Here is a 144,179-nt window from a genome sequence, read left to right as displayed (position 1 = left end):
CCCCGACGAGTTTGTGACGTATTACAGCTATTCCCATCTCTTTACCCTCGTCCCCCGGTGGGCTGTTCAGGATGTAACGCCTCCCTCCCCCACCCCTCTGATCCTCTTATCGACAAGCAGGCGGCCAAGATGGATGTTGTGAACCAGGTAGGGCTCTGGGATGAAAATCAACAATATCAAACATTGTTTTCATTTCATTTAAATATCTGATGAGCCATCGTTTGGCACTCCTGCAGAATGCGCACTTTGACACTGTAGCAGTTTGGGGGGAAACAATAGACCCTCATCATAACAGGAGGAGGGCGCGCTGTGATTGTAAAGCCGCGGACCGTTAGTCTGAAATGCAGTGCTTCTAGTGGTCGTCTCATGTGAACGAATTGCCGAGCACTGACCGCAAAACACCGCAATAGAGGCGTGATAGATTGCATGTGGTTTAGCCAATTTTGCACCAGCAATGGACTGGTGCAGTGGAGCGGTTGGCTCATAAATAGACCATGGTCCAAAAGTCCAAAGAATTGAACAAGATACTCTGCGCAATTATTATTATTTTGGAACAGCATTTCAAAACACGCAGACAAATAGGCTCAACACATCCAGGTTATTATTTGAGCTGACAGCTATTGGTAGTAGGACATGCAGAGATGCTCTGCACTGCACACAGCCACTGCTATTTAACTAATAGAATCGTTGACTGAATGTGTTGTGAGGGGGTTACTTGTCTCGTAGTCTATCTATTAAGCCTATGTGTTGTGTGCAGGGGAGCCTATGTCATAGGGTGGAAAGGAGACTGAAAATCAAGCGACTGATCCTATTTTGTGAATACCGCAATATAAGACGTGATGCGTCTCTAAATGTAGCAAGGTTTATAATAGGCCCATCAATTTATTAGGGGCGGCAGACCGACCGGGGGTTAAAAGTAAAATATGGCGAGGTGAGTCGATAGGCTATGGCTTCGGCGTGGCGCTCACAGACGGACACACCGCTTTCATTTGCGACTGATGGGGCGCATTCACCCGCACATGGCAAGGGTTTACAAATTATAGCAAAAACTAAGGGCCCACCCCGGTGACTTGAGCTTTTAGTTCTGTCTCAATTCCTAGTAGAGTGCTTGTCAGTCAAGCGTTGGGGAACAGAGAAACGTGTGTGATAAGCAGCTTTGTCTAATTCTAATACTGGCAGTCTATCGCTCTTCCTCCCTCTCTCGCTCTGTCTCTACTTCCCTCTCCCTCGTCTCCCCTAAACGATGTGTGCTTTGTCACCCGGCCTGTCGCGCCCCAAGTAAAACAATACAATTACTGTAGCGTACTAGCCTTTTGTGATGACCATGCGAACAAATGACAGCATGAGAAAGATTATCGTATCACCGCTCCCGAAAAATACATTGAAAATAATTGACAAGTCCAAACTCTGGGTTAACAACATATATGCTGACAATTCATGTAGGCGACAGACTACAAGCATCCAATCGATCATTCGAGTCTGTCAGATAACCTATGTGTCCTGATGCTTGATTATGCGCACGGCTTATGATTGTGAGTACTCATTCGAGTGTTTTAATTTGTAAAGAATCTAAGCTTTTCGACAAATTCTGAAGACAATGTTGATTTCTGTGTTGATAGTTGGTGGCCACCGGGCAGTTCACCATAATCAAACAGCCTTTGGGATTTATGAAAATCCTACAATGGGTAAGTTACCGTTTTCATACAATGTTTCATTATTTGGTTTATGATGGGAGTGAGCGTGTGAGATGTCAAAGTGCGCGCACGTATCCTTTCTGCGTGCATGCGTGGGTATGGAAGTCTACGGAGAGTATTACGTAGGACTATTGCATGCATAAAATCTCACTGTGATGGTTTCAACCAATACACTTAAAATCTATAAATGATAGGCTAATATATTATGCTATAGGTAGGCCCTGTTATAGTGATGCTGTGTCTTTGTACCGTGTCAGAACGTGTCCTTCTGTCACGCAGAGGTCAGAAAAAGCTACGTGAAGCTTTGTGCTCGTGACGACACACAGGCAGCGCAAGGCGGATGACACTGGCCATCCTCCCACTCCCTGCTGCTACTCGGTCACCACCGGCAAGCAGGTCTCTTGAAGCTCGATGTCGTTTCAGTTATACCATGTTACTGTAATTCGATCATGGTAACTGTTACAAATCTCTGTTCAAATCATCCAGCCCACTGTTTCTGTCTCCTCCCCTGTGGAGTTTGTTGTGTAGACCTATCTGATCCACCATATGGTTCTCACAGCACCTTAACCTTTTGACCTGTAATCTATCTGGTGACCATATTTCATGCATTTAGGTGTAGTTACTATAGTTGCTTCTTTACGAGCTGTGTAGTTGCTCACTCCTAGGTCTAATCACATAGTGTTAACTTTTATTTTTAAATACAATTTCAAGTTTTGGAAGTGGCACATAAAGATTAAATATAGGCCTACACCTAACTTAAACCTGGGGAGTAGTGGCCATTGACGTTGCTGCAGCAGCATCGCCTGAAACAGGCACTGTCCACTGTCAGGGGTTCTGAAATGTCAAATCGCAGGTTTTAATTGACCGCTCTCCATGGTGCTGAATCTGAATCTCCGCTGTAAGTGCTATTTGCTTACCTTTACAAGTCTGTTTACCTTTACAATTCTTCATGTTACAAAATCACCACAATGCTCTATATTATACACCTCGACCAGCCGTTGTATTGTGCTGCAGCATGACAATCTTTGATGGACAATTCATGATGAATCTGTGATAAAGCATTCCACAGGCCAATATCACAAAATGTACTTGGCATGCACATCAATTCTTGATGTTCTCTTTTTTTTCTTTATTCAGTAACACTGGAGGCACAGTGTGACCCCTCTGCCAAAATGTTTTGTGCCAAGGGCTAGATCTATTCTTCTATGATGATAGGCTATCTCAATTCTACAAAGAAGAGTCTCATTGAATCTCACTGAGAATAATGATGTAAAGCAGGAATTACTGTAATAATTTGGACAAAATATGAATGTACTGTGTACTATGTACTCAGTTTGTAATTAGGAACACCTCTCCAGCACTTTACACCTCTCCAGCACCGCTTCTTTCTCAACTATTTGTAATTACAGCATAAGAACTAGCACACACACACGCTAACTCAAAGACATACACGCACACACACAAACACACACACACACTGACGATACACAGCTATTACTCACCACTTACTCACACACACTGTCGCTAAACAGAACAAATCAATGTATGCCCTCATTGAGGAAGGTAAAAGTAATAACGTCGCTTCCTTCCATGTTCCATTTTGACTCACTTTGATAGAACGCCACGACAATTGGTTGATTGAAAGAATAGGATGAATATATGAGAAGACACATAGACCTACATACACAAAGCAACATCAGGTTATCATCAGAAGATACCCAAACAATGTTCTACTCTAATTCACAGCAGGACAGAATAACACAGGGCAGCAGAGACTGAGAGGACAAATCTGACAGAATGACTTTGTCTGTAGTCCTTCCCCGGGGGACTGCTAGTGCTTGAACATCACATCGCTGCTTCTCTGGGTCACATGGTTAACTAACCTCCATGGATACAGCAGCACACAGGCAGACCAGAGCATTCTACCCATTTACAAGTCACATGTAGCTCCAGGGTTGCATTACATTCATTTAAGATAGGTCTAGCTAAAATCTCGGAAACCCGGAACTAAAACCTTGCGTAATTGCATCAGATGCTTGATTATGTTCTGGGGGTAGATGTTTAGGAAAAGATACTAACAAAACTAGCAGGGTCTCCACAACCTCCTAAACAGAAATTCTCAGCCAACCAACCCCCCCCCCACCACCACCATTCTGGTTCAAATCATTGCTTGGAATCATTGCTTGAAATCCTGTCACCGCTTTCAGCACCACTGTCACCGAATCCTGACACGTCCAACTAACCAGTGAAGGAAAACCAAAGCACCGGAACTACTGTGACCTTACCATACTATATATGTTACGTAGTCTATCCACTACAGATTAGCCTGCCTATAATCATGCGTCATGTCAGTTCATTCATATGGCAATACAGTACCTGTCGGGACACACGGACCTTGCTGTTCCTGATTTTCTGCATGTGTGATGGATTTGAAGGTCACATGGGTGTTATTGGTTTGAATTATTAATCTTCTGAAAGCAGAAGTCCTAGGGTGTTGCCCTCTGTACTACAGCGAGATAAATGGACTGTCACTATAGCCTAGATTCTTCTCTGTCACTATAGCCTAGATGTGTAGTGCGGAAAATATATGTTTGTGCTTTAGGATCCTCAACCCTGTTTTGTGTTTCTTTGAGAATGAATCAATGATGAAACACGCTTATGCTTGTAATCAGCTATGTATGTATGTGTGTGTGTGTGTGTGTGTGTGTGTGTGTGTGTGTGTGTGTGTGTGTGTGTGTGTGTGTGTGTGTGTGTGTGTGTGTGTGTGTGTGTGTGTGTGTGTGTGTGTGTGTGTGAGAGAGAGAGAGATGGAGACAGCGAGTGTGTGTGTATGGGAGAGAGTATATGTGTATGTGTGCATTAGTGTGTGTGCGTGTGTATGACTCATTGCTGTTGTACTCTCTCTTGGGAGCTGTGTGCTGACGAAGCCTAGTTTTGATGGATGATGGGAGACACATTGAAATCTCCCCAAACAAACTTAAAGCTGTATAGAGAGTGGTTAACCACTGCCCCAGGTTATGTTTGTGAAAGAGGGTTATTGTGTCTTAACCTGGGATTTACAGTTTACTGCTCAATTTACAGATTTGCTTTAGTGATCCATTCAGTGCATCGTTGTACTGTAAGACCAGTTTTCATACTGTGTGGTCAATACATTGACAGAGCTGGACATCAATTGAGCTATCCATTGAATTGGTAATAATGTATCCCTCAGATCTGTAACACTCTAGCCAGTACAGATGAACAGTTCAAATGACTACCTGGACTATTTGCATTGACCCCCTTTTTTTACGCTGCTGCTACTCACTGTTTATTATCTATACATAGTCACTTTAGCCCTACCTACATGTACATATTACCTCAATTACTTTGACTAACCTGAATCCTCGCACATTGACTCAGTATTGGTACCCCCCCGTATATAGCTTCGTTATTGTTATTTTATTGTGTTATTTAAAAAAAACTCTGCACTGTTCGTTAAGGGCTTGTAAGTAAGCATTTCACGATTAGGTCGACACCTGTTATATTAGGCGCATGTGAGAAATATAATGTGATTTGATTTGAGTATTCTCTAAGTGGTTACAGGTGTTGCTCATCAAAGCTGCTGATTGTAGGAGTGTATAGTGTGATGAGTTTATATGTTAAAGCTTTGCAGACTTATTGCCTGGGCTCTCTGCCCACTCCACTGCCCCTTGCTTAGAGGAGGTGTGATTGGTTGAAGCTGTTAGTTCCATCACACTTTGGGTTCCTGCCAAACTCGGCAGCAGAAATAAGCTTGAGAGCATACAAACAGTACTTACATGTTGATGGCTATACTTGTGGTCCTACAACGTCCATTTATACTCATGTATCAATCAATATATTAACTTCAGTTATCCATTTACCCTCGTTTATTTAGGAATATCTGTGGTTTCAGTCTTGTCTGACTCAGCTATAAAATCTGATGAGCAGGTATTTATAAACGGTGCTGATTCTAACTCAGAGAGTGTGTGTACTCGTGTGTTTTTTGGGGGGGGGGTTAAATCAAATCCAATTTTATTAGTCACATGCGCCGAATACAACAGGTGTAGATCTGTAGATCTTACAGTGAAATACTTACTTACAAGCCCTTAACCAACAATGCAGTTTAATTTAATTTAATTTTTTAAAATATAAATAAGATTAAGAAATGGAATAACAGGTAATTAAATAGCAGCAGTAAAATAACAATAGCGAGACTATACACAGGGGGGTACCGGGACAGAGTCAATGTGCGGTGGCACCGGTTAGTCGAGGTAACTGAGGTAAGATGTACACGTAGGTAGAGTTATTAAAGTGACTATGCATAGATGGTAACAACAGAGAGTAGCAACAGAGTAGTAGTGTAAAGGGGGAGGCAATGCAAATAGTCTGGGCAGCCATTTGATTAGATGTTCAGGAGTCTTATAGCTTGGGGGTAGAAGCTGTTTAGAAGCCTCTTGGACCAAGACTTGGCACTCTGGTACTGCTTGCCGTGTTGTAGCAGAGAGAACAGTCTATAACTAGGATGCTGGAGTCTTTGAAAATTTTTAGGGCCTTCCTCTGACACCGCCTGGTATAGAGGTCCTGTATGGCAGGAAGCTTTGCCCCAGTGATGTACTGGGCCGTACGCACTACCCTCTGTAGTGCCTTGCAGTCGGAGGCCGACCAGTTGCCATACCATGCAGTGATGCAACTAGTCACCATGCTCTCGATGGTGCAGCTGAAGAACTTTTTGAGGATCTGAGGACCCATGCCAAATCTTTTCAGTCTCCCGAGGGAGAATAGGTTTTGTTGTGCCCTCTTCACAACTGTCTTGGTGTGCTTGGACCATGTTAATTTGTTGGTGATGTGGACACCAAGGAACTTGAAGCTCTCAACCTGCTCCTCTAGAGCCCCATCGATGAGAATGGGGGAGGGGGGGGGGGTGCCCGGTCATCTTTTTCCTGTAGTCCACAATCATCTCCTTTGTCTTGATCATGTTGAGGGAGAGGTTGTCCTGGCAGCACACAGCCATCTCTCTCACCTCTTCCATGTAGGCAGTCCCGTCATTGTCGATGATCAGGCCTACCGATGTTGTGTCATTAGCAAACTTAATGATGGTGTTGAAGTCGTGCCTGGCAGTGCAATCATAAGTGAACAAGGAGTACAGGAGGGGACTGAGCACGCACCCTTGAGGGGACCCTGTGTTGAGGATCAGCGTGGTGGATGTATTGTTACCTAACCTTACCACCTGGGGGCGGCCCGTCAGGAAGTCCAGGATCCAGTTGCAGAGGGAGGTGTTCAGTCCTAGGGTCCTTAGCTTATTAATGAGCTTTGAGGGCACTGTGGTGTTGAATGCTGAGCTGTAGTCAATGAATATCATTCTCACATAGGTGTTCCTTTTGTCCAGGTGAGAAAGGGCAGTGTGGAGTGCAATAGAGATTGCATCATCTGTGGATCTGTTAGGGCGGTAAAGCAAATTGGAGTGGGTCTAGAGTTTCTGGGATAATGGTGTTGGTGTGAGCCATGACCAGCCTTTCAAAGCACTTCATGGCTACAGACGTGAGTTCTATGGGTCGGTAGTCATTTAGGTAGATTACTATTGACTATGGTGGTCTGCTTGAAACATGTTGGTATTACAGACTCGGACAGGGAGAGTTTGAAAATGTCAGTGAAGACACTTGCCAGTTGGTCAGCGCATGCTCGCAGTACACGTCCTGGTAATCCATCTGGCCCTGCGGCCTTGTGAATGTTGACCTGTTTAAAGGTCTTACTCACATCGGCTGCGGACAGCGTGATCACACAGTCTTCCAGAACTGCTGGTGCTCTCATGCATGTTTCAGTGTTATTTGCCTCAAAGCAAGCATAGAAGAGGTTTTGCTCATCTGATATGCTCGTGTCACTGGGCAGCTCTCTGCTGCGCTTCACTTTGTAGTCTGTAATGGTTTGCAAGCCCTGCCACATCCGACAAGCGTCAGAGCCGGTGTAGTACGATTCGATCTTAGTCCTGTATTGACGCTTTGCCTGTTTGATGGTTTGTCGGAGGGCATAGTGGGATATTATCAGCTTTAATATTGTCAGATTTAATATTGCAGATAGATAGATTGTGGCTTCCATCAATATAATTGTCTGCATAACTTCCAATCCCCCATATATACAGTACCTATAAGGGCACAAGGCGAGACCCATATGCAGACACAGGAGGCAGATGGTTGAGCTCCAGTATTTATTATAACATAAGAGGTAGGCAGAAGGCAGGTCGGGTACAGGCGACAGTTCATAAACCAGGTCAGAGTCCAAACAGTACAGGGCGTTAGACAGTCTCGAGGTCAGGACAGGCTCAGTAACCAGGTCCGAGTCCAAACAGTACAGGGCGTTAGGCAGGTTTGAGGTCAGGGCAGGAAGAATGGTCGGGCAGGCGGGTTCTCTGTCAAGACAGGCAAGGGTCAAAACCAAGAGGTCTAGGAAAAACAGAGACTGGGAAAAATAGGAGCTAGGAGATAAACGCTGGTTGACTTGGCAAACAAGACTAACTGGCACAGAGAGAAAGAAAACACAGGGATAAATACACTGGGGGTGATGAGCGACACCTGGAGGGGGTGGAGACAAGCACAAGGACAGGTGAAACAGATCAGGGCGTGACAGTACCAGTCAGTTTGGACACACCTACTCATTCAAGGGTTTTTCTTCATTTTCACTATTTTATACATTGTGGAATACTAGTGAAGACATCAAAACTTTGAAATAACATATGGAATCATTTAGTAACCAAAAAAGTGTTACACAAATCAAAATATTTGAGATTTTATTTGAGGTTTTAGATTCTTCAAAGTAGCCGCCCTTTGCATTGATGACAGCTTTGCACACTCTTGACATTCTCTCAACCAGCTTCACCTGGAATGCTTTTCCAAAAGTCTTGAAGGAGGTCCCACATATGCTGAGTACTTGTTGACTGCTTTTTCTTCACTCTGTGGTCCAACTCATCCCAAACCATCTCAATTGAGTTGAAGTTGGGTGGTTGTGGAGGCCAGGTCAACTGATGCAGCACCCCAGCATGCTCCTTCTTGGTCAAATAGCGCTTACACAGCCTGTAGTTGTGTTAGGTCATTGTCCTGTTGAAAAACAAATGATAGTCCCACGAGGAGGCCCTCACCTCCTCCCTGTAGGCCGTCTCGTTGTTGTTGGTAATCAAGCCTACCACTGTAGTGTCGTACGTAAACTTGATGATTGAGTTGGAGGCGTGCATGGCCACGCAGTCATGGGTGAACAGGGAGTACAGGAGAGGGCTCAGAACACACCCTTGTGGGGCCCCAGTGTTGAGGATCAGTGGGGTGGAGATGTTGTTACCTACGCTCACCACCTGGGGGCGGCCCGTCAGGAAGTCCAGTACTCAGTTTCACAGGGCGGGGTTGAGGCCCAGGGTCTCGAGCTTGATGACCTCATGAAGTTGGTTGAGAGAATGCCAAGAGTGTGCAAAGCTGTCATCAAGATAAAGGGTGGCTACTTTGAAGAATCTCAGATATAAATATATTTTGATTTGTTTAACACTTTTTTGGTTACTACATGATTCTTTATATGTTATTTCATAGTTTTGATGTATTCACTATTATTCTACAATGTAGAAAATAGTCCAATAAACCCCCCCCAAAAAAAAACCTTTAAGTTCAATAAAGTTACCAGCCTCAAATAAATGCTTCACAGAGTTACAGACACATCTCAATATCAACTGTTCAGAAGGGACTGTGTAAATCAGGCCTTCATGGTCTAATTGCTACAAAGAAACCACTACTTAAGGACACCAATAAAAAGAAGAGACCAAAATAACATGAGCAATGGTCATTAGACTGGTGAAAATCTGTCCTTTGGTCTGATGAGTCCAAATGTGAGATTTTGGGTTCCAACAGCCGTGTCTTTGTGAGACACCGAGTAGTTGAACGGATTATCTCCACATGTGTGGTTCCCACCGTGAAGCATGGAGGAGGAGGTGTGATGGTGTGGGGGTGCTTTGCTGGTGATACTGTTAGTGATTTATTTAGAATTCACGGCACACTTAACCAGCAAGGCTACCACAGCATTCCACAGCATTCCACAGCTAACACAGCATTCTTCCATCCCATCTGCTTTGTGGTTAGTGGGACTATCATTTGTTTCAATTCAAATCAAATCACATTTTATTGGTCACATACACATGGTTAGCAGATGCTTGTTGCAATGCTTGTTGCAACCAGCAAATCAGTGTGAACAGACAAAGCATCTTAATTAACCAGGCCTTGAAGTTCTTGTTTGTTGCAGATCAAGGAAAATGATGACCATCTATGTTACTGTGAATGCTAGACTACAATCTTACAAGAGGATCATTTGGCAAACGTTGTGAATTTAGAGTAACTATGTTGAAGGATGTGGGAGAGCTAAGTAGCCTGGTGCTAGATCTGCCTGTTCTTCAAACTAAAAGTATCATCCTCTCCCCTCACACTCCTCTGCAATCATTATTAAAACCTGTTGATAAGGAGAGGAAGTGGAGGAGGTGTGACTGTGTTAGTGCTGTAGATAAAAATGAGACAAGGAAATTAGTAACGCGTACCATCTGTACCGTTTTTCATCAATAGAGAAGTGTGGATGAATCTGTGTATAATTGAAGGCTCGACGAAGCCATGTTGAAATATATTCTGAGTATTTACAGCAATGTATTCCAGAGTATGAGAGCAGGTTGGTATACAGATAGGTGCACTTGTCCGTGTGTGTGTATTTTTGCAGCTGCTCACACATGCGTCCATGACTGTGTGTGACTGTGTGTGTACAGTAGCCTTGTGCAGCGTCCTTTAGCGACAGATGGAGGAGCACCTCCGTCAGATTAATAGCCGGATTTTCCATCCAATCGGATCTGGCCTGCAGGGAAGGGAGGGTGTGGTAAAAATAGCTGGCTTTCTAATCTCCTATGTGTGAGAGTGTGTCTATGTGCACGCTCGTGTGTGTAAGAGAGTAGATAAGCGTTCACGTGCACAAGCACTGGGTTACAATACTCTACTACTGTAGTAATGTAGCCTGATGCCAAGAGTAGATCATAACTTATTTGGTACAACAGATAGTACATCCATATCAACCAAACATGTTATTTTACACTTCTTGTATTTTCTTAATACCTCAAGTGCACAACTTTAGGTGTCGGGGTAACCATGGCAACAAGTGTAGCTCTGTAACCTGGCAATATAGCCACATTGATTTGCACTCTGGGTGCCTTTGTAAACAGCCTGCTGTGATTGGTGGAACATTGGAGTGCAGAAGACACAGCAGGTGGTGAAACCACAGTGTCAGCTTCTTCAGTAACAGTAGACCTTTAGCGGGGGTTGCCATTATACTGCATGGACTTTCCTTTCATCAACACCTATTTCAGACCAAACTAGGGTTATGCTAATTCCTAGACAGAGCACAATCTCCAAAGACTCATTCCAGTATAAGTGCAATTTAATAGATGTATTTTGCTTCTCCCCACATGTCTCATCCTTACAACCCTATTTTTTCCCCCCATTCCTTTGATCTCACTACTAAATTGTTCAGCCCCTTCTCTTTCACTTTCCTTTAACTTCGACGTCCTGTCTCTAACTCTTCTCATCTTCTCTTCCCCCCTCTGTATCTTTCAGATTTTTGCTATCTTTGCTTTCTCGACATGCGGCAGCTACTCTGGCATGTTCAAGATGAGTGTGGAGTGTAAAAACCGGTCAGAGAGTGACCTGAGCATTGAGGTGGAGTTTGAGTATCCATTCAGGTCAGTAAGCCTAATCAGTCACACGTAGCCCCCTGAACCTGCACAAATATGGTTTGTCTGTCATTTTTACAGTACCTCTGGGCTGCAAACGTCATGGATGGAATATTCATCTATATTAAACTGTATTAACCCAATTTGACATCTCTCTTCCTCTCTCTCGCTCTGATTCCCATCTTCTCTGTCTTTCTCTGTCCCTTGTCCTTGCCAGGCTACATCAGGTGTACTTCGATGCCCCAACCTGTAAGGGGGAAAGCCCTGAGCGTCTGTTCCTGATCGGAGACTACTCCTCCTCAGCTGAGTTCTTTGTCACCGTCGGTGTCTTCTCCTTCCTCTACTCCATGGCAGCCCTTTCTGTGTATGTTTTCATTCTGGAGAAATACCGTGAAGGCTGCAAGGGAGCCCAGATTGTGAGTTTGTCTTTCGATCTTCTTGTATCTAGTAGGCATCTTCCAAACCATATTCCAGTACCTCTGCTACTATTATTAATATTATAGTAATGATAATGACGTTAATGATGATGACAATGATGAGATTGATTACATTTCTGTTGAGGATTTGAGATTGATGATGATGCATGCGTCTCATGATTTATAACTTGATGCTCCTCAGGACTTCGTTGTGACGTCTGTGTTCACCTTCTTCTGGCTGGTCGCTTCTTCTGCCTGGGCTAAAGGTTTGTCGGATGTGAAGGCAGCCACCGACCCAGACAAGGTCCTCTTACTGATTGAGGCATGCGACGAGCCGGAGAACCGCTGCCGTGAAGTCCACGACCCTGTCGTTTCTGGTCTCAACACATCTGTGGTAAGTTTTTCAGGATTGGTTTATTTAGTAAAAGTGCTGACTGCTGAAGATATGACAGAAAAAACCTGTACTACTACATATTGACTTCTTCTTCTTCTTTTTTCAATTCATCCCCCAGGCGTTTGGCTTCCTGAACCTGATCCTGTGGGGAGGAAACCTGTGGTTCGTGTTCAAAGAGACCGGCTGGATGGCAGCCTTCGGAGGCACGTATGCACCTTCCCAGGAGAAGGCGCCTGCTCCAGAGTCCTTTGGTCAGGAAGGCTATGGGCAAGAGGGCTACGCACAACAGGGGGACGCCTATGCCGGCACCCAGGGAGGTTACCAGCCTGACTATGGCCAGGGCGGATACACAGAGGGAGGCGGAGACTATCAGCAGGGGGGATACGAACAGCAGCCCACCTCCTTTGCCAATCAGATGTGAGCTGGTCCACCCTACAGCATCTGGAAGCTGGTGAGTGTCAGTACATATGTTGGAGCAACACTGAGAATACCGAGGTAATCGACTGAGAAACACTGTATTAATGTTACTCTTCCAAAGGGAATACAGACTATGTGGCTTTATGTATACATTAGCTGTAATTTCTCTCTCTCTCTCTCTCTCTCTCTCTCTCTCTCTCTCTCTCTGTCTCTCTCTCTCGCTCTCTCTCTCTCCAGGGCCACCCTGTAATTTGGGAGTGTGGTGCCTGACCACCATCCACAATTCCCCACTCCTCTGTTTGTCTGTTTGTGCATCTGTGAGTTGACAAGAGGAGGGAGGGATGGAAGACGGTGGGGTCTTGGGAGGGGAATTTAGCAACACCGTGTCCGTCTGGGTTATTTTGGTGAGCGGGAAATGGGTCCTTACAGTAACATACTGTTTGTTCTGTTGATGTATTTAACTGTAGAAGACAACAGGGGGTTTTCCATTTGGTCATATGAGGAAAAACTTGAATACAATATACAAAAAACTACAAAGATCAATCTTATAAGGGAATAACACTTAAATGGACAATAATGGTAGTAGTATTTAAGAATGTAATTGTCTGTGCTGTGTAAATATCAACATATTAATATATAAATATATGTACACAGTTGAAAAATTGTGCACTCCATATTAGTTGTTATACAACAAATGTAGAGCGCAGAGTTATTCAATTGTATTTATTTCAGTTCTGTTTAGGTCACATAGTTCTACCCTCATCGTGCTCTAATATTTATGTTGTGTGTTTATTTTATTTCCCAATATTCGTTTGTATTTCTCATTTTGATGTTTTTGTTTATTCATTTTCAGAATAGAGTTACCTCTTTTCTATTTTCTCATTGCGCTTTTTTATTTGTTCAACATTACTGAGTGAGTTTGTGACTGTGACAGCAGTGGAGAGGTGTTAGCAGTGATGTATGTGTTTAACATAGGTTACATTCATTACAACTTGTGTTCATTGCCGTTTTATGTTTTTCCATCAAAATATTTCTCAAGCAATGATTTTATGTTTGTTCCAGAGAATCTCTTAAAAGCTGTAAAAAGTCAAAAATGCATCTAGGATAATGAAAAAGTAGTTAGCACGGTAGCACTTGGTATTTTGCTAATATTATGCTGTTCCTAAAAACTGCTGTACGTAGTGTTCTATCAGCACTCTTATTTAGAGATGATTTGAGGTTGTGAATCAGGGAAGACAACTGATGTTGAGGGGCATCACTTTTTTATTTGGATTGTAATGTAGTTTAGAAATTGGCATCTGAAGAATTTGGTCCAGAACCCATTCCTGTTTTAATATAGTCTAGGGATGAGTCATCAGACAGAGTTAGTCATCATGTTTAATCACCATTTATATTGCTCGTCTGATCATAACGCATGCAAATATTTACACAGAAAAAAAATCAGTATGGCACAATTTGCGCCGTTTTCAAGACCATACACAAGCCATAGGAAATAATGATAGTACTTTTAACATATTAATATAGCCAACTGAGGTGTTCTGAACAGTATCTTATTTCCATGTAAAAACATAAATCCTGCATCCCCCACAACACCCCTTTACTCTCAAAACAAAGGAGGTTTTGCATGTCTGACTCTTGGACTAAAAGCAGCCTGGAACAAAAGTGAAGGGGGAAAGGCAAGTGGCATATAAGTGTTAGAGCATATTAAGTAATATAATGTACGTTTGGCTCATCATAAGGTGACAGCACAGAGCAGCTCCGATATATTTCACACAAATCACACAGAGTATATATGCTACAATAATCAGGTTGGCCTACCCGCTGTACTGCCAATCCTCTGTTTGGATAGAAGAAAAACTGTATTGCCAAATGATAACAGGACAGGTGCGTATTGAGCGATAGATTTTGCTTCCACAGTTATCATCACAATGGAAACTGATATTGTTTTTCATTCATATTTTTCCGTTATGCAGTTTTGGATGGATTCATTTTTTTGTATCATTTCTTTCTTTATCAGGCGGTGTAGAGACACCTGACTTTCTATCTCTTCCTCTGTGTTCTCTCTCTCTTTCTATCTCTCTCTTTCCATCGCTCTCTCTTTTTTCTCTCTCTCTCTGTAGTTCTTATAAATATGCTCAATGAAATACATATACTCTGTTGTTAGTGGTGAATGATGTCTTGTGATACTCTTTACGCCTTTGGATAGTGCTGTGTTTATTGTGTATGATGTATTCTTATTAGTATTTATGATCATGACTATGACAATATATCCATTGTATTCTTATTCTATGGAATCCATGTGAAACAAAATCAAATAAACTTGAAATTATTCTGTTGAAGGTTAAATGCCTTGTCTATGTCTCTAATCTTAGCGATCATATGTAATTGTTTATGCTGTGCTATGTTAATTTTTTATTCATTTTTGTTGAACCTTTAGGCAAGTCAGTTAAAGAACAAATTCTTATTCACAATGACCGCCAACCAAAAGGCAAAATGCCTCCTGCGGGAACGCGGGCTGGGATTAAAAATGAAATATATATATAAATATAGGACAAAACACACATCACAACAAGTGAGACAACACAACACTACATAAAGAGAGACCTTAGAAAACAACATAGCAAGGCAGCAACACATGACAACACAGCATGGTAGCAACACAACATGACAACAGCATGGTAGCAACACAACATGGTAGCAGCACAAAACATGGTACAGACATTATGGGGCACAGACAGCACAAAAGGCAAGAAGGTAGAGACAACAATACATCACGCAAAGCAGTCACAACTGTCAGTAAGAGTGTCCATGATTGAGTCTTTGAATGAAGTGATTGAGATAAAACTGTCCAGTTTGAGTGTCTGTTGCAGCTCGTTCCAGTCGCTAGCTGTAGTGAACTGAAAAGAGGAGCAACCTAGGGATGTGTGTGCATTGGGGACCTTTAACAGAATGTGACTGGCAGAAAGGGTGTTGTATGTGGAGGATGAGGGCTGCAGTAGATATCTCAGAAAGGAGAGAGTGAGGCCTAAGAGGGTTTCATAAATAATCATCAACCAGTGGGTTTTGCAACAGGTATACAGAGACGACCAGTTTACAGAGGAGTATAGAGTGCAGTGTCCTATAAGGAGCATTGGTGGCAAATCTGATGGCCAAATGGTAAAGATCATCTAGCCTCTCGAGAGCATCTTTACCTGCCGATCTATAAATTATGACTCCGTAATCTAGCATGGGTAGGATGGTCATCTGAATCAGGGTTAGTTTGGCAGCTGGGGTGAAAGAGGAGTGACTACAAGAGGAAACCAAGTCTAGATTTAACTTTAGCCTGCAGCTTTGATATGCGTTGAGAGAAGGACAGTGTACCGTCTAGCCATACTCCCAAGTATTTGTATGTGGTGACTACGTCAAGCTCTAAACCCTCAAAAGGTAGTAATCACACCTGTGGGGAGAGGAGCATTCTTCTTACCAAACCACACAACCTTTGTTTTGGAGGTGTTCAGAACAAGGTTAAGGGCAGAGAAAGCTTGTTGGACACTAAAAAAGCTTTGTTGTAGACAATAATGGTATTAGAGTCGGGTTTGGCCACGCAGTCGTGGGTGAACAGGGAGTACAGGAGGGGACTAAGTACACACCCCTGAGGGGCCCCAGTGTTAAGGATCAGCGTGGCAGATATGTTGTTGCCTACTCTTACTACCTGGGGGCAGACTGTCGGGAAGTCCAAGATCCAGTTGTAGATGGAGGTGTTTAGTCCCAGAGTCCTTAGCTTAGTGATGAGCTTCGTGGGCACTATGATTGTTGAATGTTGATCTGTAGTCAATGAACAGCATTCTCACATAGGTGTTCCTTTTGCCCAGGTAATAATTTTACCTTCGCTTCCTTGGGCACAGGGACTATGCTGGTCTGCTTGAAACATGTAGGTATTACAGACTCGGTCAGGGAGAGGTTGAAAATGTCAGTGAAGACACTTGACAGTTGGTCCGCGCATTCTTTGAGTACACGTCCTGGTAATCAGTCTGGCCCAGCGGCTTTGTGAATGTTGACCTGTTTAAAGGCTTTGTTCACATCGGCTACCGAGAGCGTTATCACACAGTCATCCAGAACAGCTGGTGCTCTTGTGCATGATTCAGTGTTGCTTGCCTCGAAGTGAGCATAAAAGGCGTTTAGCTTGCCTGGTTGGCTCGCGTCACTGGGCAGCTCGTGTCTGGGTTTCGCTTTGTAATCCGTAATGGTTTTCAAGCCCTGCCACATACGACGAGCGTCAGAGCCGGTGTAGTAGGATTACATCTTAATCCTGTATTGACACTTTTCTTGTTTGATGGTCCGTCTGAGGGTATAGCGGGATTTCTTATAAGCATCCGGATTAGTCTCCCGCTCCTTGAAAGCGGCAGCTCTAGCCTTTAGCTCGATGCGGATGTTTCCTCTAAACCATGGCTTCTGGTTGGGATATGTACGTACGGTCACTGTGGGGACGACCTCGTCAATGCACTTATTAATGAAGCCGATGACTGAGGTGGTGCACTCCTAAATGCCATTGGATGAATCCCGGAACATTTTCCAGTCTGTGCTAGCAAAACAGTGCTGTAGTGAAGCATCCGTGTAATCTGACCACTTCCATATTGAGCGAGTCACTGGTTCTTCCTACTTTAGTTTTTGCTGGTAAGCAGGAATCAGGAGGATAGAATTATGGTCAGATTTGCCAAATGGAGGGTGGGGGAGAGCATTGTATGTATCTCTATGTGTGGAGTAAAAGTGGTCTAGGATTTTCTTTCCTCTGGTTGCACATGTGACATGCTGGTAAAAATGTGGTAAAACTGATTTAAGTTTGCCTGCATTCAAGTCCCCGGCCACTAGGAGTGCAGCATCTGGGTGAGCATTTTCTTCTTTGCTTATGGCTTTATAGAGTTGGTTGAGAGCGGTCTTAGTGCCAGCTTCGTTCTGTGGTGGTAAATAGACGGCTACGAATAATATCGATGAGAACTCTCTTGGTAGATAGTGTGGTCTACAGCTTATCATAAGGTACTCTACCTCAGGCGAGCAATACCTCGCACCAGCTGTTATTGACAAATAGACACACAACCCCACCCCTCGTCTTACCAGACGTAGTTTCTCTGTTCTGCCGGTGCATGGAAAATCCCGCCAGCTCTATATTAGCCGTATCGTCGTTCAGCCATGTCTCGGTGAAACATAAGATATTACAGTTTTTAATGTCCCATTGGTAGGATAATCTTAATCGTAGGTCATCAATTTTATTTTCCAATGATTGCACGCTAGCAAGAAGAACGGATGGCAGTGGGAGTTTACTCACTTGCCTACAGATTCTCAGAAGGCAGCCAGATCTGTGACCCCTTTTCCTGCATCTTTTCTTCAAGCAAATGGCGGGGATCTGGGCCTGTTCCAGTGAAAGCAGTATATCCTTCTAGTTGGACTCGTTAAAGGAAAAAGTTTCTTCCAGTCCGCGGTGAGTAATTGCTGTTCTGATGTCCAGAAGTTATTTTGGGTCACAAGTGATGGTAGCAGCAACATTATGTACAAAATAAGTCAAAAAACAAGTTACACAAAACTAAAAAAAACTAACAAAATAGCACCATTGGTTGAGAGAATGTAAAACGTCAGCCATGTTCTTCGGCACCATTCAAATCTAGCAGTTAGTATCAGCTTGATCTTAAATAAAGGACAAACCGTGACTGCCTTCCAAGCAATGGGAACCTCCCCAGAAAGGAAAGACAGGTTAAAAAGGTTGGAGATAAGCTTGGCGATGATAGGGGCAGCAACCTTAAATAAGAAAGGGTCTAAACCATCGACCCAGATGCTTTTTTGAGTTCAAATTTCAGGAGCTCCTTTAGCACCTCAGACTCAGTGACTGCCTGCAGGGAGAATTTTTGTAGGCCCAGGGGAAAAAGTGGGAGAAGCATCTGGGATAGTCACATTAGAAGGGGTGGAGGATGTGGAAATGTTGGACAGGCAAGGAGGCATTGCTGAGTCAAATGGGAATCCTGACTTAATGAAGTGGTGATTAAAGAGCTCAGCCATGTGCTTCTTGTCAGTAACAACCACATCATCAACATTAAGGGACATGGGCAGCTGTGAGGAGGAGGGTTTATTCTCCAGGTTTATTCTCCAACCGTTTTCCAGAACTTCTAGGGGTTAGACCCACAGAGAGAGAACTGCTCCTTAAAGTAACTAACTTCAGCCTGAGTGCACTTATTTCTCATTTGCCTGAACGAGAGCCAGTCAGCCTGAGTGTACGTATGCCAAGCTTTTCGCCAAATACAATTCTTGAGGTGGAGTAACTCTGCAAGAACACGGTCATACCAGGGGCTGAAACTGTTTTTAATCCTAATTTTCTTTATGGGGGCGTGTTTGTTAACATAACACTGAATATATAAAAAAAGAAGGTCCAAGCGTCTTCAACAGAGGGGATAAAGCTGATTCTATTCTGAACACAGGCTGTAAAACAGTGCATGTGTGCTGGAGGCGGGTGAAAGCTCGGGAGAGGGGGGGGGGGTACCTGTGAGCAAGCAGCAGTTCAGCAGGCAACGGGAGTAGGGAGAAGCTTCACTTGGGAGAAGCTTTTATTTCTTGAGGCAGATTTCTTGTAGAAAATGCCAGTGGATGGTCATTGAACAGCGGGAGGGGGCCTCAAATGGGGCTTCAAAGACTCCCGCCACTTGTTGGGCCCAAAGGCCTCGACAACTCAATGAACAACACAGTTGTACTCTATGTGCTGATGTTCAGCAGTGCCCATTATGAGGTTCACTGAGGGTATAAATTAAGCAGGCCGACTACTAGGCTAGTCTACATCACATGGCACACGTCACCACCTTCTAAACGCATGCAGTTCTGCTGCTTTGCCACATGATGGCATGATATCTGTTTTCCAGAATTCTACAGTTGAAATGCAATGAATGTTTTTTCATAATCAGTGTTGATAAAATGTTCAAAGCGATTTTAATATGGTTTAAAAAATCTCAACTGTTGGGAATAAACACAGGAATTATTCTAAATCGACGAATACTTGGGTTTAATGAACAATCAATAAACAACAGTTGTATTATATTCCTATTCCAATTCTATACTACATAGAGCAAAGCAGGCCTAAGTGAAATAACACATTTTATAAAATATCATGTGTCATACATCCCTAAGCATAGCGGCAGCTGTTCCCAGTCTTGTTTGTTCTGAAAACAACTGCTCACATCCCCCTGGGTAAGAAAGTTGCGCGCTATAAAGTGGCTTCTCGTATGTGCCAGACAAGTATTCGCCAACAGTACTGTTGGGCACGTACGGGAAGTGACTTTTTGCCCGAAACTTTCAGGCCTACCAGTAGCCTATCAGTAGGCAGTTCTAGTTGTCAAGAACATAGTCGACGCTGTTGCCAAAGCAGAGACTTGTCACACAAAAACCGCATAGGGTAGATCGGTCTAGTGCTTTCCGGTTCTACCCATGAAAACATGTTGAATGACACATACTGTTACTTTCAGTAATCCCAAACTAACAGTGAATCAGAGCAACACCAAAAACCACCCCCCCAGCAGTAAAATAATCGTAGCGGGGCTATATACAGGGGTTACTGGTTCCGAGTCAATGTGATAGCGTGCGTCTCGTTGAGAGGTGTAGGAGTCAGGCGCAGGAGAGCAGGGATGTCTGAGAAGCGTGTTTAATAATATAGTCCACCAATACAAAAATGGCACAAACAAAACGTCCAAAACTACCCTTTAGATACTCAGAACTCGTGCAACCGCACCGAGGAACAAACAACAGTTCAGACACTTTAAATACACGTGCGTAACCGTGAAAACAACAAACATCAAATACAAACGAGCACAACAACCACAAGTATAATCCTGCAAGAACTAAGGCAGGCAACAGATTACCCTCATACACACAGAATTAAACACAAATGAAACCAGGTGTGAAAAGAAATCACAGACAAAACAAACAGAAAAGGAAACGTGACAGTCAATGTGCGGGGGCACAAATTAGTAGAGGTAATTAAGGTAATATTTACATGTACACTACCGTTCAAATGTTTGGCGTCACTTAGAAATGTCCTTGTTTTTGTAAGAAAAGCATTTTTTTGTCCAAATAAATAACATCAAATTGATCAGAAATACAGTGTAGACATTGTTCATGTTGTAAATGACTATTGTAGTTGGAAACGGCAGATTTTTTTATGGAATATATACACAAGTGTATCGAGGCCCATTATCAGTAACCATCCCTCCTGTGTTCCAATGGCACGTTGTGTTAGCTAATCTAAGTTTGTCAATTTAAAAGGCTAATTGATTATTAGAAAACTATTTTGCAATTATGTTAGCACAGCTGAAAACTGTTGTTCTGATTTAAGAAGCAATAAAACTGGCCTTTTTTTAGGCCAGTTGAGCATTTGGAGCTTCAGGATTTGTGGGTTCAATTACAGTCTCAAAATGGCCAGAACTTTCTTCTGAAACTCGTCAGTCTATTCTTGTTCTGAGAAATGAAGACTAGTCCATGCGAGAAATTGCCAAGAAACTGAAGGTCTCGTACAACGCTGTGTACTACTCATCACAGAACAGCGCAAACTGGCTCTAACCAGAATAGAAAGAGGAGTGGGAGCCGACAGTGCACAACTGAGCAAGAGGACAAGTACATTAGAGTGTCTAGTTTGAGAAACAGACACCACACAAGTCCTCAACTGGCAGTTTCATTAAATAGTACCCTCAAAACACCAGTCTCAACGTCAACATTTACAAGCTGACAAGGTTTTCATCGGTTTTCAGTTGCGGCTGAACAGTTTGTTTGTGTGTTTAACTCTGCCTGTAAACACGCTGGACGATTCAGAATCCATTGAAGAGCTTAAACGATTAATTGACGAGAGATACTTACGAACTCAAAGAAACATGTTGCTGGTTCTGGAAGATTCAAGCATTGTTAAGGACAACCAACCAAATCAACAAAACAAAACCAAACCAGGTTGGCCAATAGGTATCAACGATGGAACCAAACCATCCCCTAGTAAGAGGGCGCGAGTGGGGAGAGGTTTACTGACATGGATGTTGACTTGTTAAAATCCATCGATGAAAGGCTTGCCAAACTTGATATCTTGGATATATTGCGAGAGGACATCAATGCTTTATGTGCTAGTTTCGAATTCAGCCAACGTCAGATTGATGATCTAAGGAAAGAGAACATGGCACTGAAAGGTACTGTAGACTCTATTCATAGCAAGGTGGAGGTGGTGCAAAGGGAGAACAAACAACGTAAAGAAACCTTGCTTGATGTACAGTGTCAATCAATGCGAAACCATCTAATATTCTCAGGGATCCCGGAGAATGACAACAGCAGAGGCTGTGAGGACACAGTCCGAGACTTTATGTCAACTCAACTAAAACTGCCCACTGATGTTGTGCGTAATGCCACTTTCTCCAGAGTCCATAGAATAGGTAAGGCCTCTGGAAATAGGCCACGGGCTATTATTGCATGTTTTGATACATTTAAGCAAAAGGAAATGACGAAGAACATTGGGATAGAACTCAGCAACACTGATTTTGGAATGAATGATCACTTCCCCACTGAGATCAATGAAAGGAGAAAAAAACTATATCCCATCATGAAGGAAAAGCGTTGCCTGAATCAACGAGTCTCCATGGTGATGGATAAACTTTATATCAACGGGCAATTGTATCAGGACTCTAGAGTAACTCCCTGGCTATTTTAATTTAATGTTCAAATCTGAGTTTGTGTGTTGTAGTGTATCATGACAACTTCCACTATAACGAATACATGCTCTATTGATCTCCACTTGACCAGGAAAGGGTTGCATATAGCTCAGGTTAATGTATGTAGCCTTCTTAACAAAATACATGAGGTCTTTAACTTGGTCAACATAAATAATATTCATATTTTGGCTTTGACCTAAACGCATTTAGATGCATCTGTATATGATGGGCAAATGAACATTCAAGGATCTAGTCTACTGAGAAGGGACAGTAATAGGAATGGTGGGGGTGTAGCACTGTATATTCAGAATCCTATACCTTTTAAGAGAAGGGATGACCTTAATGTAGGTCAAATAGAGGCACTATGGGCTCAAGTACATCTGCCTCACCAGGCACCCATATTGGTAGGATGTGTGTATAGACCTCCTAGCTCTACGGTGTCCTATCTGGATGACTTATGTACTGGGTTTGACCAGGCCACAGATACCAACAGAAATGTATTTATCTTGGGGGATTTTAATATAAATTGGAAGGATCACAATAATTTGAATAGAACAAATTTGATGAGATATGCCAAGAACTGTGGTTTGAAGCAAATGGTTAATGATACTACTAGATCTTCAATTAAGTTTGGTCATTGTTCAGACACATGCATTGATCTGATTTTCTGTAATATACCATTGCAATGCTTAAAAGCCAGATCAATGCTAGTGGGCTGGACAGACCATAATATTGTGACCATAACCATGAACACCAAGGTTCCAAAGAAACCCCCTAGGATTGTGGTCAAAAGAAATTTAATCAAAAGAAAACATTTAATCATGAGCTATTTCTAAATGATTTGGCTGCTGTATCTGGGAGCTGATTTATCTAGAGGATGATTTAAATTATGCCGTTAAATTGAATCGAAAGAAAAAAGTTATTTTACAACAATGATTTTATTAATTGTAAAAATGATTGTAAAAAGGTATGGAACACAGTTAAGGGCTTACTTGGTACATCTACCTCATCATGCCCATCTAGTGTGGAGGTTGACGGGAGAATAATAACAAAACTAGTTGATATTGCCAATCATTTTGATTTTTTTTACACAGAAAATTAAATTACTGAGCAACAATGTAGACATACATTCTTCCAAACAACCTATTGTCCAATGGATTGATGATCATATTATGAGCAACAAGATCTGCTCTTTTAATCTGCAAACAGTGTCAGTGGAGGAGGTGTTAAACCTATTGAAGTCATTACCTGATGGTAAATCTACAGGTTATGGTCTTATGGACAATTTATTGCTTCACTGTGCTGCTCCCCAGATTGCAGTTCCACTGAGATACATATTTAATTGGTCACTGGAAAAGGGGATGTTTGCAAATGTATGGAAGTATGCGAATCTGTGTCCTATTCCGAAAGACAGCAAAGAACCCATTACTCCTGCCAATAGTCAACCAATTAGCCTACTCCCTACACTCAGTAAGATATTGGAGGGTATTGTGAGTAGACAAATGTGGGAGTACATGGAAAAGAATGATCTGATTACAGCCAATCAGCATGCTTATCGCAAAAACCATTCCACTACCACTGCATTGGTTGACATGACTGACCAGTTGCTCAATGCTATGGATAATGGCAAGTTTGTGGGTGTACTATTTTTAGATTTTAGTGCAGCATTTGATTTAGTGGATCATGAAATAATTTTGACAAAATTAATGCATTATGGTTTTAAGGAGGTAGCATTGAATTGGGTACAGTCATATCTAACTGACAGGAAACAGTTAATTTTCTTCCCCTCGTGTTAACCTGTGGAATACCGCAGGGCAGCTGCCTTGGACCACTTCTTTATATATATATACAGTATATATATATATATATATATATACCAACGACCTTCCCTATGCCTTAGTTGAAACTCAAGCTACTATATTTGCAGATGATACTACAATTTATGCAGCAAGACAATCGGTTAAACGGGTACAGCAGGCTTTACCTGGAAATTTGGAGAATATCAGGGAGTGAGATTTCCAAAACAAACTTGTTTTAAACACCAAGAAAGACCAACATAACTTTGGTTGTTCAACTAGGAAAAGGCCAAAACAGCATGGGATACAATAAAGTATGGGAGGAGTACATATTGAAGAAGTGGCAGAAACCAAACTATTGGGAGTGCAGCTAGACAACTGCTTATCATGGTCGTCTCAAATAACTAATCTATGTAAAAAAAAAAAACTAAAAAAAACAGCATGCATAATCAGAAGGATAGCTAAATATTTACCAGGAAAAATTCTTCAGCAAATAACACAAGCATTAATTGAGAGTCAGGTGAACTACTGTTCGGTGGTCTGGGGAAATGCATCATCAAGTGAAGTTAGGAGGCTGCAGAATTCACAGAATAAAGCAGCAAGGATTGTTTTAAGGTGGCGATATGGTTCTTCTGTTGCAGTCATGCGCAGTGTTCTTGGTTGGTCATCAATCGACAAGATAATTGAAAAAAACATGCTTATTTTATTTCATAATATACATAATTTAAAACGGCCAAGTTCTATTCACAACGGTATTCAGTTGGTAAGAGACAGGCATTCCGTAAATACTAGGAATAGATTGTCCACCATCTATGCGTTATCCAGACAGAAAAGAGAAATGGGCAAAAGAACATTTCGATTTAGAGCAATAAAGAAATTGAATAAATTAACTGAGAACTAGAAACCTTTTAATATATACATTTAAACATTATTTTAAAACAATTTAAATATAATACATAGAAATGTTGTGGGACTATAGTAGATGAAGAATCAATATTTTTTTAGATTGAGTATTTATTGGGTCATTATGTTAGTATATTATGTATGTTTGTAATAGTGTGTTATATGTGAAAATGTGTTTGTATTATAAATTGTATTTTAATGTTTAAGGACTCTTGGAAGATTAGTCCAAATGGGGACTTAAAGAGATCCAAATCAAAATCAAACATTGAAGAGGCGACTCTGGGATGCTGGCTTTCTAGGCATATGGTTAGTTTTGGAGGGGGTCTGTAGTCCACACCCATGAGCACTTCACTTCAAATCTGTTGCGCAGCAACCCACTGCCATCCTGCCAAGACAAACAATGTATACGAAATGCTTCAGTCTGGTTTTAGACCCCATCATAGCACTGAGACTGCACTTGTGAAGGTGGTAAATTACCTTTTAATGGCGTCAGACCGAGGCTCTGCATCTGTCCTCGTGCTCCTAGACCTTAGTGCTGCTTTTGACACCATCGATGACCACATTCTTTTGGAGTGATTGGAAACCCAAATTGGTCTACACGGACAAGTTCTGGCCTGGTTAAGATCTTATCTGTTGGAAAGATATCAGTTTGTCTCTGTGAATGGTTTGTCCTCTGACAAATCAACTGTAAATTTCGGTGTTCCTCAAGGTTCCGTTTTGGGACCACTATTGTTTTCACTATATATTTTACCTCTTGGGGATGTCATTCGAAAATATAATGTTAACTTTCACTGCTATGCGGATGACACACAGCTGTACATTTCAATGAAACATGGTGAAGCCCCAAAATTGCCCTCGCTATAAGCCTGTGTTTCAGACATAAGGAAGTGGATGGCTGCAAACGTTCTACTTTTAAACTCGGACAAAACAGAGATGCTTGTTTTAGGTCCCAAGGAATAAAGATATCTTCCGTTGAATCTGACAATTAATCTTGATGGTTGTACAGTCGTCTCAAATAAAACTGTGAAGGACCTCGGCGTTACTCTGGACCCTGATCTCTCTTTTGACGAACATATCAAGACTGTTTCAAGGACAGCTTTTTTCCATCTACGTAACATTGCAAATATCAGAAACTTTCTGTCCAAAAAGGATGCAGAAAAATTAATCCATGCTTTTGTTACTTCTAGGTTAGACTACTGCAATGCTTTACTTTCCGGCTACCTGGATAAAGCACTAAATAAACTTCAGTTAGTGCTAAATACGGCTGCTAGAATCCTGACTAGAACCAAAAAAAGTGATCATATTACTCCAGTGCTAGCCTCCCTACACTTGCTTCCTGTTAAGGCAAGGGCTGATTTCAAGGTTTTACTGCTAACCTACAAAGCATTACATGGGCTTACTCCCACCTATCTTTCTGATTTGGTCCTGCCATACATACCTACACGAACGCTACGGTCACAAGAAGCAGGCCTCCTTACTGTCCCTAGAATTTCTAAGCAAACAGCAGGGCTTTCTCCTATAGAGCTCCATTTTTATGGAATGGTCTGCCTACCCATGTGAGAGACGCAGACTTGGTCTCAACCTTTAAGTCTTTACTGAAGACTCATCTCCTCAGTGGGTCATATGATTGAGTGTAGTCTGGCCCAGGAGTGTGAAGGTGAATGGAAAGGCTCTGGAGCAACAAACCGCCCTTGCTGTCTCTGCCTGATACAGCCCGACAGGATGCTCGATTGTGCATCTATAAAAGTTTTAGTGTTTTTTGTGACAAGCCAAATTTCTTCAGCCTCCTGAGGTTGAAGAGGCGCTGTCCACATGAAGCATGTGGGAAGAGGGCTGAGAAAGCACCCTTCTGGGGCCCCAGTGTTGAGGATCAACGGGGTGGAGATGTTGTTTCCTTCCCTCAACACCTGGGGGCGGCCCATCAGAATGTCCAGGAGCCAGTTGCACAGGGCGGGGTCGAGACACAGGGTCTCGAGCTTAATGACGAGTTGAGGGTACTATGATGTTAAATGCTGAGCTGTAGTCGATGAACAGCATTCTTACATAGGAATTCCTCTTGTCCAGATGGGTTAGTGCAGTGTGATTGCGATTGCTTTGTTTGTGGACATATTGGGGCGGTAAGCAAATTGGAGCGGGTCTAGGGTGTCAGGTAGGGTGGAGGTGATATGATCCTTGACTAGTCTCTCAAAGCACTTCATGATGACGGAAGTGAGTGCTACGGGGGCGATAGTCATTTAGCTCAGTTACCTTAGCTTTCAGACTGGGATAGGGATTGATTGAATATGTCCATAAACACCTCAGCCAGCTGGTCTGCACATGCTCTGAGGACGCCGCTAGGGATGCCGTCTGGGCCGGCAGCCTTACGAGGGTTAACACATTTAAATGTTTTACTCACATTGGCTGCGGTGAAGGAGAGCCCGCAGGTTTTGTTCTTGCAACGGGTATACAGAGAGGACCAGTTTACAGAGTAGAGTGCAGTGATATGTCCAATATGGAGCATTGGTGGCAAATCTGCATTGGTGGAATGGTGAAGTCCGTTTGCTCGTGTTTACTTCCTCCTTCAAAGGAGTCTTCTTTTTTTCAACCAACAAAACACATTCCACATTCACAGATGTGACTAACTAAAAAAACTAACATGTTAACATATTAAACATATTAAAAAATATTAACATATTTTTAAAAAGGGAGTCATTTCTAAAAGTGCACTTTCCTATTCTGTTGACCTAGTTTTGCTAAATCCAGGAAGTTGAGGTTGCCACTACTCATTCATTCGAAATAGTTACAACTTGGTGAGAAGACAACCCCGCAGTTAAGAGACAACATCAGTCCGCATTTTTTCTACTGAATTTAATTTAGCTACAAAGTTGTGTCTTCGTTGAGTTTGTCGTGGAAAATCGTCCATCTCAAATCAAATCAAATCAAATGTATTTATATAGCCCTTCATACATCAACTGATATCTCGAAATGCTGTACAGAAACCCAGCCTAAAACCCCAAACAGCAAGCAATGCAGGTGTAGATGCACGGTGGCTAGGAAAAACTCCCTAGAAAGGCCAAAACCTAGGAAGAAACCTAGAGAGGAACCAGGCTATGTGGGGTGGCCAGTCCTCTTCTGGCTGTGCCGGGTGGAGATTATAACAGAACATGGCCAAGATGTTCAAATGTTCATAAATGACCAGCATGGTCGTATAATAATAAGGCAGAACAGTTGAAACTGGAGCAGCAGCACGGTCAGGTGGACTGGGGACAGCAAGGAGTCATCATGTCAGGTAGTCCTGGGGTATGGTCCTAGGGCTCAGGTCCTCCGAGAGAGAGAAAGAAAGAGAGAAGGAGAGAATTAGAGAACGCACACTTAGATTCACACAGGACACCAAATAGGACAGGAGAAGTACTCCAGATATAAGAAACTGACCCTAGCCCCCTGACACATAAACTACTGCAGCATAAATACTGGAGGCTGAGACAGGAGGGGTCAGGAGACACTGTGGCCCCATCCGAGGACACCCCCGGACAGGGCCAAACAGGAAGGATATAACCCCACCCACTTTGCCAAAGCACAGCCCCCACAACACTAGAGGGATATCTTCAACCACCAACTTACCATCCTGAGACAAGGCTGAGTATAGCCCACAAAGATCTCCGCCATGGCACAACCCAAGGGGGGGCGCCAACCCAGACAGGATGACCACATCAGTGAATCAACCCACTCAGGTGACGCACGCCTTCCAGGGACGGCATGAGAGAGCCCCAGTAAGCCAGTGACTCAGCCCCTGTAATAGGGTTAGAGGCAGAGAATCCCAGTGGAAAGAGGGGAACCGGCCAGGCAGAGACAGCAAGGGCGGTTCGTTGCTCCAGAGCCTTTCCGTTCACCTTCCCACTCCTGGGCCAGACTACACTCAATCATATGACCCACTGAAGAGATGAGTCTTCATCTATACTATAGGCCTATGCTTTGGCCCTGTATTTAGCTCAATGCGTTCTTTGGTATGTGTGTCCTTATTAGGATCAGCAGACTATGTGTTTCCTCTATCTTTAGTGTGTCCAGTTGTCCTAGGCGCCTATGTGTCGCCTTCTCTTCGTGTGGTCTGTTTTTAATGTTCAGCTGTCCTATACATCTATGCGTTATCTATGTGTCTCATTTACTCCCACAAGTTCTGCAATCTTGAAAAGGGAAATAGAGCCGTTATAATTAGTTGGTAAACTATAACGTTACATTCAAGTTAGTTATGGCTGATATGGATGCGGGCTGCTTGGAAAATCTGAAGGGTTACGGCAAGACCCAAAAAGGAATTATTCTCGTCGCAGAAATAGTAAGTTTGTTCCATATCACTGTTATAGCCAGAGAATCACACAAAGAGTACATTTACTGCAATAGGAGGGTTATTCTTGGGCTGCTGTAATACTTTTAAAAAATACACTTTACGAGAATAAATGCATTTTCTGAACACTTCACAACATTAAGTACATATTAAACCTTCAAGAAAACACACATTTTTATTTACAACCTTTTTTTGAGTAAACATTCCAGTTGTGATTGATAGAAATACATAACATCTATAAAAATGCATTTAATAAGGCTATATAAATCAATAATGTTTTCACTGATTATGACAGAAACAACAAACTAGGTATGATTTATTCTATAAATGTCTAGTATACTTTTACAACCTTTGTTTTGTGTAGAAATTCCAGTTTTGATTTGATAGAAATGCATAAAATCTCAAATATTGCATTTAAAGATGATTGATTCAGTGATTGTCGCAGAAAAAAGTGAAAATATGCATTTATTTGCAATAACTGTAAATACATTTTAATGTTGATTCCATTTGCAATTTGTTCTATATGAAGTTAGACAATGTTTACAATCTTACATTGTATGCCAAATCAATGTTTGCATTTTTAGTGCAACAGTTCCACATTTTAAAGTAGTTACAAGGCACAACAGTCATTTATTTATACGTCTCTAAATTAACAGCAAAGAGGCCCCGTCCAATCATTTCCTCTGTTGGCTTTGCTGAAGTCCTTCTTTGTCATCCCCAGACAAGCTGAATGGTACCATCTCTGGCACACAGAGCATTCTATCTGCAGTATTAAAACATAAAACAGGGTTAAGTTTATTTACATGTGAATTACAGTTTTGGAAATCCCAAATTCTGTTACATGATTTTGCTATTAGGAACATTTTCAAATTTCATTTGATTTTTGTTCAATTGCTAAATTGACTAAAATGACATGCATTTGACCACAACCCTGACAGAAGCACACACAACTGAGGTGTTAATCATGGTTGAGTATTCAGGCAATATAAATCATGTAGTAATAGAGGCATACATTTGCAAAAAACCTATGTGTTGATATAAAAGGTATCACACATCAGTGTTGTAATATCAAATATTACAATATTTTTTCCTCAAAACAAAGGTTGTAAAAGTATACTAGACATTTATAGAATAAATCATATCTAGTTTAATGTTTCTGTGACAAACAGTGAATTAGTTATTGATTTATGCCACTTTTAATGGCATCTTATAGATGATCTATTTCTATCAAATCAAAACTGTTTTTTAAAATTCAAAACAAAGGTTGTAAAAGTATGCTAGACATTTATAGAATAAACAATGTCTATTTTTATGTATTTGTGACAATCAATTTTTTTGATTGATTTCTACAATTTTAAATGGATTTTGGCGAATGTCTGTTGAATGTCCAAATATGTGAATATAAAACCAACTTTACCTCGGTGTCAGCGGGCTCATCATTTAAATAAAAAAATGCTTTCAATTCAATATTTTAACATAAATGTAATCTTCTTGGGATTGTCCTTAACATTTCAGACTGAGCTCAGAACATTAAATTCATATTCATTCATCTTTGCCATTTTATTTAACAAATATTGTCATGTGACGGGGTTGAGACCCGGGTGACAGGGTTGAATACAGTAACGGTGTTGAAGAGACACATCGGTTTCCATATAAACTAGTTTAGTTTACTATCGAAATCCCTCCAAGACTTACCCCGAAACACTGCATTTCATTGTATGCAATGAAATGTAATAAGGACATTTCATATATTTAGAATAATCTGCCCTACATTTGACAGGCCTATAGCAGTAAATATTGAAACAAATAAAAACACATCAGGCATTAGAGTAATTAAAAACATTCAACAGGTTCCATCAGAAAAGTTTGTCATCAAAATGTAGAAATATCTTCCAAGGGCATTTAGAATGTTAGAACAGCTGTAACTACAGCACTAGTGTCACCATGACGATCCTTCTCCTCAGGAGCACCATATTCATTCATTCATGGTTCTCTTCCTGAGAGTCTGGCCCACACATCTCTCTCAACCTCTACAGTACGTGGCGGGATGTCACACGCTGTGGGGGTGGAATCATCTCAAGGACTTCATCAAACTGATGCCAGTGGATGTCGTCTCGAGAAGTCCATAAAAATTTGTTTGGTCCAACACGATGCCTACATTTCACTTGTACACTAATTTCATCCGTGCCGAAGATGATGCCTGGATAAAGGTCAGCATCATATTCCACTACACACCACTGCCCAAGAAGACGTGGATTTACCCACTGGATTTCGTCCACAGGTTGTGGATTTTCCTCATTGGCTGGCTGTTCTGGAGCAGCCAGGCCCTTCTGCCTGAAACTGAAGTGATGTGTTAAAGCATGTACAGATTACATCCTTTGTTGAATTTGACGGGATTGAGTTTTTTTTGCTCAAAATGGCCTCTGCTCCTCGTGTGTTGAAGGACAGGAGACCACATGGTGTGCATGAAATTAATAGATTGTATATTTTTATGGGTTAAAGTATAATTTAGATAAGTACTAGTTTTCCAACTTCATTTTAAGTTGGTCAGCTTGACAATCCCCACCTGACAACAAAATACAGATATAAAATAATGTGATTACTTGCCTGTTTTTGTACCATGCAGTTGAAAATTGTTGAATGATGTCACTTCCTGTTAATGATGGCACATAAGGCTGGAGTGACCATTTTCTTGTCGGAGTTTGGTTGTTGTGACAGGGTTGAGTGTAGACTGAGGGACAGAGCTAAATTGTGTGATTTTAATCAATAATCATGCATTTTTTAAACAAAATACTTTCTCAACAAAAGAACACAAATATATGTTTGCATTAATGGCAAAAGTTATTCATTATATGCACATTTTAATATTCATTTCCCAAGTAAAAATTAAGTGAAACACCTGGGGGTCATGACACAATTCTTAGTGTCAGTTAAAAAATAGTTTTTTTTAATAATAAAGTTTAAATGAATGCTATATTTATTTCAATTCATTATACTGGACATTTCAATGTATATACAAAATCTTAAAAAATGTCATTTTGGTGACCCAATACTTGAAATATAATATAAAAAGTCAGAGGGACTGAAATATTACCTGAGCCCAAGAACAGCCCAGGAGCAGCCAAACTATGAATGGAAGGTCTGTTGTAGAAATAGAATATAATTCCCTAGAATAGACCAATATGATGACATACTACTTTGTGTTGTTACTTTACTACACTATTTCTGCAACATATACAGATCTATGAGTATTTCCATGATGCTATACCATTGATTTGTTCATATAGTATGATAAAATCTTTGAGACAGTTGTGTGGACTTAGAGGAACTGGACCTGGAATGAGAACCATGTGCTCTTGGGGTTGTGGGTCAGGCAAAGGGTTAGCCAAATAGCTTCCAACTGTCACTTTTAATGTGGTGCTGTGCGTGACAGTCCCCTCATTTGCCACCCAACAGTCAAATGCTGACAGCTTAGGTTGAAGATCAGTTTTCAAGTTTTCAAACGATGACATGCTGGATGATTCCTCATGATTTCAATAACGATTTTTTTAACATTAATTTAATATTGAAAATATAAATATGAATATTGAAAATGTAATTTTTTTGATTTGGCTAGTTTTCAATATATTGTTGAACATAATATACTCTATGGGCATATCAAAGTTTCAGAGTGGAATCTCTGCTAGTTTAAAGTTATGGCCCATTTTATACAGAGAAATTGGCATAGTTGGCATTGTAACCAATCACAGTCCTCCTTTTACTTGTATCATTGCACATCCTGCAAATCATTAGCAGAGGGCAACCATTTTGAATCCATTTTTACATTCACCAAACATGGTTCTTCGGCTGTCCCCATAGGAGAACTCTTTGAATAACCTCTTTTTGTTCCAGGTAGATTCTGTTTGGTTACATGTAGAACCCTTTTTGGGTTCCATGCAGAACCCTTTCCACAGAGGGTTCTACATGGAACCCAAAAGGGTTGTACCTGTAATGAAAAAGGGTTCTCCTATGGGGACAGCTGCAGAACCCTTTTTCTAAGAGTGTACTATGTTTGTTGTTGTTTCGTGTGATTTGGGACAGCTTTGAGTGTTGGTTTACTTCGTTGCTTCACCACAGGGTCTTTAACCACACAGACTATTGTGTCCTGTTGTAAGATATTAATGTGAGACTTGGCAGTTAGGGTGTCTGTCCATTTGACTGTGCTGCCCCTTGGTCTCACTTAGACTGGGCCTTGGAGTAGAAGGCTATCATAGATAGCATATGGGTCAAAAGTCAACCGGCATATTGCCTTCCTTTGATTAATATGACAGTTCCTATCACTGCTGATCTGCGGTCTGGGATGAACTTTAATCAAGCCATTCAACCAGAACTGCTAATTCAAATGGAAGAGACGAATTTGGAGCCTAATTGTGAGTTTGTTGTAAACTACAGCGAGACTTCTCAAAGGATTCCTGGATACGTAGCAGTGATTTCCTTAAAAGGAAATGCTGTGAATAACATCCCAAGGTCAAGTAATTAGGCTACAGATGCATTGAGCCAAAAAGCTATTTTTGTGCACCACAGATTTGGCATTTGCTAAGTATCTTTATTAACATTTTGCACCAAATATTTCCACGCAGGCTGTTTTTTCCCTCCCATTCCTCTCTCTCTCCTTTCCCCCATATAATTTTTTAAATCATTTTCTTTCAGCTCATCAGTCTTACCATCCTAATCTGCTATACTGTGTCATTGTATGGAGGTTATTATGGAGTGGCCATCTGTGAGATGGTCTCCGCCATCATCTTCTTTGTCGTCTTCATGATGGAAATGGACAAGACCATTCAGGTGGTCAACTGGGTCTGGAGTGTGAGTACAGTATATGTTTACACAGACACACACGCACACAAACACAGAGACACAGGGTATATGTACACACACACAAAGAGACACAGGGTATATGTACACACAAACACAGAGACACAGGGTATATGTACACACAAACACAGAGACACAGGGTATATGTACACACAAACACAGAGACACAGGGTATATGTACACACACACAAAGAGACACAGGGTATATGTACACACACACAAAGAGACACAGGGTATATGTACACACACACAAAGAGACACAGGGTATATGTACACACAAACACAGAGACACAGGGTATATGTACACACACACAAAGAGACACAGGGTATATGTACACACAAACACAGAGACACAGGGTATATGTACACACACACAAAGAGACACAGGGTATATGTACACACACACAAAGAGACACAGGGTATATGTACACACAAACACAGAGACACAGGGTATATGTACACACACACAGAGACACAGGGTATATGTACACACAAACACAGAGACACAGGGTATATGTACACACACACACAGAGACACAGGGTATATGTACACACACACAAAGAGACACAGGGTATATGTACACACACACACAGAGACACAGGGTATATGTACACACACACACAGAGACACAGGGTATATGTACACACACACACAGAGACACAGGGTATATGTACACACAAACACAGAGACACAGGGTATATGTACACACAAACACAGAGACACAGGGTATATGTACACACAAACACAGAGACACAGGGTATATGTACACACAAACACAGAGACACAGGGTATATGTACACACAAACACAGAGACACAGGGTATATGTACACACAAACACAGAGACACAGGGTATATGTACACACACACACAGAGACACAGGGTATATGTACACACACACACAGAGACACAGGGTATATGTACACACACACACAGAGACACAGGGTATATGTACACACAACACACAGAGACACAGGGTATATGTACACACACACACAGAGACACAGGGTATATGTACACACACACACAGAGACACAGGGTATATGTACACACACACACAGAGACACAGGGTATATGTACACACAAACACAGAGACACAGGGTATATGTACACACACACACAGAGACACAGGGTATATGTACACACACACACAGAGACACAGGGTATATGTACACACAAACACAGAGACACAGGGTATATGTACACACACACAAAGAGAAAAATAAACACAGACATAAATTATAGATACATTCAGAAAAACAAACAGTAACACGAGGACATTCCAAGTGCATATAGAAGGACAATCATTCACTAATGTTAGTCTCCTCCTACCAGGATCTGTTGCGTGCTTCTACTGGTACAGCCATGTACCTCATCAGCTCTCTGATGGATCTGATTCGTGGAGCAGGGGATGGCGCCCATATTGCAGGAGTGGTGAGTCAAATGTCTAACCACCTTGAGATTTTTGAACAGATACAAATGAAAGCATCTCAAATTACTTACTTCTTCAGCTCTTAAATCCTTCAGCCCAATTCATCACTGAAAGTAGAACTTGGTGGTTAGATTATGTTTAGATGAAACGTTATTCCATTCCCTTAGGTGTTTGGCCTGCTGGCTGGGATCCTGTTTGCCTATGACGTCTACACCATCATCCTTGTCATCAAGAGCAACAGATAGGATACAGCAACGCCCACTGGTGGGTATTTTGGATAAGACTTGCATGCAGCTTTGCTATGAACTTCAGTTTGGACTTTGACATTTTCTCACCTAATTTCCTTTGTTCTATTCCCTGCTTTGTTTCCAGATGACAACGTTTAAGCAGTGGAAGATAACCCCCAACTTAGCCAATTAAATAAAATGCCATTTGGGCAGGACGAGTTGACAATGAAGAGTGAAAGAACTGCAGCAGATTGGAAGGAAGTTTGATGCTCAAATGAAGAGATTAATAGCAGAAATTAACCAATGTTAGGGTCAGAAGAGAAACATCTACTGTACTATCTATGGCTGACACAGAGAGGATAATGTTATACTGCACTGAGATCATTATGTTCAAAAGAACCATGTAAATTCCAGGAGGGATTCCCTTGACCACCGCTGTTCCAGTCTCGATGTACAATTCTACCGTCCCATTGTTCAATATTTAGTCTGGTGAAAAAGGGAAAGATGTCAATATTATGCAGCATAAGGAGGTGGAAAGCTCTGGAAAGTTCACACTAGGACATCGTTTATTTTCTGATCTAATGAACTATTGTGTAAAAAAGATGTCTGTTGAGTTACATCCACTGCTAAAGTATTGGTTTGTATTAGAAATTAGATTGTAGCATTACATTTATAGAGGTGTTCAGATGAATATAACATAACGTAACATCAATAATTTTGGTACAAATGGCATTCTCTCTCTCTTTGTCGTCATAATATCACCTCAGCGTCATAGCCCTCTCCATAACCGACTGTAATATATTAAAAATGTGCTGGTTGAATTAAGCCAAATTTTGCTTGCGCTTAGGCCTTGATTTAATCAGATCAAGTGTTAACCGGCATAGCGGATGTTTTGACATATGTTGGAGGTGTCACTGCAGTATGAGCTGACAAATAGGTGAGAGGCTGCTCTTGTGTGTCACAAAACACTTCCTTCCTTATTAATCCTACTGAGTTAGAAGTTCAAAACGGCGATAGAAAGTGTAGGTTAATGCATGTTTTCATGTTCATTTGGATGGTGGGGATTTATAGCCTATCAGTCAAATCGAGATATAGACAATGGAAACATCAAGCAGTGTTTGAACTTGTAAAGTGGCTGCATGGGATTTGTCAGTTTCGTTGCATCCAATAGCATGGTCCGAGATAAACTAACACAAGGAGCTGCTTGTGGATTTGACAGCTCTAACGCAGTTCCATCTCCGACACACCAAAACACCGCTATGCGGGTGTCTGCTAGTATGTATCTGCTATAGAATCTAGCCCTTAGTCAAGGCAGATTAATTGGGGAGGACGGGCTCTTAGTACTGGCTGGCACAGAATAAATGGATTGGTATTAAACTCAAACACATGGTTTCCATGTGTTCCTTACCATTCCATTCACTCTGTTACAGCGATTATTATGAGCTGTCCTCCCCTCAGCAGCCTCCTATTTTAACGAGATTTAATGTTGTACAAGAAATGTTACCTCAGTTAGTGCCCCCTTGTTAAAGTATTTAGACAGTTTGTATGCAGTTATAGTAGTAAACGTTAATATTTTGATTAGACTCTTAGAAAAACAACTGATTTAGAATGAGCAATTCATTAAATTAATTAGCAAAGAAGGCTATTTGATCACTTGTGTGGTTGCATTTCAGGATGCCTATGTTATAATTGTAATATCCTTTGTAAATTTTACCTCCAAAATATAAAGTCCATTTATCAAGGTAGAATTTGGCCTTAATGTTTTATTTATTTTATTTTTGTCACGTCTACTCCCGCTCCCCCTCTGACACTCGGCGTCGCCGGTTTACTAATCAATGGTTCTGACAACCATCATTACGCACCCCTGGAACCATCGTTACGCGCACCTGCGCGTCATTGTGAGACTCACATGGACTCCATCACTTCACTGATTACCTCTCCTATATCTGTCACTCCCTTTGGTTCATTCCCCAGGCAGTATTATTTGTGTTTCATGTCCAGATGCTACTCTGGTTTTGTATCGTTCCATGTTTATTGTATTATTAAACTCCCCTCCTGCACTTACTTTTCGAATCGCAGCGTCTCTGTTACAGAATACTGCCTCGACAAATGGAAGCAGACGGCCAACGAACAGAGATACCTACTTCGTCCACACCACGACCAGCTGTCGCAACTGGGGAAAGGCTATGGAAGAGGTTCTTTGCGATCTTCAACATCTCGAACATACCCGAAAGGAGTTGCCTTCAACTAGCGGAGGATACTCTGCCACCAGTCGACCCAGCGAGCCAGCACACCAGTCCATTCAGCAGTCCACCCAGGTCAGCGATGCCCGTTTGTCCTTCCCGGATAAATATGATGGAACCCCATCTAAATGCCGTGGCTTCCCACTCCAGCGCTCCCTCTAATTTGCAGGCCAAATGGGAGCCCCCACCACCGAGAGGTCCAAGGTTGTCACGGTTATTTCCCTGCTGACTAGGTGGAGTGGGTTACGGCCATCTGGGAGAGAGGAGAGGAGGAGCTGGTATCGTGAGGGATTGGGCTCTGTTCAGAGGTATCTTTGATCATCCGCCGCAGGGCAGAGAGGGGGATGAGCGGCTATTCCAACTACGACAGGATGACCAGACCACTGCCATGTACGCGCTCACCTTCCGGACAGTAGCAGCATCCAGCTGATGGAATGAGCCGGCGCTCCGTACACTATTCAGAAGAGGACTGCGCGAGGAGGTCCAGATGGAACTGGCCTGTCGAGATGACAACCTCTCCTTGGATGCACTCTTTGCGATGGCCATCTGTCTGGATAACCTAATTCGGGAGAGTTGGTACTTTTTTTTCCTTTTTTCTTTTTACCCCTTTTTCTCCCCAATTCCGTGGTATCCAATTGTTGTAGTAGCTACTATCTTGTCTCATCGCTACAACTCCCGTACGGGCTCGGGAGAGACGAAGGTTGAAAGTCATGCGTCCTCCAATACACAACCCAACCAAGCCGCACTGCTTCTTAACACAGCGCGCATCCAACCTGGAAGCCAGCCGCACCAATGTGTCGGAGGGTACACCGTGCACCTGGCAACCTTGGTTAGCGCGCACTGCGCCCGGCCCGCCACAGGAGTCGCTGGTGCGCGATGAGACAAGGACATCCCTACCGACCAAGCCCTCCCTAACCCGGACGACGCTAGGCCAATTGTGCGTCGCCCCACGGACCTCCCGGTCGCGGCCGGTTACGACAGAGCCTGGGCGCGAACCCAGGGACTCTGATGGCACAGCTGGCGCTGCAGTACAGCGCCCTTAACCACTACGCCACCCGGGAGGCCCGAGAGTTGGTACTCTCATCGCTTCTCTCCCTCCCTCAGTGACCACTCTGTATCAGAGTCTGAACCACAGCTAAGCGAAGCAGACAGAAACAGCTGGGGCTCTGGCCCCATTGTGGTCAAGGGGGGCACCAGCTTCAGCAGTGTCCGGTACGTACCAACTCGGGATCCATGAGAGCAGAGGGACAGTCACGTGATCTTCCACCTTCTGGAGCACTTGTGAGTATCCCATCTTCCGGTGCCACGGATTGACCAGACCCGTGCCTCCTCTCTGAACATTACCTCATACCCACTCTCCGTTTCAAGCTTTTGATAAATCGGCCACTAGGATCCGGAACCATTACACACATCACCACACCACTCACCCTCACCATGGAGTCCATTCATCAGGAAAACTTTCCCTACTTCATCATTAGTGCACAAGCTCACAAGATCAGCCTCGGCCTCCCATGGCTTCAATGACATAACCCCACCATCTCATGGTCGAGGACGAGAATCATGGACTGGTCACCCGAATGCCGGAGGATCTGCTTTCTCGTCCCCTCTCGAGTGGTAGGCCCTGTGATCTGGGATGTAGATTGTGGACATTCACCAGACTCTGGGGAGGGCAGCCGTACCCACTACCTGTCCTCCTGAGCGCATATACGTTCCCACAGGGATAAGGGATCAGCTTCTAACTTGGGAGCACAAAGCTGTCGTTGCTCGACATCCAGGGATCAGCCGTACTATTCTATCTCTCTCCGAAAAGTATTGGTGGTCCACCTTGGCGCAGGACGCATTTCACTATGTCAACTCCTGTTCTGTGTGTGCCCAAACTAAATCCCCCTGGCATGCTCCAGCAGGGAAACTCCTTCCCCTGCCCGTGCCTCAGTGTCCCTACACTCATCTATCCATTGACTTTGTCACTGATCTCCCCTCCTCTGACGGTTTCACCACCATTTTGGTGATTGTGGATAGATTCTCCAAATCCTGTTGTTTTATCCCTCTCTCCGATCTCCCTAGTGATCTCCAGGTCACTGAGGCCCTGTTCCAGCAGGTCTTCCTGCATTATGACCTTCCGAAGGACATCGTCTCTGACCGTGGCCCCCAATTCACATCACGGGTATGGAGAGCATTCACGGAGAAGCTCAGGGTCACGGTCAGCCTCACTTCCGGGTATAGGCCCTGATCTGTGAGAAGCATTGCCTCAGACCGCTGCGCCATTTGGGAGGCCCCATTAATGTTTTATTTAACAGGTTATTATTTAACAGGTTTTGGATGTCTCATAATTTTGTGTGTGTGTTTGAAATATTGACTGACATAACATGAGAAACTGATGCAACACCAAATATTGCACCTTGTGTATTCTATTCTAACTCTCAACAGAGAGTTGAGACTGAGTTCCGTTCTTTTTGTTTTGGAAATTGATCCATGCCCATCCCTGATCTAGAGTCTACTCTGAGTAGCCAGATAGATTTTCCTCTATGCTTTTAGATGATTCATCAATTTTTCACAAAAATATTATTGCATTCACAAGCCCAACTTGTCTTCAATAGGATTCATCAAGCTGTGTAGTAATTGTTTGAGTGTGTGACACCAGTATAGAGGAATTCAGGTGATAGACCAAATGGGATGCAAAACCAAACCTTTTTGAGGATTACATAAGGCCGACATTGGGAAGAGTTTTAGTATTCTTGGCCGATTTCAATATTGAGAGGGTGTACTGTCCATAATGTCACTCATTGAAATGTATTGTCCATTATTCGTTTAGTGCTCCCATCATTTAAAAAAACAGTGGGGAGTCACAATCCATTGGACATACAAGATAGACTGGAAATGAATCCCTGATGTTGTTGCGCTTGTTCCAAAACAGAACAGGGCCTGGTTTCCCAAAAGCATTTTAAGGCTAAGTTCATTGTTAGAACCATAGGCTCCTATTGGATGTGGAGATGAAAAATAAATAAAAACAACCCTATAGTAAAATCAACCATGGAAATTAATATACTAGCAGTCTAGACATATGGATAATAGCAGGATATCATTTTAAAGGTGACATAATTGTCTCATTGACATTGACTTTAAAAGTGCCTTCCTCACCATCTTAAATAAGCATGCCCCTCTCAAAAAATGTAGAACTAGGAATAGATATAGTCCTTGGTTCACGCCAGACCTGTCTGCCCTTGACCAGCACATCCTGTGGCATTCTGCATTAGCATCGAATAGCCCCCGTGATATGCAACTTTTCAGGGAAGTTAGGAACAAATATACACAGGCAGTTAGAAAAGCTAAGGCAAGCTTTTTCAAACAGAAATTTGCATCCTGTAGTACTAACTCAAAAAAGTTCTGGGACACTGTAAAGTCCATGGAGAATAAGAGCACCTCCTCCCAGCTGCCCACTGCACTGAAGATAGGAAACACTGTCACCACTGATAAATCCACCATAATTGAGAATTTCAACAAGCATTTCTCTACGGCTGGCCATGCTTTCCACATGGCTACCCCTTCCCCGGTCAACTGCCCGGCACCCTCCACAGCAACCCGCCAAAGCGCCTACCATTTCACCTTTACCCAAATCCACATAGCTGATGTTCTGAAAGAGCTGCAAAATCTGGAACCCTACAAATCAGCCGGGCTAGACAATCTGGACCCTCTCTTTCTAAAATTATCTGCCGAAATTGTTGCAACCTCTATTACTAGCCTGTTCAACCTCTCTTTCGTATCGTCTGAGATTCCCAAAGATTGGAAAGATGCCGCGGTCATCCCCCTCTTCAAAGGGGGTGACACTCTAGACCCAAACTGCTACAGGCCTATATCTATCCTACCCTGTCTATCTTATGTCTTCAAAAGCCAAGTTAACAAACAGATTACTGACCATTTCAAATCCCACCATACCTTCTCCACTATGCAATCTGGTTTCAAAGCTGGTCATGGGTGCACCTCAGCCACGCTCAAGGTTCTAAATGACATCATATAACCGCCATCAATAAGAGACATTACTGTGCAGCCGTATTCATCGACCTGGCCAAGGCTTTCGACTCTGTCAATCACAACATTCTTATTGGCAGACTGGACAGCCTTGGTTTCTCAAATGATTGCCTCGCCTGGTTTACCAACTACTTCTCTGATTGAGTTCAGTGTGTCAAATCGGAGTGCCTGTTGTCCGGACCTCTGTCAGTCTCTATGGGTGTGCCACAGGGTTCAATTCTCGGGCCGATGCTCTTTTCTGTATACATCAATGATGTCGCTCTTGCTGCTGGTGATTCTCTGATCCACCTCTACGCAGACAACACAATTCTGTATACTTCTGGCCCCTCAGTGGACACTGTGTTAACTAACCTCCAGACGAGCTTCAATGCCATACAACTCTCCTTCCGTGGCCTCCAACTGCTCTTAAATGCAAGTAAAACTAAATGCATGCTTTTCAATCGATCACTGCCAGCACATGTTCGCCTGTCCATCATCACTACTCTGGACAGCTCTGACTTAGAATATGTGGACAACTACAAATACCTGGGTGTCTGGTTAGACTGTAAACTCTCCTTCCAGACTCACATTAAGCATCTCCAATCCAAAATTAAATCTAGAATCGGCTTCCTATATCGCAACAAAGCATCCTTCACTCATGCTGCCAAACATACCCTCGTGAAACTGACCATCCTACCGATCCTCGACTTCGGTGATGTCATCTATAAAATAGCCTCCAACACTCTACTCAACAAACTGGATGCAGTCTATCACAGTGTCATCCGTTTTGTCACCAAAGCCCCATACACTACCCACCATTGCGACCTGTACGCTCTCGTTGGTTGGCCCTTGCTTCATACTCGTCGCCAAACCCACTGGCTACAGGTTATCTACAAGTCTCTGCTAGGTAAAGCCCCGCCTTATCTCAGCTCACTGGTCACCATAGCAGCACCCACTCGTAGCACCTGCTCCAGTAGGTATATCTCACTGGTCACCCCCAAAGCCAATTCCTCCTTTGGTCATGTTTCCTTCCAGTTCTCTGCTGCCCATGACTGGAACGAATTGCAAAAATCTCTGAAGCTGGAGACTCACATCTCCCTTACTAGCTTTAAGCACCAGCTGTCAGAGCAGATTACAGATCTCTGCCCTGTACATAGCCCACCTGTAAACAGGTGTCTACCTCCCTCATCCCCATACTGGTATTTATTTATTTATCTTGCTCCTTTGCACCCCAGTATCTCTACCTGCACATTCATCTTCTGCCGATCTACCATTCCAGTGTTTAATTGCTATATTGTAATTACTTCGTACTATGGGTGAGATCATGCAGGACGGGGGCATCAATGGCGCAAATGGGGAAGTGATAAATGATGGATTAATGTTCAATGGATATAGACCAGCCATCTGGCGAGCCTTAAGAGCAGCATATCCAACAAAAGTGGATCCCAAAGCGCTAAGGGGTGAAGCTATCGGGGCCACAGAAAACCCAGCCACCTACCTACATGGACAGTTGAAAAGGTGGCGGATGGAAACAGAACAAGACCCTGAGGGCAATGAACTAATGACAACTATGTTCCGAAACTCAATAATAGAAGCCATGCCCCAGCCAGTAAAGAGCAGGCTGGAGGATGTGGTAGGACTTACATCAAAACCCTACAGGGAATTTTGTGACTACGTGGTCCATGCAGTAGAAAAACACAGAAAGGATGAACAGAGGCAGATGGATCAAGGAAGAGACATTCAGAGAAGACTGACCCAGCTGCAGTTGGATGAACTAACCAACAAAGGAAAGAAGAAAGTCCAGGCTGCTGTCACGACCCCTGAGCCAGAGATGGGAACAATGGCTGCTGTCTCCCCAGGAGAGCCACAGCTGTTCGGCCCTGGGCGGGCCCAAGTGTCAACTGCACCGCCAGTAGTAAATGTGTATACACAGCCTCCGAATTGGAATAGCGGGAAAAAACAACAGAAAAACGTAAGATCTGATAAAGGCAAGGGATCTGTGGATCCTAGAGGGCCACCTGGCACCTGTTGGGGATGTAGGCAAACAGGACACGTCAGGTGAGAGTGCCCTACACACCCATGGCAGGATCGGACTGGGGGAAATAGAAACATCAGACCGCCACCGGCGAGTAATGCTCCAAACCATCAATCAAATCTGAATGGGTGGAATCCAAATAATGACCCTAATCAACCTTCAGGCCCTGTGAACACATGGTCAGGGCCTAATCAACGAAACTAGGGATGCCCAGGGAATCCTAAAGGGGGGGTCAGTTTCCAATATTAACAACAAAGGCTGACCAGGAACCTATACTGCAGGTTCAGATAGAAAATAGAGGCACGCCCATGATGATAGATACTGGAGCCACTTACACATGTGTGAGTCCAAATTATGCCTCTCATCTCCCCATGTCAGGTAAATATGCCAAAACAATAGGATTCTCGGGAAATACGCAGTTAATTCCAATGACAGCTCCAGTTCGTCTAACAACTTGCACTAAATCTGTCACAATTCCAATCTTAGTGTCAGATCAAACACCGATTAATCTGCTAGGAAGGGATGCACTATGCAAGATGGGTTTACAAATCAAATGTTCCCCTGATGGAGTAATAATTGAAAGAACAGGATTACAATTACCGGTGATGAGTACAGAAGGAACGGCTAATGTATATTGGCTAGGAGGCATTGAATCAGATGTAGATAGAACTGTAAGGAAGTGGGGTAAATTCATCCAAGCCCAAATACCTAAAGCAGTTAGAGCTAAATCTGAATATCATTGCACACTGCAATTTGACCCACACCAGGGCCCATTATTAGAACAACTTTGGGTTATGGGGGCAAATGGAAGGAAAGCACCTATAATGTCTCAGTGTATAGTCATTGGAAAGCAGGGAGCCGCAATGGACGTGATGGACGGAGACGGGTCTGAATTTGTGCAGAAATGGTTTAATGTCTCTGACTCTGTCCCTCACATCACATTGCTGGTAAATCAGGGTTACACATCTAAAGATCTAGGATCAATGATGAAGGAAGTTAAGACGAAGAAATGGGATAAAACAGACAATCCACTAATCTTTCATTCAAAGGATAGATCATTTATCAAAATAGTTACTACTACTATGTTGATTGGTGATCCAAGGGAGGTAGAGGTTAGCGCAGGCCAGCAGGTTGTGTTAGGTGAGGGGTTAGGACTAATAAGTGATCTTAGAGAAGAGATGGAGAAAATTATACCAACCAAGGTATGGTCACAACACGATACAGACGTTGGATTAGTTAAATCTGCTAGTCCTGTTTGTGTAAAAATAAAACCTGATGCCAAATTACCATGGAAGACCCAGTATCCTATGAAGCCTGAGGCTGAAGAAGGAATACAATTGACAATAGAAGGACTGCTCAGGGCAGGTGTATTGATAGAGATGCCCAGTTGTTGCAATACACCCTTGCTACCTGTTCTTAAAGCCAATGGTAAAAAATGGAGACTGGTCTATGACTTAAGAGCAGTAAACGACATAGTTCAGGATTGTCCTGCTGAAGTCCCAAACCCTCACACGCTATTGACCAATGTTCCCCCAGAGGCCAAATATTTCACGGTAATTAACCTATGTGGAGCGTTTTTTAGTGTACCCCTGGCAGAGGAGTGCAGACATTTGTTTGCGTTTAGATATAGGGGTAAAACTCTGTCTTATACTAGGACCCCACAGGGTTTTAAGCATAGTCCGCATTTCTTCAATCAGATATTGAGGGCTGATTTGGAGGAATTAATGTTAGACGGGAGACGGGCACATCGTGCACCACTCCCCAGCATTCTTCTTGCCAATGTCCAGTCTCTTGACAACAAGGTTGATGAAATCCGAGCAAGGGTAGCATTCCAGAGGGACATCAGAGACGGTAACGTTCTCTGCTTCACGGAAACATGGCTCACTGGAGAGACGCAATCCGAAGCGGTGCAGCCAGCGGGTTTCTCCACGCATCGCGCCGACAGAAACAAACATCTCTCTGGTAAGAAGACGGGCGGGGGCGTATGCCTTATGGCCAACGTGACATGGTGTGATGAAGGAAACATACAGGAACTCAAATCCTTCTGTTCACCTGATTTAGAATTCCTCACAATCAAATGTAGACCGCATTATCTACCAAGAGAATTCTCTTCGATTATAATCACAGCCGTATATATCCCCCAAGCAGACACATCGATGGCTCTGAACGAACTTTATTTAACTCTCTGCAAACTGGAAACGATTTATCCGGAGGCTGCATTCATTGTAGCTGGGGATTTTAACAAGGCTAATCTGAAAACAAGACTCCCTAAATTTTATCAGCATATTGATTGCGCAACCAGGGGTGGAAAGACCCTGGATCATTGTTACTCTAACTTCCGCGACGCATATAAGGCCCTGCCCCGCCCCCTTTCGGAAAAGCTGACCACGACTCCATTTTGTTGATCCCTGCCTACAGACAGAAACTAAAACAAGAAGCTCCCACGCTGAGGTCTGTCCAACGCTGGTCCGACCAAGCTGACTCCACACTCCAAGACTGCTTCCATCACGTGGACTGGGAGATGTTTCGTATTGCGTCAGACAACAACATTGACGAATACGCTGATACGGTGTGCGAGTTCATTAGAACGTGCGTTGAAGATGTCGTTCCCATAGCAACGATTAAAACATTCCCTAACCAGAAACCGTGGATTGATGGCAGCATTCGTGTGAAACTGAAGGCACGAACCACTGCTTTTAATCAGGGCAAGGTGTCTGGTAACATGACTGAATACAAACAGTGCAGCTATTCCCTCCGCAAGGCTATCAAACAAGCTAAGCGCCAGTACAGAGACAAAGTAGAATCTCAATTCAACGGCTCAGACACAAGAGGTATGTGGCAGGGTCTACAATCAATCACGGACTACAGGAAGAAACCCAGCCCAGTCACGGACCAGGATGTCTTGCTCCCAGGCAGACTAAATAACTTTTTGCCCGCTTTGAGGACAATACAGTGCCACTGACACGGCCTGCAACGGAATCATGCGGTCTCTCCTTCACTGCAGCCGAAGTGAGTAAGACATTTAAACGTGTTAACCCTCGCAAGGCTGCAGGCCCAGACGGCATCCCCAGCCGCGCCCTCAGAGCATGCGCAGACCAGCTGGCCGGTGTGTTTACGGACATATTCAACCAATCCCTATACCAGTCTGCTGTTCCCACATGCTTCAAGAGGGCCACCATTGTTCCTGTTCCCAAGAAAGCTAAGGTAACTGAGCTAAACGACTACCGCCCGTAGCACTCACATCCGTCATCATGAAGTGCTTTGAGAGACTAGTCAAGGACCATATCACCTCCACCCTACCTGACACCCTTGACCCACTCCAATTTGCTTACCGCCCAAATAGGTCCACAGACGATGCAATCTCAACCACACTGCACACTGCCCTAACCCATCTGGACAAGAGGAATACCTATGTGAGAATGCTGTTCATCGACTACAGCTCGGCATTCAACACCATAGTACCCTCCAAGCTCGTCATCAAGCTCGAGACCCTGGGTCTCGACCCCGCCCTGTGCAACTGGGTACTGGACTTCCTGACGGGCCACCCCCAGGTGGTGAGGGTAGGCAACAACATCTCCTCCCCGCTGATCCTCAACACTGGGGCCCCACAAGGGTGCGTTCTGAGCCCCCTCCTGTACTCCCTGTTCACCCACGACTGCGTGGCCATGCACGCCTCCAACTCAATCATCAAGTTTGCGGACGACACAACAGTGGTAGGCTTGATTACCAACAACGACGAGACGGCCTACAGGGAGGAGGTGAGGGCCCTCGGAGTGTGGTGTCAGGAAAATAACCTCACACTCAACGTCAACAAAACTAAGGAGATGATTGTGGACTTCAGGAAACAGCAGAGGGAACACCCCCATCCACATCGATGGAACAGTAGTGGAGAGGGTAGCAAGTTTTAAGTTCCTCGGCATACACATCACAGACAAACTGAATTGGTCCACTCACACAGACAGCATCGTGAGGAAGGCGCAGCAGCGCCTCTTCAACCTCAGGAGGCTGAAGAAATTTGGCTTGTCACCAAAAGCACTCACAAACTTCTACAGATGCACAATCGAGAGCATCCTGGCGGGCTGTATCACCGCCTGGTATGGCAACTGCACCGCCCTCAACCGTAAGGCTCTCCAGAGGGTAGTGAGGTCTGCACAACGCATCACCGGGGGCAAACTACCTGCCCTCCAGGACACCTACACCACCCGATGCTACAGGAAGGCCATAAAGATCATCAAGGACATCAACCACCCGAGCCACTGCCTGTTCACCCCGCTGTCATCCAGAAGGCGAGGTCAGTACAGGTGCATCAAAGCTGGGACCGAGAGACTGAAAAACAGCTTCTATCTCAAGGCCATCAGACTGTTAAACAGCCACCACTAACATTGAGTGGCTACTGCCAACACACTGTCAATGACACTGACTCTACTCCAGCCACTTTAATCATGGGAATTGATGGGAAATTATGTAAATATATCACTAGCCACTTTAAACAATGCTACCTTATATAATGTTACTTACCCTACATTGTTCATCTCATATGCATACGTTGATACTGTACTCTATATCATCGACTGCATCCTTATGTAATACATGTATCACTAGCCACTTTAACTATGCCACTTGGTTTACATACTTATCTCATATGTATATACTGTACTCGATATCATCTACTGTATCTTGCCTATGCTGCTCTGTACCATCACTCATTCATATATCCTTATGTACATATTCTTTATCCCCTTACACTGTGTATAAGACAGTAGTTTTTTTTTGGAATTGTTAGTTAGATTACTTGCTCGTTATTACTGCATTGTCGGAACTAGAAGCACAAGCATTTCGCTACACTCGCATTAACATCTGCTAACCATGTGTATGTGACAAATAAAATTTGATTTGATTTAGATGGGACACTGATTCAATATGTGGATGAACTGTTAATCTGTGCCTCAACTTTGGAACAATGTCATTTAGACTCACTAAAAGTACTGCAATGACTAGCTGAGGGAGGACACAAAGTCTCTAGAACAAAACTACAGTACTGCCAACCTCAAGTTGAGTACTTAGGAAGAACAATAGCTCATGGGACTAAAGCAATAGCTCCAGGACAGTTAGAAGGTATTAGTAAAGCACCTAAACAGTAGCTCAGATGATGACCTTTTTGGGAATGACAGGGTTCAGTTCAGATTGGATAGAAGAGTATGTAGTCAAAACAGCTCCCCTGAGAGAAATGATGAAAGAAGCTGGACAGCTTAATCTAAGAGCAAGACTAGATTGGAACACTGATGCATTGGTTGCTTTCGAAACACTTAAGAAAGAGATGCAAACAGCACCAGCTCTAGCAACCCCAGATTACACCAAACCGTTCTTGTTATACGTAGCAAACAGGTGCAACAACTATGCAGCAGCTGTTCTTATGCAAGAAACATGTAGTGGTAGGAAGAAACAACCTATTGCCTATTACAGCTCTAAACTAGATCCGGTAGCCCAGGGATACCCACCGTGTTATCAAGGATTGGCAGCGTTGCATTATGCATATGACAAAGCGTCAACGATAACCATGGGATACCCTGTGATTATCAGCACTCATCATAAAATAGTGGAGTTGATAGAGCAGGGAAAATTCGTGTTAACTAATGCAAGGACGATGGATTATATGAGCTCACGTATCCAGATGTTCTCATTAAAAGATGTAGCACTGTGAATCCAGCAGAAAGAATTCCATTTGATTTTGAAGGAGAAGCACACAATTGTGTAGCCGAGGCTTTAACATTTACCAAATTACGCCCTGACTTAGAATCAATTCCTTTGATAGATCGAGAGGGAGATAATCTGGAAAGTTACTTTGTAGATGGGTCTTGCTTTAAAGATTATACAGGTAATCATGCAGGGTTTGCGGTAGTCAAGCAAAAGGGGGAAGCTTTCACGGAGGAAATATTAGAACATTGTCCTCAACCTTGCTCGGCCCAGCTAGCTGAACTACAGGCTTTGACTGCAGCATGTATGCTAGGAAGAGGTAAAACAGTTAATATCTATACTGATTCCGCTTACGCGCACGGCGTATGCCATTTGTTTGGTGCAGTTTGGAAACAAAGAGGATATAAAAAGAGCGATGGAACTCCCATCCAACATCACGCACAAATTGTTAAATTAATGGCAGCATTAATGTATCCTCGGAAACTAGCAATAATCAAATGTCAAGCGCACAAAAAAGGCAATGATTTTGTAATTAGGGGCAATAATGCAGCTGATGAGGCTGCCAAAAAAGCATCCAAATGTGTTGTCCCAATTCTCATTGCACCATTGATGGACATGGTTGCTATTGCACCTATTACATCTCCGGCTGAGCTAATTAAAATTCAGGCTCGGGCTGGAATAACAGAACAAAATACCTGGCTACAGAGGGGGGCCTCTGTAGATAGACATGGCGTATGGAGAACACATGATGGTGCCATATTAGCCACTACCACTCTCCTAACGCTACTTATTAATGATGCACATGATATTGATCATTGTGCAAGGGGGGAGGTGATAAGAAAAATCAAGAAACAAGGTTTTTGGTCACCTTGTCTACAAGCAACAGTAGATGAGATTTTGTCAAAATGTGAAATATGTGCAAAAAACAACATACGTAAATGTATAACTACACCTACAGGTCACATACCAGTTCCAGAAGGCCCGTTTAGACACATCGTGATGGACTATGTAGACATGATAAAACCTATACGGGGTAAAAGGTACATGTTAGTTATCATAGACAGGTTCAGTAGATGGGTAGAAGCAATACCATCGGTGGATCAGGGGTCAGGAACAGTGGTAAAATTCCTATCAACAGAAGTAATTCCCAGGTTTGGGATTCCGTCTGAAATTAGCTCAGACAATGGTTCAGCGTTTATACAAAAAGTATTAAAAACAATAATACAGCAGCTAAGGATGAAACAAAGGTTGGGATGTGTCTATCATCCCCAATCACAGGGGATGGTAGAAAAAGCTAACGGGATTCTGAAAAACAAGATAACAAAGATCTGTAGATCTACAGGACTCAATTGGGTGGATGCTTTGCCGCTTGCACTAATGAGTTGTCGCATGGAAACTAACAGAAACACGCACCTCTCGCCGCATGAAATGCTTACGGGTCGACCCATGCCAATACCAATGTTAGGAGGACTGTATAAAGGTCCTTCCTTAGATATATTGCATAGTGAATTGAAATCATATGTGATGTATCTAACCAAAATACACAAAGCCATATACTTACAGGAGAAAAAGATGGTGCCAGAGCCGGGTCCGGTAGGACCTCCCCCAGTGGTACCAGGAGATCTGGTCTACGTTCGAGTGTTCCGGAGGAAGTGGGATCAGCCGAGGAGAGAAGGACCCTACGAGGTGGCAACAGCCACAAACACGGCCGTCCAAGTGAAAGGAAGCAATACGTGGTATCATCTAAACCACTGCACCCGAGTCCCGACAGAGAGAAGGATACAACCATACAGAGATGAGGACACAGAGGATGCTGATTCACCAGGCGGGAGCCCGGAGGGAGCAGGAGCAGCGGAAACGATCAAAGCGCCAGAGAGGAATCAAGAAAATGGCAGACCAGATACAAGCCAAGATACGACAAGTGCGCCAACTAACGCACTCAGAAGAAGCACCAGGGGAAAAGAGCCTGAAAAGAAAAGAGACAAACAACCAAAGTTTCCTCCAGTACGGCCAGAAAGCCCAGAAGGGGGGGGGGTAACATGTCTACTACTCCTGATGATATACCTGTTGGGGCAGACCTTGTTGACGGAAGCCCTCTACAGTGGGACCCTGAGGTATCGCCTAAAGAATGGGAACATCTCTTCCCTGAAATGGACGCCTTCCCAGATGGAAGCCAAGGTCGGCCAGAGGAGGGAACAACAGGTGAAGAAAGTGGAGGAGAAGCATTACCAAGAGCAGAAGGAGAGATCGTGCAAGGAAGAACAGAAGCCATGCAAGATGAAAGAAATGGGGATTTCCCCACAATTGACTTTTCAGCTCTTACCTGATCTCCATAATGAACCATTGAAATTAGAAACACAAAAGCACAGAGACAATGATACAGTAAGAACAACCGAGGACAATACGGAGATGATGCACGCACTCACGATCAAGATAAATGATAAAAACAGGAAGAGAAGAGAGGTACCTGTCGAACGAGGTGGAGTTTTTGACAGGTTCAAGTTTCATGTTCCGCCACAAATTCTAACAGAACAAGGGGAACAAAGGACAGTTTCTGTATGGAAGATGAAACCTCTACCGGAGGAGCCACTCTGTGGATGGACGCATCATATGACAAAGGGAGAAGTTATTTGGGACCCCAAAGGATGTGACCTGACGATAACCAAATATGAGGAAGGCTGGGAGTTTATCATGAACAAGATAACACCAGCAGAAGGTGAAGAATTTGAAATTGAAATAACAAGAACAGGACTGAGTGAAGGAAACAGTCACAAATATGTTAAATTGGGTCCTACGCCAGCACCTGAACAAAAACAGCTGGTGACAACCAAAGCAATGACAACGGTGGCGGCTGACGTGACGACCACAGCAACTACCACTAAGATGACATCAATTGCTCTTACCAAGCAGACCACGGTAACCACAACGACACCTGACACATCAGAACCAAAGGGATTCTTTAATGAGATTTGGAACCTTTTGACAAACTCTAATGACCTACCTTAAGACAAGAACATTGCAAAGATGACAGACATAGACATATCAGACTCAGAACCACTCAAGGACAGCACACAGGAAGAAGAGGTGAAAAATGAATGGTACAAATGGGCTAAGTATACGGCAAACAAACACAGAATGGACAATTGTATTTTTTGTAGTAAATCACCTTTGTCAGATCTCATAATAGTCCCTGAACCAGCATCATTTAAAAACTGTGCAAATTGGAAAAATGATCATTGTACCAACAGAAAATATTCTATTCCCTTGTGTGACATAGAATGTAGGATTGCCCAAGGGAGCACTAGAGGCAGAACCATGTTGAAAGTGACTGGGTTGGGAGACAAGGATTGTGCTGCTTATAACATTAAAACTGACTTAAATGGACCTCAATTGGACAGAAGTACTGTGATTAAAGGAAAATATGAATGTTTTTACAGCCATAACACCGAAGGTATTGATGTAGGAAACACCACTGTAGAATGTGATACTATTTGGGTACTAGAGACTGCAGGGGTTTGTAGAAATAAAGATAAAGGGTTGATAATGTATAGAAAAGGGGTGTGTGGTACAATAACTCAGGTTGCGCCATCTCTTATTATGCTAAAAAATCAGGACAGAGATATTGCGGATAGTTTCTGGATGTGTGGAAAAAACAAACTGTTGAATGTACTGCCAGATGGATGGACGGGTCTTTGTGCCTTAGTTAGAGCAATTCAACAGGTTACCATTATTAAGTCACCCCATGGTGACTATGTTAACTCTAGAGTTAAGAGAGTGTATGAGAAAGACCCTGAGGTATACCTTGATGCAATTGGTTGGACGTAGCATTGGGAAAATGGGGAGCTATGTTTGCTAGGATGGCCATTATGCTGGGCGGGGGATTATTGGCTCTGGGTATTGTATTTTGTTGTGTTTTACCCTTGGTGAAATCACTTGTGATCCAGACAACGGTTAAACAGATGATTGTAAGTAGAGTTGACCCTCCGGTGATAGTTAATCCTGTGCCGGGTAGCCCAGGCCATTATACTGATGTAAATGGACAGTTATGCAATGCGGTTGGTGGACTCCTTGACTGCCCCTTAGGTAATCCAAACTGCCTGTATGGAGTGGTCCCTGGAGGTGGGTACGCTTGCCATGGTTTTTGTAAGGAAGGTTTACCTGTATGTGCTGTCATTCCAAATTCATAAGAAAGTCTACTGATACATATCCACAAAAAGGGTCATTTCTGTAGTAAGTGCAAGAGGTGCTGTGTAAGGTTTTAGTATATCTACTTTTGCTCACGGCCTTGTGTTTTTGTATGTTTTGTCAAATGTTTTTATAGGTATATCAATGAATATATCTGGTTTCTTTTAATTAAAAGTTAGTTTTGCCTTCTAAATACTAGGTTATATTTAAAAACATGTAGGTAACAGTGGGATATCCCGGTTACAAGTGTCTACGGACCATGTCCTTAGTCTTCTAACACAGGTTGGTATCGCTGGTATCACGTTTGTTGGAGAGGTGTCTGAGAGAGGGGATCATGTTGAAAGCCTAAATTTAGAATGATGTTGTGTCAATTTTATTTTGTAACTGCATGGAGGCCTAGTGTTTTCTCATATTCAATGTATTATTATACTCATTGCTTTATTATATATATTTTTTTTTTCTTTTTTCACATAACTGAGATAACCTCAGGCAAGTCTTTGTACCTACATGCTCATGCGTCAACAAAATGTTATTTTTATTGTTTCTAATTAGATCTTTTACTCTTATACTAGAGATGTTTGGTCTAAGTTAGGTGTTCTTTTATTGTTTCTAACTAGATCTTTTACTCTTATGAAATACTAGAGATGTCTGGTCTAGTTGATTAGGAAGCTTTATTTTTGTTAATCAACTGTTGATATTATGATCCGTATATGTCCTTTTAAGTTTTGTGGTGCTTATTAAAGCACCAGAGGGGGGTTATGTGGGAGAAATCATATACATGATTATAGTAACACAAGAGAAAGACACACGTATGGGTTAATTTCCTGTTCTGGTAAAATGCATTGTCTATTGTATAGGACAGAAAGCAGAGAAAGACCATGGGAGTATGGAACAGCTGGGAACACTAAAGAAATGCAGACACATAGACACCTAGAATGGCTGGACATACAAAGGTCAGAGGGATATACAAAGGAGGGGGTCGGCCAAATGACCAACTGATGGATTATAGACATGACTCACATATCCTTAGGACATGAAGACGCTGAAGGAATGACAGGGGAGACCCACAGTCTGCTGACCCTAGATAACACACAAACAGGAGAACGCATTAAGCTGAGTGAAGGGACAAAGCAAGGGTCTTGTCATCATTAGGATCTAATGGAAAGCAGATGTGGGCATTATTGGGCTGAACAAGCAGGATGCACGAAGTAGGATGGACTCATGGATTGTGTGTATAAAAAGTCAGAGCGAGTGCTCTGAAAAAGTGTGTGTTCCGCGGACCGCTCCGGCTTATGATACTGTTGTATTAAAAGTCTATATTGATTTTTACAAAGTTCTTGGTCGTGTCATATTTGAACCGATTTGCCACTACACTACACCGAGGGAGGCGGAGACTATCAGCAGGGGGGATACCAATCAGATGTGAGCTGGTCTGGTCCACCCTACAGCATTTGGAAGCTGGTGAGTGTCAGTACATATGTTGGAGCAACACTGAGAATACCGAGGTAATCGACTGAGAAATACTGTATTAATGTTACTTTTCCAAAGGGAATACAGACTATGTGGATTTATGTATACATTAGTTGTAATTGATCTCTCTCTGTCACGACTCCGACCGAAAGACACTCCCCTTCCCGTTCGGGTGGCGCTCGGCGGTCGTCGTCGCCAGCCTACTAGCTGCTACTGATTATTTCCTCCCCCTCCTTATGTGTTGATTGTGTGCACCTGTTTTGAGTTAGGTAGTAAGGCTTTATTGGTCAGCCGGCCCGCAGGGTTCCTTGTGCGGGATTAATTATTGTGATCGTCTGTTTGGTGTACTTGTGTGCACGTCTATGGGTTTTGTGTTTTCCCATTTTGTGGGTTTTCCCTGGACAGTTTAAGTCCCCCTGTTTGGGGCATTTGTTTGTTCAGTACGCCCTGTGTTTTTGTGAGGGTTGGCTTATGTTCAGCGTTTCTCAGTGCATTAAAATAGCACTCCCCTGAACTCTCTGCTTCCTGCGCCTGACTCCTCACCCACTACACTCAGACCGTTACAGAATCCCGCACCATCATAGAATGGAGTCAGCAGGAGCAACAGCCACTCCCCTCCCATCGATGGAAGAGAGGGTTCTACATCACACCACCGTTCTCCATCGGATCGGAACGGCGATGGATCTGGTGATGGAGAGAATGGACCGATGGGAGAGAAGCGGTCTCCTCTCTCCACCTTCGGCCCCCCCTCCTCAGGACTCCCCATCTCCCGACTCCAGCACCCTCCGTCTTACACTCCCGAGGGTCTATGATGGAGCGGCAGCAGGGTGCCAGGGGTTCTTACTCCAGCTAGAACTGTACCTGGCCACCATCAGACCCACTCCCTCGGGAGCGGAGAGGGTGAATGTCCTCATCTCCTGCCTCACGGGTCGTGCTCTGGAGTGGGCAAATGCAGTTTGGAATGGCCCAGACTCAGCTAAGGAACACTACCCCGAGTTTTCTCGCCGCTTCCGCGCCGTGTTTGACCATCCTCCAGATGGCCGAGCGGCGGGAGAACGACTATTCCATCTCCGGCAGGAGAAAAGGAGCACCCAGGATTACGCGTTGGAGTTCTGTACCTTGGCAGCAGGATCCGGGTGGAACGACAGGGCCCTTATCGACCACTACAGGTGTAGTCTCCGGGAGGATGTCCGCAGGGAGCTAGCGTGTCGGGACACCACTCTTTCCTTGGATGAGCTAATTGACATGTCCATCCGACTGGACAATCTGCTGGCTGCCCGCGGGCGTTCGGAGAGGGTCCTGTGTGTTCCACCACCCAGCACCTCCACTCCTGTTCCGATGGAGTTGGGAGGGGCTTTGCCGAGGGGTACCGGAGGAGGAGGCTCCCTCTGCACCAACTGTGGTCAGAGAGGACACACGGCCGATCGGTGCTGGGGGGGTCCGTCTGGGAGTCGAGATGGCAGGCGGAACATTTCTCGATCACCCCAGGTGAGTCAGCACCAAACTCACCCAGAACCCCCTGTTGGTCACATGTTTGTCTTGATTTTTTTCCTTAAATTTTTCCCCTCTTCCCAGCATAGGGCGCTAGTTGATTCAGGCGCAGCTGGGAACTTTATGGATCGCGGACTTGCTATTAAATTAGGTGTTCCGCTTGTGCCGATAGATTCTCCCTTTCCCGTGCACTCCCTAGATAGCCGGCCATTAGGGTCAGGGGTGGTCAGGGAGACCACGATCCCACTGGACATGGTAATGCAGGGGAATCATAGGGAGCGTATCAGTCTCTATATTATTGATTCGCCTGCGTTTCCAGTGGTGTTAGGGATTCCCTGGCTGGCCCGGCACAATCCTAAAATTTTGTTTCTTCAAAATGTATGATCTTTGTTCCCATGTGCAGTTGCAAACCGCAGCAGTAGCTTCTACCTTGCTGAGCGGCCTTTTAGGTTATGTCGATATAGGACTTGTTTTACTGTGGAAACTTTTGTACCTGTTTCCTCCAGCATCTTCACAAGGTCCTTTGCTGTTGTTCTGGGAATGATTTGCACGTTTCACACCAAAGTACATTCAAAGACAGAATGTGTCTCCTTCCTGAGCATTAGGTCAGGGTGTGATGTGGGGTGGGCATTCTATGATTTTGTATTTCTATCTTTTGGCCAGGTATGGTTCTCAATCAGGGACAGCTGTCTATCATTGTCTCTGATTGGGAACCATACTTAGGTAGCCATTTTTCCTCCTTTCTTTGTGGGAAGTTGTCTTTGTTTGTGACACTTTAGCCTTAAGCTTCACAGTTGTTTTTTGTATTGTTTATTGTTTTTGTCGGCGTCATCCTAAATAAAAGGAATATGTACGCTCACCACGCTGTGCTTTGGTCTACTTCCTTTGACGGCCGTGACAGTGTATGATGTATTCTTATTAGTATTTATGATAATGACTATGACAATTCAGAGAAAAATATATATTTTGTATTCTTATATTATAAAAAATGAAATAAACTTGAAATTATTCTGTTGAAGGTTAAATGTCTTGTCTTATGTCTCTAATCTTGTAGATCGTATGTATTGTTTATGTTGTACTATGAGGTTCACTGAGCGTATAAGGTAAGCAGGCCCACTACTCGGCTAACCAACATCGCATGGCACATGTCACCACCTTCTAAACGCATGCAGTTCTACTGCTTTGCCACATGATGGCATGATATCTGTTTTCCAGAATTCTACAGTTGAAACTCAATGAATGTTTTTTCATAATCAGTGTTGATAAAATATTCAAAGCTATTTTTATATGGTTAAAAAAAATCTAAAATCGTCCAATACTTGGGTTTAATGAACAATCAATAAACAACACAGTTTTATTATATTCCAATTTTATACTACTCTATTCTGCATGGAGCAAAGCAGGCCTAAGTGAAATAACACATTTTATAAAAGATCATGTGTCATACATCCCTAAGCATAGCGGCAGCTGTTCCCAGTCTTGTTTGTTCTGAAAACAACTGCTCACAACCCCCCTGGGTAAGTAGCTTCTAGTATGTGCCGCACGTACGGGAAGTGACTTTTTGCCTGCAACTTTCAGGCCTACCAGTAGCCTATTAGTAGGCAGTTCTAGTTGTCAAGGACATATTCGAAGCTGTTGCCAAAGCAGAGGTTTGTCACACAAAAACCGCATAGGGTAGACGGCTTTCCGGTTTAGAATCGGTCTATGGCTTTCTGGTTCTACCCACTAGACTTGAAACCATATTGAATGACACATAACCCTATTCAAGATTGTCACAATAGCTTTTGCACTACGTGTGTAGAGTAATGTGTGTGCATGTAAAGTCAATCCACCCAGTAACAGTGAATCAGAACAACAGTTTAGGCAAAACCACCCTTATGCGACAACACAAATAATTGTGTTATTTGAATTACTCAATCGAGTCTGCAAAAATGGAATGGATGGGTCTCTTGTGCTGGGCAGCAGGTTTAATACAGAGTGCTGGGGACTCCTTACTCCACCCACTCCATTTACTGTAATGCAATACACGTTGTGTGGGATACTTATTGGCTTGTAGAGAGACAACTTGTCTACCTGTCTCAGCTAAAATAGGGTGGAAAATATTCAGTATTGTCTCTACTAACTAAATATGGTTAGTTTTGGACGGGGACTGTGTAGTCCATACCCAGCAGCACTTCATTCTCCACCCCCTCCATATACCCCAATGCAATACACTGTAATAGACTATAATGGGTGGAGAAAGAAATGCTGCTGGGTATGTACTACACAGTCCACCTCCAAAACAAACAATTTTTCGTCAGTAGAGACCCTAATGTGTATTTTCCACCCCACTTTAGCCCGAGACAGGTAGAAACATTTTCTCTCTACAAGCTAACATGTACAGTGCCTTGCGAAAGTATTCGGCCCCCTTGAACTTTGCGACCTTTTGCCACATTTCAGGCTTCAAACATAAAGATATAAAACTGTATTTTTTTTGTGAAGAATCAACAACAAGTGGGACACAATCATGAAGTGGAAGGACATTTATTGGATATTTCAAACTTTTTAACAAATCAAAAACTGAAAAATTGGGCGTGCAAAATTATTCAGCCCCTTTACTCTCAGTGCAGCAAACTCTCTCCAGAAGTTCAGTGAGGATCTCTGAATGATCCAATGTTGACCTAAATGACTAATAATGATAAATACAATCCACCTGTGTGTAATCAAGTCTCCGTATAAATGCACCTGCACTGTGATAGTCTCAGAGGTCCGTTAAAAGCGCAGAGAGCATCATGAAGAACAAGGAACACACCAGGCAGGTCCGAGATAGAAATATTGTCATTTAGAGAATATATTTGCAGAAAATGACAACTGGTCAAAATAACAAAAAAATATGCACTGTTGTCAGACCTCGAATAATGCAAAGAAAATAAGTTCATATTCATTTTTAAACAACACAATATTAATGTTTTAACTTAGGAAGAGTTCAGAAATCAATATTCGGTGGAATAACCATGATTTTCAACCACAGCTTTTATGCGTCCTGGCATGCAAAGCAGAGGTTTGTCACACAAAAACCGCATAGGGTAGACGGCTTTCCGGTTTAGAATCGGTCTATGGCTTTCTGGTTCTACCCACTAGACTTGAAACCATATTGAATGACACATAACCCTATTCAAGATTGTCACAATAGCTTTTGCACTACGTGTGTAGAGTAATGTGTGTGCATGTAAAGTCAATCCACCCAGTAACAGTGAATCAGAACAACAGTTTAGGCAAAACCACCCTTATGCGACAACACAAATAATTGTGTTATTTGAATTACTCAATCGAGTCTGCAAAAATGGAATGGATGGGTCTCTTGTGCTGGGCAGCAGGTTTAATACAGAGTGCTGGGGACTCCTTACTCCACCCACTCCATTTACTGTAATGCAATACACGTTGTGTGGGATACTTATTGGCTTGTAGAGAGACAACTTGTCTACCTGTCTCAGCTAAAATAGGGTGGAAAATATTCAGTATTGTCTCTACTAACTAAATATGGTTAGTTTTGGACGGGGACTGTGTAGTCCATACCCAGCAGCACTTCATTCTCCACCCCTCCATATACCCCAATGCAATACACTGTAATAGACTATAATGGGTGGAGAAAGAAATGCTGCTGGGTATGTACTACACAGTCCACCTCCAAAACAAACAATTTTTCGTCAGTAGAGACCCTAATGTGTATTTTCCACCCCACTTTAGCCCGAGACAGGTAGAAACATTTTCTCTCTACAAGCTAACATGTACAGTGCCTTGCGAAAGTATTCGGCCCCCTTGAACTTTGCGACCTTTTGCCACATTTCAGGCTTCAAACATAAAGATATAAAACTGTATTTTTTTGTGAAGAATCAACAACAAGTGGGACACAATCATGAAGTGGAAGGACATTTATTGGATATTTCAAACTTTTTTAACAAATCAAAAACTGAAAAATTGGGCGTGCAAAATTATTCAGCCCCTTTACTCTCAGTGCAGCAAACTCTCTCCAGAAGTTCAGTGAGGATCTCTGAATGATCCAATGTTGACCTAAATGACTAATAATGATAAATACAATCCACCTGTGTGTAATCAAGTCTCCGTATAAATGCACCTGCACTGTGATAGTCTCAGAGGTCCGTTAAAAGCGCAGAGAGCATCATGAAGAACAAGGAACACACCAGGCAGGTCCGAGATAGAAATATTGTCATTTAGAGAATATATTTGCAGAAAATGACAACTGGTCAAAATAACAAAAAAATATGCACTGTTGTCAGACCTCGAATAATGCAAAGAAAATAAGTTCATATTCATTTTTAAACAACACAATATTAATGTTTTAACTTAGGAAGAGTTCAGAAATCAATATTCGGTGGAATAACCATGATTTTCAACCACAGCTTTTATGCGTCCTGGCATGCTTTCCACCAGCCTTTCACATTGATGTTGGGTGACTTTATGCCACTCCTGGCGCAAAAATTCAAGCAGCTCGGCTTTGTTTGATGGCTTGTGACGATACATCTTCCTCTTGATCACATTCCAGAGGTTTTCAATGGGGTTCATGTCTGGAGATTGGGCTGGCCATGACAGGGTCTTGATCTGGTGGTCCTCCATCCACATCTAGATTGACCTGACCTGTGGCATGGAGCATTGTCCAGCTGGAAAAAACTATCCTCTGAGTCTGGGGAACATTGTCAGAGCAGAAGGAAACAAGTTTTCTTCCAGGACAACCTTGTACGTGCCTTGATTCATGCGTCCTTCACAAAGACAAATCTGCCTGATTCCAGCCTTGCTGAAGCACCCCCAGATCATCACTGATCCTCCACCAAATTTCACTGACTGACTGACGAGTTTCAGAAGAAAGTTTTTTTGTTTCTGGCCATTTTGAGCCTGTAATCAAACCCACAAATGCTGATGCTCCAGATACTCAACTAGTCTAAAGAAGGCCAGTTTTATTGCTTCTTTAATCAGGACAACAGTTCAGCTGTGCTAACATAATTGCAAAAGGGTTTCTTTTCTTTTCTTTCAAAGACAAAGGGTTTCTTTTCTTTCAAAGACAAGGACATTTCTAAGTGACCCCAAACTTTTGAATGGAAGCGTATTTTTTTTTTTGGGGGGGGGCTTGCATTTTTAGCATGTTATTTTGCCATTAATACATGTCACATATCAGTTTACAAACAGTGTAAAAATAATAATAATGATTTAGTTAATAAAGTCGCATACAAACATGGTCTATTTTTTGATTTCTTGAGAAAGGCAGCTACAAAATGCAGGTGTTTCAGCCTAGCTCAGTGCTTTCTGTGGTGGTGGGGCAGCCAGCGGAAAATACGGAGCGTAGGTGTTGGTACTGTTCTCTAGTTGCGTCGTGATTGGCTCAGTGTTCTGTCACTCATTGGGACACCACGTCACTGCCAAGTCTAAGGGTAGAGCTCGAAAAGTCAAGCCCCTTGGGTGATGCCATAGAGTTACATTTGAAGTGCCCATCCAAGAAGGCTCAAGGTCATTGGCTACAGATAAAATGACGTCAAACCACGTTATATCTACAGAAGCTGTGATTGGACTGATCATGTCAACGTCATAATTTCAAAATTTTAGCTAGCAGTCATCATCATGAATCAAGTTGACAATTTACTGGCAAATCCTTTTTAATCCTTGTCATGTGAAGAGAAATATGAAGAGAAATGATAGATAAAATGTATCAGTGATCATTGGCCATTGGACATAAACATTACACAACAAATTGGAAATCGCAAATTCAACAATGAGTGGTTTGGAAAGAATGAGTAGCTAACTGCATGCATTGCAAAGCAATCACTAGCCTGCTATTCAGTGGAGTGGCTGTGGGGTTCCAAGTCTAGGATTAAGGGTCTCTTTTCCAAGTTTAAAATTATAAGCACTTAATAATGGCCATCCTGTCAAAGAAGCATGATTTGTGCTGCGCACAAAACAACTGTTGACTCAGAACTGTGAAATCTGTGAGTTCAAGACAACTGGGAACTTGGGGAAAGAACTAGCTCCGACTGAGAAAGTACGTTTTGAATGGTCTTCCAACTCGGAATTGTAAATCCGGAACTTGGGCCTCTTTCAAGAGCTACGACCTGAAGATCACTGACGTCATCATGATTCAACTTAGTTTTTTTCCGCGTTCCCAGTTGTCTTGAAAGCACCATAAATCCAGAGAATGCCAGACTTTGATGACAAAGTTTGATGACAAAATTTGCCCACGAAAAACTGCCGTGCCACCTTCCTGAGTCCAAAAATGTATTGTATGCTGCTGCATAAATTATGTAATATGGCAGGGAGATATGTATACTGTAGCTAAGAAAGTAATACTAAGTGTAGGTTGTGTAGTAAGCTGTTAGTAGTCCATGTGCCTCACCCTAATAATTTGGTAGTTATATTGACTATGTCCGTCCTAGCTCACTCATTGATGTCTTAATCAAAATTACTGATTGCCACTTATACGCTTGTCGTTCCCTTATGCCATAGTTTGTACATCTCATTTGTCAGTAGAAACCACATTTGTTGAAGCAAGTCAGCCATATCAGCTATGTTTTTTAAAGGCAGTAAATGAGGCTGAATGAACAGTTTCGCTGCCTGACAAGGTATTCGCTGATAGCCAGGTGTAGCAGTCAACACAATCCTGTCTTGGCGCTCTACTGACAATTCCTTCAACCTCATGGCTTGGTTTTTGCTTTGACATGTATTGTCAACTGTGGGACCTTATATAGACAGGTGCCTTTCTAAATCATGTCCAATCAATTTAATATACCACAGGTGGACTCCAATCAAGTTGTAGTAACATCTAAAGGATGATCAATGAAAACAGGATGCACCTGAGCTCAATTTAGAGTCTCACAGCAAAGGGTCTGAGTACTTATGTAAATGTAAATTTACATTTGACATTTTTTATAAATGTGCAAACATTTAAAAAAAAAACTGTTTTTGCTTTGTCGTTATGGGGTATTGTGTGTAGATTAATGGTGGGGGCGCGATTTAATCCATTTTAGAATAAGGCTGTAATGTAACAAAATGTGGAAAAAAGTCAAGGGGCCTGAATACTTTCCTAATGCAGTGTATTTGGTTGGTAGAGATCCTACAAAGTATTCCCCATCCACTTTAGCTGAGACAGGTAGACATGTTCTCTCTACAAGACAATATGTGTCCCATGTATAGTCTATTACAGTGTATTTCACAGGGGTTCTATTTTGAAGGTTTCCTCGTTAACATACGAACGTGACGTCATCGTTTGTGCTGCTGGCAGAATACTAGTCCGTTTGTCGTTCTTTACTTCCTCCAAGCGAGTCAATTTAAACGTGCACTTTCCTATTTCGTTTTTTAGTTTTGCTATGTCCATGTAGTTGAAAGTACTCACTCATTCGAAGTAGTCCCAACTTGGAGAGAAGAAAAACAAAATGTTAACCCCCAGTTAGGAGACAACATCAGTCCACTTTTTCTACTAAATGTAACTTAGCTGCAAAGTTGTGTCTTCATTGAGTTTTGCAACCTTGCAAAGGGAAATACAGCCCTTAAAATTAGTTGGTAAACTCTACATTAAAGTTAGTTATGGCTGATACTGAGACCGTTGTCGCTGCGGGCTGCTTGGAAAAGTCGAAGTGTTACGTGAAGACTCGAAAAGGAACAATTCTCGCTGCAGAAATAGTAAGTTTGTTCCCTGTCACTGTTATAGGCAGACACTCACACAAAGAGTAGACTAGCGCTGTAAATTTGCCTGAATTTACTGCAATAGTAGTAGCCAAACTATGAATGGAAGGTCTGTTGTAGAAATATAATATAATTCCCTAGAATAGACCAATATAAAGACATACTACTTTGTTGTTACTTTACTACACTATTTCTGCAACATATACAGATCTATGAGTATTTCCATGATGCTATACCATTGATTTGTTCAAAGTATGATAACAAATTGGTCCATTTTAAATCTTTGAGACAGTTGTGTGGACTTCGAGGAACTGGACCTGGAATGAGAACCATGTGCTCTTGGGGTTGGGGGTCAGGCCAAGGGTTAGCCAAAGAGCTTCCAACAGTCACTTTTAATAAATCAAAGTATATTTTCTATTTGAGATTCTTCAATGTAGCCACCCTTTGCATTGATGACAGCTTTGCACACTCTTGGCATTTTCTCAACCAGCTTTATGAGATAGTCACCTTGAATGCGTGTCAATTAACAGGTGTGCCTTTTTAAATGTACATTTGTGTAATTTCTTTCCTTCTTAATGTGTTTGAGCCAATCAGTTGTGTTGTGACAATGTAGGGTTCGTATTAGGGTTGCATATTTTGGGGAATATTCAGAGGTGGAAACTAGAGGTCGACCGATTATGATTTAGACCGATACCGATTATTGGAGGACCAAAAAAGCATATACCGATTTAATCGGACAATTTTTATTTATTTATTTGTAATAATGACAATTACAACAATACTGAATTAACACCTATTTTAACTTAATATAATACATCAATAAAATCAATTTAGCCTCAAATAAATAATGAAACATGTTCAATTTGGTTTAAATAATGCAAAAACAAAGTGTTAGAGAAGAAAGTAAAAGTGCAACATGTGCCATGTAAAAAAAAAAGCTAACGTTTAAGTTTCTTGCTCAGAACATATGAAAGCTGGTGGTTCCTTTTAACATGAGTCTTCAATATTCCCAGGTAAGAAGTTTTAGGTTGTAGGAATTATAGGACTATTTCTCTCTATACCATTTGTATTTCATATACCTTTGACTATTGGATGTTCTTATAGGCACTATAGTATTGCCAGTGTAAAAGTATAGCTTCCGTCCCTCTCCTCATCCCTACCTGGGCTCAAACTAGGAACACATCGACAACAGCCACCCTCAAAGCATATTTTCGCTCCACAAAAAGCCTCAGCCCCTGCAGAGCAAGGGGAACAACTACTTCAAGGTCTTAGCGCAAGTGACGTCACCGATTGAAATGCTATTAGTGCGCACCCCGCTAACTAGCTAGCCATTTCACATCGGTTACACCAGCCTAATCTCAGGAGTTGATAGGCTTGAAGTGATAAACAGCTCAATGCTTGAAGCACAGCGAAGAGCTGCTGGTAATTGCAAGAAAGTGCTGTTTGAATTAATGCTTACGAGCCTGCTGCTGCCTACCACCGCTCAGTCAGACTGCTCTGTCAAATATCAAATCATAGACTTAATTATAACATAACACACAGAAATACACGCCGTAGGTCATTAATATGGTCAAATCCGGAAATGATCATTTCGAAAACAAAACATTTATTATTTCAGTGATATACAGAACCGTTCTGTATTTTATTTAATGGGTGGCATCCATAAGTCTAAATATTGCTGTTACATTGCACAACCTTCAATGTTATGTCATAATTATGTTAAATTCTGGCAAATTAATTACGGTCTTTGTTAGGAAAAAATGGTCTTCACACAGTTCGCAATGAGCCATGCGGCCCAAACTGCTGCATATACCCTGACTGCTTGCAAGGGACGCAAGAGAAGTGACACAATTTCCCTAGTTATAAGAAATTCATTTTAGCAGGCAATATTAACTAAATATGCAGGTTTAAAAATATGTACTTGTGTATTGATTTTAAAGAAAGGCATTGATTATGGTTAGGTCCATTGATGCAACGACGGTGCTATTTTCGCGATTGTGCTTCTTAAATCATCACCCATTTGGCGAAGTAGGCTGTGATTTGATGAGAATGATATGCAACACAGGACAAGCTAGATAACTACACATGGTTGATGATATTTCTAGTTTAATTAACTAGTGATTATGTTAAGATTGATTTGTTTTTTATAAGATAAGTTTAATGCTAGCTAGCAACTTAGCTTGGCTTCTTGCTGCACTCGCGTAACAGGTAGTCAGCCTGCCACACAGTCTCCTCGTGGAGTGCAATGTAATCGGCCACAATCGGTGTCCAAAAATGCAGATTACCGATTGTTATGAAAACTTGTAATTGGCCATTCCGATTAATCGGACCTCTAGTGGAAACTTTCCATGGGAATTAATGGGAATTAACGGGAATATATGGGAATTAATGGAAATATATGCAAATTAATATTAATACCATTTAAATATAGATGTGTTTTGCATTGGATATATTTACCATATATGGAGACAAACGTTTTACCTTATCATAAGTAGACAATACACAATTGCAAATGATTAAATCCTTCCAATAGAATTTAAAACTATTTAGATACGAATTGAACTTTAATTAAATGAGTTGAGACTTCACATGGGGTGATTTCACTGAACAACAAAAGAAAGGGAATATTGAATGATCCCCAATGATCCATCGCTTTTCCAAAAAACGGTTTCAACATACATCTGTAAAATCATAGTCTAGAAACTAAAGCTTTGGTTGTATTCCTCTCAGGCTTCCATGTTTTCTCTTTGGACCTCCTCAATGTCCACCTCTTGAACATCAGACTCTCGGGCCTCATCTTCACTGTCACTTTCCAACCTTGTTGAAGATGGCTCGTGGTCAGGCTCAAAAAGCTTAAAATTTGCCCGGATGGCCACCAATTTTTCAACCCTTGTATTGGTCAGCCTGTTGTGTGCTTTGGTGTGTGTGTGTTCCCAAACAAGGACCAGTTGTGCTCTGAAGCGGCTGATGTTGGTGGGATTTGGAGGAGGAATGAGGCAACAGGGGAAAGAGCCTTAGATCCACAAAGTCCCTTCCACCAGGTGGCTGATGAGATATGTTGGCACGACTGCCATATTGTATCTCCGTCCCAAAGTCCTTGCTTGGAAGTGTACTTCTGACTGCCAAGAACCTTGCCCTCATCCAGGCCAAGGTGACGAGACACGGTAGTGATTACACCATAGGCCTTGTTGATCTCTGCACCAGTGCAAATACCTTCTGTCGTCCAAGGTCATTGATGACTGCCTTCAGCTCATCTGCAATGTAGAGACTGGTGTGTCTGTTGTCCCTTGTGTCTGTGCTGTTGTAGAGTACTGGTTGAGGGGTGGAGAGGATGTAGTTAATTGTTCCTTGCCGAGAAACATTCAACCACCCATCAGAGTTGATTGCAATACAGTCTGCTCTCTCTGATTTGCTTGACCTTCACTTGAACTCTGCATCCAGCAACTGAGTAGATAAAGCATGTCTGGTTGGAGAGGTGCATGCTTGGCGAAGAACTTTCAGTAATCTCTTCCAATACACATTGCATGTTTGCATCAGAGGTGAACCAGTTGCATCCATAGCTCGAGAAAGATATTCATCAGTATTTCTCTGACTACGTTCCTCCATTGAGTCAAAAAAACTTCTGATTCCAGGAGGACCATGAGCTGTTTCTATCGATAAGGTGTCTGATTCATCATTTTCACCTCGAATAGAAGTAGAGGGACTTTTGTCAGAGGTTGCTTATTGTGAACGCTGAGGGAACTTTATGCACTTGGCCAGATGATTCTTGCATTCTTCACATATGATTTGGCACAGTATTTGCAAATGTACACAGCTTTTCCTTCTACATTAGCTGCAGTGAAATGTCTCCAGACATCAGATAGTGCCCGTGGCATTTTTCTGTATAGATTAGAAAAGAAATAGTAAGAAAAAAACAATTCCAAGTACAGATAAATAATTAAGCAGTTAGATTAAACAACTCCTTTGTAAGATAAATGTTTTAAAATAAAAAATGTATGGAAACAGGTGAATTAACACTCAGTTAGCAGGCTAAACCCCACATAGCAAAAACTAACGAGCGGAAATTGTTAACGAGTTAGAAATGATTTAAACACACTTTGCTGTAGGCTATTTACTAGTTTACAAAACTTAATGTATGTCATATAAAATATATTCACCCCACCTAGTATTGTAATCAAAACTTACCAGAAAGCCTGTAGTCCTTGGCTCTCAGACAGTGTGGTGGTGTGGGCTTATTAGCATCTCATTAGTGTGCAAGATCTTGAGAATCAGTTGTACATGTGATGGAAGAGTGCACTGCACATGTGATGGAAGACTGAACCGTGCATGCAGAGGGTTGCAATTCCATTGAATTGGGGATAGTTGAACCAAAATATGCTACAAGACCTAGAATTGCCTTATGTGTATCCCACAAAAAATGTTCACTGTTATAAGCTAACTTTTTTGATGAATTTAAGCAAAATCCCCCAATTTCCCGGGCTTAACTTCCCATGGAAAATTTCCAGAAATTTACCGGAAAGTTTCCGACCCTTTCCAACCCTAGTTGGTATACAGAAGATAGCCCTATTTGGTAAAATACCAAGTCCATTTTATGGCAAGAACAGCTCAAATAAGCAAAGAGAAATGACAGTCCATCATTACTTTAAGATGTGAAAGTCAGTCAGTATGGAACATTTTAAGAACTTTGAAAGTTCTTGAAGTGCAGTAGCAAAAACCATCAAGCGCTATGACGAAACTGGCTCTCACGAGGACTGCCACAGGAAAGGAAGACCCAGAGTTACCTCTGCTGCAGAGGTTACCTTCATTAGCGTTAACCAGCCTCCGAAATATCAGACCAAGTAAATGCTTCACAGAGTTCAAGTAACAGACACATCTCAACATCAATTGTTCAGAGGAGACTGTGTGAATTAGGCCATGGTCAAATTGCTGGAAAGGAACCACTACTTAAGGCCACCAATAATAGGAAGAGACTTGCTTGGACCAAGAAACACAAGCAATGGGCAATAGATTGGTGGAAATCTGTCCTTTGGTCTGATGAGTCCAAATTTGAGATTTTTGGTTCCAACCGCCTTGTCTTTGTGAGACGCAGAGTAGGTGAACGGATGATCTCTGCATGTGTAGTTCCCACTGTGAAGCATGGAGGAGGAGGTGTTATGGTGTGGGGGTTCTTTGCTGGTGACACTGTAACCGATTTATTTAAAATTCAAGGCACACTTCACCAGCATGGCTACCGCAGCATTCTGCAGCGATACGCCATCCCATCTGGTTTGGGCTTAGTGGGACTATCATTTATTTCTCAACAGGACAATGACCCAACACACCCCCAGGCTTTGTAAGGGCTATTTGACCAAGAAGGAGAGTGATGGAGTGCTGCATCATTTGACCAGGCCTCCGCACTCACCCTACCTCAATCCAGTTGAGATGGTTTGGGATGAGTTGGAAAAGCAGCCAACAAGTGCTCAGCATATGTGGGAACTCCTTTAAGAATGTTGGAAAAGCATTCCAGGTGAAGCTGGTTGAGAATTTCAAGAATGTGCAAAGCTGTCATCAAGGCAAAGGCAAGGTAGCTACATTGAAGAATCAAATATATTTTGTTATTTGTTTTACCATTTTTTTGGTTACTACATGATTTCATATGTGTGATTTCATAGTTTTGATGTATTCACTATTATTCTACAATGTAGACAATAGTACAAATAAAGAAAAACCCTTGAGTGAGTAGGTGTCCAAACTTTTGACTGGTACTGTATGTAAAGGCACTCCAGGAATAGACATATCTGAAAATCATTAAGAATCAGGTCTTAAGTCTTCTCTGTGGTGTTTTTATAGTTTCAAACATCCTGCACACAGTAGACTCCTTTTTATGTGCTCTACATCCTTGAGGTGTATTGTAGGTTCGTGGGTGTCCTCTGGCGGTTTTGTTACCCATGTAAGTTTATTGGAGAGATCCATCCCACTACTCTGGTGGAGGTGTTGCATGAATTCTGATGGTCTACGGGTTGTCATTGTCCTAAAAAATCAGCACTGACTAATCTCTCCATTTCTAAAGATAAACAGTAATGTGTTTAACAGGTGTTCTGTTCTAAAGGAGGTGGTAACTCACAGGCTGAGTTTTCTCATTGAATGGAAAATAACAGAATTAAATTAAATTCTAGCGAGTTCTAGTTCTAGAGTTGTAGAGTGGTCAGTGTTTTACCACACGTTAAGAGTCAGTGCTTTGCAGAGGTAATGGACATTTCAGATGATTACGTGAGGTTCCTGCAGCCAGGGACAGGGAATGCAGGAATCGCTTAGCTTGCAACGCTACATGGTTTAACATTCCAGGGTTATTTCACATCTCGCAGGTCAGGTGGATGATCCCCTGTGGAAGATCCCAACAGCCTAGGAGAAAGTATGAAAGTCACGGGACGAGAGAGAGTGGGTGTTTCAAATAGTTTACATGCTATAGTTTACATGCTATAGTTTACATGCTATAGTTTACATGCTATAGTTTACATGCTATAGTTTACATGCTATAGTTTACATGGAGCTTAGAGAGGATACATGGCTTCTGAATTTAAATGGGCTATCGGTGTCATACTCCGAAACAAGCGTTCATCCATGATCTTAGACTCAGTGGTGGATAATTGACAACCATACTCTGCATGCTTCAGATCACACATGCTAAACGTGTTTTTCCACCTCTACAAAGTAGCTTTGAGTTGACATTTGAGACTAACTCCACTCCATCCTTCGAATCTGACATGATTGGTCTTGAACATGTCTTTGTGATAGCTACTGCCGGAAGTCAAAGTGAAACACACCCAGGGAGAAATTGCTTCCATGCAAGCTGAGTAACAAAGTCATTGCAGTAGTTCTGTATTTATAACAGTACCTATTATTATAAATGAAGTAGACACTGGTCTTTTGCATCTCATAATGTTCACAGAAGCTAGTTCCAGTAGATTTTTTCCCCCCTGGCATTTCTTTGTGTAAGCGTGTGTGTTTTCATTTCTCTGTGATATGGATTGCCACTCTGCTACTGCTTCTAGTTTGTTAATGGCTGTAATCATTGAAATGTTTGTCATTTCCTCATAGTTTAGTGTAAGAACTGCTCTTAACTGGGTCTTTCAGAGTTGTTTTTCCTGTGGTGTAACAGTGAGGTGTCACAAATGGATGTGGCAGTTTCACCATTTAAGAATGTTTCAAAGATCTTTCTTTTTTGAGGATAAAAAATATCAACCCCAAACCTGGGGTCTTAGTCAGTGTGATATAAACTACTAAATTGATTGGCATAAATGCCTACACAAGAATCAAAAAGGGTTCTTTGGCTGTCCCCATTGCAGAACCCTTTGAAGAACCTATTTTGGTTCTACTTGGAAATAAAAAGGGTTCTCCTTTGGTGGACAGCTGTAGAACCATTTTGAAACCCTTTTTTCTATGTTTGTTGTTGTTTCGTGTGATTTGGGACAGTTTTTGCTGTTTGCGTCACCACAGGGTCTTTAACCCCACAGACTATGTGAGTGGGTTTATTGTGTCAAATATTTCGACGCAGGCTGCTTTTTCCGTCTTCTTCCTCTCTCTCTCTCCCCAATATTAATTTTCTGTCCTTTTTCTTTCAGCTCATCAGTTTAATCATCCTAATCTGCTATGCTGCGTCATTTAATGGAGGATATTCTGCGGTGGCCATCTGTGAGATGGTGTTCGCCATCATCTTCTTTGTCGTCTTCATGATGGAAATGGACAAGACCATTCAGGCGGTCAACTGGGTCTGGAGTGTGAGTACAGTATATGTTTACACAGACACACACGCACACAAACACAGAGACACAGGGAGAACGAGAAGCACACAGACACAAATTAAAGATGCATTCAAATCAAAACTAACAGTAACACAAGGACTTTCCAAGTGCCTTTAGAAGGACAATCATTCACTAATGTTGGTCTCCTACCAGGATCTTTTCCGTACTGCTATTGGTGCAGCCCTGTACACCATCACCTCTCTAGTCTGTATGCTTCGTGGAACAGGGGACGATGCCCTTATTGCTGGAGCGGTGAGTCAAATGTCTAACCAGCCTGAGATTTTTTAACAGATACAAATGAAAGCATCTCAAATTATTTACTACTTCAGCTCTTAAATCCTTCAGCCCAATTCATCACTGAAAAGTAGAACTTGGTGGTTAGATTATGTTTAGATTAAACATTATTCCATTCCCTTAGGTGTTTGGCCTGCTGGCTGGGATCCTGTTTGCCTATGACGTCTACACCATCATCCTTGTCATCAAGAGCAACAAGCAGGATACAGCAGCGCCCACTGGTGGGTATTTTGGGTAAGGCTGCAGCTTTACTGGGAACTACAGTTTGGAATTTGACATTTTCTTTGTTTTGTTCCCTGCTTTGTTTGCAGATGTTTAAGCCCTCGAAGATAAACCCCATCTTAGTCATTGAAAGAGAATTACATTTGTGCAGGACGAGATAGAAGTGCAGCAGATTGGAATGAAGTTTGATGCTCAAATGAAGAGATTAATAGCAGAAATTAACCAATGTTTGGGTCAGAAGAGAAACATCTACTGTACTATCTATGGCTGACACAGAGAGGATAATGTTATACTGCAATGAGATCATTATGTTGAAAAGAACCATGTAAATTCCAGGAGGGATTCCCTTGACAACCGCTGTTCCAGTCTCGATGTACAATTCTACCGTCCCATTGTTCAATATTTAGTCTGGTGAAAAAGGGAAAGATGTCAATATTATGCAGCATAAGGAGGTGGAAAGCTCTGGAAAGTTCACACTAGGACATCGTTTATTTTCTGATCTAATGAGCTATTGTGTAAAAAAGATGTCTGTGTTGAGTTACATCCACTGCTAAAGTATTGGTTTGTATTAGAAATTAGATTGTAGCATTACATTTATAGAGGTGCTCAGATGAATATAACATCATAATGTAACATCAATAGTTTTGGTACAAATGGCATTCTCTCTCTCTTTGTCGTCATAATTTCACCTCAGCGTCATAGCCCTCTCCATAACCCACTGTAATATATAAAAAATGTGCTGGTTGAATTAAGCCAAATTTTGCTTGCGCTTAGGCCTTGATTTAATCAGATCAAGTGTTAACCGGCATAGCGGATGTTTTGACATATGTTGGAGGTGTCACTGCAGTATGAGCTGACAAATAGGTGAGAGGCTGCTCTTGTGTGTCACAAAACACTTCCTTCCTTATTAATCCTACTGAGTTAGAAGTTCAAAACGGCGATAGAAAGTGTAGGTTAATGCATCTTTTCATGTTCATTTGGATGGTGGGGATTTATAGCCTATCACATCGAGGTATAAACAATAGAAACATCACGCATTCGAGTGTTTGAACTTGTAAAGTGGCTGCATGGGATTTGTCGGTTTCGTTGCATCCAATAGCATGGTCCGAGATAAACTAACACAAGGAGCCGCTTGTGGATTTGACAGCTCTAACGCAGTTCCATCTCCGACACACCAAAACACCGCTATGCGGGTGTCTGCTAGTACGTATCTGCTATAGAATCTAGCCCTTAGTCAAGGCAGATTAATTGGGGAGGACGGGCTCTTAGTACTGGCTGGCACAGAATAAATGGATTGGTATCAAACTCAAACATGGTTTCCATGTGTTCGTTACCATTCCATTCACTCTGTTACAGCTATTATTATGAGCCGTCCTCCCCTCAGCAGCCTCCTGTGCTGGAAACATTTGTAGTGCCTTAGTTGCATTGGTTGTTGTTTTTGACTCTTTTTCTACTTACCTAGCACTGTAAGGCCTACTGGCCACAATTAACCCTGCACTCATGGTAAGGTTTGATGTTCATTTGCCACCAAATAACTTCTCATGAGTACTCTTGCCATAGGAAAATAATGGGACAACATGTTTTCATTATCCTGGTTTTGAAATAATCTAATTCAGGTCAAGTGTGTTGCTTACCAGTTTTTCTTTGTGTGTTTTTTTTAACCAATGATGAGATATTTTAACGAGATTTAATGTTGTACAAGAGAAATGTTACCTCAGTTAGTGCCCCCTTGTTAAAGTATTTAGACAGTTTGTATGCAGTTATAGTAGTAAACATTAATATTTTTATTATAGACTCGTAGAAAAACAACTCATTTAGAATGAGCAATTAATGAAATTAATTAGCAAAGAAGGGCATTTGATCAGTTATGTGGTTGCATTTCAGGATGCCTATGTTATAATTGTAATATCTTTTGTGAATGTTATCTCCAAAATATAAAGTACATTTCTCAAGGAAGAATTTGGCCTTAATGTTTTATATCGAACAGGTTTTTAATGTATTTATTCATACTTTTGTGTGTATTTGAAATATTGAGGCATATACACAATGCTTTGCGCAATAAAAGCAAGTTGTTATTCAATTAGGAACCTCTCTAATAACTGTGTCTGCACATTGTATAATCACATTGTTATATACATAGTACTTACTAATGACTGTCTATACTGGTTTGTGACACTCACAAGTTCAAGGATCTGAGTGCTCTCTCTTAAACTACCACTAGATGGAAGCAGCTGCACTCTAATTGGAACCTGACCAGGGCTCGTTCTGTACTTTATTTTTTTTGTTCTCACACAGGCCTAAATGCAATCAAATCGAATGCTGCAAAATACTACGAATAATTACTAATGTTTGTTTAGAATTTCACTTGACCTAGATAACATATTTTGTTTCATTTTCAGGGAACTAGGTCAACAAAACACCCTTTCACTATGAGTCTTTGGTTGATCTGAACCCCCCTCAGTAAAATTAGCAGATGTACAGCTAATTTTCTGCAATTCTAAAAATGTTTTCATAGGATGGAGAGAAATGTTTTAATTTTTGAATATGATATCTGACTGGTCGGTAATTTGAGAAGTTTACAAATTTACCCATCTATGCAGGTGATAGACCAAATGGGATTCAAAACCACAGACCTTTTTGAGGATTACATAAGGCCGACATTGGGAAGAGTTTTGGTATTCTTGGCCGATTTGCACGTTGACATGGTGTCCATAATGCCACTCATTGAAATTGATTGTCCATTATTCGTTTAGTGCTCCCATCATTTAAAAAAACAGTGGGGAGTCACAATCCATTGGACATACAAGATAGACTGGAAATGAATCCCTGATGTTGTTGTGCTTGTTCCAAACAGAACAGGGCCTGGTTTCCCAAAAGCATTTTAAGGCTAAGTTCATCATTGGAACCATATAGATCCAATAGGATCCCTATTGTTCGAAAATGAACTTAGCCTTTTGGGAAACTACCTGACAAGGTCAGGTCACCTTGTATTTGCTATTCTTTGAGGGCCTATTCTCCAGTGCTTTAGGTTCCAAGGATTCCGACATGTTACAGCAGTGTGTAGAAGGGAGATCCCATGATGTGAGAAATGTGCAGGAGGGCGTAGTCAGAGGGAGTGTACAGTTGGGATAGAGAAAGCACTGTGTGTCAACTGTGGGGGTGCCGATGCAGCTGGGGACCCGAAGTGTCCTGTGAGAGAGAGACGGGTTGAGGTTGCCAGAGTTAAAGTGGGGCCAACCGTTTCCTATGCTGAGGCAATGGCGAGAGCAGAGGAAAGCCTAAGGGTGAGTGAGTTGACTCTGAACACCCCAGTGAGTGATCAACTGCACTGATGGAGTGGAAATCACAGAAAACGTATGTGGTAGCTGCAGCAGCAGAGAAATATTTGGTGATGAACGATTTTAATCAGAAGATAAACAAGACGTTTTGAGAGAAGGGGTTCCATCCTCCCAGGCCGGCTACCTGGTGTTGGATTATTTAGGGCCAAAGTAGTGGGATGGGGTGGTGGGTTTCTGGGGATAGTGTATATGTGCAGGGTTAGATGGTGATGAAATTTCAGTTTTTCCCATTCGGCTTTTAATTACGGTGACCAGTATGTGCAATCCGCACTCCGACCTGTAAAAGGCAGCAATATTCAACACATCCTCTAGTCTGCCAGGAAAGCACACGAAGAAGAACATGGTAACAAATGGGCAATGATGAACCTCAATTTGAGGAGCGCACTGTCTGGGCCCGGGACAAGAGTGGCAGAAGGAAGGGTCTAGCGTAGGTAAAACTATCGTACAGCGCAGTGGGCTTCCACTCAATGAGTGCGGTCAATAGACATTGAAACCCGGTGCAGTCATCTAGGTGTAGGGTGCTTACGTGTGCGTCAGTGATTTTCAGACAACTCCAGCAAGTCGACTGTGCGTGAAACTCCAAGAAGAGGTTTGTACAAGTTCGTACTGTATGTATGACACGATTTATTGGAACATACTTTTACTTTGTCCTGTGAATTCAGATGCCTCATGTATCCATCAACCAATTTTTTTTTTAAAAACCTCTGACTATTTGGAAACAACCAAGCCGCTTGTTCTTGAACCATCGACATGTTCACGCGCGGATCTAAAAAGCGACGGTCGAATCGCTCGGTAAGTAGATCCGTCAGAACTACAGTATGTTGTGACATTGTTTTGTAGTTTTTTAGAGTCCAGGGCATCTTGTTATCTGGAAAGTACTTACATTGTTTAGAATACCTTTTATTGACGATGAATAGCGTTCATAAAGGTTATCGAGTAGGCTGCAAGTAAATGTATAACTTTAGGCTATTTTGTTCAGCCAACATTGATTAGGCTATGTATTTGTTGTTTTACTGTTTGTTATTGGCTTGATTATAGGCATGTCTATGCGCTATGCGTTTTTGTATGTTATAATTTGAAAAGTTGCTTTGCTTCCCTTGATTTAGTTTACAGAAATTCCGTTCTTTGTATTATGACTCGAGTTGAATCGTGGTTGGTGGGAGGGGCGTAAGGTCACTTCTTCGATGGCATTTACCTGCACAGGTTAGGGTTAGACAACTTCGAAGTATAGCCCCCCCCCCACCGAACCCAGGCCACACACTTAGGGAGCTCTGGTGTGTGTGTGTGTGTGTGTGTGTGTGTGTGTGTACGGACACTTATTGCACAAAGACAATGTCGTCTATTTATTTAAGAACATTTACATGCCAAAGCATTTGAGTTTACACGTGTTGATGGTGCCAGGGAGGACATGTTTCAGTTGAACCATGCAGTCAAGGAGGACTGGTGTAGCTGTTGATATACTCAACATCTGTCTCCTATCAGACTTGGAGCATTTCCAATGTTCTTTAAAAGTGAATCCCACAGTAATTATATTGGAAGGTTGGCTTGTGAAACTCATCACACACAACTGATCCACACTATGGTCTGCATTCATGACTACTCTGTAACTACAGTATCTGTTCCATAAGAACTTATGTGGAAGTGTTATTTGGACATTATATCAGACATATATATTAATTTGTTTCTAAAGGCAATTAATGTTGCCATAAGGCGCATGCAGGGGAGTATGCGTCTCCTTTCCTATGCAGGACCTTAAAAAATGTAAATAAAGATTTTAGTCAGCCTCATTTTAATAGCCTGACGCAATCCTCCTATCGCAAGCTAAACATGCAGGTAGTTGAGACATGCAATAGCTGCAACATTATGCCTCTTCGGTTTTGGCATGAGTTACTTGAAAGGGTGACTTGAAGTCAAGACACAACACAGTAAGCCAAGTGAGTTTGGTTGGTGTCAGCCTCTCATAGTCAAAGAGAGGATCAACTTTCAGGAAGCAATACAAGCATTATTACCAGAACATTTTATCCCTGTAGTACTCTTATAAAAATCCCTATTGACAACATAATGAAATACTCACTGAGCCTCTGTAATATGAAGGTTAGCAATGCTAACAAGTACATGTACAATTCCGTAGCGAATGCTAACAAGGGCATTGAATGGAAAGGGAGATACCTAGTCAGTTGTACAACTGAAATGTGTCTTCCACATTTAACCCAACCCCTCTGAACCAGAGAGGTGCGGGGGGCTGCCTTAATCGACATCCACATCATCGGTGCCCGGGGAACAGTGGGTTAACTGCCTTGCTCAGGGGCAGAATGGCAGATTTTTACCTTGTCAGCTCGGTGATTCGACCAAGCAACCTTTTGGTTACTCGCCCAATGCTCCTACCCGCCAGGCTACCTGTTGAAAACGTTTGATACAGTCTCAAACATAAACTATTTGCAGGACAGACATTAGGCTTACCGGGGTATTTGGCAAAATCCACCGGATGGTTTTTCAATACAGTCAAAACGATTTATTTTTACATTTTTCAATACATTTGAATATTTGTGGTTAGTTAGTACCTGCAGTCCACTTGTGCAACACGCTAGGAGATAAAGCAGATTGTGTTCTTTATTTCACGTCATATAATTTTACATTATGAAGCTTAGGGCTTACCATAGTTCCCTAGAACAGTTGAGCCAGTCACATGTTTTTTGTTGTTGTAAATAACACAACTGGAGAAAGCGGGAGCTGGTGAGTCCAGCTGTGTATTTGGTTTAACTTGCTAGTCAGCCAAGTAAGTGGCTTAATTTAATAAGGAGACGGCGCATCATATAGTGTTTACTTTCTGCTGTGTTTGAGAAGTCAAAGCGCCTTTTTGATTTCCTTGCATAGATTTTATTTTTCTCCTCTCCATTCTCTGCCCACCTGCTCCTCCCCCTTTTCTCAGCAGACAGGCCTGTTGCCCTAGCGACTCCACACAGACACAGCATGTACACCTACTGCTCCAGAGCCAGTACTGTTCTTCCTTCAGACAAGCATGCGTCAAAACTTTGTTCATTTGCACAATGTCTCTCGTTCACATTTGCTTGTAAATGTCCAAGCTCACCAAAAAAAACTACCTATACTTCTATAACTTTCTGAGATGGACTTCCTGTCTTTGCAATTTGTGCACTCGTTAGCTAGCAGCCTCTATTGAAATGATCTATTAGTTAGTGAATTTATTTGCATTCTGGTAATAGACACCCAATCTGCTTTTTTAGCGCCTCCTTGTGTACGAAGACCGTTATACTGTAAATCTGAGGATGAGAGAATTATGATATGAACATTTGGATACCGCCAAACCATAAGCCATCCCAGCTCATAAAGTTATACAAGTAACTCAAAAATGCTACTCAGCTTCCTCCACACACAAAACAAACATTAGACTGCATGGCTATTGATCCAGGCGGGGATTCTCTGCTGTTACCAAGAGAATCTTGATTTTGCAAGAAGCTAACCACTTAGCTAGATAACTAGCTACTAAATTAGCCTACCAAATGCACAACTGCAGAGCATTTAGCACATTTTAGAAAGTTCACTTAGTACACTGAACAAAAATATAAATTCAATGTGTAAAGTGTTGGTCCCATTTTTTCATGAGCTGAAATAAAAGATCACAGAAATGTTCCATATGCAGAAAGCTTATTTCTCTCAAATGTTGTGCACAAATTCGTTAATGTCCCTGTTAGTGCGCATTTTTCTTTGCCAAGATAATCCATCCACCTATGGTATATCAAGAAGCTGACTAAACAGCATGATCATTACACAGGTGAACCTTGTGCTGGGGACAATGACTGGCCACTCTAACATGTGCAGTTTTGTCACACAACACAATGCCACAGATGTCTCAAGTTTTGAGGAAGCGTGCAATTCAAAGTTGTTTCAGAGAATTTAGCAGTACGTCCAACCGGCTTCACAATCGCAGACCACGTGTATGGCGTTGTGTGGGCGAACGATTTGTTTATGTCAATGTTGTGAACAGAGTGCCCCATGGTGGGGTAATGGTATGGTACCGACAACAAACACAAATGCTTTTTATCAATGGCAATTTGAATGCACAAAAATACAGTGACGAGATCCTGAGGCTCATTTTTGTTTAAGCTATCTATGACTAACAGATGCATATCTGTATTCCCAGTCATGTGAAATCCATAGATTAGGGCCTCATTTATTCTTTTCAATTGACTGATTTTCTCATATGAATTATAACTCAGTAAAATCATTTAAATTGTTTCATGTTGCATTTATATTTTTGTTCAGTATGGTTATGAGATATCAAGCTCGCAGACATTTAATTGTGAATTCCATACTGTAACTAGATCACCTGGTGCGTGCTGCACAATAGTCAGTGACTCACAAAGCTCCGGTCTCTTGTGCTTGTAAACAAACACCATGTGTCTGGGGACTACACGTAAGCTTCATAATAAAAAATAATGAGACTGGTGAAATGAAGAATGAAATGAAGAACTTATTGCACAAGTTGACTGCAGATATTCAAATGTATTAAACAAACTTCAAAGAAATAGTTTCGACAGTATTGAAAAAACCATCCCATGGCTATTTCCAAATACCCCGGTATACAACTCAAGCCTAATACAGTATGATAGCGTATTGTAGGGAACGGGGATGTGTTCCTGACGTTCCAGAGAGAAGAGCAAGATAGGCCTATGTGTGTGTGTTGTGATGGTTAGTGACGCTTTCCCTGCAGGCTTGTGTGTTTGATGTATCTGAGTCCAGCCCAGTGTGTAGTGTAACTACCATGTCTCGGTGAGTTAGGCTGCACAGGCCTGTGACCCCTGACCCACTCCCCTGAGTTAACGTTTAACTCCTCAAACACTGAACACATCCTGCTGTCTCCATTCCAGCATCTGTTATTCTATGCATTGTAACAGCGTTACTATGTAAACAGATTGTTATAACATGGGTATAAGAGCAACAAAGTGTTACTTAGCATTACCATTGTATGGCTATGATGGCACTGGTCAGCTTCTAGGTAAAGGGTCTAACAGCGAACTTTCTGCGACCTTGTTGGATAAAGCGTATTATCAAGATCAAAAGGAGTAACTAAAGTAGGGTGTATGTATGTGCGTTTGCGAGCGTTCATGTGTACGCTCTCCTATACAGATGTGCAGTCTTAATTTGATCCCTGTTGTTGCAGATAATTTTCCTGTGCAGCATGGAATGCAAACTTGAGCGTAATTCTAGGTTTTAAAAAGGCTTTTAAAGTTTGTAATTTCCACTTTAAAATGTCAGACTTGATTTTCTCTAAATAAACATGTATCAACGCCTACAATAATGTCCATTCATAATAATCCACATTTCCTGTTGCTGTAGAATTTATTTTCCTGCTGTGAGAAACTGTTCAAATTAAAATGGCACATCTGTACCTGCTTTGCTTTTAATGGAGAGAATGTTTTTTTTCTTGTGTGATACTACAAACAAACCTATTGTCAATTCAAATGTTCTATTTACTTCCCACATATAGTTTATAAACTCACTTCCTACCTCTGCAGTCCCCACCCATCACATCCCCTACTTCAGAAAGCAAAGTAGGCTAACCCACTGCAGGGACAGAAACTTGATGTATATTTTCTCTTGCCGAGAGATGTGAAGGAAACGCATGAAACCCACATTACCTTGACTTTTGTTACACTGTCTGAGAGTGTCTTCTTGACATCATCCCCTTCCCATGTTCTCTTGCACATGATGAATTTCGACTCGCAGCTCTTGTCTTCATTCAAGGAAAAATCATCCTAAAGGAACAAAAGTTGTATGATGGATCTGAAGTTTTCCATTACAAACTTCATTTGTCATGGTAATGATATGGAGCTCACATCCCCCCCTCTCTCTGTGAACACGATACAGTGTTAATTAGAACCATCTTGGCGGGTATTGATGCATTTCTTTCTGGATCAGTTTACAGATGGGACCGTTTTAATGCCAGCTTTTTCTCCTTGAGCAGAATGGATCAGCCTTATGACGGGGATGAAGTATGACCTTGTGTTTCACATGTGTTCACTGTTATGAAGGCATTCATATGCAGTACATGAATGTAATCCCTACATAGCAATCATCATCTGCCTTCTAGCATTGATCAACTCCCATAAATGTTTTAAATTGATTTATAAAGTCTGAGAGCAGTGTGCTATTATCTACGATATGTTTGTGATTTCACTGCTGAGTATGCTGATTTAACCACACGTGTACTGAACCGAACACTACTTTACTGGCCTAACAAATGTTAGGTAATATTTTCTGCATCTTTATTGCAAATACTAATGCTTCTCCGCAAGCTTTTTTTTGTAGTTCTTCAGTTATTTATTCTGCCCACAATCCCAAATGCACGGCATGATTTGCAGGCCTTCTAACTTCTCTCCCCCAGGACTCTAATCCTCCATTTGTCAATACAACATGATTGTGCTACTCCTCCCATCTTTCTCTCTGTATTTATTGCACACTCTGCTGGGCTTTCCCAGGGAGTCCCGTGCTCTGGCGGTGAGCTACACAAGTCGGGGATCAGTAGGCATGACCGAGGGCAATGTGGCTTCGCAAAATGTTTGTTTTTAGCACACGTGTTACCATGGGATCACATTCCCCAGAGACAAAAGACTCTGCTCTCTGACTCTGAAAGAATGCGTAAGCATGTCTGTTCAGGACACGGTATGACGTACACAATATACATGTGTGTGTGTGTTTTGTATTCTTAATGGATTTCCACTTGGAGGGGAACGTCTGAAGAAGACTTACTTCCTCAGTACTCGGTACCGTTTGGCTTGTTTATACATCCTACTGGTTTAACGTAGATGTCTTACAGTACATGCATGTCTGTGTCTAAGCATGCACGTACGCCGTCTCTGTGTAGCTATTCAATCCCACAACAGTTGCAATACAACTATGTGAACCATTCAATGTTATTTTCCATAGCGTGTTCTTTCCTAACCTGTTGATGCTGTTCCTAGATTGGCCGTTTTGAGCTCAGGGGTGTGTGATGGCGCCATTGGTAGATTTGATGTTGAAGTGTATCGGGTTGAGCAGTTTAGACTCTTTCTCGACGACCTGCAAACATCAACATCTCGACTCCGTTAACCAACAGCCACATTTATACAGGGAGGAATAGAGCAAAATGCAGAGGTGTTATTTTTCTGTTCAACGACACCCAAAATATTGGTCTACTGCATCTCTGTTGAGACTGACTGCAGCCCCGTCATAATAACCTCCAGGTCACAAGCCATAAAATGCTTCTCTCAAATGGTCTGACTGGCTTGACATGAATATTAACGTTTCATTCACCTTATGTCCTGAGATGTGGTTTCACAACAGATCAAGACAAAGCTGCACAGGTGCTTTCCCAAATGGATTTGCTTTATTGGCATGTGTATGTCTGTGAGAGAAGGATAAGTACCCTGTGTGTCTGTACAGTTTGTAAGATTGTTCAAAGGGAGTCTCTTTTTTTTTTTTGGCAACATCCTGTGTTTTTGTCTCGTGGCAGTGACTCTCTCACTTATCTGAGAAATATTGTTTCGCTAATCATCCCATCCTTCCCTTCCTATTGTTTGGAAGGGCTGGTTAATTATGCTTTGCATAATTAAATAAGAGGACTGACATTTTCATGGTGTGAAGCAACTTTTTATCCTATACTGTATATCAACATCGAATGTAAGAAAAGAGCCAATTATTGAGAGGAGGGCCGGTTTAGAAAGTGTGAGAAGGGAGGCAGGATGACAGCGTCAGAGCAAAATGGAAACAGTGACTTCATGGAGAGGGAAAGCAAAAGGTGGCACACTTCCTCTCATCTGTTTCCTTCCTCTCATCTTTAAAAATAGACTCTACAGTAGAGCAGTAGTCACACACTCTCTCAGACTACTTAACTGAATAGAGACACACACACACACACACACACACACACACACACACACACACACACCAATACTAATGCTCAAGTCAATATTTAGCTTTTACATGTAGGTCATCTGTTTATGGTTTGTTGAATGTGCTTTGAGAACTTCTGAATTTTCCAAATGACTTGTGATCGTGTGTGGCTAGAGTCCCACTGCCAACAGGAGCTGTAGTATGGGGGTTGGACCCAGTTACTGGGCTGTTTTCTTCTGGACTTGACAAGAGCTTAGCCTGTTTCTCTAACCGCTTGCCACATAGCAGCGAGCACTCGGCATGTAATCCGCTCACCCACCCGCTCCACACACACAAAGCTGGGTAATGGACAAGCCGTCTGTGCAAGCATACACACAGACCTTTCACATGCATATGAATCAGGGGCTGGAAACAAACATTATTTTCCAATCATTAAGTTCTGAACAGAACCATTATTTTAATTTTTTTCCGTTCTACTGTTCCAGACAGAGAAATAAAGTTCTGAACTGTTTAGAACCCCCAAAAAATGACGGTTTTGATTGTTCCTCTGATATCGACATTTAGCTCGTCATTAAATTAAAGGGTATGGATAGAGCAGCTTGCTATGAAGCTGGCAAGTTTATTTTTACATGCTTTGGACAGACGAGTGTAGGGCGCGAAATGCAGCTTAAATGTTGTAGGTGGTGAGAGAGGGTAGAGGATGAGGCTTGGCTTGACACACTGGGCATCTTGTTGTTATGACTGTCATGCCCTGGCCTTAGTTATCTTTGTTTTCTTTATTATTTTGGTTAGGTCAGGGTGTGACATGGGGGATTTATGTGTTTTTGTCTGGTCTAGGGGTTTTGTATGTTATGGGGTGTTTTCTAGTCTAGGTGTTTATGTAAGTCTATGGTTGCCTAGATTGGTTCTGAATTAGAGGCAGGTGTTTATCGTTGTCTCTGATTGGGAACCATATTTAGGCAGCCATGTTCTTTGGGTATTTTGTGGGTGAATTGTTTCCTTTGTCTGTGCCTGTGCCACACGGGACTGTTTCGTTGCCAGTTCACTTTGTTATTTTGTGTTCATGTTCAGTTTCCCCTATTAAAACATGGACACCTACCACGCTGCGTATTGGTCCGATCCTTGTTTCACCTCTTCAGAGGAAGAGGAGGAAATCTGCCGTGACAATGAAATCCATTATATAAATTAGGCCCACAGAATTATACCATACCTATGGAGGAGCAGCTTCCATAAAGGAACTTTTAATGTCTTTGAACTTCAGAGAGTTGGCTTAACGTTGGACCAGCTAGCTAGCTAGCTAACAAGCTTGTGTGTGCAGAGCGGCACCAGAATTCAAATAAAACGTCTTAGCTGTTTTGTAGTTAATCCAAATGTGAAAACTATAGTATCCTTAACTAGCACTGAAAAGGTTAATCCATTCTTCTCTCATTAAAAATCTCTCCCTAATTTCTGAATCACGCTTGTAACGTCAGTAGACTACTAGACTATGCTACGGAGGGGGAGGGGCAGGTTGCCTACACACACACTTGCAAAGATTTTCAGGTGACAGGCAGACACTGGAATATGTTCCTGAGTGACAGACTGAGGACTTTGCATAGGCGATTTGTTGTGTTTTTGTGGGACTGGGAAAAATGCCCTGAATGTAAAATAATGTTATTAACCGGTTCCCATACTTTTAAAAGAACTGTTCTGGTCCAGGACAGTGTAGATCACTTTCGTTCTGATTCTGTTCCTCGACAAATGTCCTTATTTGTCGGTTCAGTTCCCTGAACATAATGTGTGTACACATAAACATGCACAATCCTACCCTAATAACATAGACCATTTTACACATTATTTACATGCATATACTCACAGATGACATCACACACATGGAATATGAGCGACCACTCTCGCATAAAGTACACTGATGTGTATTTGAACCAATGCAATCCTACTTCTCTGTCAATCACAATGCTTGGCAGTTCTACACATTTTATGATGTTGCTTAGTGAGAGAATGAGTGCTATGTGGTCGTAAAGTCTTGTCCGAACACGCAATCATCATATATTATTCAATCAAACTGCAGTTGTGCAAATTGAGGGTGTAAAGGATTATTCTGTGCATTTCCTTGGATCTCAGTGAATTTACTTCCTGGAGAATAATGTATTGAGAAAGATCACTCCTCTCAAATACTATGCAGCAAATGACAGTAGGGATAGCCATCTCTCTAAGTCCATCCGTACTGCCTTTTGATTTAAAGCGAAATGACAACTTTACTTGTGTGACCGTTTCTCCTCCCATTCACTCACTGTCAAGTGAAATAAATAAATGCTGTATTTGTTCATTTTATCGTCATTATTTGTGATGCATGAATGGTGTTATCGTACTTGGTGTTGTGGTTTCAGGAGGAGGAAAACCCAGACCAGGGACAACCATGTATGAGATGTGGAGACCAGTGTCCAGGCTTTCGCATGCATGGCTGGAGGTAGGCCTCTCATACTCCCGTCACATACTCTAAACACTCCCTCCTCGCCTCCTCACAGGATCATAGACACTGTTCTCAAGATATTTCATGTGGTTATATTTCACGTCATAGGTTTCTTTACTTTAATTTCGCATTCATAACTCATATGTATTATAGATCTGATCAGTCTAGTGCAGGCAGTGCCTTCTTGTGTGTCGCCCGTCGCTATTTGGTTGTCACTTCATTATTGAGGAAGAGTCACATGGCTAACTTAGTATCATTTGCATAATTAGAGGTGATTTCTGACAACAATTGGGTCTGTGTGTTTGTATATCAGTGGACTGGGTCCTTGGAGAGATTAAAACAGCTGTGTCCATGTTGAGAGCAGACCTAGATATTGACTCAAACAAACATTATCCACACACAACACATTTACCACATCCAGAGCAGATAAAGCGCCCAGCAGTGTATATGGAAAGGTTATAGAGAATCTAGGCTATAGACACACAAGCATGTTAAGCAAATGTGAGAGCAGCTGCACTTTGTGTGTGGACGTTATCCACACACAGCACGCACAACCTCTGAGGGCAAGGGATTACCATTAGACATGCTATCTGCATGTGTGTTGTGATTTTTTTTTTTACTTTTCAAAGGGTTAATATATATATATATATTTTAAATGATTTAACCTTTATTTAACTAGGAAGGTCCGTTAAGAATAAATTCTTATTTACAATGACGGCCTACCCCGGCCAAACCCTAACCCGGAAGATGCTGGGCCAATTGTGCGCGTCCCTATGGGACCACCCAATCACGGCCAGTTGTGATACAGCGTGGAATCGAACCAGGGTCTGTAGTGACTCCTCTAGCACGTGCCTTAGACCGCTGCCCCACTCGGTAGAGCCATAATATGTTATGGATGGATGCAGCCCTATGACACTGTAGACATTCTACATACTGTATCTCAATTAATAAATTAATAAGAGGTGTTTTAAATAAATGCAAGATGACAAATTTGAAGTCTTGGAATGGAAAGGGCAGAGATCATAAGAGAAGCTTTCCTAAACTAAATTGTGTCTTGACTTGGTCTTACTACCAGAGAGTGTGAAATAGCTGAGCGTTGAACTGGAACAAACTCTAGTGGACACAAGGGGAATTCCACCAGGTTTAGAGGAGAGTCTTTGTCTACCTGTGTGTTAAACACATTTTAACATCATCTATACAGCTCACTGTACCCCTGAAATGAGTATTTGTCAGTTGGAATGTTTTTCAACCATCTATGGTCATATAGCAGTCTAGTCAGTGTCCCCAATGTCTTTCCGAGCAGCAACTAGTTTTCCACTCCTCTTTCCTCTGTGTTGTACAGTCCCCCAGTATGAACTCCCTCCCCTCCTCACTGTGTCAGCCAGCTGGGTCTCTTGGTTAGTCCTAATCCTGTCCGTCACCCTAATAAGATTAGCCCTTTCAGCCCCTGCTACTGCCACCACCGCTGTGATGAAGCCCTAACCCCCCTCCCTGAATCTCTCTCTTTCTCCTTCTCCACATCCCTTTCTTTCAGCTCCTACCTCTGCCACCACCGCTGTGATAGAGCTGTAACTCCCCCCCCTTCATCCCTCGCTCACTTTCCCTCCCCAAGCCCATCACTCTGGCTTTTCACTGCCCTTGGTCGGTTAATAAGCATTTTGAGGAAGGGCAGTTTAGGTTTTTATTTAGAACCAGTAAATCTTTTGAAGACATTTCTTTTTTTACCCTTTTTATTTAAGCGGGGAGTCTCATTGAGACCAATGTATCTTTTGCAAGGAAGCCCTGCATGACAAGACCAGCAGCAAATACACTTTAAAAGTTAAACACAAATACTTCAATCAAGGCATAGGAAACACAAAAAAATACAAAAACACTATTCTAAAAAAACAAACACATTCCTCTGTGAAGAGATCCTCCACCATCAATCTGAACTGCCGAAAGGCACCAAATCATCCAACTGTAGGGTATTCTGAAGATTGTTCCATAAGTATGGTGCGAACAAACTAAAAGCTGTTTTACCTAAATCGGTAGTGACAGAAGGAATTTCAAGAGTTAGCCAACCCTGTGAGCAGGAATGGTATCTCGTACTTCATATAGGTTAGGACCGATGCTAGGTAATGGGGGAATTTTTGCATAAGAGCTTTATAAACAAACAGAATGCAATGTTTCGACCTACACAACACTGAGGGCCAGCCCACTTTCTGATAGAGAATGCAGTGATGAGTGCAAAATCGCTCGAGGTTAACACAGATTGCAATTCTGACTATTTTCTTAAGTGCTCCCTTAGTTGTTTTAGTGAATGGGGACTACACTCACATTTCATGGTAGATTTGACAGAGAGAAACCCCAGCTGTCAGATTGAACGAATAATGCGTCAGATCGAAGGAAGGTCAAGTCAACAGGCTTTGAAGACAAACCAACCTTAATCTAAAGCACATGGTGACTCTACTGTACTTTTTATACTGTCATGCTAAAAACACAGATGAACTTGATATGCCACTGTCATCATACCATTAATATGTTAACCAGGTCTGTACCCAAACAATTCGTGCTTCTACTTCTAAAAATACACCTTTCCAGTAACAAGTCTCTCACTGTTGCCGTTTGCTATAGACCTCCCTCTGCCCCCAGCTGTGCCCTCGACACCATATGTGAATTGATTGCCCCCCATCTATCTTCTGAGCTCATGCTACTAGGTGACCTAAACTGGGACATGCTTGCCATCCTACAATCTAAGCTTGATGCCCTCAATCTCACCCAAATGATCTATGAACCTACCAGGTACAACCCCAAATCCGTAAACACGGGCACCCGTGTTAACTAACTCACCCTCCAAATACACCTCTGCTGTTTTCAATCAAGATCTCAGCGATCACTGCCTCATTGTCTGCATCCGTAATGGGTCTGCGATCAAACGACCACCCCCCATCACTGTCAAACGCTCCCTAAAACACTTCTGCGAGCAGGCCTTTCTAATCGACCTGGCCGGGGTATCCTGGAATGACATTGACCTCATCCCGTGAGTAGAAGATGCCTGGTTATTCTTTAAAAGTGCCTTCCTCACCATCTTAAATAAGCATGCCCCATTCAAAAGATGTAGAACTAGGAATAGATATAGTCCTTAGTTCACTCCAGACCTGTCTGCCCTTGACCAGCACATCCTGTGGCGTTCTGCAGTAGCATCGAATAGCTCCCGTGATATGCAACTTTTCAGGGAAGTTAGGAACAAATATACACAGGCAGTTAGCTTTCCTAAGGCTAGCTTTTTCAAACAGAAATGTGCATCCTGTAATACAAACTCAAAGTTCAGGAACATGCACTCCAGCAGGTATATCTCACTGGTCACCCCCAAAGCCAATTCCTCGTTTGGTCGCCTTTCCTTCCAGTTCTCTGCTGCCAATGACTGGAACGAACTGCAAAAATCACTGAAGCTGGAGACTCATATCTCCCTCACTAGCTTTAAGAACCAGCTGTCAGAGCAGCTCACAGATCACTGCACCTGTTCATAGCCCATCTGTAAACAGCTCTTCTATCTATCTCATCCCCATACTGTATTTATTTATCTTGCTCCTTTGCACCCCAGTATCTCTACTTGCACATTCATCTTCTGCACATCTACCATTCCAGTGTTTTATTGCTATATTGTAATTACTTCGCCACCATGGCCTATTTATTGCCTTAACTCCCTTATCTTACCTCATTTGCAGTCACTATATATAGACTTTTTGTTTTCTTTTTTTCTGCTGTATTATTATTGACTGTATGTTTTGTTTAATCCATGTGTAACTCTGTTGTTGTATGTGTTGAATTGCTTTGCTTTATCTTGGCCAGAACCACAGTTGAGGGCAGAATGAAATACATGATTGAGATGTATGGGGGTCACTGCTTAACATCTTAAAGACTCCAGAGCCCAAGACAAATAACCTCTCCTTTTAATAACCCATTCACAGTAACACCTGACCCCATTACCCCCATGGAGGACAAACAGGCAAGTGACCAAAGAGTGCCGCTGTTTAACCCCACTGTCAGGGCAGTGATCCATCTTCAGCACTCTCTCTCCCAGACAGGGCTGAGGCCTCAGAGGCAGATGTCTATATCCACCAGAGGAGGAATTAAGTTACTTGTGACCCCACAGGTCCCAGTCGGTGTCACTGACATACAGAGTGCTCAAAACCAACTAATTGGGGAGGGCCGGCAGGCAGGCGGGTGGCATGGCGATTACTCTGGCACTAATTGGTGGCCACAGAGCGAGCGTTCTGGGACAGTGTCCATCTGTTTCTTGATGGATCTGTCTAATCTGGACTCAGAGTACCATCATGACAAAGTAAGAGAGAGAAGCTATACTGTAGCTACTCAGTTTCAATCACAGCTAATCACACCAAGAGCACACACGCATTCATGCCAATAGGATTATTTATCACTGTACTGTACACACTGTTTGGTACATTACACTACCCATTTAATCTATTTGACAATTGAGTGGCCAAACTGATGGGACTGGGTGGCTAGATTAAGATGTACATATCTAAAAAGTCTGACAATTTGACTTAGTTCAGAGTGGACGATGAAGTTGTGATTTTTAGGGAAGATTTTGTAGCTAAATAATCTAACGTTTCATTATGTTTTGGATTGATGGCACCCTTTACAGATGTTTGAACTGAGAGTGATGCTAGTATTGGTTGGTGAGTGACAGAGACCAGAAAAGGGACAATACCAGAGATGTACTGAGGGATAAAAGAGAGATTGACAGGCGAGGCAAATTAACACCGATCTAAGGGCAAATGGCCTTTTTGGTGGGATCATTTGACTGACAGGTCATTGTGGAGTGATTGAAAGTGAGGTTAGATGAGCTGTTATGATGTACTTCTTTGAGGCCTGTAGCCAATCCAAGAGCTGCTCTGAATGTCATCCTTTTTAATTGGTCAAAACAGAAGTACTTGATAACCCACCAGAGGTGATTTAAAAAAAAAAGTTTTATCAATTATGCTCGTCTTGATTTGACTTGTCAGAACTAAGAATGATTCATTCACAAATGGGTGGAGGTAGGGGCTTGGATTTCTTTGTGACATTATTGACAAAAGCTAAAGTGGCTTTATTTCTTCCTTTACTCATTTGTTTTGTTGAATGTAGCCACTAATTGTAAGGCTACTCGCTCATAGAACATACAAGTTAAATTTCTTGTGTTAATGTGTTAGCTCACAGTGGGAAGTGGATAGTGGGAACACACGGGCTCCTATTCTCCAGAGGTAGAGGGTTTAGAATTTAGATGGAGTCTGTTAACACTGCTAGCAGATTTAGAAACAGGAGGGTTAATGATTGTAATTAGGATTGTGGCATTCTAAAGGTGAAAATGAGCAGACAGAGAGGTCTGTCCGCTCTCCCACAAGAGGGCCAGCAGGGAAAATGTTATTCATGATTACTATATGTCAGGATTATTTGGCCCTGCTGTCTATACTAAGGAAGTTACTGAGGCTCCATGGTGGCCTAGTTCACACTGTTTTACTTTCTAATGTCACAGAAGTTATCCACTGAACATAATGAATAAGACTAGATAAGAGTACCACAAGCTAATGGAAGTTACTGGGGCTCCATGGTGGCCTAGTTCACACTGTTTTACTTTCTAATGTCACAGAAGTTATCCACTGAACATAATGAATAAGACTAGATAAGAGTACCACAAGCTAATGGAAGTTACTGGGGCTCCATGGTGGCCTAGTTCACACTGTTTTACTTTCTAATGTCACAGAAGTTATCCACTGAACATAATGAATAAGACTAGATAAGAGTACCACAAGCTAATGGAAGTTACTGGGGCTCCATGGTGGCCTAGTTCACACTGTTTTACTTTCTAATGTCACAGAAGTTATCCACTGAACATAATGAATAAGACTAGATAAGAGTACCACAAGCTAATGGAAGTTACTGGGGCTCCATGGTGGCCTAGTTCACACTGTTTTACTTTCTAATGTCACAGAAGTTATCCACTGAACATAATGAATAAGACTAGATAAGAGTACCACAAGCTAATGGATAGTGTTTTGAAGGGATGTAATAATTCACCGATACGTATCGGTCCCTGATTCAAATGTTTAAGATACGAATGCATCGCTCCGCGGACCCCAAACCAATCCAAATGTAGCATGCATCAGTCACGAAATCGATTAAAATGTTATAAATCACAAATGGAATGTGTTTTGTTGTTGTTGCTCATATTACTTTCTTTCTTTCTACCTTCTGGAAATAACATATTTTGTAACAGTGTCGAACTGAGCATGTAACTGTGACGACATTCACTAGGCATGTTTCCATTGACCCAGGTTTATTTGACAAAAGTTTAAAAAAATATATATATATATATATTTGCGACATGTGTAATGGTAACAAGTAATTTATTAGTTGACTAACAACCTATGTAATTTTCTAGTGTAACCGGTGTGAAATGGCTAGCTAGTTAGCAGTGCGCTAGTAGCATTTCAATCGGTGATGTCACTCGCTCTGAGACCTTGAAGTAGTTGTTCCCTTTGCTCTGCAAGGGCCACTGCTTTAGTGGAGCGATACATAACGATGCTTCAAGGATGACTGTTGTCGATGTGTTCAGAGGGTCCCTGGTTCAAGACCAGATTGGGGCGATGAGAGGGTCGGAAGCAACACTTATCTATGCCCTGTTGAATATTGTGTTTTACCAGAATAAAAGTGAGCTATTGGAGAGACAACTCTCATCTGGCTATAGGCTACCTGCTGAACAGGGCTTACAATTTTTATTGTTCAGGTTCACCATCAGCAATAGTTTTGGCAGTTTTGCTTTAAACAATCAGTGTACAAAACATTAGGAACACCTCAGAACAGCCCCTATTCATCGGGGCATGGACTCGACAAGGTGTTGAAAGCGTTCCACAGAGATGCTGGCCCATGTTGACTCCCATAGTTGTCAAGTTGGCTGGATGTCATTTGGATGGTGGGCCATTCTGGTTAGATCTTTTGTCTTTCCCATTTACTTTCTGAATGGCACACATACATAATCCAGGCCCAGCTCATGAGATCCATCAGCAGCAGATTTTGAATGTAAAAACTCTTAGTGCATCTAATCGCATTGATTCGTTCTCCAATCAAACCGAAACTCACCGACTCGTTCCACCCCCCTGTATTGTATCAAGGCTCTAGTTTAATCTCATCTTGATTATTGTCCAGTTATATGGCGCTGCACAGAAAGACCTAGTTAAGCTGCAGCTGGCCCAGAACAGAGCGGCAAGTCTTGCTCTTAATTGTAATCAGAGGGCTAATATTAATACTATGCATGCCAGTCACTCTTGGCTAAGAGTTGAGGAAAGACTGATTACATCACTTCTTGTTTTTATAAGAAACATTAATGTGCTGGAAAACCCAAATGGTTTGCATAGTCAATTTACACACAGCACTGACACACACAGACATGGCACCAGGGGTCTTTTCATAGTCCCCAGGTCCAGAACAAATTCAAGGAAACATGCAGTATTCTACAGAGCCATGATTGCATGGAACTCCCTTCTCATATAGAGCAAGTGAACAGCAAACCTGGTTTGAGAAAACAAATAAAGCAACATGTCTCGGCACAACGGCCTCTCCCCATGTGGCCTACTTGTGTGTACTGTATGTGCTGACATCTGTGTGTAACTGATAGATGCACACGACATGTTTATGTTTATGCATTCATGTCAATTGTAAAGTATTTTGTCTGTGATGTATTTTTCGTTACGTGCACGACTCCAGTAAGACTAGCTGTCGACAATAAATATATCTATATCTTTTATTTTTTAATCAAGTATCGGAGCCCATGTATCGAATCGTCTTGAGAGCTGCACATCCCTGACATGGATTCTTCACACACTGTTTTTGTAGAGGATATAAGAAGTGTATATACTGTATTGTTTATCTAAATGTATAGTACTAGTTTGTGATGGGCCTCAGGAGCACAATAGAAAAGCAGCCTACACTGCTTTACTTGTATCCTACTGCCCATCAGTCAATCATGTATGAGATTATCCACTACCAGGCTCACTGTTTACACATCAACACAAAGTAAGATGCCTCAACAACAACTGTTACAGAGCGCTGACGCAGAGGCGTGACACGGATTACAAGCTAAACAGATCAAATCAGCATCTGCTCATGCTCTGTAACCACGGTAACGATGCTGGTAATTTCTGAGGCCCTCTTGGTGGCAGTAGCTGGGTGTGGCTGTGGAGGCTGTGTGTGCCGCCCTGGCATTCCATCTGAGCGTAGCTACATATACTCTTAATGGCCAGCTATACGTCTTTCCAGGCTGGCAAGAAGATACAACTAGGTTAATAACACTCAAGCCCATTTGCTCACAGTCCACATCGTTTAAAATAAATTGGTTTAGAAACTGCTCTCTAGCTCTGGCTGATGTAATTAGGTTTAATGTTGGACTTGGCTACTATACTCTGAACAACTCTTTGCTGATTATTTTACTGATAAACCTGCCTGTCGTTTTGAGTGGGTGGCTGGATAACATTTCCTGGTACATCTGTAGTGGTTTTCCTGCTGCCTGCATGCTGAAAGTCATCTGTACAACACATACACGTACACATATGGTGTCTCACTGTGCCTCTTACATGCACGCATGTACAGTGTACACAGGCTCTGAGGACAAACAGCTGGGGCCAGATTGTGGCTAGTGAGTCTTGCCAGAATGGCTTACCCTGAGGTGACCTGCTATGTTTACCATGATTTATACAGGACCTGCTGCACTACAACCTGGCCTTATAAGGAGCTACGGCAGCCAGTGATGAAAGCAATCCGTTAAGGAACCAAAGTAAATGTACAGCAAAGGCATAGATATCATAGTATCAGCAGACTGAATAGCAGCAGAATAAAGATTGGACAGGAAAGCCCAACAGTTTAATATTTTAATGGGAAGGTAATAGTAGGACGGATGGAGGACTGACTGGTGAATGATGTTTATCCACATGAAAGGTTTGGCCTCTGGTCGGAGAGAGAGTGGGTGTGTTTAGAGCTGGTGTTTGGGTTATGGCTGGGTTAAGGGGTGGGGGGGCATGTTTGTGTCTAAGCAAAGCTGCTTTGTCCTCCATCTGTGCCTGAGGAACAGGCCTTGAGCCGCAAATACCAGCTGAGGGCCTGTTATGCAATCACACTAGCCAGAGATACTGTATATGCAGCAGCCAACACTGATGCATCCACACACATGTAATGCTTGCACATACATTAGCACGTACTGTACAAAACCGTTCTCCCATGATCAATCCCACATACAGACAGGCCCAATTACAGATTGATTCTGAGGAAAGATATGACATCCCAGAGTGGGTGTCCTCCTGCTATAGATGTAGGATCTTAATTTAATCAACCTGTTGCAGGATAAACTTTCCGGTCATTTAAAACTTGTGGTGTATTTGAGGTTTAACAAGGCTTCTGAAATGTGTAATATTTCACTTAGAAATTTCTGACTTTAGTTTACCTTACAAAAAACATTTCCTGTTGCTGCAGGATCATTTTTCTGCTGTAGCAGACTGACTCAAATGAAGATCCTACATCTGTATTAACCACTGTAGGATGGCCAGGCCCAGGCTTACATCAGTGACCTCATTTCCTGCTAGCTCAGTGGCGTGATAGAGCAAGGGTGGGAATCTTAACGGAAAAATCCACTCAAAACCGATATTTGTGTTAGTCCTCTGATACAGTCCCAAAAGGTTTTGCTGACATCAGCAGTCCGGTTTTCAAGATATTGTAAAACGCATCATCATGATGCTTCATGAAAGTCATGAGTTTCCTTTTGAGATGCAGGGTCTGATTTCAAGTAGAGATGAGACTTACCAGTATGTTTACCATAGGTGACAAGGTGTTAAATATGACTCCTTAACGGGCAGGGGTCAGTCTCTTTCATCAGGTAATCGGAGAATGGTCAGCTACCTCATCCAGTTATGTATGTGTGTGTCCGACGGTGTCACTGTTACACTGAATGCGGGTGTGCATGTCAGTTTGCAGTTAGACTACACGCTCGTTTTAGCTTCTGCGCAGTGAGTATTTGACTGGGTCTGTGTGTCTGAGTTTGTGACGTGCCTCTCCTTGGATGAACACCTGCTTGTTGTCTTAGTAATGCGTGACTGTGATGCGGGGAGTCATATTGAGTCACGCTCAAGAATGTTTGTGGGCTTGCTAATTACATCATGTATCCAACGCAAAGTATGTTCATGCCATGGAATACTTGACCACAGGCAGTATGGATGTGTGGGCATGTGTATGAGTCTATTGGAATGGTTGGCAAATGTTGGCAAACAATGGCATGTTTTTATGATTAGATAATAGGATGTGTTAAAAAAAAATCTTAGTTTGGTGGGTGTTGCATGTATTGGACCTGTTGTCCTCTTTCCATCCACAGGAAGATCTGTGTGCACTGTAAGTGTGTGCGTGAGGAGCATGCAGTGCGGGCGGTGTCGGGCCAGCTGGAGAGGATGATGGTGAAGCTGGTCTCAGACTTCCAGAGACACTCCATCTCCGACGACGACTCGGGCTGCGCCTCCGAGGAGTATGCCTGGGTCCCGCCTGGACTCAAGCCCGAACAGGTCAGAACCAGCTTTCAATATACTTGGCATCGCTCATTTACTCGTGTGTTTCCTTTTATTTTGACAGTTACCTGTATGTTTAAACTTCAACACTCATTCTTATTTGCATACACACAGGGTATAAAAAAAATGGCCTCGCAGCCCCTGTCAAAGAAGTGTGTGTCTAAACATGCTTGTTTTTAATGCAGGTGTATCAGTATTTCAGCTGTATCCCGGAGGACAGAGTGCCCTATGCTAACAGCTCAGGAGAGCGGTACCGCATAAAACAGCTCCTCCACCAGCTACCAGCTCACGACAGTGAGGTAACAGTCGCTAATACTGTAACTCTGCGTCGGGTTTTGGTTGTCCTAAAGCCCCTGGGCTATAATATGATTGTTTTCTGTGATGCTTGTCTGACTCAGCATTATAACTATTCTTTACTGTACTGCACGTCTGTGGGAGATTTTGGTTTCCCTAGCCTCTGGTCTGTAATGTAACAGTCACAAGTTTGGACACACCTACTCATTTCAGTTTTTTTTTAAATAGATATTTTATTATTTTTGACTATTTTCTACATTGTAGAATAATAGTGAAGACATCAAAACTATGAAATGGCACATGGAATCATGTAGTAACCAAAAAAGTGTTAAACATTTCTTCAAAGTAGCCACTGTCGTGTCCTTGGCTATGCCGGATTAAGTGATATGACATGCTATTCTATAAAATCATTTCTCCGTAATTAATATCACCTGGTTGAGCTAATCATGTAAATGTAATTAACTAGAGAGTCGGGGCACCACAAAATAATATTTTTAGAGCTGTTACCCTCCGAATAAACTCTTGAAGACCTAGTAATATTTTACATCAATAGCAGTCAATATTAATCGTCACCTTAATTCAGTCTCTTCTGAAAGTTGTAAATTCTTGGTTATCTTCACGAACCCTGGCTAACATGTTGAATCAGCAATACAAAATTGGGTTTAATTATTTATTTACTAAATACCTAACCAATCACACAGAATTACACATAATTAATCATAACTTGATTACAAATTACGTCATAAAGGAAAACGTCCCTAGCGGGCGGAACAGATATGACAGCTTGTTACACAAAAGAAAAGGGTGTGGGTTTGAGTGAAAGAGCGGGAAGACTGAGTAACAAAGGAAGAAGCTGCAGTATCTTATGCATTCTAAATTACCGCCCGTTTGGACCCACTGGTTGATGCTTATTTATAAAATCCTATTAGGCCTCACTCTCTCCTATCTGAGATATCTACTGCAGCCCTCATCCTCCATATACAACACCCGTTCTGCCAGTCACATTCTGTTAAAGGTCCCCAAAGCGCACACATCCCTGGGTCACTCATCTTCTCAGTTCGCTGCAGCTAGCGACTGGAACGAGCTGCAGCAAACACTCAAACTGGACAGTTTTATCTCAATCTCTTCATTCAAAGACTCAATCATGGACACTCTTACTGAGAGTTGTGGCTGCTTTGTGATCTATTGTTGTCTCTACCTTATTGCCCTTTGTGCTGTTGTCTGTGCCCAATAATGTTTGTAACATGTTTTGTGCTGCTACCATGTTGTTGTTATGTTGCTACCATGCTGTGTTGTCATGTGTTGCTGCCTTGCTATGTTGTTGTCTTAGGTCTCTCTTTATGTAGTGTTGTCCCTCATGTTGTGACACGTGTTTTTGTCCTATGTTTATATTGTATTTATTTTTAATCCCAGGTCCCCGTCAACCGCAGGAGGCCTTTTGCCTTTCGGTAGGCCGTCATTGTAAATAAGAATTTGTTCTTAACTGACTTGCCAAGTTAAATAAAGGTTCAATAAAAAATAAGAAGGGGAGACTTTCTTGGGCCAAGAAACACGAGCAAATGACATTAGACCGGTGGAAATCTGCCCTTTGGTCTGATGAGTCCAAATTTGAGATTTTTGGATCCAACCGCTGTGTCTTTGTGAGACGCAGAGTAGGTGAACGGATTATCTTTGCATATGTGGTTCGCACAGTGAAGCATGGAGGAGGAGGTGTGACGGTGTAGGGGTGCTTTGCTGGTGACACTCTCAGTAATTTATTTAGAATTCAAGGCACACTTAACCAGCATGGCTACCAAAGCATTCTGCAGTGATATGCCATCCCATTTAATTTGCACTTAGTGGGACTATCGTTTGTTTTTCAACAGGACAATGACCCAACACACCTCCAGGCTGTGTAAGGGCTATTTCACCAAGAAGGAGAGTGATGGAGTGCTGCATCAGATGACATGGCCTCCACAATCACCTGACCTCAACCCAATTTAAGATGGTTTGGGATGAGTTGTAGCGCAGAGCGAAGGAAAAGCAGCCAACACGTGCTCAGCATATGTGTGAACTCCTTCAAGACTGTTGGAAAAGCATTCCTCCTGAAGCTGGTTGTGAGAATGCCAAGAATGCGCAAAGCTATGGCTACTTTGAAGAATCTCAAATATAAAATATATTCTGATTTTTTTAATTATTATTTTTTTGGTTACTACATGATTCCATATGTGTTGTTTCATAGTTTTGATGTCTTCACTGATTCTACAGTGTAGAACATAGTCAAAAAGAAAAAACTTGTATGAGTCCAAACTTTTGACTGGTACTGGCGTTTTTGTTTTGTTCCTCACTAGTTTGTTCTGCTTGAGTCAGCATTATAACTTCTGTATGTGTTTTGTGTTTCCAGCCTCAATACTGTAACCATCTGGATGAGGAGGAGAAGAAGGAGCTGCGTATGTTCAGTCAGCAGAGGAAAAGAGAGAACCTGGGCAGAGGCATGGTCAGACTGTTCCCTGTCACCATGACCGGAGCCATCTGCCAACAGGTAGATACTGCTGGGGGGGGGGGTGGATACAGTGAGAGTGAGGGACCAGGGAGATGGAGACAGGAGGAATTAGGGAATTCTCTGATTTTTGGTGTATGTATCAGACCTGAGTTCAAATATCTAAATTATTTTCACATTTGAAGTAAGTATTCACATTTCACATTTTATTTGAAAATACAAGTAGTTTAATATTTGTATGTATTTGGAAAGTATTTTAAAATACTCAATTACACTCCCTAAAAATTTCAAATAAGTATTTTAAAATGCTCTCAAATACAATTTGTTTGGTTATTTGTAAAAACTAAATGGTCTTTCAAATACTCAAAGATACTTATTTTGAGCTCTTTTGAAAAGGCTCAAATACACAGAAAAATAAGCATTTTAAATACCAGATACTGAAATACACACCAAGCCAGGCACATACAGTTGAAGTCGGAAGTTTACATACACCTTAGCCAAGTAAATTTAAACTCAGTTTTTCACAATTCCTGACATTTAATCCTAGTAAATATTCCCTGTTTTAGGTCAGTTAGGATCACAACTTTATTTTAAGAATGTGAATGTCAGAATAATAGTAGGGTGATTTTATTTCAGCTTTTATTTCTTTAATCACATTCCCAGTGGCTCGCACACGCTTTTTCAGTTCTGCCCACACATTTTCTATGGGATGGAAGTCAGGGCTTTGTGATGGCCACTCCAATCCCTTGACTTTGTTGTCCTTAAGCCATTTTTGCCACAACTTTGGAAGTATGCTTGGGGTCATTGTCCATTTGGAAGACCAATTTGTGACCAAGCTTTAACTTCCTGACTGATGTCTTGAGATGTTGCTTCAATATATCCACATAATTTTCCTACCTCATGATGCCATCTATTTTGTGAAGTGCACCAGTCCCTCCTGCAGCAAAACATCCCTACAACTTGATGCAGCCACCCCCGTGCTTTCACGTTTGGGATGGTGACCTTCGGCTTGCAAGCCCCCCCCTTTTTCCTCCAAACATAATGAATGGTCATTATGGCCTAACAGTAATATTTTTGTTTCATCAGACCAGAGGACATTTCTCCAAAAAGTACGATCTTTTTCCCCATGTGCAGTTGCAAACCGTAGTCTGGCCTTTTTATGGCTGTTTTAGAGCAGTGGCTTCTTCCTTGCTGAGCGGAATTTCAGGTTATGTCGATATAGGACTCGTTTTACTGTGGATATAGATACTTTTGTACCTGTTTCCACCAGCATCTTCACAAGGTCCTTTGCTGTTGTTCTGGGATTGATTTGCACTTTTGGCACCAAAGTACGTTCATCTCTAGGAGACAGAACGCGTCTCCTTCCTGAGCGGTATGACGGCTGCGTGGTCCCATGGTGTTTATACTTGCGTACAATTGTTTGTACAGATGAACGTGGCACCTTCAGGCATTTGGAAATTGCTCCCAAGGATGAACCAGACTTGTGGAGGTCTACAATTGTTTTTCTGAGGTTGATTTCTTTTGATTTTCCCATGATGTCAGGCAAAGAGGCACTGAGTTTGAATGTAGGCCTTGAAATACATCTACAAGTACACCTCCAATTGACTCAAATGATGTCAATTAGCCTATCAGAAGCTTCTAAAGCCATGACATAATTATCTGGAATTTTCCAAGCTGTTTAAAGGCACAGCCGGCTTAGTGTATGTGAACTTCTGACCCACTGGAATTGTGATTAAGTGAAATAATCTGTCTGTAAACAATTGTTGGAAAAATGACTTGTCATGCACAAAGTAGATGTCCTAACCGACTTGCCAAAACTATAGTTTGTTAACAAGAAATTTGTGGCGTGTTTGAAACACTTAGGTTGGAGTCATTAAAACATTTATGTAAACTTGAATGAATCATGATGTACTGTTTTACGTAGGACCGCCCCAGCCCTTCCGTTTGCAGCCAGCCCTTCCGTAATAAACAAACACACACAACAGTAGCTAGCTAGCATAAGCCGTGGAACTTCAGACATCGTTTGCCACTAACATCATGAATATGGCACATAAATCATCACACACATTTTCAAAATGTTAAAATAAACCTTCTATAATAACACAAGTGACATATTAGACAACTGCAACCTGTTAAACGTTACGATCATGTGGCTAGCAAGTAGCAACTGTTAGCTTGCATTGTTCAGCGCAAAGAAAGTCAGCCGCTACAACTTTAGCTCGCTTGCTATCAACTCAAAATCGTCTAGCTAATGAAATGTATGTTTTGTTATAAATTAACGAGTTAGTTAGTTAATTTTAGACTGAACATTTCCTTACTCCACTGAAGTTATTAATTTTCCATCTTGGATGTCCTCTGTTTACGTAGTATGGAAATGATGTAAATCAACCATGCATGCTAGCACTACTTTAACAGAACGCTCCCTAAAAGTTCAAACATGTTTACATTTTAATTTCAATTTTGGTAATGTTCTAGGAATGTTCTCCAAATGGTTTTACATTGGGAATGGTCTCAAATAGTTCAGAGAACTTCAAGAAACAACATTCTTCTATGGGAATTTCAGTACTTCTGCATAATGTTTCCTTATGGTTATATTTAAAGTCATGTTCTCAAATTTTTACAAGAACGTTAAGAAAACTCCATAAAAAACAAAAATGTTTAATGTTCAGAGAACGTTCCAATAATGTTATTTAAAAACATGTACATTTACGTTCTCAGCATCAACAAAACACTCTATCCTCTCTTGTTAAGTGTATTCAGGTATGTTGGTCTCGCCCACTATTTGGCCACACCTGATCTTAATGAGTGCCTGTTTCCTTTGAAAGGGGGTATTTTTGAATAGACTAAAAACATGTCGGGCTTGCTCCATCCTGGTGGCGCAGTGAACTAATTACATAGATAGAGAACTATACATAGAGGATTATACATTTGAATCTAACTGATGCTGTGTCACAATTTTTAAAAATGTGTTTCCATGATTAATGCCTAAGGAAATTCATTTCCTTGTATCCTATCTGTTCTTGGAGTTCAAAAACATTAACCCAAAATAAGATGGCAATGTTATTAAAAGTCTTATAGAAACATTCAGTGACATTTTTGTTTTTTAAAACCTACAAATAACCTGTAATTTTAGTTCTCTGAGAGTTAATAAAACCTCCCAGGAAAACTGTCAAGGAACCAGAGTAAAACATTCTCAGAACGTCAGTGGAACGTAAAGATAAACGTTCCCAGAACAGGCAAAATGTTTAGTTCTGTTCTCGGAGCATTTTTTTTATTTTTTAAAGTTCAGTTTTACCCGTCAGGAAGCGTATGGCTTCGTTCCCAGAACAAATGGGAAACCAAAAATGTACGTACCCACAACTTCCAAGGAACCAAATGTGCGAGCTGGGATGTATTTGAACCGAGGTCTGTTATGTATACACTTGTGTTCTCACATGCTCATTTACATTTTGTTTACCTATTGTTTTGTCTCTGTCATTCTCTGTGTTTCAGTGTGGCAGACAGATCTGTGGTGGGGACATAGCGGTGTTTGCCAGCCGGGCGGGTCACGGGAGCTGCTGGCACCCTCAATGTTTCCAGTGTGCCTCTTGTACTGAGCTGCTGGTGGACCTCATCTACTTCTACCAGGATGGACAGATCTACTGTGGCAGGCACCACGCTGAGAGGATCAAACCGCGCTGCCAAGCCTGTGATGAGGTGATTGACTCTGCCCTGTCATGACTCTGCCACCTTCAAGAAATGATATGCTCACTGTGTATCCAGTCCACTGTCTGGTCATGCACTCTGTCTGCCCTGTCCTGTCAACAAATCTCTCCATACTATGTACGCTGTCTGCTCATATACTGTGCGACCCTCTGCTGTCCACAAAGCTCTCCAAACTATGTATCCACTCTCTGCTTATACACTCTCTGCCCTGTCTACAAATCTAAATTTTTCAAATCGCCACTCTTGCCAGTTCTAACACTGACTCTTATGAGGAGATTTGTATCTTTGGCAGACTTGTACTTCGGGGCTGGGAGAGTTTCTTTATTTGATTTACATGCCTGTAGACCCTAGAGGAGCATCTAGTCCCTCAATGAGACAGCCATATGTTGTTGTTCCACAAACACCTTTTAAATCGCTCTTCCACGTGCGCGCGCACACACCCACACAGAGTCTTGTTTAGACCCTTGGTATTTCTGACTTAAGAGATTAGTTGAAGTAGACTAATAGGTCTGTCATGACTGACCTTCACAAGTCCTTAGAGGATGTACACTGTCACACTGTAAAGACAGTCTTTCAGAGAAACATAGCTGTCATTCCACATGAACCAGAAATCTTCATTCGTGATGTGATTTGCTGAGCCTCTTACCCTTTTTTCCACCCACTCTCTTTCTCTCCCCCTCTCTCCCCCCCTCTCTCCTCCTCTCTCTCTCCCCCTCTCTCTCCTCCTCTCTTTCTGAACTGCAGATAATTCTAGCTGATGAGTGTACAGAGGCAGAGGGCCGACACTGGCATAGGAAGCACTTCTGTTGTTTTGAGTGTGAAGCAGCGTTGGGAGGACAGCGGTACATCATGAGAGAGTGCCGGCCGTACTGCTGCTCCTGCTATGAGTCACTCTATGCAGAGTACTGTGACACCTGTGGGGAACACATAGGTACTGGAACAACACAGGTCCATGTTTGCACAAAGGGAAACATATACAACCACTAACACAGAGAGAAGTATATAGCCACTCACACAGAGAAATATACAACCACTCACACAGAGAGAAGTATACACACTCGCACAGAAGTATACCCACTCAAACAGGGAGAAATATATACACAGACAATTTTCTTAGACCCGCTTTGTCTTCCAGGTATAGACCAGGGGCAAATGACCTATGAGGGCCAGCACTGGCATGCTGCCAAGTCGTGTTTCTGCTGTGCCCGCTGTCGGCTCCCCTTGCTGGGGCGGCCCTTCCTCCCACGTGGGGGCCTCATCTTTTGCTCCAGGCCCTGCTCTCTGGGAGAGGACCCAGATAACTCAGACTCGTGTGACTCAGCCCTCCAGAACCGGCCTCCTCAGCACAGACGCTGTGAGACAGATGAGAAGATCCAGCAGCCGCAGCGCTGCTCCCCACAGCAACCACCAGAGGGAGCCAACATCCCTGTTGTCCCAGGAGAAGTCTGCATTCATGCTGCACTGGAAAATAGACGTAGGGGCTTACTGTACATACATAGATGCAGATGGCATTTACATGTTATGTAGGTCATTCCTGAGCCTTTTTATTTCCCCAGCATGTAACAGCTTTGTAATACTCATGCACATAGATTATTTTACTTATTTAGCAGGCTCTTTTCTCCAAAGTAACTTTGATCACATGCTCAAAACAATAGATTTTAGAAAGTGTCAAAGATTACATAGCCTTTTCTATTTAAACAAGGTGGGTTTTATCTTCATTTCATCTGTCTCACAGGTGTTCACATCTCTACTAACGTTCCGAATGGAGTCCCCCCACCACTCAACGGTCATCCTAACCTCAGACGGTCCTACTCTCCCCTTCCCCATTGTCACTTAGCCAATAACTGGGGACCATCTTGTCCTGTCGACCAATCACTCAGCAGTTTGCGCCCTGGAGATTGTGGCAAGCATCCAGGCAGTAGTCTGGAGTTTTTAGGAGAGCCCAATGGCTATGCGGGACACCCCCTCACCAGTTTCAGTAGAGGAACGTCTACTGCAAACGACCGTGGGAACTGTGTGGAGAGAAGTAGTCAAGTTATGCAAGGTATTATACAAGGTATTATACAAGGCAATAAGATGCATCATAAGTTAAATTGGGACTGTTCGGAATGAAAAAGTTAACTGTGGTGCTCTGTTAGATACAATTGGCCACAAGCAAGAGTTACGTAGTATTCTATAAATCTGGAACCAAGTCTTACTCACCTCCTGTTATTGTGAGTTGATTGAACATAAATTGTATCCCTTGCTTTAAATGTATAAATGGAGGTATTTTATTTGTTTTCTCTCCCTCTTCCCAGTGTTTCCTCCCCCGAGGAACTCATCCTTACCTGCATCACTAAACCATCCCAGTCCTGCTGACCCTCTGCCCCTCCCGCCCCCTCAACCCAAGTCTTGTGATTTGATAATCAGACCAAGTCTGCACCAACTAGAGCCAAGCCCCCCTGACCCTAGCCCCCAATCAAGTCGAAGTGGGACAACCAGGGTCAGTTTCCGAGAGCCAATCAGCTGCAGCTACTCTGTGGATGAGGAGGAGGAGGAGGAGGAGGAGGAAGAAGAGGAGGAGGAGAGAAGAGAGGGGGATGAAGAACAGGCAGAGGAAGAGGGTGGAGGTTTTGGGAGCAGGTTACATATGCAAAGGGGCATTCCACCTCAAATGGACCTACTGGGTAAGAGACTGAACTTTCTTTTCCTTTTCGTTCTTTTTCTTTTCATCACAAATGCCAACCGTCTTTCATTTTTTTGCGTCTCCTCACAGATGGTTCATACCAACATCGTAGTTTACGGCGGGGGTGGAACCGTGGCCGTGTGGCTTCCGACTCCACTCTCCACCTAGGCACAGAGACACGTTTCTGTCACTCTCAGCCGGACAGGCCCCGTCTGGATGCTCTAGAAAGGAGACGAGAGAGAGAGAGTGTTTCCCTCTCTTCCCCTGTTATCACAGAGCCCCCATTACTCAACCTCCAGCCAACCCAGTACAACAAACATCAGGACTCCTGCTCCACCTGCTCCTCCTCCTCAGACTCAGAGGAAGATGGTTACTTCCTGGGGCAGCCTATCCCCCTGCCCCCCCAGCTAACCCACAGGCCCCAGTCTGTGGATGGAGAGAGGGAAGGAGAGAGGGATGGAAAGACTGAAGGAGAGAAGGACAGGGGGTTGAGAGACAGCCTGAGCAGGAAGAGAAGGGCCAATGGCCTTGGTGCAAAGGACAAAGACAAGAACTGTGCCATCTCCTAAGTTTGACCCTCACAGTGAAATTTCTGTTTTTCAACGATCAAGCCAATGTCCAGTTTCACAATGAAGGATAAATATGAATCTGTAACATGTGGGGATACTTTGAATACAACACTCCTATCCAGCAGACTCATTCAAAGATTAAACCACTACTATAAGAAGGCAAGAGGAAACGGAGAGAGTGACTGACTGTAAGATGTATTAGAGGGATCAGATATGAAATATAAATGTTATGTTTTGTGTTTGTATATTGTTTAGGGCACTTTTTTCCACAGTAGAGTGAATCTGGCATCTATCTAGGAAGTGCTGTAAGAACATTTCACTGTGTTCCCGCAGCGCATGTTGTAGGATTTACTCAGAAACGTGAAGAAATTCACTTTACATTTATATTCAAGTGAATTTGTGGAAGAGAATGCTCATTCCAGTATAAACATGTAAGCATTTTTTTGCGGGAAGTTATTCTTATCTCTATTTTTGTATAGGACCATCTAATTAATGTACATGAAAGATTTGGGGATTCCTTCTCAGATTCTACATTTCTTTGAGGGTCTTCATGGGCATTTGTCTCGCTCACTCACTCTCTGCTTCCAAACATGCACATTAGAGAGTTCTTCAGAAAATAATGTGCTGGCAGGGTTCAGTCACATTATTTCACCAAGGCCGATATCAACTAAGAAGCTGACTTTTCATGTTTTTGTAGCATACCATTTTTTTCTACTCTGAGTGTTATATGCAATGTTACACATTTTATGAGAATAATGATTGGAAATGTTTGTTAAACCAAATAGTTGGCTAAATATTCTGTGAGAACCAAAACAGAGTGTTGGTCCCACACAGTGAGATTGAAAAGACTATGTGCGAACCTGGACTGTGAACGTTGGTGTGTATGTTCATGTGTGTATGTTTTGACAACCTATCATATCAAAATGTATTTGTCACATGCGCTGAATACAACAGGTGTAGACTTCGCCGTGAAATGCTAACGAGCCCTTTCCCAACAATGCAGATTTAAAAGTAAGGAAAATTAGCAAAAAAGGAAATATTAACACAATAGAATAAGACTATATACAAGGTTCTAACTTTGATGTAAAGCCTCCCTATGTGAGCATATGATATTCAAAAAAAGAAATGGTGTACATTCACTGATTTTTAGATCAAAAACACATTTACTTCAAGTCTATTTTTATACTCTTGGGTGCTGGTTCCTGTTTTCAATGTTTTTTGTTGAAATGTAAAAACACTTTTTAAACAAACATAAACTTTTCAGAGATTGTGAGGAAACTACAGTTTCTGAAAGTTTTGTACTAGGAGAAATAAATTCATTGAAAACGACAATTTCTCATTTTCATATCAGAATATACACTGAGTGGACAAAACATTAGGAACACCTTCGGAATATTGAGTTGCACCCTCTTTTGCCCTCAGAACAGCCTCAATTCGTTGGGGCACGGACTCTACAAGGCGTCGAAAGCGTTCCACACAGGGTTGCTGGCTGACGTTGATTCCAATGCTTCTCACAGTTGTCAAGTTGGCTGGTTGTCCTTTGGGTGGTAGACCATTCTTGAGACACACAGGAAACTGTTCAGTGTGAAAAAACCCAGCAGCGTTGCAGTTGTTGACACTCAAACCGGTGAGCCTGGCACCTACTTCCATACCCTGTTCGAAGGCACTTAAATATTTTGTCTTGCCCATTCACTCTCTGAATGGCAGACAAGCACAATCCATGTCTCAATTGTCTCAAGGATTAAAAATCATTCTTTAACATGTCTCCTCCCCTTCATTAACAGATGACATCGATAAGGGATCATAGCTTTGACCTGGTTAATCTATCATGGAAAAATAATGTTTTGTACACAATGTATGTTTCATTCATTTCAATATTATGTTTCATTTTGACAATTAACACCAACGGTCCTCTTTTTACAGTCTATGGTCCACACACTGACCTTCTGATCAGAGATGGGTCTGTTATTGTCTAACAGGTTAATTATTACGAACACCAGCATGCTTTGAAGCATAAATCATTAGAGGAAAAGAAACTGTCATGTGACAGAACCCGGTCTACTTCCTTATGTAGGAATGATTGGTCAGAGTAGTCAGGTGGGGGAGGGAGTAGAACAAGGAGGAGGAGCAGCACATGAGTGGTCTGACAGGTTTGGCTGGTCTGTTGCTCCCTTCCATTCTGGAACACATTCACACGCTACAGTAGAATTCTACAGTTATCCTTTGTGGCGTGATGAGCTGTAGAGAGGCCTAGAGTTCCGTTGGGGACCTGTAAGATTCTACTTCCACTCTAAAGGTGAGTTTTCATTGGATTGTAAAAGCCTGAGTAAGTGTGCGTGTGTCCTAGGAACCAACGCCTTCAAACAAACAGGATCAAAGAACACTAGGACAAGACCCTATATAAGGCCTTGACTGTGTTTGTGTGAGAGGTCCTTTCAGTTTCATGTACATACCTGGCTTGTGTGTTTCTACAAGTCTTTTCTCATTAACCTCCTGGGTCATCCCATGGTGTTAGCTGTTTTTTCTTCCTAAATGGAACAAGCTGAGACTTGAGCCTGGGTTGAACGAGAAGGATCTGTATGTTCATTTTACATACCACTGTACAGAACTTTGTGTTCGGTATTACTGTACTTGGAGAACTTGGCCTAATAAAATAGAATGTCCTCTGCCCTCATTGACATGCATTGTACTGTGTGTACAGTAGGAGTGTGAGTGTGAGAGGAGAAGCAACATTGAGATAAAGAGATAAGGACATGCAGGTGAGAGTGCAGTGAGACAGTTGTTGCACCTGGTGGAATGAGAAACATGTTGAGAATGTGTCTGTCACACAGACTATTAGAGTGGTGTATTTTAAACTCACTCTTCCTCTTTCATAAAGCAATGAGTATGGGTTTGTCATTATCTTTGCACTTTATCTACCAACGGTGCATGACACCACACAATAGGAACATCTTTAGAAGTTAATAACAGGCCTACACTCTTAACTTCTTGTTCCCCAGTAGGGTCAGATACATGGAATCATTTCCCTGACCCAACCCCCCTTGTATCCAGCTCTCAAGTTAATGTTTATGTTGCTGTGGTCACTGATCTTCAGCAAATTTACTGGTGTAGAAAAAACCTATATAATGTGTGTTCTTCTAAGCAAAACAAATATTCAGATAACGAATTGATGATGACTGACTACAACTCCTAGATGGGTGGGTCAAGTGTTACGGTTTCAGAAATACAAACCAGACAACCTTGGGGTCTGCAGTCTAGAGGAAGCCCAAGCCCAGCACTACCCCCTAGCAACTGGGAGCTTTATTTAAAGATGGAGTGGCATTGTTCCCCTCTAACAGCTGTTGGGGTGTATGTATGGATATTCTTCCAAACAATAGTTTGTTGACAGCTGGTGAGCCCCCCCACCCCCACACTTTTCTTCAGTCCTCTCTCAAGCTCAGGCTTTTCACTGGCCTTACAATGAATGGAAATGAAGTGTGGAAGTTTATTGTGTTATGTTCTTGAGATCGATGGGTGCCAGGTGTAATTGATAAATGTTTGGACCCGCAGCCAATGGCCTGCATCCGACCCGTCCCTTTTCTATTCAGATGTATAACATTCTGTGTTGTGATTGGCTGCATCCTGGGGTTTTGTGGGTGCAGTGGGAGGAGCCATTATACTGTTGACTTACAATATCCCTGAATCATCCACAGCACTTTATAGTGCTTAGTGTGAGTTGCTGTATCAGTTACATTGGGGCAGTATCTCTGTATCTCTCCCTCTGTCTTTGAGGTAACTGTGAATTTATATTGATTGCTTGCTTGTATGTGTTGTCTCTTTCCTTTGACACATATATCTGATGGTGTGTAAATTGCTGTGTGATGGTGTTTCTCCTTTTTCTACAGAACATCCAGACTTTAAGGCACCAGGGATCAAGTGAGATCCCGTGGGAACTGGACGAAGAAGGACTCATATCGCCAAGAGAAAAATCCTGTCAACTTTCAGGGGACAGTAGGATTCTGGACTGATGGCATCCAAAGAAGTTTGACTTTAGGTGGCCAAAAACTGCAGGAGAAAGGCGGGAGTCAAGGACAACCCACCCATGTTACCTCCCACTCCCATCTCCAGCATGCATGTGGAGACCCCCCAGCCTGTCCTGACACAGCCGGTGAGGGCTGCTGGGACGCCCAACCCCAACCGCATCCTCATGCCAAACCGCCTCCTCCTCCAACCAAGAACAGCGGCAGCAGCTGAGCCCAGGCAGAGCGCAGTGGAGAGGCTGGCGGCAGACAAGGCTAAATACGTCAAGAGTCAGGTGGCCCGCTCCAAGCAGCAGCCAATAAAAGTGCCTCCGCCTGTCATGCGCAAACCTCTGATGTCCCCGGCTACCGGACTACGGCCAACCCGTAAGACCCAACCTTCTCGCTCTAACTACACCCAGCAAGGGAGTGCTCCATTGGACCTGGAGCACCTGAGTAACCTGATCAACGGGATGGGTGAGGCTGAAACTCCCCCTACCTCTCCCACCATGGACCCAGTGGAGAGTAGTCAGGCCCCTGACTGCCCCACCACCACTACCATCTCTCCCTGTCCCTCTCCGTTCTCTGCTGGGGCTGCTGAGGGGATCCCGACCCCCTGCCCTGAATGGTCCACCCCAGTCAAATTAAGGATAAATGCCTCTGGCCCACTAAGTCCTTCTGGATGTTCTGCTGCAGTGACCATACGTAGAGTGGACGTAATACCCCAACACCACCATACCATGCCAGTGAGGAAGCCCTTCAGAGCACGGCAGCAGATGCATCTCCCATTGCAGCCCATGGCTCTGCATCCACACACCCAGATCCACAACGCTATGTCACCTCTTCGTCTCTTCCACCCCCGAACTACCTATGCACCAGGCCCTGCATCTCTTAAACCAGTCCCAGCCCCTCCACCACAAGAACACACCCCAAGCCCCAACTCCCCGTCTACCCCCGTTCAGTTCCCAGCCAACTACCCTGTACTTCCGCCCTCCCCGTCGGTCACTCGCCCGTCCTCCGGTAGCTCCAGGAAACGGCCCTCTCTGACCCGCTCCAAATCAGACATGAGTGACCGTTACTCCCGGGCCAGTACTGACCTGGAGCGCTTCTTCAACCTGTGTGGTTTGGACCCTTCGGAGATGCAGGTGCTGAAGGGGCCGAGCTCTGACATTGTGTCCCTTGCACAGTTCCGCAGTGCCAGTGCTCCTGGGTCAGAGTGTGCAGGGCATGAGGGTGAAGAGGAAGAAGAGAATGGTGGGCCTGCAGAGCCGGCTCCCTATGGTGTCTCGGTCATTGAGAGGAACGCCAGAGTGATCAAGTGGCTTTATGGTATCCGCCAATCCAAGGATACTGCCAGGAGCACCAACATGTAGGGCCATGAGACTAATGTAAATAGAGGCAGGGGAGAAAAATATGGAGGTACACTTTAAACATAATTCCTGTACAGAGAAAAAACACTGGAGAAGTGTGACTGCCGTATGAACCAACCAATGACAATGAAAATGAAAGGAAGGGACTGATGTGTACTAATAGTGAAAGAAAATGTCTGTTAAAGCAGTATGATAGTGTTGGACATCATTTGTGCAAGATATTTGGTACTTTGTACTACCACCCGTTTCACATTTATTGACAAAAAAAGATAGCCGGTCAGATTACAAGTAAATTATCAGAATTGTGTTCTGTTTTTAAAAATGAGAAATACATCAACATATTTGTTTTTGTCTCATACTGGGGCTTTACAAGTCTTTATTTTTGGTTTGCTTTGTTACTGTATGTTCAGATCTGTTTCTAAATAAATACCATTTAACAATGTTAAAGTAAGCCGATCTGAGGTCTGTGAGTTCATCATTCATGTTCTCTGTTTTCGAGGGGTGCAGCTAGAGCGGGAAAAGGTATGTGGGACTGACTGGGTGAAATTACAGGAGAGTTGGGACTGACTGGGTGAAATTACAGGAGAGTTGGGACTGTCTGGGTGAAATTACAGGAGAGTTGGGACTGACTGGGTGAAATTACAGGAGAGTTTCACCAGATCATGGGAGTCCAATTCAATATGAAGTTTCTGTTGAACATTTGGCTTAGTGTGTTTATACTCCATTTGAACTTGAGCAACTCCTAATTTAATGACAACGTGAAACAATGATTTGATTTTTCATAAGCATTTATTTGGTTCTCCATCCTTGCAATGGACTACCATTTCCCCAAACACCTTTTTGCGTTATAACACTTTAGTGTGGCTTTACAGATGTTCCTGCTGGATGTTCTACAGGTCAGTAATGTTACTCATTGCCTGCATGTCAGTCAGTCAGTCAGTCAACTCCACTGTCTCATGTCTGTCTGTAATCTCTCTGGCCTGGAGTCCTTTCTGTCCCTGGCTCTTTTGCAGATTGAGGCCTTCTATGTTTCTCTGATCCTTCAAGAGGAACTGACCCATCCCTACCTTCAGGCTAGTGAGCCTCAGCGGTTTGACACCCATTGACAAACTCCTGCCATGGTTAGTGGATCTCAGTAATGCCGTCCATTTTTATATTGACTTTTGGCAGTGCTATCCATTCTAGCTGTCCTTCTCAGAGCATCCCTTTCTGTATCTTTGTGTTTTTCAGGGTGGTTGTCTCCATGCCTTTTGGTTTCTTCTCCTATGTCCTGCTGTAGTTCATGTCTCAAGCCTTCAGTGTTCCCTGGTACCTCACATCAAGCTGCCTGTTTGAGACCCTCATGACATCCAGCCTGTTATCTACTCTTCCTTCACACACAGTATGACCCGCCAACCCTATCTCCAAGTCTTTATCCTCTACATCCTCAACCACTGTTTGCCTTGCTCCATGTCTGTATCACCATGACTACTGTATGTATCCCAAACAAATCACTTGGCTGTCGCCTGATCTCTGCAGGGTTATTGCCGCTGCTTCTTGAGAATTACCTGACTGTATGAAACAAGAAGTACCATTTACTTTCCTTAGGGCATCGGTATGGATACTGCCTTCCATACTCTTCCTGTGTCAGTGTAACCATGGTTACAAGGTGCAATTCTTGAATGACTCTAGTTACAGTATCACAAACCCCTTTTTTTCACCATGGTTTCTGTCTCTTTCCTGACAGTGTATTAATGTGCCTTCCTTTTCGCTGAGCATGAGACACTCTGCCACAGCCTACAGTAAGAGCTTGATATCCACTGTCTCGTTTTTCATATTGTATTGACGAATTGCATGCAGTAACAATTGATAAAATCATATATTTCAGTTTTTCAGTCTCACCTGTCCCTTGGTCTGTATGTTTCTCCTTCTCTCTCTGATAGGAATGAGTGTGGAGCTGGTGGCCTCTGTGATTCAGGGTCAGGTTGTGGCTGTATTCTACACAGAGAAGGCTGGGGCATGTCAGCAGTTGGACCAGAGCCAGGAGCTGCCTCACAACACCCCTTCATCACAAATCGTTACTACAGACCATGGTACTACTTCCCCTCTGAGACACATTGCAAGTGAATGTTTCCCCGTCTCAAACCCTAGCCTAACCCAGCACTGAAGTACATACCGCTCTCCTACTATGTTGGTTTAGCAGCATTTCTTTGTCTGTGGAAATGAACTTACCTATAATGCCAGGGATATCATATTACACTAATTAACTGTCCTTAGCACAACAAAGGCCATTCGTGTGTGTGCATGTGGGAGCATGCATTTCAAGGACGTGAGTTTGTCTTGTTTGTTTACCCATAGGCCTGTGCGTTTTATGCATACATGTGAAGGACTTGTGTTTGTGTAGCCTTGTTTATCTGTGAGGTTTTGTGTATTTTTCCCCTGTTGTAAGGTTTTCCTGACCTCAGTGCTAGTCATGGGTGGGCTGTTCTTCCTCTGCTGCCTTGTCCTCTTCCTGGGGGTGAAAGAGCTGCGGAGTGAGTCAATGGTCAGAACAATGGAGTTAGGGTTAGTGTGGTCAGTTTAGAACTGCTAGAGCAAAGCACATGGGAGGTCAAGGTTCAGTAGAACGTGTTAAAGAGTCTAGAGCTGGGAGGTGACTAAATAATGGATAGGCTTGGAACTAAAGTAACTTATGACATGTCAGACATTTCTTCAGTTTTCTACAATACCAAACACCTCTCTCTGATTTTTGTCTCCAGCTCCCCTCTAGTGTGGATAGTGTGTGTCCTATCTCTCCACTCTAAAGATGCTAGTGTGCCATGTTCCTTGCCAACGACTGGGCCTTGGCTTTCTCTTTGCTGCACTTGCCTTCTGGATAAATCCTTGCCTGGACTGCATCCAAATAGATCAACAAAAAATGACAATCTTGAGTCAACTAATGCACATTTGTCCCTTAGATGTCCCTTAAACGTCACACATAGTTGTATCACACACCCTCTTGGCCTCAAAAGGACGGTCTGATTGGCTCAACACACAGATGACAGAACACAATTCTTATCCAATCTGGCATATCATACTCTTTATGATTTTATATATTTGTGTAGCTGGTATTCGTCTCTGGAAGCTAACCACTTATTCCTTATTAAAGGGCAAAAACTATAGCCACGAGACATTCTCTTGTTAGGACAAACAACCATCCCAGATATTAAACACTAACAGATTGCAGCAACTACAGCTGTTTCACTGTTACAGCCATCTCTGGTACGGGCTTGGAAATAGATTACAATCTCCATTGGTTTGTGAGCACAACATTGTTTCTCCCTTTATGACAAGTTTATGCTTACAGTAATAATAGTTTTTTTTCTTCGTATTTACTGCCAGTCTTCGTGGCCGTGTGTGATGCTAGGATTCAGCTTGGCAACCGTGTTCCTGCTGCCTTGGCGAGTCTGCAGTTAGAAGGCCACGACTCTGGCTTAGGGTTGTCTCTGCTCTCTACTGTACTCTGCTCCAGTTCTGTCTCTGCCTCTGTCACTCTGAATGACACTCAAAACACACAAAATGCTGACTTGATGATTCATTCATAAACCCCCATGACAGCCTGTCAAGTGTTGAATATTCTAATATGCTGATTTGTCACTTGGCCAGTTTACACTTCAATCGATTCACCAGACAGTGCTTGTTGCATAATCTGCGTTTGGTCTGATTTGCGAACCAGTCTCTTATTATTCATGTAGGTCCATCTACCAAACGTGGTAGATGACTTCACTGTGAAAAAAAACCTGCTGCAAGGACCTGGAGCAACTTTTTTTCTACTGCTACGCCTTCTGCAGTAAGCTAGGGGAGGCCTGTCTGTTGGAATCTCAACCATGACTAACATTGAGTCATACATCCACCTACTCCTCCTCTCCATTTCTCTCCTCCTTATTATGTCAAATCTGATTTCATGTTTCTATCACCATATCTCAATTTATGTTGTGTTCATGCATGCGTGTATCATTTGTTTGTATGCTTGTTTGTACTGCAGCTTTGTGGGGTACACTATAAAAAAGGGTTCCAAAAAGGTTCTTCAACTGTCCCCATAGGAAAAAACATTTTGGTTCCAGGTACAACCCTTTTTGGTTTCCAGTAGAACCCTTTTGGGGAAAGGGTTCTTCCTGGAACCCAAAGGGGTTCTACCTGGAACCAGAAAGGGTCCTTCAAAGGGTTCTCTTAGGGGGACAGCCAAAGAACCATTTATAGGTTAAAGAGTGTACTGTGCAGTTGCCTGTAGACAAAGTGAGGACATGATGACTGCTCTGATTGTACTGTTTGCCCCTGTGCCCATCACCCTGCTGCTGGTAGGGCTGGTCTTCTTCCACCTGTACCCCATCAACGAGGAATGACGCCTCCAGCTCCAGAGAGAGCAAGGCAGAGAGTGAGTCATGCACACTCTTGGCTCTCCTAAGAGGCTGCTTTAGCGCTCTTGCTCTGACAATAGCTTCCTCTCTAAATCCAACATACTGCCTCACACCTTCACTTACACATACCTGCGTTTATGCTTCTTCTCAAACATCCTGCTGCACACTTCCTCTTGATGTTTTGTATTTGCATAACATTAAATATATGTAGCTAGCCCTAGGCCACTAACTGTTCTTGTTTTCCCTCTATTCAGTGTTGAAGCCATACATTCAACTGATAGAGGAGATGGGCTCAACACGCAGTCGTCAGTCAAGACGCCAACCACCTTTTTATTTATTTTAATTTTATTTAGCCTTTACTTATCTAGGCAAGTCAGTTAAGAACAAATTCTTATTTACAATGCCAGCCAAACCTGAACGACGCTGGGCCAATTGTGGGACGCCCAATCACGGCCGGATGTGATAGACTGGATTCGCACCAGAGGCTGTAAAATATATTTTGATTTTGGTTACTACATGATTACATAGGTTTTATTTCATAGTTTTGATGTCTTCACTATTATTCTACAATGTAGCAAATAGTACAAATAAAGAGAAATCCTTGAATGCCCTCCATACTTCCAATTGTTTGTATGGGTTACCTTCAGATATCCCATGACACTTGTGTGCTTGAGCGTATCCCCTTTCCATAGTGTGGTCATAATACTGTAGTTATCAGTTCAAAACTGATATCTCTAGTTTAAATTGACTGATTTTGATGGGGATTTTTAAAATAATGTTACTTAGATTGACGAACTGGTTAATGTGAAAACATTATTACAGTCCTGACAACTCGCGTAGCTATTCCTGATATATATATACTTACTAGAAACAATTAACACCAAGCTCACAAATAATTAATACATAGCACATTTTAAAAGTGTGTAATTGTTGGCAGCCATTTTTTTTTAACAACCAGGAAGATGAAGTGGTCAAGGTCACACCTCACACATGATAGAATTGAAAAGCCCAGACTGTCCACTCAGGAGAACAGCACTTAATACAGTAGCTTGTATGAGATACGGACCAAAAACTGATGCCCACTAGCGAAGGACAAAAAGGAATTGTCTCAGGAGGATATGAACGATTAGGCATTCATTCTCATCATAACTGGCATTGGCCCATTTAATTGCGGTTGCCCTCTTCAATGCGTTGGGGCACATTCATTACATTGATTCTGTTGCAAAACGTTTCTTAAACAGAACAAAAGGGGGCGGGATCTACCTCCAATATATCCAATAGAAACTCCCGTTTTAGTTGCAAAACCGAACGTTTTGAAACTGTTTGGACTAATGATTACACCCTTGGACTTCCAGTTCCGCTTACAGTTTTGTGCGTCGGAGAGCGAAAATGGGAGTAGAAATCGAGACCATAACCCCGGGTGATGGTATGGAACAAACAGCAAATATGATTAAATTGGTTAAGTGGATATAGCTAAATTTGTTTACATAAGGCCTGGCTAATTCTCACCCTTTCTTCAATCTTTTAGGCCAGACATTTCCCAAAAAAGGGCAGACATGCGTTGTGCATTATGTCGGTAAGTCAGCGAGCTAGCTAGCTGGTTAGCTTAGCTAGCTATTGTCAGTTTTCTACTTGCGTCGGCAACATAAGTGTTGTGGTATTTGTTGGACAATCTAATATGCAAAGCTGATATAGTCTGATAAACTACGTAACAATTGCCACACCATTTTCTTATCTAATTAAAAGTACGTCGTTTTTCTACGACGAGTAGCTAGGTAGTTAGCTATAATGGCTACCTACACACCCTAACTAAACTAGCTAGCTAACACTAGCTTATAGCTTGACAGTTTTCTGCTGAAAACCAGTGATAATTAATTATTAAGACTGGTGTTAACCAACTTTCCATTGTGCAATAGCTTTATCAGTTTACTGTGGATATTTATTTATCCAGGGGATTTTGATATGGGTGCTATCAAACGGTAACTAGCTACTTGCATTTTTGTCCCCTCACAAATACTGTAACGTTCGCTAAACCGATCTATGACTTTCTTTCAATACTCTATTGCACGCAGGCTCACTGACTGATGGAACCAAGTTCGACTCATCCCGGGACAGAGGCAAGCCTTTCAAGTTCAAGATTGGCAAGCAGGAGGTGATCCGTGGCTGGGAGGAGGGGGTTGGCCAGGTAAGGTTCTCCTGGGTGTGTGGCCCAGTTGGTAGAGCATGGCGTTTGTAATGCAGGGTTCAATTACCACGGGGGACCAGTACGAAAAATGTATGCCCTCACTACTGTAAGTCGTGAACCACTCTGGATAAGAGTGTCTGCTAAATGACTAAAATGTAAATGGAATGATTAAACCATTTGTTTCATTCGTTTGGAAAATTTAAAAAAATGGGGTTAGGAGTGATTTGTAAGGACACAATGGGAGGGTTATGTTAATGAATGACATCTTCAAAATAGGACATCTTTTGTTTCAGATGAGCGTGGGCCAGAGGGCGACCCTGACCTGCACGCCGGACTTCGCCTATGGCAGCAAAGGGCACCCTGGCATCATCCCACCCAACTCTACACTGATCTTTGATGTGGAGCTGATGGGCCTGGAGTGAAGCCTGTGTGCACTTGTTATGTGTTTAATTCCACTCAGATTTTCAGGGTGAGAGAATTCTACAAAAAATCGTCTACAATAATTGCGCTCCACTGTTGGTGTTTAACTACAGAGTAGATTACAGTGGTAAGAGCTTAAGAGCTCATTAGAATGTGTGTAACAAGCTTTGGTGCTCATCTCCCATAATCCCCTCTGTCGCATCTCTCCTGTTAACCATAGAACTATCCCTGTCCCCCTCTGCAGGTTGACTCCTATCTCGGGAACATGGAGGAAAAGGCTAAAGGAAGATTAATGCACTTGACTCCTGTAAAAGACTGTCTAATAGCTTCAGCACTTCACTCTCCTTTCCATTTAGATTCAAATGTGTTTTTGTTGCTTGCTTAATACCTTATCCTTGATCTAGCTTGTCGTAGGACACCCTAACAAGTCATAGGCCATACCTTTCAGATATCATGTCATTTTATTCTGTTATGTATGTTTATGGTATTTTTTTTTGTTTTGTTTTTTTACTTCAGATTTGTAAGTCATGCCTGCCATCAGGGGTAGGTACTGGCAAAATTTGGGATAAAGTATCATTACACACATTAAATTTGATCTATTTCTTGTGGCTCTGTGAGTGGCCTTGCTTTAGAAACTTTTTTGAAAATGTGGACATAAGTGATTTAAAAATATTTAAAAAAGACTACCTAAATGGATCAGGTAATGTCATTTGGATTACAGAAGTTGACTTAAATTAATATTAGTGATGTTTTGATATAGATTTTTTCAGTTGCATCAACTTTCTGTATGAAACACTGAATAGCATGGCACACTCTGTTGGCAAGACCATATATATATATATATATATATATATATATATATATAAAAATGCATAATTAAAGGTCATTATTATAGTACAGAACTCGCAGAGTATGCTGACAAGTATAGTTTCCTCTCAAGCAACAAAATGGGTCAATTTCCTATGGTGTGTTTGAATAAAAAATATCCTTTAACACCCAGTAGGCATGATATTGTGTTTTTAAAATAGGATATATAGGAAAGAAAAAATGTCTACATTAAATGTTACTTGTGTCACTGTTTTTATTCTGTTGTGCAGTATCTGAGAAATGGTTCTCCACTGTAGACCAATTCTAGTGATGCTCTGAGAAGTGCTAAGGACATGTTTGAAATCCATTACTAATCACAGGGGAATGCAAAATTGAAAACCTTTGTTCTAATAGCAAAACTTGATCTGTGATAAAAATGTTTTTCATACCCAGTACCACAGCACACATTGTCAGGAACATCAGCAAACTATGGATATGTAAAATTGCCCCCCTCCCCAATGAGTCAACTCTCACCCCATTGGTTAATAAAAATGTATTATATTCCTCATTAAGAGCTTTGGATATGTTCTAACAATGTCAAAAAGAGACTTCAAATGTTTTTATTTCATATTGATTCCCATGTGTCTAATTCTCCCGAAGCAGACTTCAATAGATGACAAACCGACAAAGGCAACTTTCAGTTTATTTTCAAAGGGAAGAAGAAATACATCCAGGTCTATTTACACTTTGTATTCTACAGCTTTTTTGTGCAATTTTACCAATACTTGTAAAGACTTCATCATAGCTTTTTCTTATTGCTTTTGACTTATGAAGTTGAATCATTGAGAATCTATCACTGTAGCATTAGCGGCATAATGTGGCTCAAAAGTAGACTTGCATGGTTAATGTTTGATGAAACGTAAAGTAGTATAGTCCTAAAAGTGGAAAAAAGTGCAATGTTTGAAAGAAATATCTAGCCTTTTGAAAATAATTTATAATTTCCTAATATTGTAAATGTTGAAATTCAACAAATGTATTTCCAACAAATACATACATAGCTGGCATTGTACTTGCTTTCAGCATTTGGACATGGATAGTGACAGTGCTAGACTTGTTCAGAATTTTACTCTTATCCTTTAACTATTAATACAATTAATGAAACCAGAAGATAAACGTTTGATCCCTGAAAAGTAATAGATTCCCAATCTCCCATCTGTTGTGCAAACATATCTACTTTCCTCATCTATTTTCTTGAGAAAATTATTTTTCCAAATACATTCAACTCAAACTCCCACTCAGGTCCCTCATTGACTTAGCTCTAAAAGAAAATGTTGCTGATGTTTAACAAGGTGAACCATGTTCACCCCAATTTCAAAGACAACGAGAAGATTCACGGAGAATACAGTACGTCAAAGTGTTCGAGGTTCAAATGTAGCAGGTGTGTATTTGAAGGTTCTGTTTAAGGTGAGTTAATGGCAAAGGGTTGAACATTTCTCAGGTTTACATGCAATGAGTTGTGCAGTCATGGGAGCCACTGTAGACCAGTGGCAAGAAGTTCACGCAGGCTCACGCATTCCCCATCAAATCACTATTGCATTTGATTTCCTAGATAGTTAGGCATTATTACAAATCTAACAAACAAATCATGTAAATCTCAAGGTCATCCTCAAATCAGACGTGGTGGGTGGAGAATAAAAAGCGATATAAGTTCAAGTCAAAATCAAAGTGATTGCTGTTCTGGCTGTGACTCGTTAGAGGTTGGGGTTGCATGGTTGCTGTGAGGGAAGTCAGGGGGCTAAGGAGTAAAGTTGTCAGATATTGGACGCCCCATTCATGCTTGTGGGGCCACGTCCCCCGCGTCGCAGAGAGAGAAGGGCCACAGCGCAGCAACCCCGTAGCAGAGAACCAATGTGGTACACAGGCATGACCTCCCGCGGGGCCCCATGACACAGCCAGGCCACCGTTGGCACCACCGGCATGGCCACTGCCAACAGGTCCACCAGGAAGTATCGGCTCCAGAAGTTCCGCTGGGGAGCACCGTCCACCCCCTCTTCCCCTCCCACAACGTTTTCACCGTCAACTTCAACAGCCTCCACCCCTGTCACACCTCCTTGCCTCTCTGGTGATAACATTGGCCCAGGCTTGGGCTGGCAGGTTTGGGCCACTGTTGGCATCATTGTCATCTCCACATGGCCATCTGGAGACAGTGGCTCTAGGCTGTAGGAGAGCTGGGGAGGAGGGGAGAAAGACAAGGAGGGAGGGAACAGCTGTTGCTCTGAGTAGGCTGGGGTGATGTTGGTTGTTGCCAGGGAGATGATGCTCAGCTCCTCTCCCCCTCCTTCCTCTGAGACCCAGGTCATGGTGGGGCTGCAGGCCTGGGATCGGACCTCCGGTTTTGCCTCCCTCACGGGGATAGCAGCAGCCGCCGCCACTGCAGCCGAGGGCTCCTCCTGGGGGAGGTGAAGGAAGAGGTGGTGATGAGGGAGGTAGGTGTGTCCACTGCACCTGCAGCTGTTACTCAGGGATTGGCAGGAGTGGGAGACGGGCAGCACAGCCCCTCCACTGCAAAGCCTCTCGTAGGTGGAGGAGCGTGGCATGGTAGAGGAGGGGCCGTGGACCAGGGCGGGGCCAGACGGGGTTTGCTGCTCTGACAGAAGGGCCGCCTCCAGAAGCAGGTGGGTCCGCCCCCTTTCTACCTGTGCCGCTGCACGCAGGTCAGGCCCTGGGGCGTTTCCATTACGGTCCACATAGAGGGCCTCACTGCTCAGCCGGGTGTGGGCGGTGCTGCGGCTCAGGGTGCTGGCTGGGGAGCACCCACAGGAGCGGGACTTTGTAGGCCGGGGTCTCTGCGGTGAGAGGTATGGCTTTTTGTCATAGGGGGCTTTTTCTGGGGTGCCGAGATTTGATCGTACTGTCTCCACGACCTCGTGCAGGTGCTGGATCTCCCTGCGCGCCTGCTTCAGAGCCAGCTGGGCCTCGACACGGTGACACTCTTCCACTATCCAGTCCTCCTGCATCCGACACAGCTGGGTCTTCATCTCAGCTATCTCACTGTCCCTGAGAGAGAGGGAAATAGAGAGAAAAAGAGAGGTTGAGAGTATGAGGGCTACATAGGGCAGAGAATCAATATGTGGTACGCCTTAAAGATGGAATCTGCATTAGGGGAAAGAGCACCACTGTCCACCCCAGCACTTTAGTTATTGTTTTGTGGACAAAACTGAGGTGAGGTGCGTCGAGCAGTGTGGTAAAAAAATGGCAGTACATATTCTGCTGTTCTATCGCATGTACAATGATGTCAGGTGGGGGAGGGGGAAAAAACAGTGTTTGTTGTTTGCAGCTGTTTATTGTTGTAATATTCCAAACAGACGTGGCAGTTTCAACCCCCAAAAAATTGTATTTGACCAGATACAATGATATTTTACAGTAAACAAATTGACAACAAACTTTCGGCATGCTTATAGGGAAGGACATTCAACAAGCACAGCACTTACACAAATGACTGATGATTGGTTGAGAGAAATTGATGATAAAAAGATTGTGGGGGCTGTTTTGTTAGACTTCAGAGTGGCTTTTGATATTATCGATCATAGTCTGCTGCTGGAAAAAAAAGGATGTGTTATGGCTTTACCCCCCCTGCTATATTGTGGATAAAGAGTTACCTGTCTAACAGAACACAGAGGGTGTTCTTTAATGGAAGCCTCTCCAACATAATCCAGGTAGAATCAAGAATTCTCCAGGGCAGCTGTCTATGCCCCTTACTTTTTTCAATCTTTTCTAATGACATGCCACTGGCTTTGAGTAAAGTGTGTCTATGCATGTGGATGACTCAACACTATACATGTCAGCTACTACAGCGACTGAAATGACTGCAACACTTGACAAAGAGTTGTAGTTAGTTTCAGAGCGGCTGGCAAGGAACAAGTTAGTCCTAAAACTGAAAGCATTGTATTTGGGACAAATCATTCACTAAACCCTAAACCTCAACTAAATCTTGTAATAAATCATGTGGAAATTGAGACAATTGAGGTGACTAAACTGCTTGGAGTAACCCTGGATTGTAAACTGTCATTGTCAAAACATTTTGATTCAACAGTAGCTAAGATGGGGAGAAGTCTGTCCATAATAAAGAGCCGCTCTACCTTGTTAACAGCACTGTCAACAAGGCAGGTCCTACAGGCTCTAGTTTTGTCGCACCTGGACTACTGTTCAGTCGTGTGGTCAGGTGCCACAAAGAGGGGCTTAGGAAAATTGCAATTGGCTCAGAACAGTACAACACAGCTGGCTCTTGTATGTACACAGAGACATAATATTAATAATATGCATGTTAATCTCTCATGGCTCAAAGGGGAGGAGAGATTGACATCATCACTACTTGTATTTATGAGAGGTATTGAAATGTTCAATCCACCAAGCTGTCTGTTTGAACTACTACTGCACAGCTCGGACACCCATGCATACCCCACAACACATGCCACAAGATGTCTCTTCACAGTCCCCAAGTCCAGAACAGACTAAGTGAGGCGCACAGTACTATATAGAACTATGACTACATGGAACTCTATTCCACATCAAGTAACTGATGCAAGCAGTAAAATTAGATTTAAACAACTGATAAAAATATACCTTATGGAACAGGGGGACTGTGAAGCAACACAAACATAGGCACAGACATACACACACACACAATAACATACGCACTATTTTTTTTATTTTCTTATTTAACCTTTATTTAACCAGGCAAGTCAGTTAAGAACAAATTCTTATTTACAATGAAGGCCTACTTTTGCTGGACCCCAGAAAGAGTCATGGGGATCCATAATAAATACAGTAGTCCATGAAGGATTCCAGATTTAAAAGGTGATAGAGGCAATAGAGAAGTCTTAGAAATACTATCCCAGGCCAGGTTCTGTAGTGAAATGCTAGACCGTTATTGATGTTGCTATTTTTGTAATCATAATGTGGTTGAATACAACCAGCTGGGTTGTGGAAGAGACACTTCTATGATATCTACAATATGCTATTTTTAAACAAGTTAGCCACTATTCTGCTTCTTTGTCACGACGCATCCCTTTAGACTCACCTGTGCTGCAGCCTCTGGACATTCTCCCTCAGCCTGGCTCGCAGGTGTCTGATACACACCTCCTTCTGCTGCAGCGGGGTGAGGTACTGCTCTGGTGTGGGGGGCCAAATCCCATGGTTATCACTGCAGGTTGCATGCTTCACCTGATGCCTGGGTTTGCACAGGGGTGTGAAGGAGAGTTTATGGCGATTATCAGTTATGCATCAGATGGTCAGATAATGAACTGTAAAGAACTGTCATCATAAGAGAGGCTGAGGAAGAGGAATTAGTTTTCACTGAGGTGAGCAGCCTGCTTTATATCTTATGAGTAGATGTCAGTGGGGTTTTTATGCAAGCTCGGCACCTTTCGATTTTCATAATAAATTATGAATCTCAAGACTACATTACATTTTTTATTTGTCCTTTTATTGCAGGGCCGATGCTGCACCTTATTCTAAAAACATTTGCTGTTTTCTTCGGAATCATCTTTATTGCATGATATTTTGGCCTCGACCTAAAAAAAACTATTCTTAAAACAAAATTATGTTTGCATGTGTCTTGCATTTGATGTACAGATGCTCTGTTTTACTTAGGTGTGCCAGGATATGTCCGGGCTGTAGGACTACCCTCACTAGCCCTGCCGGGGTAAGTGTTGGCATTGGAGGCATCGCTATAGGAATGGCGCCCACTGCTAGTGGCCACTGGCTGCCTGTAACAGAGAGGCAATGTTAATGTTACATATTGATTGGACTTATCTTCAGTCACTAACATTAAGAAAACAAACTAAATCAATGCATTGTTTCCAACAACTCACCCACTATACATGTGGCACTAAATTACCCTAGTATGCGTGTGCTTCTTGGTGCCATCATTTTCATACATCATCACTTTCACACAGTAGCAAAAATACCATATAGGGAGTGAAGGGGGCAGCATTACCTGCGCTGTCCTGCAGAGGGCTTCCGGCTTTGAGGGAGTGACATGGGTGTGGACCACCTGCTGCTGGCTCCAAGAGGAAAACTAGGAAGATGGCTCAAAGATGGACTGCATAATACATGATGTACAAACATAGAGAAAACCGAATGGATGTAGTCAGGAGGTAATCTGTTAAAAACTACTGTGGAAAAGCAATACATTTTGTGGACATTTCCTCTGCCTACCAGATACCACTTTTAATCTCAGGGCAAGGACATGGTCCTATGTCATCCCACAGGGCACATAGTGGTTGAAACACTTAGAATTTTGGTTGAGATGAAGACGTGAATGCAACATATACATTATTAATTTGTTGTCAACACAACCAAATGAGCATTTTAAGGAGATGTATTTTCTGTGTGGATAGTTCCATCTGTGACACTTAGTCTGGCTTTAATTCCAGTTTGTCTACAAATTGATAAAGCAAGCTCGTGAGCAGTAGATATCCGCGGTTATAAACCCAGGGTCGTTACAATACAGTAAAAAGCCTAAAGTTAAGGCCATTTTACAAACGAATGTAACAGTATTTATTCAACCTTAAAATGAGTAACACATTCTTGGCCACATGTTTAGGTTAGCCTAATGTAACTATAAATGACTTCGTATGTAATCATAGCAAGCGTACATGTTCAAGATAGCATGCAAAGGTCACAGGTCTGTGGAGATCTTCACAATTGCTGTAATAATCTGCATAGAATCTTGAACAAATTGTTGTATAAATTCAAAATATCTGACATTGTATTCCCATTTGAACTTTGTTGTGCTTTTAAAATGGTTGAAAGCGCAGATAATACATTTAGATGACAAAATAAAGCAAAACATCTGACATTGTTTTTCCATTGGAATTTAGTTGTGCCTTTTAGATGGTTGAAAGCATAGTGATAACACATCTGCATATCAACAAACTTTTGGCTGTCTTTTTTGAGTGGGTGAATAAAGGTTGAAATCTCATTGATCAACGTCTCAACCAAATATTACCCACATTTACACATTGAAATGATGTGGTGTGTCCAGTGGGATGGACTCATATGGTGCATTAAAAAAACACATTCAACATAAAACAATTAAGTATTTTGACGGTTTGTTGTGGCCCTGCCTGTTAGGAGACCATTGATGAGTAAACCAGTCTGGCTATCAGGAGCTCTTCAACAGATAAAGAAGCCTTTCACAAGACAGACCAGGAAAAGCACAGGGGATTCTGTGAGTTCATCGCCATCTCACTGCTGCACACGCCATCCCCGGTAACCACAGACAGATGGGACTAAACATATATCAAAATCCCATGAAGAGACCCAAACAGCAAAGGAAATTACAAAACTATGACAGCCCAACTGGGACAGGGACATATTTTAAAAAGTGCTGTGCAAAACAGGATTGCCTCATCAGCACTTCTGAGGCTGTGACTGAGCTGAGCAGCATAGCTTTGCTGTACTATCAAAGATTAAAAACAATCTCAAACAATAAGGGAGCAAAAAAAGTATGATCAAAGCAAAAAACCCTGCTGAGCACAAAGCAGCGAATATACAAAAACAGCATACCTGTGATATGTTATATCGGTGTCTGTAGTCACTGTGTCAAAAGGACAGTTGAGGACAGAGTGCATTTGAGCAACACAGGAAAGTGGCAGAGGCAGGGCCTACCCTACAGTACCCTTGGATAATGATTGAGGGGCCCCTGTGCAACAGGTGGTGGGGACACGCAATGTACTGCTTACGTAATAGTGAGCATCAGGCGGCATAACTGTAGGATGGTGAATTAACAGGTTGCTTGTACGCCGTATACGATCATTTGATTAACATGCAGTAATAGGCCTATGTCCGTAGTAGGCTACCTAGTTTTCGTGAAATTACCGAATAAAGTTCAGCATAGTGCTTTACATCATCTGTAGAATGCCAAAGGGCAAAGAGCGTTGTGGTTTCGTCCTTGAACAAACTGAATATTCCCTTCACAATATTTTTTTCGATAATAAAGCCGCGCGCAATGTTGACGAATTGACAAGGAGCTGAAAGACATGCGAAATATCAGTTTCAGCTCCGTGCAACATACATGGAAATGATAGAAAACAAATAGTAGTCTACTATAGATTATATGCCAGTATAAATCTTTTAAAAAACATCCTACCAGCCAACATCATTTTCCGGTGAACCTAAACATCCCATCCAATGTTTTGAATCTTCAGGATGAGGCAGGAATAGCTGACAAACTAATTACGTCCAGGCTGTGCCCTACATAGGCAACTGATAGGGGATATAATACAAGCCTCCTCTCATGCAGCGATTACCCGACTGTGATCTCTGACATAACAGTACAGTAAAGATGACACGATTCCCAACATTTATGGTACCATATTTGCCAGGCCGATAAATAGTCCTACATCCTGGAGTAGAATTGGTCCCCGCAGGACTTCTGGTGGAATGCGTGTGAACGGTCACTATTGGCATTTATCTGTACATGGATGCTGTGCTGCTGATGAGAATCCATGCCGAACCGGCCATGAAGTGAACAGAGGCAATTGCGTAGGACTACACTGCAACGGATTCTCTTAAAGAGACAGTGGATCATGCCGCATCATTCGGCAATTATCTAACACCTACCATTGCTGGGGATAGTCTGAGATAAAAGCTTGTTAGGCAGTCTATTTACAAGTGTCAAGGGCATAAGGGACAAGGACATAATCAGGGCAACAGTGATGTAGGCATGTAAAATTCAACAGACTCATTAAAATCCTTGCCATTGTATCAGCATTACACATACAAGTATTAGTTCATCCTATGGTGAATTTGTACTTCTTTTAATTGAGACTTTACACATTAATTAAGGCTCTTATCATTAAATAAGATTTACTGGGTATATTTACATAGCTTTAAGAATAAAAACACAGTAACAAGTAAAAAAAATAGCTAAAGTTAAAAACACTACCAAAACCACCCTTATTACTGAAATTGGTCAATCTAAAAAATCTTAGTCTGTCAGCATAATAAATAACAAACCATATTACTCAAACAAGTAAAGCACCTGAACAAAATAACAGAACATTCATAAACTTTTACTGTGTCCCAAATCAGACGATAACTCTGTCCAAATAATGTCTTGTAGCAAGCCTTGTTTTCTCATAAAGGGAATGAGTAGCTAACTTGGGTTTGGACCCTGGGAGATGCATTGAGGTACCATAACTATCTCAGTAGTGCTTGTAAGTGCTTTATGTCACAACCCAGTTTGGTCACTTTTATCAAAATTATATTTATTGGTGTATTCAGTTCTCAATCAGCTACCCTCCTAAGGTCCACATTTGACGAGGGTGTCAAGACCACTACAGAGTTTGTGCAGTTGTTGACAGAGCAGTGAGTCTATGAACAAGGTGTCTTCATATCAAAACCTCCTCCTCCTTCCTCCACTACGAGTCCTCCTCTACGTCTCATAGAACCTGGGTCCAGGAGTGGCCATAATGTCAGCGTAAGGCTCGCTTTGGTGCAGGTCGAGGGCCTGTTGTTTCTTCAGCACCAGAAGGCAGAAGAAGGTGGCTGCGGCCTGGGAGCGACTGTTCCTCTCACACAAAGTCTTCAGGCTGAACATGGCATTGCTGCTCTGAATCTGTTCAGGGATGTCAGGACAACATAGAACATGAACATTTTGTCTCAGGGATAGGTCAGTTTCTGTTTTATATGAAGGATAAATGTCAGATAAGGGAAAATCCCATCTGTTTGTTATAACACAACACACAATCACAGCAATTTCATTTCCACTGATTGTCCCCTAATCCTGCCCAATCCTCTTTAATATCCCTGTCCTCAGTGACTGAGGATTTCTGGGTCAGATCGTAATCGAGCTAACAAGCTAAGTGTAAGAATGGATGCCCTGCTGCATAGGGGTATCAGGTTCTTACTTTGAGAGCATTTAGTAGTTTCTGTGCTCGGCTGGTCATCCTCTTCTCTTCCAAGTCATCCTGGCTGTCCACCATAGACTGTAGTTTGAGATAGCAACACATTACAGAGTGTACCGTACGTCACACCGCACTCATGATGACCGTGTGTGTTTGTATGTGTGTGTAAGTGCGTGCAAGTGTGTGTGTGTGTATATACAGTCAGGTCCAAAAGTATTTTGACAGTGACACAATCTGCATAATTTGGGCTCTGTATGCTACCACAATGGATTTCAAAGGAAATAATCAAGACGTGCTTAAAGTGTACTTTCATCTTTAATTTAAGGGTTTTGTCAAAATTATTGTATGAACCGTGTAGGAATTACAACCATTTTAATACATAATTTTCAGGTCTCAAAACTAACATAATCATAAATTAAATTGTGAATTTTAATACTTGGTTGCAAATCTTTTGCAGTCAATGACTGCCTGAAGTCTAGAACCCATAGACATCACCAGATGCTGGGTTTCCTCCCTGGTGATGCTCTGCCAGGTCTTTACTGCAGCTGTCTTCAGTTCCTGCTTGTTCTTGGGGCCTTTCACCTTCAGTTTTGCCTTCAGCAAGTGAAATGCATGCTCAACTGGATTCAGGTCAGGCGATTGACTTGGCCATTGCAGAACATTCCAAAAAAGTATTGGGTTGCTTTCACAGTATGCTTCAGTCTTGAAGGAGTTCCCACATATACCGAGCACTTGTTGGCTGCTTTCCCTTCATTCTGCAGTCCAACTCATCCCAAACCATCTCAAATTGGGTTGAGGTCAGGTGATTGTGGAGGCCAGCAAAGCACCCCCACACAACTCCTCCTCCACGCTTCACGGTGGGAACCACACATGCGGAGATAATCCGTTCACCTACTCACAAAGACACTGCAGTTAGAATCAAAAATCTAAAATTTGGATTCATCAGACCAAAGGACAGATTTCCACCGGTCTAATGTCCATTGCTCGTGTTTCTTAGCCCAAGCAGGTCTCTTCTTATTGGTGTCCTTTAGTAGTGGTTTCTTTGCAGCAATTCGACCATGAAGGCCTGATTCACGCAGTCTCTGAACAGTTGATGTTGAGATGTCTGTTACTTGAACTCTGAAGCATTTATTTGGGCTGCAATTTCTGAGGCTGGTGAAGTTATCCTCTGCAGCAGAGGTAACTCTGGGTCTTCCTTTCCTGTGGAGGTCCTCATGAGAGCCAGTTTCATCATAGCACTTGATGGTTTTTGCAACTGCACTTAAAAGAAACTTTTATAGTTCTTGAAATGTTCCGTATTGACTGACCTTCATGTCAAATTAACTTTTAAGAAGGCACACTTGCTAATGGAAATGCATTCTACCTCCTGAAGCTGGTTGAGAGAATTCCAAGCGTGTACAAAGCTGTCATCAAGACAAAGGGTGGCTATTTGAAAAATTTGTTTTCACTTTTTTGGTTACAACAGGATTCATGATTCCATACAATGTAGAAAATAGTAAAAATAAAAGAAACCTTTGAATGAGTAGGTGTTCTAAAACTTTTGACTGGTAGTGTATATGCATGTCTGTGGGTGTATTCAAAGCATGTGAAAGCACCTGTGTGTTCCGTGGTACAGTCGATGGAGTTTCCCTTTCCATTCCAGAAGGATGAACATATATGGAATCCTCAGACGGGAGCTCAGGTTGAGAGACCTCCAACCTGCTCCCATCCTGAGAGACAAGAAAAAGAGGGGGAAATGAGAAAGAGGGATCAAGGAAAGTTGTCAGACAAAGATAGACAATAGGATAACCTTGTTGAATAAAGGTTATATGAATATTTTGTGTTCATGTTGAGCTCTTTACATGTACTGCGTCCCAGAGGTATTCAGGTGGGTTGTCATTCCCATACTGGTGCAGAGGAGTGAGCTCCACATTGTGTCCAATTCTCTCAGGATCCGTGGTCTCATGCAGGACACTGAGCAAGGCGCTTGCATCTGTTTCCACTGTACAGAGGCACATAAAATGTATAAACCCAAATAGGAAACATAACAGTTCCAAGGTAATGGGGTCTGGGGGCACTTTAATTCCCTCAATTTCATTTAATGTAATGGCTAGTGTAATGTTCTCAGACGATAATTTCTATAACATGGTGTTGCTCTCTGTAAATATGACCTCCTACCCTCATGTCTCTCCTCTCTCATCTCTTCATGGTCATCTTCATTGACAACTCCATCTGTTTTCACATGGAACACATCCCTGGAATAGAGCTGCAGAGACAGAATGGGGGCAGTTGTTGAACCAAAATGCACCGCTGCTATACATCACTGGTTACAGATGTGAATTAAATTTCCTCACTTAAGTGTGGAATATAATATGTATCTATTATAGGTATGAATTAGGTGGAACAACATTCTTAAGCTGAACCTGTATTTTTTTATGGAACAGATGAGATAAACATTACAGGTAAATATGTCAACCTACATTTGACTGATGGGACAGGTGTTAATTTCAGACCCTGCTTACCTGTTGCAGGTGTGGATGAATGACAGGGGCACAGAGGTGACTGAAGAGCCTGTCCACCCCACCACTCTCTTTCCATTGCATGAGTTGGCGGGTAGGCGGGGCGATGTCCAGTGGGGCAGTGAGATCTGAGTAGTCAGAGAGTTGCTCCCTGATGGCCTGGTTGGACAACTCCTTGGCCTGGTCCACCACCAGTCTCCTTCTCCTCTTCCCCTTCCTCCTCTCTAAGGTTGCTAAGGAAGCAGAAGGCAAACAGAAGGTTTAACTCCAATGGCTTATCTATGCTTCTCACACAAGTTTCCACCGCAGGTAATAAGTAACAGGATATTATGTTACTTATGGCTTTGATGTGTGATAGAGGTTGTGCCCAGTTAGATAACTGTGTGTTTGAAGGACAGTAAATTCATTTATGAGAATGGCCATGTTGGGGTGTAAAGATGTTGCGTGTCAGGCAGCTAAATAGTTACGCGTAACAGTGACAGGCTCTAGAGCAAAGCCCTCCTCCTCATTGCCCAACAGAGTTGTCTCATTCAGGACAGGGTGATCCTCCTCCATGGGTGCAGATGTAGTAGAGCTGTCTGGACGACCTGCAAGGTTTTGGAATGAAGGGCATACCATAAAGTAGACATGGACAGCATACAATGGATTAATATTATACTGTATAATGTAATAACTATGAAGCACCCCATTTTGGGAAAAGTTCCAGCACCGGAAAAATTAAATGTACTTGCTGCAAAGTTAACACCAAACTGAAAATGGCACCTGAATAATGAAAGGATAATTTTCCAATATGCACTGCCACTTGCTGCCAGAGCACTTCAACACTTGCACAAAGTAGAACCAAAGATTTTTATAATTAAACCAAGAAAGATCACAGCCTGTCGTTTCAAGTGGGAACAAAGGAGCCATAGCGGGCAGAACAGGCAAGGAGGTGGACAGAGCCAAGCATAAGCTAGCGAGATCCTAATGGCGCGTTCTAGCCTGCATTTGCATATTTACGTTGGGGAACGCCTACTCTGAAGTGCGTGTGTGCAATAATTCAATTCGTCTTTGCACTCCTAAACAACACTATTTATTTTTTACTTTGGCAAAGGGTAAAGTCTACAAAACTTAGTCCACTCTGTTCATAAAAGATTGTAGTTTTGGGAACAGAAAACTGTATTGAGATCAAATGTTTCATCGATGAGATAATTAGCAGAATGTCGGCCAAAATCCATCTCGTTCCATCTTCTCCCACTGCCGGCCACTGGGCTTCCTCTCACTACCGTATTTGGTAGTGAGTGGAAACACCAAGTGGATGCTTCACACTTATACATGTGGTGAAATATCTGTCTTGTTGTTCTATCTGTGGTAGAAATGTGGTCTCATACAGATGGAGACACCTTCATACCAATATCTACAGTTACACTTAATATTTAGACAGGGTTAGAAGTTTCCTAAAAGACAGAAGCAAAATAAACACAAAATTACCTTCTTGGTTAACATCCATCATAGCAGTCTCCGGCAACATATTTTGTTGTTCAGCTTCGAAAAAATCTGTCAAAACAGCATGCTCACTGGAACTGGCTAGACAGTCTACACAGGATTTGAAAAGGAATTTGAGACGTTGTCTAGGTTTGCATTTGAACATTGTTGATGTGTTCAGATGTGGAACCGATATGTTATCTTAAAGTGAAACTGCTCCTAAGAGTCCAGGTCAGGATGCAGGGTTGGGGAGTAACAGAAAACATTTAGAAAGTAATCTACCTAACCCTGTAAGAACGTCACCCAGGATGTCCAAGCCTGTGTCCTCATCGCCAAAAGCATCTCCTTGCTGGGCCAGACTTAGGAAACTCACGTCTAACATGCCCCCTTGGTGAGACTGGGTCTCATCACCTAAAATGTTTTGATACAGAGTAAGTCAGAGAAAGTTATTGACAGCAATGTGAGTGAAGGAGAGAAACGTGGGCTATGGCGAGAAGGCAAGATAAAACTAGAGTTTTGAAAGTGAGGGTAAACTAACTTTGAGGGAGAAACAGGCAGGTACTGTATAGTAGCAACCCTAAAACTTACCAAAGTCCTCAAATGTCAGAAAGCTATTTCCAAAATCCTCTTTGAGGGTGATGTCCTCTGTTCGGCACTGATTCAGTGAAAAATGGTCCACTACACCTATGGCACTAGGGTCAGAGAGAGGAGAGAACATAACAAATTACTTTTTGATACAAATACTGTGATGTGAAGCATCCACAACCCCATGATCTACTGAAACTAGCCTAAATTGAGTATTGGGTGAATATCTTTTTGCTTTGAATGTGAGCGGGTGAAATGAGGAGAGAGAGAAAGAAAAACAAAAGTACTTTGCATCTGGTAGCTGGGAATCAAAGTCAGTGAAATCCTCCATTAACGTGATTGCTTTAAGTGTGGCCTCCAGTGCCTCAGCAGGCATGTCAGTCTGTCCTGATAGTGACACAACAGAAATAAATGTATCATTTGATACAAGACTTCAGCTGATATATTCTTCCAATGATCAGAATAACATGGAGTTACTGTCAACATTTTAATGACATTGACCACACAAAACGGATACCTGGCTAACCTGGTCTGAAGGCCACTTTGATTTTGACAACAGCGTCATTGCAATCAGCAAGGAGATATTTGGCTTTTCTGAAGTATATCCTCACTATTCCCAGAAGTAGGTGGCCAGAAGTTCGTAAGCCGATCTTTATCTGAAAATGATTGCACACAAGCAGAGACAAGCAGAGGCAGATCTAAGTTATATCAGTCATTTCATCAGTGATGTGCTCATTGTGTGGCTACCGGTATCAGATATTTTTTCACAGACATTGAGACAAAAAAAGCATTGAAGGAGACAACAAGAGTTCATGATGGTGAGCCAACATCGGCCTAACAAACGTTAAAACAGTGGCAAACACATTTCATCCCATTGTTTGTACACTTTTGAAGACAGAACAAAGTTTAGCTTACCTGTGGGGAGATTATGTCTTTGATGGTGCTCTCCAAATTGCATTCAAACACATGAGTTTTGGTGATTTTCCGCTCCCAATGAGCTGCTAACCAAATTTTGGCCAGAGGCCCGCGCTTGGATGTGAAGAGCTGAGTATAGAACATCATGGTGAAAGCCTTGGTGGTCTATCACCTAACTTAACTTAGTCCTCGACCTGTTGATAACTGCGGGGGTTGTTTGATAAGAACAACAAGTTGGTTAATTTGATATGGCACAATTCACTTGCAAAGTATTTGTTTCAACAAGCATTCGACTATGAAAACGCGCCACTTTCTCGAAAGCGTCGTTGACAACGAGCTACAGCTAACCTTTTGACGTTGCTATATGGTCACCTAGCAAATTAATTAACCAGCTAGTTACTGTAGCTGAAGAAAAAAAGTTCAATTTCTGAATAACTTTAGCCCCGTTTTCAGATAAGATACAATACCTTGATACTCACACGTTTAAGTCCAAAGTAAGCCTGTTTGACGGTGGTAACACGCTGAAAAGCTAGGTAGCGATGGCGCGAGATAACGATATTAGCCCGCTCATTCGGCACCAGCTTGGCACGCGAGTGGAGCAACCCGCCTCAAGCAAAGTGATAGCTATCAATATAGCTACAGCATGGTTCGGTGAGGTTTCAACCTCTTTATCAAACACAGTACCTGTGTGTTTTTATGCTTGATTGTATGGAGGGTGACCAGTGCCAGTTCGAAAATGCAATAATTAACCGTTAAATAGGAATGTGAAAATGATACATGCGTTTATGTTTTCATATCAGTGCGAATGATTCATGCCACAATGAAATTGTTATTCAAATCAAAACCAAATATGGCATCTGCCATTCGAAATAAAAATGATAAACAGAAAATGGCAAATGGTTAAACAGAAAATAGTAAATGTAATATGGGAATGTGCTATTTTCATTTCCCAACTACCTAATTGAGCGTTTTCTCTTTTAATTTACATTTTCAAAGTGCATGCAAATTGTTCATAGAGGCTAGAACCAGGAGAGCAACACCACCATGCAGTGATACATCATTGCCAACCCTAACCCACTCTCTATGTGCATTGATTTTAGACTAGTGTAACTGACAGGGTTCAAACCTGGTGTACTCTACACCAGAAGAACATCTTAGCCTACTAAGCCAAAGCCTGGGCAGTTTAGCTTGGAGAGCCAATGCAAGTTGTTGGGTCTCAGGCAAAGATACTCAACACTAGGCAAAGTTACTCATCATATATGCATTCCTCCTGGTTTATTGTTCATATGATGAGTAACCTTGCCTGATACCTGAAGAGTTGCATTGGCTATAGGCTTTGGTTTAGTGGGCTAATGTGCTCTTCTGATGTGCAAGACGACCCTTATTTGAACCCTGTCAGTCATATTTGTGCCATGGCTCAGATGGGTATCTGTGAGGAGGAGGAGGACAAAGGATGGTGAATTGTAACTGAGGTGGTTCAGTTACCACACATATATGATGAGTAGGCCTAACCTTGCCTGAGACCTGAAGAGTAGCATTGGCTCCCTGAGTCAATGCCTAAGCTTCAGCTTTGCAGGGCTATGCTTTTCTGGTGCGTAGGAGACCTGGGTTAGCACCCTGTGTGTTGGTTACGCTAGTCAAATCAATGTACAGAGAGCCTGACATGGCTAAAATGTACCACCGCATGGGGGTGTGGTGTTGCTCTCCTGGCTCACACCTCAAAGAAGCTATTTGCATGCACTATGAAAATGAAAATTGAAAAGAGAAAATGCTTAATTGGTTAGTGGTAAAATGACAACAGACACTTTCAAATTCTCTTTGCACATTACATTTTTGATTTTCTGTTTACCATTTAGCTTTTTACATTTACCATGTTTATTTACAATTTCTGTTTACCATTTAGCTCTTTACATTTACCATGTTTATTTACAATTTCTGTTTACCATTTAGCTCTTTACATTTACCATGTTTATTTACAATTTCTGTTTACCATTTCAAATTTTAAATCAACCATTTTCGATTTTAATTGTAATTTTGCAACTTAATTGTGGCATGAATCATGCACACTGATATGAACGGTGCTTGACTTGGGTTTAAAGAAGTGCAGGTGCTTTCTTTTTCGAAGTCGGTCCATTAGACCAAAATTCACAAATCTCATTATGCTATAGAGACCTCTAATTCACTGTTAACGGTTTATACGCATTTTCCATGACTTCTCCATGACTTTTAACCACATTTTCATGACTATTATTATAGCCTACATGAAAAAGAACGCATTATTGACACTGGAAATCTGCTGTGTCTAATCCTATGTAGACCTGCCACCTCCTGCCACTGTGCCCTTAATCAAGGCACTTAGCCCCCCACATATAACTGCACTGTTAGTCACATCTTGTCAACATGTGGTAAACCTTCCATCTGGAGAGCTCCTGGTTGTGCAGGCTTGTCTTTAACATTACAACCAAATAATTGTCTTTCTAAAATGATTCCCTCATTCAATAAATCAGGGATCAAATGGATAAGGTAGGAATCGCATCTTTCCTATGATGCAGATTTATTTCATCTCTACAGTGCCCGTGGAATGGCAACAACAAAATTAACGCTTAGTTGGCTGTAGTTAACTTGTAGCAGTTATCTCGCTAGTTATATTTTGAATTGATGATCTAGTTACTCTGTCTGTCATTATTTTATACCGGCTGCTGAAATGTTGTGCTCTCTCTCCTCGGGCAACGGCCCACTCACACTGGCACGCAGCACCACAGACATGGACTGAAGGGTCATTCAGATAATGGCTGAAATTTAGTTTTTTAATTGATTGATCATATTTAAAAGTGTTCTTTCATGAATTACATGAACAACAATTATGAAACTAATTTCCATTACTTTTCATGACCTTTACAAACCCTCATTTGACAACTTGGAACAGCGCATCATGCCATTTCTCCAGGTCATCTACAAGTCTCTGCTAGGTCATGCCCCGCCTTATCTCAGCTCACTGGTCACCATAGCAGCACCCATCCGTAGCACACGCTCCAGCAGGTGTATCTCACTGGTCACCCCCAAAGCAAATTGTTCTTTTGGCCGCCTCTCCTTCCAGTTCTCTACTGTCAATGACTGGAACGAACTGCAAAAATCACTAAAGCCGGAGACTCTTACCTCCCTGACTAGCTGTCTCCCTCATCAGATGTCAGAGCAGCTCACAGATCACTGCACCTATACATAGCTCATCTGTAAATAGCCCATCCAATCTACCTCATCCCCATACTGTATTTATTTATCTTGCTCCTTTGCACCCCAGTATCTCTACTTGCACATTCATCTTCTGCACATCTACCATTCCAAGGTTTAATTGCTATATTGTAATTACTTCGCCACCACGGCCTATTTATTGCCTTACCTCTCTTCTCCTACCTCATTTGCACATGCTGTATATAGATTTTTCTACTGTATTATTGATTGTATGTTTGTTCATTCCATGTGTAACTCTGTGTTGTTGTATGTGTTGAACTGCTTTGCTTTATCTTGGCCAGGTCGCAGTTGCAACTGAGAACTTGTTCTCAACTAGCCTACCTGGTTAAATAAAGGTGAAAAATAAATCAATTAAAAAAATTAAAAAATCATGTTGACACATTTTCAATCTGTGCAATACTGTCACTCACAGATTCACAGACTAGCTGCAAATCAGATTGAACAAAGCGGAATCAGGAAATGAATGCCCACTCACCATTGCTATTCAATGAATATTCCGCCTTCATTCTGCTTTGATCAACCTTTTTTGCCTCTGTGTGTGAATCTGGGCAAGCGATAGGCTACTTTATTTTTTATAAAGGAGCTGGTACATTCCCCCAAAATTAGAAGTGCCGGTACGGCGTTCTGGACAGCTCCGACCCAAGTCAAGCACTGGATATTAAAATAAAAATGTATTTATCATTTTCACATTCCTATTTAGCATTCAAGCATTGCATTTTTGAACTGGCACTGATCACCCTCCATATAATTGTAAGTATTAGCTAATCCAAAAATGTATTACCCTGAAGTACAGGAAATCTTATGAACTTGAACAGATCATGTTTTGTAATGTCAAAATGTTGTGTTAGTGTGCCAGCGCCAACTAAAAAGTTGACAGTGGCTCAACTCTAAAACAAATAGAAACTATTTGATCATCAAATCCAAAGTTTGATGCTGTTTATTAAATAATTTATAATAGCTAAATTGATTTAATTGAACTAGTTTTGTTTTGGCATGTGATGTTTATTTAATTTCTTCACTCCCTGTTATAACCAGCTGGGGGAAGTGTTACTCTCTTGCCTGAACTAAAACCAAGACTGTTTTAGTCTGTTTCCATTCTCTTTTATCATAACTCTAGTGTTTTGTGTTCTCCTCAGGGCCATAGAAACTCTGTATTGTTTCTTAGTTTGCCAAAATTGAAAGAAGTTTCCCTCTCCCTCTTCCCTCTCTATTTCCGCTCTGAAATACAGTATCCCAAAAGCAAACGAAATAGCATCACCCACTGAGGTACTCAAATAATCCCCTAAAACATAGTACTACCTGAAGGAGTCTAGGCTACCCGTAATGTGAGCAGGACAGCCCTTACTGTCATACTGATTACATAACTTACAATTACATAAATCCCAGGGGAAATTGAATTACTAATTTGCACACACACACAAACTCCCAAAAGCACACACACACACCAGAGCAGAAATGCCCCCCAGTATCTGCTGAGGCGGGGACAGCAGGATTGGAAATAAACACACCAAAATAAATGTGTGTTGTGTGCTAACTGGGTGCCTGGAGCAGTGGCGAAGCTCTATAACAGCTGGTGATGCAAGTCTTTGAAGAGGCCCTAAACCAAACTACCCACTATAATGACCAGAGGGTTTCATCAAAGAAAGAGGGAGAGAGATAGATTGGGAGAGAGTAGAGAGGGGGGTGATAAAGGGGGGGAAAGAAGGAGCAGTTGTGAGAGGGAGGGAGTGAACAGTGATGAGGGCAGGGAGTGAGAGGGATAAAAGCCTTGTATGGTGCACTGCTGCAGTTCCAGTATAAACTAATGTATAATAGTCACATTCATCTTCAGCTTTGAATATAATAAGTAACAAGGCATTTTACAGAAACTAGTGTGACTGTCTGTTCTGTTATGTGTGCCCCTCTTGGATTAAGTCTGTTTCACCTGGTTTTAATTTCCACCATGTTCATGACTCTTCCCTGTACTAATGTGAGCATTTTAACAATGATAAAGCTTGTGCAGCATGTAGGCATGAAAAAAATACAAAATCATGTAAAAGTACCCAATCAAATGTTGAGCATCACTCTGTGTTAGTTACATCTGTTTGTTATGTACTTGCATCACTGTGAACCACTCATTATTATTATTATTAGCCTGTCAGTATCACGGCTCAAGGTAAGACCCAAGTGTAGACTGTGTGAAGTAACAGTGTTTATTGTAACAACAGGGGCAGGCAAACGACAGGTCAAGGCAGGCAGGGGTCGATAATCCAGAGTAGGAGCAAAGGTACAGGGCGACAGGCAGGCTCAGGGTCAGGCAGAGTTCAGTAATCCAGAGTAGGAGCAAAGGTACAGGACGGCAGGCTCAGGCAGAGTTATCAGAGTCGGTACAGCCACCTGGTTTCTTCATGCATCGCGCCGACAGAAACAAACATCTCTCTGGTAAGAAGAAGGGCGGGGGTGTATGCCTTTTGATTAACGAGACGTGGTGTGATCATAACAACATACAGGAGCTCAAGTCCTTTTGTTCACCTGACCTAGAATTCCTTACATTCAAATGCCGACCGCATTATCTACCAAGAGAATTCTCTTCGATTATAATCACAGTCGTGTATATCCCCCCCAAGCAGACACATCGACGGCCCTGAAAGAACTTCATTGGACTCTATGTACACTAGAAACCACATATCCTGATGCTGCATTTATTGTAGCTGGGGATTTTAACAAGGCTAATCTGAAAACAAGGCTCCCTAAATTTTATCAGTATATCGAATGCGCGACCCGGGCTGGCAAAACCTTGGATCATTGTTATTCTAACTTCCACGACGCATACAAAGCCCTCCCCCGCCCTCCTTTCGGAAAATCTGACCACGACTCCATTTTGTTGCTCCCCCCAGCCTATAGACAGAAACTAAAACAGGAAACGCCCGGGCTCAGGTCTGTTTAATGCTGGTCCAACCAATCGGATTCGACGCTTCAAGACTGCTTAGATCACGTGGACTAGGATATGTTCCGCATAGCGTCAGACAACAACATTGATGAATACGCTGATTCGGTGAGCGAGTTTATTAGCAAGTGCATCGGGGATGTTGTACCCACAGCGACTATTAAAACCTTCCCCAACCAGAAACCGTGGATTGATGGCTGCATATGCGCAAAACTGAAAGCGTGAAACACGGCTTTTAATCATGGCAAGGCGACCGGAAACATGACCGAATACAAACAGTGTAGCTATTCCCTCCGCAAGGCAATCAAACAAGCTGAGCATCAGTATAGAGACAAAGTAGAGTCACAATTCAAAAGCTCAGACACGAGAGGTATGTGGCAGGTTCTACAGTCAACCACGGCCTACAAAAAGAAAACCAGCCCAGTCTCGGACCAGTCTCGGACCACGATGTCTCGCTCCCAGACAAACTAAACAACTTCTTTGCTCGCTTTGAGGACAATACAATACCACCGACACGGCCCGCTACCAAAACCTGCGGGCTCTCCTTCACTGCAGCCAACGTGAGTAAAACATGTAAACGTGTTAACCCTCGCAAGTCTGCCGGCCCAGACGGCATCCCTAGCCGCGTTCTCAGAGCATGTGCAGACTAGCTGGCTGGTGTGTTTACGGACATATTCAATCAATCCTTATCCCAGTCTGCTGTTTCCACATGCTTCAAGAGGGCCACCATGGTTCCTGTTCCCAAGAAAGCTAAGGTAACTGAGCTAAATGACTATCGCCCCATAGCACTCACTTCCGTCATCATGAAGTGCTTTGAGAGACTAGTCAAGGACCATATCACCTCCACCCTACCTGACACCCTAGACCCACTCCAATTTGCTTATCACCCCAATATGTCCACAGACGACGCAATCGCAATCACACTGCACACTGCCCTAACCCATCTGGACAAGAGGAATACCTATGTGAGAATGCTGTTCATCAACTACAGCGCCAAACTCGTCATTAAGCTCAAGTCCCTGGGTCTCGACCCTGCCCTGTGCAACTGGGTCCTGGACTTCCTGACGGGCCGCTCCCAGGTGGTGAGGGTAGGAAACAACATCTCCAACCCGCTGATCCTCAACACTGGGGCCCCACAAGGGTGCGTTCTCAGCCCTCTCCTGTACTCCCTGTTCACCCATGACTGCGTGGCCATGCACTCCTCCAACTCAATTATCAAGTTTGCAGACGACACTACAGTGGTACGCTTGAATACCAACAACGATGAGACGGCCTACAGGGAGGAGGTGAAATTTGCAAATTAATTAATTTAAAATCCTACAATGTGATTATCTGGATTTTTTTTCTTCTCATTTTGTCTGTCATAGTTGAAGTGTACCTATGATGAAAATTACAGGCCTCTCATCTTTTTTAAGTGGGAGAACTTGCACAATTGGTGGCTGACTAAATACTTTTTTGCCCCACTGTATGCTTCAGTAAGGTTGGCTTCTTAGTGTTCATAGCAATGGTCATCAACTGTACCGCAGAAATGGAACGTAAATCACAGAAAATGTATTTTGTGATGGCAGCTGCAGAGATGTGTTTGGGTATACAATATTTGACTTCAGAAGAGTTACAGGGTGTGTTGAGTGGTGGTGTCCCATTCTCCCAGGTTGTTGGCATGGTGCAGGAGCAGATAGGGTCAAGGTAGTGGAATTAATCGATTTAAAGTAGATTTAATCAGCACTTGCATTAGTCCCCTCATTTTGGTGATTGGCGTTTAGGCGGTGACAACGAAAAGGCAGCAGACAAACCTACAGTATGTTTTAGCAGCGAAGTTTGGTAGGGTGTCCTGATTTGTAACTATGAAAATAATTTTGTCAAACAGATTGTGAACCCTAAAGTGTACGTTTTATTCTAGAGGGGGGACGACAACAATTAAATAAACATTTGGCTGGGATTTAAGGGCAGATTTATATACTCGTCTTCAGGAGAATGTATAACTTATTTAGTCGGATCAATGGAACAACTCATGCTTAATGGGCTAAAATATAGGGTAATTACTGTGCTTGTCAGCAAGAACACTACTGTTATTCCCCACACATTTTATTATTCCACGTCTTTCCAATTGTGCTAGTGTAATCACATACGAAATCTGAAATGGACTGAAAATGAATTATATGAGGCTATGTATTTTTCAGCCATTCATGGAACATTTTGCTTAAGTCATACAAATAAGCATTGGAAATTAAATCCTCCAGGATTCACATATAATTTGACATTTTAGTGTTGTGCACATGCTAGGCAGATATGGTAGGGGAGCTCAAACACATCATATTGTGTCTATGTAGAGTAAGGCGGTGGCAAGGATATTCAACTAGTTGGAATAAACCACCTGATTAATATTCATTAGTGGTGTGGGGGCTGTGCTTTGGCAAAGTGGGTGGGGTTATATCCTTCCTGTTTGGCCCTGTCCGGGGGTGTCCTCGGATGGGGCCACAGTGTCTCCTGACCCCTCCTGTCTCAGCCTCCAGTATTTA

General features: G+C 42.4%; 7 protein-coding genes and 1 long non-coding RNA gene across 15 annotated transcripts; 6 read left to right on the top strand and 2 right to left on the bottom strand.

Moving 5' to 3' along the window:
* The first annotated feature begins 48 nt into the window (after positions 1-48).
* LOC112221899 (synaptophysin) lies at positions 49-14,991 on the top strand. Its single transcript, XM_024384315.2, has 7 exons — positions 49-147; positions 1,620-1,685; positions 11,309-11,433; positions 11,642-11,840; positions 12,043-12,234; positions 12,353-12,685; positions 12,889-14,991. The coding sequence occupies exons 1-6, from the start codon at positions 130-132 to the stop codon at positions 12,653-12,655; spliced, it is 903 nt and encodes a 300-aa protein (XP_024240083.1). The 5' UTR covers positions 49-129; the 3' UTR covers positions 12,656-12,685; positions 12,889-14,991.
* Positions 14,992-35,559: 20,568 nt separating this feature from the next.
* On the top strand, positions 35,560-37,610 carry LOC121840440. Its single transcript, XR_006079629.1, has 3 exons — positions 35,560-35,650; positions 35,816-35,912; positions 36,021-37,610. It is a non-coding gene; the product is annotated as an uncharacterized LOC121840440 (long non-coding RNA).
* Positions 37,611-64,215: 26,605 nt separating this feature from the next.
* On the top strand, positions 64,216-75,040 carry LOC112221898 (proteolipid protein 2). The gene is made up of 5 exons (XM_024384314.2): positions 64,216-64,660; positions 72,265-72,420; positions 72,598-72,696; positions 72,863-72,959; positions 73,050-75,040. The coding sequence occupies exons 1-5, from the start codon at positions 64,565-64,567 to the stop codon at positions 73,055-73,057; spliced, it is 456 nt and encodes a 151-aa protein (XP_024240082.1). The 5' UTR covers positions 64,216-64,564; the 3' UTR covers positions 73,058-75,040.
* Positions 75,041-76,616: 1,576 nt separating this feature from the next.
* On the top strand, positions 76,617-108,282 carry LOC112221896 (protein prickle). Of its 5 annotated transcripts, XM_024384311.2 has the most exons (12): positions 76,617-76,887; positions 77,026-77,090; positions 86,576-86,655; positions 97,055-97,238; positions 97,427-97,540; positions 99,919-100,056; positions 103,507-103,710; positions 104,464-104,650; positions 104,855-105,193; positions 105,455-105,775; positions 106,017-106,385; positions 106,475-108,282. In XM_024384311.2, the coding sequence occupies exons 2-12, from the start codon at positions 77,049-77,051 to the stop codon at positions 106,951-106,953; spliced, it is 2,457 nt and encodes an 818-aa protein (XP_024240079.1). In that variant the 5' UTR covers positions 76,617-76,887; positions 77,026-77,048; the 3' UTR covers positions 106,954-108,282. The 5 variants fall into 5 exon arrangements, with proteins under 5 accessions (XP_024240079.1, XP_024240080.1, XP_024240076.1 ...); XM_024384312.2 differs by lacking the exon at positions 77,026-77,090; XM_024384313.2 differs by lacking the exon at positions 86,576-86,655 and having other exon boundaries at positions 76,871-76,887.
* A 772-nt stretch (positions 108,283-109,054) lies between these two features.
* Positions 109,055-112,777, top strand: LOC112221894 (protein FAM110A). The gene is made up of 2 exons (XM_024384307.2): positions 109,055-109,249; positions 110,838-112,777. The coding sequence occupies exon 2, from the start codon at positions 111,035-111,037 to the stop codon at positions 112,322-112,324; it is 1,290 nt and encodes a 429-aa protein (XP_024240075.1). The 5' UTR covers positions 109,055-109,249; positions 110,838-111,034; the 3' UTR covers positions 112,325-112,777.
* A 5,232-nt stretch (positions 112,778-118,009) lies between these two features.
* LOC112221893 (peptidyl-prolyl cis-trans isomerase FKBP1A) lies at positions 118,010-120,677 on the top strand. The gene is made up of 5 exons (XM_024384306.2): positions 118,010-118,123; positions 118,226-118,273; positions 118,770-118,882; positions 119,176-119,351; positions 119,547-120,677. Exons 1-4 carry the CDS (start codon positions 118,087-118,089, stop codon positions 119,302-119,304), a joined length of 327 nt encoding a protein of 108 aa, XP_024240074.1. The 5' UTR covers positions 118,010-118,086; the 3' UTR covers positions 119,305-119,351; positions 119,547-120,677.
* Positions 119,800-128,680, bottom strand: LOC112221890 (syntaphilin-like). Of its 2 annotated transcripts, XM_024384303.2 has the most exons (5): positions 128,265-128,680; positions 126,108-126,212; positions 125,758-125,877; positions 125,190-125,339; positions 119,800-123,166 (listed from the first exon to the last, which is right to left on the bottom strand). In XM_024384303.2, the coding sequence occupies exons 1-5, from the start codon at positions 128,300-128,302 to the stop codon at positions 121,921-121,923; spliced, it is 1,659 nt and encodes a 552-aa protein (XP_024240071.1). In that variant the 5' UTR covers positions 128,303-128,680; the 3' UTR covers positions 119,800-121,920. The 2 variants fall into 2 exon arrangements, with proteins under 2 accessions (XP_024240071.1, XP_024240070.1); XM_024384302.2 differs by lacking the exon at positions 128,265-128,680 and having other exon boundaries at positions 126,108-127,034.
* An 86-nt stretch (positions 128,681-128,766) lies between these two features.
* On the bottom strand, positions 128,767-136,256 carry rad21l1 (RAD21 cohesin complex component like 1). 3 transcript variants are annotated; one of them, XM_042303817.1, is made up of 14 exons: positions 135,953-136,256; positions 135,486-135,689; positions 135,097-135,226; positions 134,858-134,957; positions 134,574-134,677; positions 134,268-134,396; positions 133,992-134,096; positions 132,989-133,108; positions 132,525-132,754; positions 132,181-132,268; positions 131,865-132,004; positions 131,619-131,732; positions 130,027-130,104; positions 128,767-129,734 (listed from the first exon to the last, which is right to left on the bottom strand). In XM_042303817.1, exons 2-14 carry the CDS (start codon positions 135,630-135,632, stop codon positions 129,552-129,554), a joined length of 1,668 nt encoding a protein of 555 aa, XP_042159751.1. In that variant the 5' UTR covers positions 135,633-135,689; positions 135,953-136,256; the 3' UTR covers positions 128,767-129,551. The 3 variants fall into 3 exon arrangements, with proteins under 3 accessions (XP_042159751.1, XP_024240072.1, XP_024240073.1); XM_024384304.2 differs by having other exon boundaries at positions 135,965-136,256; XM_024384305.2 differs by having other exon boundaries at positions 133,992-134,057; positions 135,965-136,254.
* Between the last annotated feature and the right edge of the window lie 7,923 nt (positions 136,257-144,179).

The sequence above is a fragment of the Oncorhynchus tshawytscha genome, linkage group LG22, assembly GCF_018296145.1.
Source record: "Oncorhynchus tshawytscha isolate Ot180627B linkage group LG22, Otsh_v2.0, whole genome shotgun sequence".
Lineage (NCBI taxonomy): Eukaryota > Metazoa > Chordata > Actinopteri > Salmoniformes > Salmonidae > Oncorhynchus > Oncorhynchus tshawytscha.
Note: the sequence above shows the minus strand (reverse complement) of the source record. Positions and strands in the feature narration are given on the sequence as shown.

What these genes read in the sequence shown, in the direction of transcription:
- LOC112221899 (XM_024384315.2), top strand. An exon ending in GAGTTTGAGTATCCATTCAG is followed by an intron (nt 11,434 to 11,641) that starts GTCAGTAAGCCT and finishes TGTCCTTGCCAG; the next exon opens with GCTACATCAGGTGTACTTCG. An exon ending in CTGGTCTCAACACATCTGTG is followed by an intron (nt 12,235 to 12,352) that starts GTAAGTTTTTCA and finishes TTCATCCCCCAG; the next exon opens with GCGTTTGGCTTCCTGAACCT.
- LOC112221898 (XM_024384314.2), top strand. Translation starts at nt 64,565, where the DNA reads ATGGCTGATACTGAGACCGTTGTCGCTGCGGGCTGCTTGGAAAAGTCG. An exon ending in CGGTCAACTGGGTCTGGAGT is followed by an intron (nt 72,421 to 72,597) that starts GTGAGTACAGTA and finishes GTCTCCTACCAG; the next exon opens with GATCTTTTCCGTACTGCTAT. An exon ending in ATGCCCTTATTGCTGGAGCG is followed by an intron (nt 72,697 to 72,862) that starts GTGAGTCAAATG and finishes CCATTCCCTTAG; the next exon opens with GTGTTTGGCCTGCTGGCTGG.
- LOC112221896 (XM_024384308.2), top strand. Translation starts at nt 76,909, where the DNA reads ATGTATGACACGATTTATTGGAACATACTTTTACTTTGTCCTGTGAAT. An exon ending in CACCTGTGGGGAACACATAG is followed by an intron (nt 104,651 to 104,854) that starts GTACTGGAACAA and finishes TTTGTCTTCCAG; the next exon opens with GTATAGACCAGGGGCAAATG. An exon ending in ACCTCAAATGGACCTACTGG is followed by an intron (nt 106,386 to 106,474) that starts GTAAGAGACTGA and finishes GTCTCCTCACAG; the next exon opens with ATGGTTCATACCAACATCGT.
- LOC112221894 (XM_024384307.2), top strand. Translation starts at nt 111,035, where the DNA reads ATGTTACCTCCCACTCCCATCTCCAGCATGCATGTGGAGACCCCCCAG.
- LOC112221893 (XM_024384306.2), top strand. Translation starts at nt 118,087, where the DNA reads ATGGGAGTAGAAATCGAGACCATAACCCCGGGTGATG. An exon ending in GACCATAACCCCGGGTGATG is followed by an intron (nt 118,124 to 118,225) that starts GTATGGAACAAA and finishes TCAATCTTTTAG; the next exon opens with GCCAGACATTTCCCAAAAAA. An exon ending in ATGCGTTGTGCATTATGTCG is followed by an intron (nt 118,274 to 118,769) that starts GTAAGTCAGCGA and finishes TATTGCACGCAG; the next exon opens with GCTCACTGACTGATGGAACC.
- LOC112221890 (XM_024384302.2), bottom strand. Translation starts at nt 126,304, where the DNA reads ATGTATTGCTTTTCCACAGTAGTTTTTAACAGATTACCTCCTGACTAC. An exon ending in ACATATCCTGGCACACCTAA is followed by an intron (nt 125,340 to 125,757) that starts GTAAAACAGAGC and finishes GTGCAAACCCAG; the next exon opens with GCATCAGGTGAAGCATGCAA. An exon ending in GTCCAGAGGCTGCAGCACAG is followed by an intron (nt 123,167 to 125,189) that starts GTGAGTCTAAAG and finishes CCTCTCTCTCAG; the next exon opens with GGACAGTGAGATAGCTGAGA.
- rad21l1 (XM_042303817.1), bottom strand. Translation starts at nt 135,632, where the DNA reads ATGATGTTCTATACTCAGCTCTTCACATCCAAGCGCGGGCCTCTGGCC. An exon ending in CAAAGTGGCCTTCAGACCAG is followed by an intron (nt 134,958 to 135,096) that starts GTTAGCCAGGTA and finishes TGTCACTATCAG; the next exon opens with GACAGACTGACATGCCTGCT. An exon ending in CTGTACCACGGAACACACAG is followed by an intron (nt 130,105 to 131,618) that starts GTGCTTTCACAT and finishes CTCAAACTACAG; the next exon opens with TCTATGGTGGACAGCCAGGA.